The sequence below is a fragment of the Platalea leucorodia genome (assembly GCF_965183815.1).
Source record: "Platalea leucorodia genome assembly, chromosome: 3".
Classification (NCBI taxonomy): domain Eukaryota; kingdom Metazoa; phylum Chordata; class Aves; order Pelecaniformes; family Threskiornithidae; genus Platalea; species Platalea leucorodia.
The window spans coordinates 18,224,046-18,368,224 of record NC_138825.1 but is presented as its reverse complement, the minus strand read 5'-3'; the positions used below and the strand labels follow the sequence as shown (position 1 = coordinate 18,368,224).

The window sequence follows — 144,179 nt, the reverse complement described above, 5'->3', positions numbered from 1 at the left end:
TGTACAGCATCAGCTGATGAGCCAGTTCACGTAACAAGAAAGCAGCAGCAGAAAAAATATGGAATAAAATATGCTGGTGATTATTTTAAAGGAAACCTGTGGTATATTAGAAGGAAAATATTAAATTTACCAAATCTTCATTCTAACCTACTGAAGTCCATCCTGGCTGCATTTTAAATGCTGCCCAAAGCAACCTTCAGTGAGTGCTGAACTATCTGAAAAAGAGACAACTATCAGCTACATAGCCAGCAGCAGGCACCTTGATCCCCAACATGGATATTGCTATAGACCCAGAGCTTTTTGGCAAAAAATCGGGCACCAGGAGGAACATGGTGAACAGGCTGCAACAGCAACCCTTCCTCTGACAGCTGGCTCCCATCAGCAGGTCTGCTTTGGCTGGCCACTGCCTGCTGCAGCAGGTGCTCCATGTGCTCCCCTCTGGGCTTTCTGGTTCACAGTGAGAAATGGAGAAAAAAGCAACTTGTGACACCCCAGTTGGTTTATTGATATTCTTATTCTGGTCAGTTGGTGCATGTCTTCCTTTCAAGGAACAGCACTGCGTGCCTGTGTTCCACCCCATTGCTCCCACAGCTGCCCAGAGTGCATTTTGAGGTGCATGGGGTTTGCTTGCCTGTCCTCTAATGGTGCAGAGCTACGGTTATCTTCATATGCCCTCCATTGCCTTGCTGATTACCAGCACTTGAGTTCAGGCTTGGGAATATGTGCTGAATATAGGAGGTAGGAACTTTTGTTGAAAAGGGGATTTTTTTTTTTTTTTTTCTAATGATTTGTTTTAATCTGTAGGTTCTGGCCAAATGTTTAGTCTAGAGACTAAAAAAGTGCTTTCCTTCCAGAGGTAAGACAAATGCTGGGTACTTAAAAATAAGCTTATAGGCACTGCAGTGATAATCTGATTCTAGAAATAAGCAGTCATAATTTTCTCTACACTGATAGAGATAGACAGGTAAGAAAATGGCTTGACTGTAGTTCTCTATTCCAGCTGGCAAAAAGGATTCACTTACCTTCAACAGGAATTTCCAATAAATCTATATTTAGTAGCCTTCATAGTCTATCAGTTGATGAAATGACTTTCCTTCATGGAAGTGCAATAAAGTCTGACAGTGATATATGTAAGGACATTAAATTTTCAATGGCCATGTTATGAACAAAGGTGATCTAACAAAAAATAATATACTTTAAGGAGCAGACAGCAGAGCACTGTCTCTGATTTCATTGACAAGGCTTAACAGTGGTAGACCTCTCTTTACATTACTAAAATCATTCATTTATATGGATGTATGGAGAGGAGATCTTTCTTCCACAGGTCTGCTTCTCCTCTCCCACACATCCATTCAAACAGATGATTTTACTAATGTAAAGTATATTATTTTTTGTTAGATCACCTTTGTTCGTGAGGTCTAGTTCAGTGTAAAGCCAGAGATAGAAATTCGTTAATGAAAAAAGAGAATCAATTATGTGTGTGACATAGACTGAAAAAACTATTATTATCCTGCCCAGAAAAAATATTCCCCTCAGCAGACCATGATTTCCCCTATGCCATTTCCCATTTATGTTTGGAAAGCTAAAATTGTGCTGTTTCTTATACAGAGGAAAATCTTCATGCTGGTAGTCAAGTCTCTGCGGGTTCCTGATGGTTATTATCTACTCCTCTGACATGGTTAAAGATCCAGTTCTATTTTTAGAGGTAAGAAAAAGACTAGTATTTGCTTGAGGATTATGGTTTAAAGTGATCGATGTGCTCATATGTGTTTTCTTATGACTGGGTACTTTGCATATTCTCTTATTGCCTCCACTTTACCTGGGAAAACTGACTGTCCTTGCACGGCCCTTTACTTTTCTCTCTCTCTTTTAATTGTGTGTGTTTATTGGATTTCATTTCTGGAGGACCCCTTACAGAAAGGTTTTTCGTATCCTAGTTAAAAGGTGCTGCCCTTTTATCACTCGACTAAGGCTGAAATCCAATTTGAGCCCTCCTGTGTGCCACTCTTTATTTATGGTATCATTACAGTTTGTTTCAGAAGAGCAAACCCTCTGCAAAGCTTTCATGATACTTATCTAGCAAACACTGTCACTTAGCTACGGCTGGAGTCCAATCTGATGCATTAAATTCTAGCTTCACATAAAGATAATGCTTTTAATCAGAAAAGTGAGACAAGTTGTAAGAGCTTGTTCACAGTATCTGTCAGCAGGGAACTAGAGGGAAATCAGGACAAAGGCTAAGTCTTTGTTTCCAAAGATGTTTGTTTCTTTAGCTACGAAGGCTTATTAACAGCAGGACTAGATAGGTGCAAGGAGAGGAAGGGCAAGCCTACGCTGCTCTAGCTTGTACTTGGTAACTGCTGCACCCGTGCTCCCACTCTACAGAAAATGCGAGGTAGTAGGTCCTCAGCTATAGAGAGGCAACTTGCAAAAGCGTGGGCAGGGGCTGATGCCGCAGAAGTGCTGATGTGGTACGGATCCTCTCTCTAGCTCTCTAGTAGCAGCTTGGACAGCTGTGTTGCAGATTTGCTATGGAAGAAGTGGCAGCTGATGGGCCAACAAAGCTACTGCAAATTGATCGAGCATCTAGGCTCATCAGCTGTTGTGGGGATTATGGGCCAAATTGTTTTCCCTCTTCTTGGAGGCCACCACTAAATTTTTGCAGAAAAGGTGTCAGTTGAGGGAATTTGGAAATAGTTGATTAATCTGGCCTGCTGATTGCCTTCCAATCGCATCTGACATTTCTAATGTGATATTCCTGGTTCACTTTGATCATTTCCTCTTCTATAAAGGATCAAATAGGAACAGACAGAATAGCTCATTGCATTAATGGGGGAGCTGATTTACATATATAAGTGTAAATTCCTGACTGGTACGGATCAGCCACTTTTGAACTGTGGTAATTTCTACAAACTCAGAGTGGTATACTGGTGACGTATGAAAAAAATTATTTTCTTAAAAATAAACAGCCTAATACCTAACTGAAATGTCTGAAGTAAATATAAAAGCATAGTAACGTTCATAAGCTTGATGAAATTCTACTGGAGTTAAACATGTCCTTACCATCTCTCTATAAATGGTTGTATAGAGAAGCACCATTCTTACAGTTTAAAAGAAGCAACTTTCTGGGACAAGATACGAATAATTTTAGCAGTTATAGTTTTAAATATAAAAAATTTCATTGATCTTAAAGCCTAGTTTTAGCTTTCTATAAAAATATAAATATTAATTGGCTTTGAATAAAAGACAAGGCAAAAGTCATGCTATTCTTAAAATTCAGCTAGGTTTCAGGTATGTATTCAGCAGCATGCATCTAAAATAACAATTCTTACATAAACTACCCATAATGATTAAAATACATTTCTGAATCTCACTGCCTTAATCTTCACAGTAGTTTTTAGTGATACGGAGAAATAGCAGAAGTGCTTATGACTGATATCTCATTAAGGACACTCAATTTTTAAGACGTTATGCATTCAAAATTTATACACTTCCCAGATGCAGGGAGTTGGAGTTATTATATCAGCTGGAACTCTGCTATATACTGACACCAAGTAAAAAAATCTCTGCAGAAGACTATACCAAGTACAAATGAGACCGGTAAGTACTTCACACCTAATCGCAAAAACACTGTTTAGTGGAAAATGCCCCTCTCGTAGCAGGACTGGTAAAAGACGTAATCAGCGAAGCAGGGCAGGCGTCACATATACCGCTTTTCAAAAACCCCGTTTCTGGTCAAAACGTTGAGACACGGTGCGGTCAGATCTCTCCTTGGGAGTTTGCATGAGGCTGAACCTGAAAAGCAGTTATATGGCTCTTGGTCCATGTCTGCATGAGAGGTAGAAATTGAACTGAAGGTGTGAAGACACAGGAAAATTCATAGCATGCCTGGATGCTCTCACTCAGGCATTTTAAGTGGCTGTAGATCTCTGTAGTTTATGCCTCCGAGAATTAAATTATAGTGAATTAAAGACTCTGCTCCACAAACTCAGGTGATTCATGTTGGGAAGATTTAACCAATTAGCAGTCTGTTCACTCACTCCTCTGGCTGGAGACTTCTTCCAGAAGGGTCATAACTTGGCCTGCCTTCAGCCTCTCTGTAGTGCTGCAGTTATCACTCTGTCTTATTAATTGCTTGCACAATCAATTGCAGTTTGGATTACCTCTCGAGTCGATGAACTGTGGCACTAGGAATTAGACCTTCCCCATCTCCTGCACTTTTGCTTTGATGATAGGAATAAGCGGGGAGGACAAGCAGGTAGAAAAGGCAGTGTCCTCTGTCACGCCAGCTAAATCTTGCAGAGCCTATGTGTTAGGACCCTGAAGCCATCTTAGCATCTTCTTGCAGACTGAATGAGCTTTGAATTATGTGCATCGCCTCCTGCCTGCAGCAGGTTTGCCTTGACCTTCCTGAGTATGCCCGTGTGTAAACAGGCCCCTAAAAAAGGCTTCTGCCCTACCGAGGCAAACAGGAGAGGGAGGATGGCTGAGCATTCCTGCCACCTAGGGTTGCCCCAGGAATAGTCGTGTGGGAATTAAAAGGCACTTTTGCTGTTTGCCTTGTTACATTGCCTGGTTTTCTTACTGAAGCCATAAGCTTGAGACTGTTGCTATAGGCAGGGGTGCTGAGTGACAAAAGGTCTGTACTACCCACTTCAAGAAAGAAATATGCCAGCGTGAGGTAGGTGGAGAGGGAGCTGAACCCCATAGGGATGTAAGTTCAGAAGTGGCTGAGCACTGTGTATCGAAGGAAATGAAATAAAAGGGAATGAGGGCATGAACAAACTTGTATGTGATGATCTTGAGTAGCTCCCCTGCCTGCAGTGGCTGGCAAATGGGATGCTGTGGCTGCGGTCCCTTTCTGCGCCTGATGAGGTTTCATGTGGAGGTCCCTGTGATGTCGGTAAAGATTAACCTTGCCCATTTTATCCTAACAATACTATGGCATCGTGAAACAGGATATCTGTCTCAGAACAAGGAACCCCAAAGTGAATGATAGTTTGCTTTGTTAACGGTCCATGAAGGACTGCTTAGTGTTGCCAAAGTTAAGTGAACTTAGGGGAAAGGTAATTCCGACAAGAGGAGATCACGACCACCGACTCAAAGACCACTCACTCAAGAAACCCAAAGGTTAAGGAAGTAAAGGTCTCGAAAATCATAGTGAGCATGCATAGTAATTTACATGGTAGGTGAAGAATTTTAACCAATCATTTAACAGAGTAACAATGAATATGTATTAGATGAGTGTATAAATAACTGTTAGTTTACACCAATGGTGTGCTGGTTTGTACCATGTACCTGTATTTGCGCATTTATGTAATAAAGGAAAATACTTCGACTCTGTGTAATTAGGCAATGCACACTGGGTAACAAACCCAAGTTTTTGGGACAACACCTGTGCTGGCCATGGCAGGAGGGCTGAGCGGCAGAAGGCAGGACAGCTCTTTGCCTCTTCTGCAGGTCAGAAACATGAAAGCAACAGACTGAAAAGTTAAAAGCAACCATCAAGGTCACTAGATGGCCCTGAGTTAATTCTTATTTGAATTATTAGTGAAACCAAACCAAACCCTCCCTTTCTAATGCAACACTTTCCTGTGATGGAGAATCCAATTTACCCTTGGTAAATTGGTCCAGTGATTAAGTACAAACATTGTTTAAAAACTACACCGGGTTTCAAGTCTCATTTTGTCTAGCTTCAGGTTCTAGCCATTTGATCTTTGATGCATTTGACTGCTAGGTAACAGACTGAGATCTGCTCAAATTCTTTTTCCCCAGGTAGGAATTTTTAGGACCTATCCAAGTAACTCCTCAGACCTGATGGGATAAATAGCTTGAGCCCCTGGAATAGGTTGTTTATTAATGTGCTTTCAAATTTCCAGTCATTCGCAGGAAATTTATTGGAACCTTTTCTATCTTTTTAGAGTTTTTTTGAGTGACAGATGCAGCATTTCCATCACAGATGGGTAAGTCTCATATGCAGAGAAAACCTAAGCTCCCTACTTCTATCAATACTCTTTAATTATGCACCTAATGACTACATTTGTGCAGGGCCACAGTGCTGTACTAAGAACTCACACTGAACTGATTATCTGCAAATCTGTCCTGCTGAAGATAATGTTTGTTTACTGTAGAGAGCCAGGGGAGGATTTATCCCACTGCTGCCTTAAAATGCAAATATTTTTTCTAGGTGGCTGTGCTAAAACATGCAAGATGCCATTCCCCTCAGTCAGAGAGCCAGGCTCTCTAGCCCAGCTAATATTCTGCAATGACTTGCTCATGTTTTACCATGTAAAGACAAGGAGGCTGTTTTTTGTAAGTATGACGCGTCCCACACTTGGTCTATGGATTCGAGAAAGAATTTAAATAGACTCATAAGTGCCAAGGGAACAGAGGGAGACACAACACAGCAACTGGCACTGCTCTCACTTGATTTCCCACAATGGCTTTGTTATCAGGACTAGAAGCACTTGTCAAATTTCCTCTCCCTTGCAGAAAAAAATGAGAAAAGCTGACAACAATACATCCCTGACGGCTGCACGCCCAGAGCTAATCTCTACGGCTCATCTCAAGGCTGTGCAGAACCGCCTGAGGAACACTAGTTTGTGAAAGCAAAATAGCCAGCATGCAGTTTATTTGTAACAGCAGTGAGACCCAGAGGAACAGTGCTTGGGGGAGGGTGGAGCATTCTATGTGGGTTCATATATTAGACAATGAATATTTAGTCTTTAAGACCTCTGTTGATGCTGCAAGTTTGCATCATGATAAGGTGGCTTGCCCACAACCTGCAGATATTAGAGGAGCTGTGGGTGGTATCCTGGCGGTTGTAATGCTTAATATCCTAGGGAAATGGTGTGATTAATGGGGCTGGAGGCACTTCATATGTACTGCAGCAGTGAATTGCACAAATAGTAGTCAGCAAAACCAGCATGGTTAATAATTTTGTTATAATAAGTGTATGTCACCATGCTGTATGGACATACAGAAGAGCTTTCTGCAGTGAATATACTTGGGAGGAGGAGGGGACCTCTGGGCTTAAGCATCATAGGATGTAGACTGGAGACATGAAGCTACAGAAGGAAGGAAGTACATATAGGAAGGGTTTTGGACATGATTTTCCACACCATTACTTTTAAGTGTCTCTTAAGTGAGAGAGGGAGCATTTTATACCTGTGTGTGTCGGCACTGCAGAGCTGTGGGTGACAGCACACCAGAGGGGATGACAGCAGAGTGCACGCAGTGGGAGGGCTGGAAGGCGTGTGACTTACCTTGGGCCGAAGATGGCTGTCCATCTTCTGGGGAGTTACCTGACTAAAGTGACCCCAAAGATTTTAAACCAGCATACAAATGATAATGAATTAAGGGGCACTAACACTGTACATTTGCTCAAGTCATATTACTTAAACTCAAGGTTACAGCAATGTAAAGAACCAAAGCACCGAGGCATTTAAAAAAAAGCAATTCTTTAACAGCCTTTCTACCAACACAAGAAGCTCAGGCAATAAACAAGTTGAATTACACATTCCCATTTGTGAAAAGAAAATGGATATCTTCAGGAGTAGTGAAAGTTGGTTGGAAGACCAAGATAGCTGGAATGTCCAAATACCGGCCTCTGCAGGAACATTACGTTGGGCAGCAGGGGTGTGTGCGTATTTTGGGTGCTTGTGGTAGGCTGGGAGGAGCTCTCTGCATCAAAGATGCCATTTGTACCCCAGAGTGCTTTATTTCTAAAAGGCTAAGAGCTCTTATATGCTGATGGTCACAGGGCTACATACAGAAGGGCTGGGAGGTGGTGGTTGAATGGAGGAGAAAGAGTGAAGGAGAAAGACCTTTGTAGGTCACCAAGAGCATCCCCTTATAATCTAAGTGAGGTAAGCAGACGGAATAAGCAGAGGAAGTCAAATTTTGGAGCACATGTGTATTCTTCCACTCACACCATAACCTTAGAGTTTCTAAACATGGTAGTTTTCTAAGAACAAAAGAAAAACCCATTTTACATATCATTAAGAAAACCCTATATTAGATATTATTCTGTTGGATAAGGCAACTTGGTTACTGCAGAAGAAAGTAAAGAACACTGTTGAAATGTGAGTGATCAAACCCAACTGCATTTGCTAATCCTAACTGGAAGACAGATATATCCAGCAATCTCTCTCTGCTCTAAAAAGGGATAATTCTCAAAAGGCAAAATTGTAATGAGAAAAATTGAAACATCAGAGTACAAATGATAATAGAAAACTCTTCAAGAAAGGTTTATTAAATTTCAAGTCCCTGCAATTCAGTAATCGGGGAAAAACAGGCTACAGCCTGCTGCAGATTAGAAGCGAGAGTAGTGATTAGATGTGAAACCAAATACATGTATACACGATCATGCACATTCCCATATAGCAAATTGGAATGTGAGGCTCTTAAATTTAACAGAAAATTCAGAAAATTGATAAAAGAGGCTAAAGACAATGCTGAACAGCCTAAACCTCTTTGTTTTAAAGGGATTCCTTAAATGTATGAGGAACACATGAAACCTTAGCATTGGTACATGGAGAGTCATAGACAAGGATGATAAAATTATCAGTCTGGACACTAAAAACTAGATTTTTTTCTCATAATGGTGCTGTTGGAGCCATGATAGTTTAAAGATTCAGGTAAAGCAAATTTTGCAGGGAGTGGTAAAATCTTTTATTAGACTTGCTATCAGTATGATCAAAACTATCCGCTAGTCTAATAAAGATATTACCTCTCCCTGAAAGCTTTGCCTCAGGATTGTTCAATAACTGTTTGTTCTGTGGTCAGAAATAAGCAGAATGATGGGTTCGTGTCTCAGCGTGGTAGCAAACATTTTCTTTTCTGCTCTTAATTAGGGAGGATGTTAAACAGCAACTATTGAAGTTAAACATTTTAAAATCTCAGGACTACAGTGCTTGTATCCAGAAGCATTGAACGGATTGCCTGAGGAGGTTTATGAACTGCTTGCACTGATTTCTAGCAAGTCTTGGAGCATGAGGGCTGAGGGATGCCAGAGCTAATATTATGCCACAATTAAAAAGGGTAAATTGAACGACCCAGCAAATTATAGACCAATTAATCTAGCAACTCTCTGGAGGAGACATCATGTGAAAATAGAAGAGGATCCATAAGTAATGAATTAAAAATAATAGCAGAAGCATTGCTGTAGGTTTATGAAACATCAGCTTGCTCAGCTTAATGATGTCAACGCAGTATATTTTGATTTCTGCAAAACAATTGAAATCTGCCATCTTGATGAAAATATTGGCAGTCTGCAAATGCCATGGTGGGCCCTTACTAGGTGGATCATATGCCAATTAATCTGCTAAATTGCAAAATGTAACTGTGAATGGAAAACTGTTATCCAAAAGAGGGTATGTCTGTCACCTCTCCACAAGAACTCATTCCAGTACTGGTTTAACACTTTAGCAACTACAAATGTAGTACTATTCAGCAATTATTATTTAGTATTTAGGAATTTTATGAATGATTTGGAATAATCATCATCTGTAGAGCTTGCAGTGGTGGTGAAACTGGGGGAGTGGTCAATAACTTGGAGGAAAGACCAGCAGGCATGCAAGGTGATGTGTCTAGCGAGGAAGCGTGACGCGCATCTCGTTAACAGTATTGTATCTTCCAGTGCAATAATGCTGAGATCTGCTCAGGCTTGTAGTGGACTGTGCGTTGAACATGTGTGCCAGCCAGGCTGTTGAGGCAGAGGGGGTGGACGCAGTGCTTAGGTGTACGGGGGAGAGGCTGTTAAGAGTGGACAGGGATGTGGCAGTAGCTCTGTGGAGCAGCAGCGATGTAGTTAACACTGCACTGCACCCTGTCCTGATATCCTGACTGTGAAACACTGAGAAATTGGAGAGGGTTCAGAAAAGAGTGACTAGATTATGTGCAAGCCTGAAAACATGCCCTGAAGAAAGTAAACCTGCAGTGCAATTGAGCTTCTAATCAGAAGGGCCCAGTCATTCACTGCATGGACAGCTTCAACTGCCATTAAACTTCTTTTTAAAAGAGAGATTAAAGGGTTTTTTTTGTTTTACTAGAGCGTGTCTAGTTTATCCAAGATAAAGAGGCAAGCTGTTCATTGTGTGTATCTACCTAGAGAAGGAGAAGAAGATGCTGGTAAAAGCCAGCTCTGTAATGCAGCAAGAAAAAAGAGTACAGACATGGGAGAGATGTTCAGGATGGACATAAATATATAAATGCATGCTTTTCTTTCTTTTTTATTTTTTTAAACAGAGAAATAATCATCCATGTAGGCATCTAATGTTGGGGTCACTATGCTGCTTAGATTTATAACCACACTCAGTTACCTTTCCAAGGGACTGGGCACAAGTGCACCAAAGCCATAGGTTTGCTGCAGATGGTACAGTGTGTTTGGCTTGTGCCATGCAGACACCACTGTCAGAATTGCCTTCCTGGCCTTAGAATCTTAGAATTGAGGAATGTCTCACTGGTTTAAATGAGCAGGGGCTTCAGTCTGAAGAGGTGAGTAAGGTCGGTTGGCAAAATAGTGGGAATCCACTGGAAGGCCTGAGTTTAGAGGCAGTTGAGGGTGTCCGTATGGTGAAGGGTTGGGCTCTTCTGACAAAGCAGTTCATTTGTACTGCTGTTTATGCTGACAGAATCACATTAATTGTTTTTTCCTCCTCTAGAATTTTAATGATCCTGTACAGATTTAACTTTTTGCCATTATGGGAAAGTGGTTCTTTCTTACGAACACAAACGCTCAGCTTGGAAATCTCAAATCACCTTTACAATCTCCATCCCTGCAATAAAAGTCTCTGGATGGCAAAAACTGCAGAACACCCGTCTAGCTTTTATGAAATCAAACCCTTAGGCAAAACTCATAAAAAAAAAAAAGCGGAATGATTTTATTTTGAAGTACTTTGCGTTTTGCTATGTGTTAAAATATATTTTGCTCTAATCTATTCCTATATTTGCAAGCAGAATCTAAGAGGAGATAATATCATGCAAAGAGCGCAGTGACCCGATACATTTACTATTACCATATACTTGTAGCAGCCAAATGAAACAAGAGTGTTTTCAATTCCATGTAAACAAATATGTATTTTAATAACAGTTAATGTCAGTTGATAAAGGGAAGCACACCAGGAGAGTTCTTTAAGAGAAGATTACACTCTTGGTGCAAAATCCTTTTCTAGAAAGTGATTGAAAAGAAGTATGAACTTACAAAACATCATCTCCAACACAGGAAAGTCTCAATTCCATTTTGTTCTTCCTCCCTCAGGAAAGTGGAAAGGCATTATTAAGGCACATCAATCAATTTTGGTAACACCTTTATTGCCTAATATTATCACTGTGTACATACTGATAATTTCTCCACATATTGTTTACCTAGTACATCTTACCAGTTGCTGCTTCCTCCATTTAAATGTTATCACAAAAAAGTGCATGTATTGAATAATGCATGTGCACAAAGTGCTTGGTGTTACTTTGACATTATCCACCACTGGGAAAATATACACAAGAAATGTGGAGAAGGTCCCTTTCACTTGGGTAGCATAACCCCTTAATGTTAGTCATAGTCAGTACTCTTCATTGGCTTTGCCTTCAAATCGTACAAATATCTTTCAGGAGAAACATGTCATGCAGTGGTGGATTAAGAATAAATTATAGGTGTAACTAGAAACTAAAAAAACGTCACTTTATCACAAATCTACTGTCAGACTCTGGTTTTGGCCAGAGTTCAGTACTGTTTGGATCTTGGGTTTCATCTCCACTCACCACAGACATAGAGTCAAGGTTGAAACTATGAGTGGTTGTCCCAGCATCTCTTTCAGCTCTTACATCTCCTTTGGCTTCTATGTTTATTGCTTACTTAGCCTGAAATAGTGTGTAGTGAGTCAATGCTGCCATACAGGAAGGTGGGACCACAAGGAACCAGCTGTGTCTTCATGACCAGTCCCTCCCCATCACAGACAACCATGTTTTATGCGCTTTATTATATGAAGAACCACTGAACACCTCTTGCTTGTACCGTTCCTTTGCTCACGTGCTACAAAACAAGCTGAAGAAATGTGGTAAAAGACCAAAACCTCCAAATACAGTGTGCCACAGGACAGCTGAGGCCGTTTCCAGTGTCTCAAGTCTTGCAAAAGTGAGGTTTTTAGTTGCAGAAAACTCCCAGACTGTCATGAAGTAGGCCATACCAGAAAAAGATAGAAAGCAAAGAAACTAAAAGCAGTCAGCCGGGAAACAATGATCATCACAAACTGATCTAGAGAAAAACAGTTTCGACTCCAAACCAGATGATGCGTTTAACCACAAATGAATGAGGGAAACACACCAGCCTGTCACCTGGGGGGTTTTAATATCACTGAGCACACACTATACTGTCTTTTGTGGACAAGCTCTTGTGCTTCAGAAGAAGGTGGAAAAAGCCCAGCCCTTCAGGAGCAAAAGACTCCCACATCCCCTGTCCTAGTACTCGTGAAGATTTGAGGTATGCGTAAGTGCGGAATAAATAAAGTGTGAACAAGCACTATTAACAAGCAAGCTCTGATCAATTCCCTGCCCTGCAGATACTGGGAAATTGGAGGTCTCAGGACTGATACAGCAATCCTATGTTTTAATCTCTTCTTTATACACTCCCTTCCATAAATTTATCACCCTCATTTTAAAACAATGGGAGGTCCAAGCTCCCACTATCTTGTATGTAGACTGCTTCACAGTTCTATTTTTTGGTTAATCAGGAACAGTTTTCCAATTTCCAGTCTGAATTTGTTCTTGATTCACTCATATCTATTTGATTTTGTACCATCAGTATTATTCTTAACTTAAACAATTATTTTTGCCTTGGTGTGCACTTTCAAATCCATTTATAAATAGTCATGATAATGGTGATGTCACCAAGAACACTGTATGTTTGAAAAATGGAATTGGGACAGCCCACATCTTCTGGCAACGAGTAGTAACTGTTGACTGACTGTGACTGCGACTACTTCTGGAACTTACATTTTTTGGCTAGTACTGCTGAAACACTCAAACCATCTCACAATAGACCTCTTGCAAATTAGAAGTGAGAAGATGATATAAATGGGGCCAGAATTAGCATTTCAGAGACCTGAGCTTTCTTAGTACATGAGATGTAGTATCTGCATTAGCATTTTCGAGCAGAACCAGAGTGTGTTTTGAAATTAATTTCCTGACCGTCCCTTCTCACTCTACTTTTGGTTCCCACTGTGGAGTAGTCTTGGACCACGTGGCCTTTTCAGAGCAAACTAGAGACATGCACCTAATGCACTCCGTCTGTGAATGTGGGTTCAGCTCTATGGGACCAGACGAGAAATAAATATATAGCGAGGACTATCCATGTAGGTGGTGTGAACTGCACAGAAATATTGGGGAACTCTGGTCTTCAGATATTGCTCCCTACAGCTCCACTCCTCCTGGGCTGTGCTACCTGATGAGCCTTAGATGTCCTGCAAGTGATTTCAAGGATCTGTGCCCCATGTTTGCCATCTGTAAGATAGGGCTAACATGTTTTTTCTTGAGATCATTAGAATTATCAGTGACTTGTGCTGTGTGCTTACAACAGTGATCACAGCAATTTTTTTATAACCTCTTCCTTTTTGTGGCACCAGAAATTTCCCATTGCTGTTGATTAGTAACCAACTGAGTAAAGGAAGGAAAAAAAATAGCTGACAATGAATTTACTGAAAAAACATGGTTTTGAAGAACTAAAACCAATTAAATGTTTGGTTTGAATTTATTAACTATTTTTGAAATGAAAGGTTTTGTTTTGATATTTTACATTATTTTTTAAAATTTCTGCAAGACATTATTTTTAATTTAAAATTAATAAAAATTTTGCTTTAAAATATAAGACATGATTATATAACAGAAAACTATATGCAAAGCATTTGATTTTTAGGTCAAATATGACTTTTTTTTACTTCATCCATAATATATATTTTCTAGAGTTCTTCTTTGTCATTTTTCAGGTAAAGGTGTAAATATTGTGATCTGACCTGAAACAAATTTCTTATAAGTTTTCAGATCAATCACAAAATTGAGAAGAAAAAAAAAAAAATCCATTATTTCCCAAGCTATCCGACAAAACACTGAAAAGAAGCAAAATAAACTGAGAATGAGATTAGTTTTAAAAGAAAAATCCTCATGTAACCTCAATATTCATCTCAAGCCTCCTGTGGTTACACTACATCACTGGAGTGCAGCTTGGAATCCTAGAACAAGTCTTTGGTGCACTAGTACATCATTAATGTGTCTGCCTTTGCCGCCAAGATGGCAGAGCAACCCTGCAGAGCAGCTCTGCTTGAGACAATGAGATGTGCACCCTCTGGGAAGAAGGGTTTGCAGCTTAATGCAGCTCGGGTGAGTATCTGCCCTTATGGGCAGTCACCATAAACAACTGGTTGCAGATGTGTTGAATATATTCACACATTTAAAGCATTGCTCTTTACACTGACTGAGACAGTTAACAACATTAATGAACTCTTTTAGTACAGTTTAACAATAGTTCCTAATTCAGCCATTTTCTTTCTTTTTTTTTCTTTCTCTGTGTTGTGAAGCAAAGACAAATATATCTGAAATTTTTTCTTCTTATGATTGCAGCTTGAAATAATTAAATTCAGTAACTCCCTTCTCCCCAGCAGTGAGAAAGACTTTCCATCATACTCAGAAGTCATGTGATACTCAACTAGTTTCTGGTTCCTGACTAGTTCCAGCAGGATTTTCTTTGAGATCTATTAGAGACTGCAAATCTTCAGCAGAAATTGCAAATGGAATAATTTAGCTGCCTCCAGAGCAGCACAAATTTCTGGTGTCAGAATCTCATTGATTTGCTTCAAGATCATTAATAAAAGCCACATGGCAAGTATTCTGGGCCTTCATTTGTCTGAGTTCACATGCAGGAGTTGGTAGAAATAGTCTTGACGCCAGTCCCTATTAGATATTTGTTATGTACCAGATTATTTACTTCCTTGTGGTTTTTAGACACCCAGTGACCTGAATGTAGAAAGTAGCTCAGGTCTGTAAACCACAATTCCCCAACCTGCCTACAGGAATGGATACACTGATTAATTGGAGGGAGACAATTATTACAAGATTTGATGCCATAGAGCATCTGTTCCAATAAAGACAGGCCAGCCACTTCAGATTCTAGAAGAAAAACAATAATGTAACATGTAGCAATATTTAAAAAATGACTGATTTTTTCTGTGACCCTCCAATCAAGTAGATGATAAAGAAGAAAGAGTTTTTTTCAAAATTGGTTGGGCTCGGTATAGCTGGGGGAACAGTGCCGGGTGGAGCTGGATGGCTCTCACTGCAATACTGCTTTGTGCCTGCAGTAGTTATTTTTGTCCTCATCCTTGAGGCAGCAAAACAGCTGAAGAGCCTTGAGCTAGCTATGAGAAGAATATAGTCTTCTAGAGATCTGGCAAACACTATGTCCATACCTAATGGAGAACTGGATTGTTTTGTCTGGATTTACAACATGATTTAGGCAATGAGTTCCATAGTTTTGTTCCTTTGTGGGGTTAACATTGATCCTGTATGCTGATTGTGTTGCTGGTGTGATACTTTGTATGTTTATATGGTAAATCATATATATCATGAAAGCTTCAGTGATGGGGGATGTAAGGTATGATATCCTTTATTTTCAAGACTTCATTACTCTTGCAAGGTCAATGACAGGAAGGAAATATTAAGGAATAAAACCACATACGCTAAGAGCAACATGAACAAAGCACACTTTATGTTGCAGATATTCCTTTGCTCATTACTTAATGAAATTCAGGCACTACCATTGGAATGAGTCTCTAGTCTACCGTAGGAAAGGCAGCAAACTGCAGTAATTCCATTTTGCACCTATATTTTCCTATTACACAAAAACATAAGTTCATTCCTCAGCAAACGTGTGCTCCATAACACTGCTTCTAAGGAGGACTAAATATTTCCCAAGGCAGAGCCTCTGCCTACGGTCCTGGAGATGATAGCTACAGCTCTGATGGGAACAACCAGCCCACAGAGAGCCCCTTCTTCCTCAGAGACTAACTTCTCCCTTCTGTGGTCATATTTTGCTGCTGCTGGCAACGTGGTTGTAGGTTTTTCTTGGAGCCTTGTGGTTCATTGTTGTGGATCTGGTGTGTTTGGTGGAAAAAAACCATTCCCCTGGCACCTTTTCCTTCTGGATGTCAAAATGCACTGAAGGGTTGTGTAATTTGCTTTGCAGTGTATCTCCCTTTCCGAACATATTATTACATTTAATCTAGCAGTGTGGTGGGTGTTTGGTGTTCATGCTGAGCAGAATGCTTGCATACATTCCCTCCCTGAGATTTCACACAAATATGACAGCCTTTCCAAGAATAGCTCTGGGAACATGGTGGTGTTTAAAGTTTCATTTTGTGGGGGTTTTGCTGCTGCTGTTTTAATTTTCAGACTTTTCTCAAATTTTTGAAAGAAAGCATCTCTTATATCATCATCATTCATAAATAAAGTGTGAACATGCTAGGCCAATATTTGACACTTAAATTCTTGGTATTTTGCTAGATAACAGTGGTACAGATAACAAGTCAGAAAATTTCAAAATAAGTTTTCCTATTAAAGAAGATTTAATACTAGTTTCTCAGTGTAATCACCACACAGTATCTGATATCATTCTATTGAAGAAGGATAAATCTTCAGTGAGCACCACCACTGCGATGCTTTTAAACTGTCTGTATTCAAAACTCGTAACCTGTGCATCAACTTTTGTCCAAGGATGGATGGAAAAATACTTATTTCTTTGGTCTACCCAAGGCACCTCTGAGGATCTTCTTCCTCCTGAGCATGTGGAGCATTTTGTAGGAGTCACTGAGAACCTCAGAGAGCTGGCCCCTGTGCAGGAGTTTTAACCTCAGTATAGCAGACTTGACTCCCAGAGCACATATTGTCTTTTTATTGATATAATTAGTCTTTTGTCCCATAAATGGAAAAACCTGGAAATGCATAAAAAAGCCCCTTGAAAGCATAGTGTAAATCTTTACTAATGCACAGAGAGAGAAATCCTGAAGTGAATGTGCATCTGTTATAGGGCTGGAAATAAACTAATCTATTTTTCTGAATTTCCTTCTAGGTGAAATGCTTATTTGAGAGGGAGGAGAAAGAGCAACAAAATGGCATATTTGCAGCAGTACATGACAGAAGATATATCAAGATGAATGCCTGCCTTTTTTGCTGTGAGTGAATCTCTTCTGTCAGACTCCTATAAGGGTTCACTCATGTGTGCAGCACTGTCTTCAACTTCTCACCTGGCGTTAAATGCATCCTAACTCCTGTCAGCTTCAACAGCATGGACAGTAGAAATGAAATTTGGGGATCTTTTACATAGCACAGGAGAAACTACAACCCTAGTCATGGTCAGTGATCTGACCATGACCTATGCACTTTTTTTCCTATGCACTTTTCAGATGCTGTTGACATGCAGAGAGCAGCAAATGCTGAGCACTTGCAGAGTGCTTGCAGATGGGATAAATTCAGTATCACCTGCCTGTGCCGAGGTCCCTCCTATGGGTTAGCAGGGCTGGCTGGGGGTCAGGGCCAGCCATATGAGCATCATCTGAGGTCCCTTTTCACTCTCTCATGTCAAACTTGAATGTGCACTGGGAGGAACCTCATAGTCCTTTGCTCTCCTCAGACCTCCCAGGAGTTGCTGGGCGCCTTGGTGCTTTTACGCAGGTGGGACCACAAAACTTCTCATGCACACCCCATCCTCTCTCTAACGAGTTATGACCCATGGGCGGGGAGCAGAGGAACAACACAGCCAAGGTCACAAGCACCAGGGTGGAAGGAGCTGGCCTCTCCCATCCCTACCTGCCAGCACCCTTGCGTTTTAATCATGCTTTTTGAGATAAGCTTTCTGCTGTTGTCCTTAAGCAAGGAGTGTTTCTCAGTATAAGCATGATGTAATGCTCTTTTTTTCACATTGGAAAGAAAACGGGCATTACAGTCTGTACTTCAATAATATCTGTGCAGTTAAATAACTCACTCTGCAGCTGTGTGTGGGAGCACACTGCAATGTCAGTCTCAGAGTGACTCATTTTTCAGACACAGCAGCACTGATGAGGAGACTCCCTGGCACAGGGCTGACCTTGGATGGGGGAAGCAGCCAAGAGACAGCGCCGTGCCGGAGGCCGCTTTGCCCGCTGTTTGCCATCTGGGAGTGACGGCCGATCCAGGCAAAACTTCCCCCCAAAGCATACTGTGAACTGAGGAAGAGCAGAGCATTGTGGTCCAGGCTCCCTGCGATGGCCCTGTCTCACGCGGCTCGTTCCTCTCGCCTTTGGCTCCACAGCTCTCTTCTGAGCCAGAAGCTGCAGCAGGAGGGAGCTGCTTTCCCCTGCAGTTTGTGCCCTCTGTGGGGCATTTTGGACATTTCCCAAGGATGAAGGGGGTTGCATCATGGTGGGGGGTGCCTCTTTCCACCACCTTGCAAGCCTGAGGTGCATGAGACATGGGGTGGAAATATTGGCATCTCTCTGGGCAATGAGCATCTCTGATGATAAAGCAAAATTTCCCTTGATGTTCAGCAGCTTGAAACACTCTCATTGGCGTCAGTAGCACGTTTCCCATAGAGCAGGGCATGGGTGAGCTGCCCCTGCACCCTGTTGGACATGCTCTTCAGGGTGCTGCTCACCCACCTCTTTGGGACTGCCATAGTGGGGCTGTGAACCTCTACCATTAATGCATGGATTGCCCCAAGAGCCTGGAGTTGCTGCAGGGCATGCCTGTCATTTGTACGCCAGCTTTCCTGGCTGCAAGATCTGCTGTATCCCATAGGCAAAACGTCTAATTTTGAGACCATTCAAAAGTTTTCAGTTGCTCAGAAACTTCTGTCAGCTCCCGCTGCTCAGCCCTGGTTTTCACGTCCTTCTCTGAGTCTGAGCCACTGGCATAAAAGCCTATTGTATTGTCACAAAGCAAGACCAGAATTTATCCGTATTTTTATTATTTCAGTAGCATAAAGTGGCTGTTGTGAAAGCCCATCACAATAAATTTCTCTGGGATGCAATGGCCTGAACCTGATCAAAGGCATTAGGGAAGCAGAGCGGTGAGCAAGCGCTTCCAGCCAGTGCACATGTGCCAGGAGTGCCGGCATCCCCGAGGACCGACGTGGAGGAGAACAAAAGGGGCCCAGCAGTGTCCTGACAGCAGCCAGCACATGGGCGTTACTATGGAAAAGGGATTGTGTGTTTTGGTTTTTTTTCTTTTTTTTAAATCCATACATAAAAGCTTTGCAAGGTCAGAAGTTCTCCGGCATAATGAGTACATTTTCCTGAGGTGTGAAAGCATGGGATTTACTAATCCATAGTAGTTTTTCCGATTGAACTGGTTAGCAAACAAAAACCTCCCTGCAGGTCCATGGTACCTTGCTTTCCAAGAAGGAAAAATAAATCAGAGGTCAAAAAGGATCTCTGGCCTGAGCAGCTGCATAACCCACTCGGTTTTACTTCACAGCAACCTCTAACGTGTCAGGACCTCAAGGCCCTGCAGAAAAATTTATACTGTTTGTCCAAAACGGCTCAGAGGTCAAGAGAAGGTTGACTGAATTTATAGAGTGTATGTTGCAATATGAAGACTATTGCTCTCTAAACTGAAAGCAACAAGTCAGTCCTGTGGTTTTTTTTTAAGTAAGTAAGTCCCATGTGCACATTTTCATTATGCTATGCTAAAATCTCACATTCTTCTACTAGATAAACCAGAAAAAGCTATGGGTGGAATAATTTTGGTCTAATTCCCCTAATGGAAGAAGTTTGGTGGAAGAGGATAACAGTTTCTTCACCCTCAGCCATGGCAAGAGAAAGGGTTAACCGAACTGTCCAGAAAAACTTGGTGAGGCTGCAGGTGTGATAAAGGAGAAAGTAATACTCACTGCTCTGAGAAGAAAGCCTGAAGTCCATTTGTGGCAGATGCACGGGTCGAGTCTAGAAAGCAGAGCAATCGGGTTATAAATAATGCTGAAAGATACGACAGAAACAGCTATTGAGCAGCAGCGGTAGCTAATGCCATCCCATTCATATGCTAAGCACTCGATGCTGTAGAAATCCAGGACAGCTGCCTTCTACTTAAGAGGAAAGGGAAGCTTCTGAATTATTAATAGGGATGGGTTGAGAGTGGATATTCTATGCAACTGCGAGTTAATCCCATTAAAGGGAATGGCTAGGAAACAGTGATGAAGCATCACAAGTACAAAAATAGCAGGTGGTCACAAAATCCTGGTGCTGGGAGAACGCGGGTGCATTGCACAAGCTCGCCCTGTCCTCTGGCCCCACCAAGCCCAGCTGGCAAGACCCAGTGAGCAGTGGGGACAGCCCACTGACAGATCCCCATCTGCAGATGCTGCACCCTTCCTCTCTGCCTGCAGAGCTTACCAGGCAGAGAGAAAATGTGCAAAGAGTCAGGGAATGTGAAGAGGGGGAAAAAAAAATGCATGTTCACAGCAATTGCCCAGCAACTGGCATTTCTGCTTTCTGGAGTGGCTGCTTGACGCTAGGAGCTTGGCCCGGCCACCTGCGGAGTGTGAGGCGCAAGCATCCAGCCAGCCTGATTTTGTGGCTGGAGGCTGCTTAGCAGTGCTTTTTTTTTCTGGCAGGTCTTTTAAAGCACAGCAGCTTTCTTTACTCTGCTATTGCTCTTATTATCTGCTAAATGCCAGCCAACGTCCTGTAAATAATGTGACAATCAGTTTTCATAATTGCTAGCATCTCTACCTCTCCATCTTACTCTATCTAAACCTAGCTCTTCTGCAGGGTTTAGTCTTTGTTTGCAAAGGTCCACCCCAAAGCAGAACACAAATGCTTTCAGGGATCCTTTGGGCTTGGCTAAGGCTTCTCCTTCCATTTCTTCTTTTAATTCTCTCAAACAAATTGTCCCTCCTGTCAGCTTTTTGCTCATCCTGGGGAACGATGACCAAGCTCAGGCTTCCTGCCTTGAGCCCTTCAAATCTCCCCTCTAAGTTGTTTGTGTGCTTGAGGAGTGCAGGCTGTTCCGATCAGAAGTGAAACATCTGCCCCAGAACCACGCACTTTGTCTACGCTTGCAGGCATAGAATGGAAAATGGAAAGGGAAAGAAAACCAGAGTGTGTTTGCATGTGCAGGGGAAGAGGGGAGGGAAATGTATGTGTAGAGGGGAAGAAGAGAACATTGAAACACTTCCTCTGATGAAAAGTCATCTCTGAGGTAAATGAAAACTGTCAGTATCCCTTTCACAGTGCCTTTTGTGTTTACTGAGGATGTTGTGAAGGAAAAAAGAAAAAAAAATCAAAGGAAAAACATATTTGTTTTTAGAGAGTTTTCTTGATTGCTATATTTTTCTGTTTCCGACATTACCTTGTAACTCCCTAATTGGTGTCCCTTACAGGTGGGGCAAGTGCTGAGGCAAGAGGGAGATGTGAAAGCATTAGTTCAAAGAGATATAACAGGGAGGGAAAGGGCAGAAGCAGAAAAGCAGATTAGGGAACATGTATGCCTTGTGAGGTGCTGGAGAAAACCAGGGAACTGAATTACAGAAATGTGGTGCAGTTTGGTGAATAAGGAAGGCACAACAAGAAGGAGCTGTAATGATGGCAGAGCTGTAGGCACTGCAAGTGCTGCCTGATCCTCGTAACCAGCTGGACTGGGTGGTTTCTCCTGTTCTGAACAAGTGGATGCTTTAGCTTTTAAAATGCTACACGTGGAGAATGTGTGCCTGAGGGCGAAGCAGAGGGTCTCCCGCTCCCAAAAGCCAGGGCCAGCCCTCAAGTAGCTGTTAGGCTCAACTTGCTCCTGCAGAGCCTGCAGATCACACCTTTGAGTTGTTAATGATGTTAATGAAGCACCATCTTATTTTTGTGTCCTGGCTCTTAACAAGTAGCAAGAACAATGCAGTAGCAAAGCACAACGTGTTTATTTTCCCAGGTCCATTTTTGCTCCCTTGCTCATCAAGACACATTTGCATCAAAAAATTTTGCACTAGGATGAAGGAGCTGTGTGAAGTGGAGGGGAGGGCAGGGACTTCCCAGCCTGCTGTCTCTCTCTTCCATGCAGCCCCCACTATCTGTTTTGCTTTAATGCCCGCACAGTAGGTGGGACAATATATGCTCAATTATTTCACATGCTTTTCTCTGCAAGTTACTCTCGTGTGGCACATGATCAAAAGCAGTTCTGCAAAAGCACTGGAGGCCTGCTCTTGTTTTGCAGGGCCTAACATGATGCCTGGGGAAAGCACGCCTTGCATATACATGTGTAAGTTTGTCAGGCCGTGCAGCTCCGATGACCTCTGTGGAGTGAAGAAGAGGCTTGAGTCAGTCTGCAGACACCGCTGTGATTGTTGATTTTGACATTATCACCCAGGGAGCAGTGAGGGATGGGGTGCTGGCATGCCTGTGCTGCGCAGACACGCGGTGGGAAGAGAGGTAACTGTCACTAGTGGAGACATTAGTACCCTGTGCAGGCACAGGAAGGCTGTGAGAGTAGCAAATGGGAAGGGCTGGCTTAGAAATGGATTGGTTTCATGAAAACTGAAGGAAAAGATGGAGATAAAGCCTAGAGGTGATGAGGCAATGAGAGACTTGCATTCGGTAGTGGTAAAAGTGGTGCTTGGTGATGAAACAAGTTTTTTTGCGTATGTGTGTAAATTCAGCTGTAATTCAGCAGAGGAGCTCATTTGGTTTGTTTCTAGGTAAGTATACACATAAATCCCTGCCAGAAGCAATGGCCAGCTCAGCTGCTTGGCCTTTGAGAGGACAGAAGATTTTGTGGACTCTCTCCTGCCCTCTCGCTGCCTTCCAGCCCTTCAACCACCCTCTGCAGAGGGGAGGGTGCTTGCTTGGAGAGGCTGGAGCAGGGACACCCAGCTCCAACACACCTTCCCGTTGCCCAGGCTTTCTCTATTTTTTTCCACACAGCTAGAGCAGACAGGAGCTCAGGTGTTCCTGTAGCCTGTTTGCCTCCCTTCTGGGATTTTCAGTTCAAAAAAGACTGTCCTGGTCCCAGGACACAGGAGTTGCCTATGGAGAGGTGTTAGATGCCCTATCCCTGGAAACATTCAAGGTCAAGTTGGACGGGCCTCTGAGCAACCTTATGTAGTTGAAGACGTCCCTGCTCATTGCAGGGGGGTTGGACTAGATGACCTTTAAAGGTCCCTTCCAACCCAAACTATTCTATGATTCTATGATTTACCACGCTTGTTTTTTTTTAAATAGTATGTTGCTCTGGTGCTATTTTGTGATGCAGAGCCTTGGAACCAAAAGGGCACATGAACAAATGTATGTTAGGAGTGGCTGGGGGTGACGGGGTAGGTGTGGGCAATTTTTCATAAGTGAAAAGCAAGTGTTCCCTCCTCAACATGCAATTCACTGCAGTTCAGAAGGCCAGCACAAAACTTAAACATCATGTCAGCCCCACTTTAAAGGTCATTTATTGTGGAAATAGTTCTTGTGCTGGTTCTCTGAACAGGGATGAATATTAGTCTTGGTGTAGAGCATTGCTCACAGGAGGCCCAGCTTAGAAAAATTTAACATTGTTTTTTTATGAGCCTTCTCAGTGCAATTCTTTTCACTCCCCTCATAAGAATTATTTGTATAGTCTTATTTTAAGTAAGAGAAATTTCATTCTCCCTGTCTTCCTTCTCCCTCCTTCCTCAACACTCCTTCTTCAGAGTTTGCCAATATTAAAAAAGGGATAAAGTCTTTGAAAGCCTCAGACAGCTGCCTTCTCTTTGCTGGCTGAAGAGCACAGGACATGGAAGATTTTGCCCCAATACCATCTAGTTTCTGGGTGCAGCCTTAAGAAAAATCATTCTACTTCTGACATATGGCAAAAGCTCCTGTTAAGTGCTTTATTGCATCTTGTTTTCCTGGATGCTATCCCTCTTTCCCTCCCTCCCTTTCTCATTTGTGATTCTCTTCACTCTGCTAGCAATAAGTGCTTCTCCAGGCTTACCCCTCAAAAGCCTTTTTATTCTTGTGGTCTTTTGCAAGGGAGGAGAAAATCACGAGGGTAAGAAGCGCACCACTGGAGACTAGCCTTTGTGTAAGTACGTATTAGTTAAAATAGGACAAATGATCATCTTGGCTCATGCAAAACCATAACCCCTTCTCCCAAACAGTTTTCCGAGACTAAAGGGTTGCTAAAAACTCAAGTCTTCAAAGGAAGTCTCCCCATGAGTCTCCATGAATCCTGCTTACCCAATTCCTTAGGTCCCTTGAAGACCTCTGCCTACATTCTTCACTATTGTCTACATGCAACCGTTAACCAGAGCTTTGCAAGAGTGAGGAAAGTGTGGAGATGATTGCAATAACTCGATGAGCAAAGGAAGCAAGTATTATGCAAACAGCCTCAGCTCACTCACAGCCTTAGGCATCGCCATCTGTGTCTGCTAGGCAAGAGGATGCCAGACAGAGCACTGGCATTGTCTCTCACCTATTGAAAAAGTGACATGGGATCTTTAATTATGAAAGACGTAACCAGAAGCCTCTTGGGCTATGACTCACATGGGACCCTTTGCAGAAAGAAAATAAATGTATTTGTTAATGAATTATTCCTAAAGAGGAAACAAACTAAAGGATTCCTGGATGGTTATTTTCCAGAAATTAGGTCAGACCTAATTAGTTGCAAAATTAATCGCCTAATTACCTAACTAGTCAACTGTTAGTGACCTTTTTTAACTTGTGGTGACAAACGCACGCATGCACATTTCACAGGAGATGTCCCACAGTGCTTTACACACTGCAGCTCCGACACAGCAAGTTCTGGGACACAGCTTAGCAATGGTGATGCTGCCCTGCGATGCCACGTGCTACGTGGTGGTTTACGTAAAGCAGCAAGGAGACCTTTGGCAGCTGCTCTTCAAGTGCCCTTCAAGGTCTCTGAGCAACAGTGAGGCTATTCTGAATGCAGGTCGTCTGCTTTCTCCCCAGTTTCACATGACTTCACAGATGGCCCTCCTCATGGACAAAATCAGATCTCTTCTTCTGGCACTGATGAACATCAAAACAGGACTAGCACCTACAAGCAGGACAGTCAAAATGGGAGGTCACTTTTGAGGAGCTGAGAATGACGATACTTGCCTAGTTAACACAGGTGCACAATGGACAGCAAAACCGAGACCAAAGGCACTACCGAGCTGGTGCCTTCATTAGCGACATGTTGCAGGACAGGTGCTGAAGCTGAGCACTAGTTATGATGGTGTTAAATGCATGGAAAAAAATTCTGTAGGCAGAGTGTTACCATGAGGTAAACAACACCTTTATGTGAAAAAATAGAATACTGACGCCTCGAAAGCTTTTTCAGTGACTAATGAGTGTTTCAGTTGTGACTCTGGTGGAATCACATGAAAAGATGCCACCGTCCACGGGAGGAAGGAAAACTGATACTAAAAGTGGTGGTGTGGGCAGCGGCGGTCGTTGAAGGAAGAGAGAACAAGTAGTCCAGGAGAAAGGTAGTGTTGGGTAGCAGGAGAAGCTGAAGTTGCTGGAAAATACCCAAACCTTGGTTAAGTCAACATGGTGAAAATGCAGTGACATGGGTATGCTACCTCTAGAAAAAAAGTCTACTTCAACTCAATTTTTGCCTAGTCCAGGCAAGTTAGCTCTGCTGAGAAACAGAATATATTAGCACAGGCATAACTTTGAGCAAAACCACTGTTTGTGGTGCCCTTGCTAACTCAATGTTTTGGCATGGCCTCATGCCATATAGACATACACAGAGACACCATGGTAGACTGAATCCTGTCTTAGTGCAGACCTTGGTGCAGTAATGAAAAAAAAAAAAGGCAGGCTTCGGGCTTTTCCTTGATGTGAGTTCAGGCAGTCCTTGGAGCATGTGGGGATTGTTTAAAAGCTGCCCTAATTTGGCTGTACTTTTCCAACTTTTGATGGCCTCACTTTCTCCAGACTGTGTTTCCTCCCACCTCCTTCCCCAGCCTTCCCGCAGGGCACTTAGGGATGTCTTATGCCATCTGTGGGACAAGGCACAGATGCAGCTGGCAATGTGGGGAAGGAAAACTCTGAATCACCAAAGTAAAAACAAGACTTTTTTTTCCCAACAAAGTCCAGGGAATGTGCAGAAGGTAAGGAGAGGGATCTGTGTGTTTCACCCTGATTTATTGAAGTCAGCTGGCTCAAACAGTGACTGTTTCAAAGCAAAATGTTTTAAGCTTGGGAAAGGGCCAGTTGTCCTCATAACAGTCACTCAAACAAAAAAACAAAATGGGAGATAGAAACTGGAAGGCAGCGTAAGAAGACATGTGGACCCCAATGCACAGAGAGCAACAAGCAGACTTCTGATCTTCCGGCTGCTACTTTCTGAAGAAATATTTCTAAGGGACATGGATTCTGTTCATACATGACTGCAGGTAAAAGCAGAACATTTCTAAGCACAGGCAGCATGAACCATCATCATGGAACAGATCAAGATGGGGTAAAGCTGAGGCAATGAAGAGGCAAGAGTACAGACGTCCAAGGGGCACATGCCTGTCCATACAGCATAGGCAAGAGAAGAAGAAACTTGAGAGCATTTAAAGCTAATTAGGCATTCGTAGCTCACAAGCAATAAAAAGAATTGCAATGCAAAGGTGACTGTTGATGGTACAGTGTGGAGCCTGGATGGCCCTTAAAGGAACTGCTACCCCTTTTTCCAGAGACAGCATATACATGCTATTTATATCAACCTTTTGCTTTTTCTCTTTAACACAGTTCTTTAACAATGAAATAAAAAACAGTAACTTGAACTTCCTTTTAAGTTTATCTCTCCATAGGATTTTCCCATGCAAATTTCTGTTGCTTGCTCCCTGGGAACTATAGTTCAGCCAAGATAGCCCCTTTAATGAATTTTAGCACTGGCTATTTGGGTGACTTAACAGAAAAGCCCATATTGCTCTATGCTGGCCTGCAGTCTTCACCCACTCATAAATACAGCATGTTCCCATCTGTGTGCTGCTCTCATTGTGATCTTGTTAATTTTTCCTGTTCTTTTTTGGTGTGGGTACAACTTGGTGCAGGTGTCCAGCTTGGGGTAACAAAGATCCAGGTAACACATGGCAAAGTCTGCATGAGACAGAAAAAAGAAAACACAGTATTTTAGTTACAATAAGGTTAAGTGAAGCATTCGTCTGATGTGTTGGACGTGGAAACATATTTTTGTCTCACCCAGCATTATCTCTCTTGGAAAACCAAAGCTTTAGAAATGGTTTTCAATGAACTTGGGAGAGTGAGGCGGGCAAAGGGTCCTCTGCAGTTTCTTAATGCTTGAAATCCATTCCTGAGTACTTTCATCCCTAATTAAAGGTCACCCACTGGTTCGAGAACAACTGTTAATGAAGAGTTTAATTATCCAGATGACAGCCATAAAATTCTACTCCTTTGCTTGAATATTTTAAAGCAACAAGGCCCAGATTTTCAAATATGTGCTTGTAACCAAGCACTTAGACCAAACACTCCCTCTGAAGAAGCATGTGTACATGCAATTCACATTTGCATACACAATGGGAGATTACACAGGCCCATATTAAAGATGCAAATCTGTGAGGAGGTTTGCATGTGCTTATTTGACCATTTGAACCAGACTCACCTTTCTCTTCTGTTCATTCATTCAGGGATGGGAGGGATGGTTAAATTATTCCTCAAAGATAAATCATTTCACATTATTAACTCTTCTTAACAACAAAGATGCATAAATTAAATGTAAGATTATCTGCCGTGTCCTCTGTGGAATGATTAGGAGGGAATCTACAGGAAAGAAATGTGGTCAAATGATTTGAAGACTTGCTAAATGGGATGCAAAGCCTCGTCTTGCATTCTTAACAAGCTCAAATGTAGACCTGCCTTCTAATGAGCAAACCCTGCCTGGCATATCTGTGCAACTCCCAGAGCAATGATGTTGTAAAGAAAATGGCTCATGGTTTGTTTTCTCTACTGATTAAGGTTTTTGCTTTTATTGATGTTTTTGACCAGCTGCTCCCATTACCTTTACCTGTGGTGGCAGTTTTCGTGATGCAGCCTTTAGTCTGCCAAGCCCAAGCGGCCCCATTTCTCACTTCGCATCACAACACTAGATATGTGTTTCTTGGGGAGGTCAGGTATGGGTTCCCCACAAGGTATGTGCCTGAAGGAGCGATGCTTCTATCAAGCAGATGAAGTTGTTTTATCATGTCCTCAAAAGCAGCAAATTCGCTGTCAGCGCAGTTTCTTTATGTCACTCTGATGATGGCACCAGAAGGGCAAAGACAGCCATAACTCTTTAACTGGGCATTTTCTGGGGCTTGGTGGAGACTGAAATGCAAGGGCCACGTAAGTGTATGGAGGAAAACCAGAAGATATTACAATATTGTTGACTGTCAGATGGTCTTTGGAGTGAGCTAGCAATGGGCTCCAAGTTAGAACAACTCCAGGGTTTTTCCTGTGAGTCAGAGAGTTGGTTTCCTTGTTACCTGTGGCCTGTCTCTCCTACACACACATATGTGCGCACAGATGCACACTTATTTGTCTGAACAAAGACTCAACAAAACAGAGCTCCAAGCCCTGGCTGTAAAAAAAAGGGAAAGAAAATTAGAGTGCACCACTTAAGAAGAGCCATTTATGTACACTAGAAAGGAGAAAAACGCCTGTCAAAGTTCTGTCAATGGTTTATATCTTATTTCATAAGAAATATGAACTAATATAAGTGATTGGTTAAAAAAAAAGACAAGTAAGTCAGTGTTGCTAAGTTATCTGTTTAAGAGGTTCCAAACATACCTTTCTGTGCTTTGTTAACTCTGCAGGAGGCTACAGGAGGGTTTTCTTTGCAGAGTCTCTCATCAGCTGAGTTTCATCTGTAGGTCACAGTGACCCGACTGTGGAGGCTGTGCTGCATAAATGGAGCTCTCCAGATAAGCAGTAACATTTATTGCATACTTCGTCAGCATATCTCTGGCCATACACTTGTTCTCAAGGCACTTTGTTTTGATATTGGTTTTATTAAAATAGATTTCAGAAAGGGAAATGTAAAATAGTTTAAAGATTACACACATAAACATGTTGTTCAGTGTTGAGAAAATCCATATCAGACACCAGCAGGTTTTTTTTTTTACATTTCAAGCATGAATAAAATGTATCTTGCATTTTTTTTCTTATACTACTTTCTTCAAAGAAAAAACATCATTGCTTTAAAACATTTCTATAAAAGGACCAATGTCCCACAGAGGGAAAGATACAGGTCCTACGATGGCCCTCACAATTTGGAAGATGCTTAAAATTAAAATCCAAAGAATACTGAAAGCCAGGGAAATCTGAGGACTACAAGAAGGAGGTTTTTGTCTTGGCAACCACATGGTCAGCCTCCCAGCTTTGGAGTTGCTGTCACAGCCTGAGCTGTCACCAGAGCTCCTGCACAGCACGTGTGGGCAGGATGACATGTGCTTGAAGCATTTCTGTGCTGTGTCCTCCTGCTAGGGATGAGGCAAGGTGTCTGGTTATGCAGGCTCTATTTGGTCTTCAGGTATCCTCCATCTCTTGTCTCCTCTGGAGGAAGAACCATGGGCTAGATGATCCATCCCTTGTCTCTCCTGGAGGAAGAGCCACGGGCTAGATGGCTTTATCCCTTGGGCCCTGGTCTGACTCTGGCTACAAGACACAAACCTGCAAGGTCTCTTTTCAGGGGTGTTTATCTGTAAAGCATATTTAACTGGGTGCTGATTCTGCAACTGTCTGAGCAACAGTTGTGCATGAAGTAGATGAGCTGTACCAAGCTCATGCGCCTGACATAGCTGTGAGAGGATTTACACACTGGCTTCTAGACTATGCCTGTGCTTTCTTGAACAGCCAGGTCTCAGCCTATTGCCTTTGCAAATGCTCAGGACCCCGGCAAAAAAGTGTGATGCACTACAAGAATTTGCCCTATTTATCAACAAAAATGGGCTAGTATTTGCCAAAGAACACCCCTCATTTTTGGCCCAACAATAGATTCAGGAACCTTTTTTTAATGCAACTAGAATATTTGCCATTTTGGAACATCATCATTCAGACACTTCCATTGGGATGGCTTTTAATGGCTGCACACCAGTACGCTGTAATTGACATAAAGCATTTGTGAAGAAATGATTCCTCTGAGTAGTCAGAAGAGCTTCCCAGAGATGAACTGTCTTTCCTGTTTTGCTCTTTCATTCTTCCTTCTCCTGGATTTTGGAGGGAGTGTTACCTGTGTTGAGTAATGAAATTTCCCCCCCAATACAAACTATCTTTGATCTCTCCTGTTTTATGCAGTAGGGAACTGATACTTCCTTCCCTGGCTAGGACGGAATGAATAATCATCTCCTGTAGTTATTCATATCAGGTTCAGATGCTGAAATGTGAAGCTGATGGCAGGGGAAATTATGGATAGAAGCATCAAGAATTACTACTGAAATTTTAGGAGTTGTAGGCAGGAAATATTCAAAGCTCATCACATTTAACCATGAAGACTCCAAAGATTTATAATCTCATGGGGCAAAACCATGAATTGTTTGTAATGTGGGAATGAAGCCCAGACTCCTGTCCCGGTGTTTTCTTTGCACCCACATACCCACACATAGACATACAATCAGCATGATAAAACCCTACCCAACCCTAAATCTTTGGTGCAATTTGGAATGATTAAGCCTCAAAAAGTTTGATATTCAAATAATGTAAAAAGTCTGTTCATTGATACGTTACTTAAAACCTCTGTAAAGTCACGAAATCTTGATTAAGAGCTTTTTCTTTTTTATTATTTCAACAGATGCAGTGTATGGTTTCTTTCAGGTCTTTAAATCTGGACCATCATCTGATAATGTGCACATGAAGGATTTTTTTAGATGGGAAGGGGAAAGAAAACTTGTAGGATTTCACAAAAACTTTTGTTCAGATTTTTAAAAGCCGTATCAGGCCCATCGTCCTTTACATAACCCAGACAGTGCAATACAGTAAATACAGTAATACTACTGTATGGCAAACCTGCCTCAGGTATCATGTTAAAGCAGCCTGTTGGCCCATCTGACAATACCCAAGGGGTCCAGCTACACGAAAGTCATTTCAACCCAACTTTGTGAGACCAACTTAAGAAAACATCCTCTTTATTATGAAGGGCTTCTCCTGCTCTCATTCTCGCTGTTTCTCATCTTGAAAACCAATCCCAAACAAACTCCTTGATCCAAACTCAGTTGAAATCTGGTTCTCTGAGCGTGCCAGTCTAGATCAACACAAGTCCTACCCAAAGTGACAGTTTTCTGCAGAGTAAGGCAGGTCCATGTAGTGTGGAACAGCTAACACCAGCCTAGCTGGTGATGCCTTCTGCCCCTTTGTTGTGGTGAACAGAAATGGAAACAACACAAGATATTCTCATTCTTAGTAAGTCTGTGCTGAAGGAGGGCTTTAAGTTGGCCTTCTGTCTCCTGTAATGCCAGGAGATATGATTAATGAAAAGAGCTAATTATCTGTCATTGTTATAACATGCTTCACAGACAAAAAAATTAATTCTACATATTTTTTCTTTCAAACATATATAACCATGACTTAATTCTCAGTAAGCAGCTAAAATCTTGCTAGAACGAAGGGAATCTCCGCCTGTACGGTGGGAGATACCAGTTTATAATCTAATTTATTTCTTGAGACAATTCTACAAGGACACTTTGGCACAAACTGAAGTTTTGTTCTTTGTCCTTCAAGAACTGATGAAGATGATGTGTCATCTCTGATGGCTGTTCATTGGACAAAAATAGCAAAGTGGAAATAGAAATGTTTTCCCATAAAACATAAGTTTACATTCTATGCTGAAGTCATTATTCAAATTCACAATTGAAAGTGATTATCACACTGCCTCAGACACAAATTCATGCAAGTATTTCAGTTCAAGTGATTCATAGGAACCAATGAATAAATAGTCCCATCACTGTTTTTTGATACAGGAGGGCAATGGCCATTTCTTGTGTGGAAATTATGAGCAGATGAAGAGGTCTCTGTTCTGTAAATCTGGGCTTGCATTTCACAGCAACCAAACTTGCTCAACAGAATGAAGAAATCCCTGCGGAAAGTCTTTGTGAAAATGGCATAGAGGAAAGGGTTAGCACAGGAATTGATGGGGTAAAACAAAACCAGAAGGATCTTGGATTTGGACACTGTGATGAGAGGAACCTTGAGTGAGGCTGATATTGCAAAAAAAGATATTGGTGCCATGCAGAGGAAGTCCGTGAAGATCAGTATGGCCATGCGCTTGGCAATCTTGGTGTCACTGTTTGAAGAGATGACATTAGGGTTTCTCACGGTAAAGTAGATGCAGATGTAGCAGGCACATATGATCACAAATGCGAGTACATTCAACACTAAAAGAAATATAACATAAGCCTGAGAAACCGGTGTTTCTATATCCATGGGCAAACAGATGCTGACCTTAATGTAGCTGCTGACTCCAAATATGGGAAGAAGTGCCACAGTGAAAGCAAACATCCAGCCAAAAATCATTATAATCACAGCATGACGAAATCGAACCTTGCGGTCCAGCTGCATGGCATAGGTGATGGTATGCCACCTCTCCAGAGTTATCACAGTCAGTGTGTAGACTGAGAGTTCACTTGCAAATACTGTAAAAAATCCTGCAGCATTGCATCCTGCCCCAGTTTGCCAGTCTATGGCATAGTTGTAATACTGGCTTTTGGTCTGGATATCTACAGATGCAATAAACAACAGATAGATACCTATGCAGAGATCTGCGAATGCAAGATTGCACATTAGAAAACGAGGTACGGTGAGTTTGTATTGACTGCTTATTAAAATAATGAGGACAACAATGTTCCCAGTGATAGCTAAAATGTTGATAAACCATATCAGGACTCTCAGAATGTTGTATCCCATGATATCTTCACATGGATTGAAAGCATCGGGTTTAGGTGAGCAAGCTACGTTAACTACTTCATTGCATAAACCATAGTCAAATTCATTCTCTGATGGGTCAAATCCTATGCCATAGTTGGAAATATAATCTTCAGCTGCAGATCGCCTATGTATCTTATCTCCAGGCTGCTCATCGAGGTCTTGCTTGGCCTGAGATATGCTACATATCGGATGCAATTCAGTGCTGAAATTGTAAAAAGAGTAGAGTTGGAAACTAAGAGACACAGCATGAGGCATACAACAAACATGAAACCATCCAGTTTCCATTAATGGCTGAGTTTTTCTGGTTAGCTGATTATATAGACTACCCTGGAGCTTGAAATCAATAGTCTGGCTGGTCCCTATTTATAAAATATTACACAAAAATGTAAATGACTTGGAAACATAATAAAATGTAAGGGAAAGAAAAGCCAAATATTTGCTTTACTAGAAATCATGACACAGTTATCCACCTGGACAGACGCATTCTGTAAGATGCTGTCCTTATTTCAACCGAATTTCTCACATAACCTGTCATTGATAAGCTGATTCTTGCATGGGGGAAACACATGATGATGAATTCCTACATAAGACTGAACTTTGAAGAATGAGTCAATTCAGCTGTGCCCATAAGGAGTCTGTATAATCACAATAATGCTACTATCCTTTAGTATTACTCTCGAATTCCCTTTTTCCTAAAGTTTTTGGCAGTCAGTGTGCCATATTCAATGTTGCAACTCCTTCAGGGCACAGAACAACTTCAGTTTGTGTCATTCGAGTATCTCATATCATATTGGTAACTGGCCATTAACACAAATAAATAGCATAAGTAAGTTCATGCCATCTTCCAGATAATCTCTGGAAGCCAGATGCCCACACAGATACAAACACAAGACATGGTAGAACATTTTGCTTTAAAAAATCTTTTTTAAAGAAAATAGATTTGAAACCAAGTGAAGTGAACTCCACTCCACCAATTTTAGCTTTATCATGAGCTGCTGTCTTTCCATGGGAATGGTAAATCCATCCCAAAGTCTGCACCTTTATTTCAACCACAGACACTACAGTGAAAGGATCTCCAGAAGCTCACAAGTCCTAACACAGCTCACCAACTAAGCCTAACTGCTACCGCTACAGCAAAATCATAGAATCATAGAATCATAGAATTATTAGGGTTGGAAAAGACCTCTGAGATCATGAAGTCCAGCCATTAACCTAACTGCCAGGTCCACCTCTAAACCATGCCCCTAAGCACCACATCCACACGTTTTTTGAACACTTCCAGGGACTGTGATTGCACCACTTCCCTGGGCAGTCTGTTCCAATGCCTAACCACTCTCTCAGTGAAGAAATTTTTCCTAATATCTAATCTAAATCTCCCCTGGCACAACTTGAGGCCATTTCCTCTCATCCTGTTGCTTTCTACCTGGGAGAAGAGACCGACCCCCACCTCGCTCCAACCTCCTTTCAGGCAGTTGTAGAGAGCAATAAGGTCTCCCCTCAGCCTCCTCTTGTCCAAAATAAACCCCAGCTCCCTCAGCCGCTCCTTATAAGACTTGTGCTCTAGACCCTTCACCAGCTTTGTTGCCCTTCTTTGGACACTCTCCAGCACCTCAATGTCCTTCTTGTAGTGAGGGGCCCAAAACTGAACACAGTATTCAAGGTGCAGCCTCACCAGTGCTGAGTACAGGGGCACTATCACCTCCCTGGTCCTGCTGGACACACTATTTCTGATACGAGCTAGGATGCCATTGGCCCTCTTGGCCACCTGGGCACACTGCTGGCTCACATTCAGCTGGATGTCAACCAACACCCCCAGGTCCTTTTCAGGCAGCTTTCCAGCCACTCTTCCCCAAGCCTGTAGCTTTGCATGGGGTTGTTGTGACCCAAGTGCAGGACCCGGCACTTGGCCTTGTTGAACCTCATACAGTTGGCCTCAGCCCATCAATCCAGCCTGAAGTTTGGTGTCCCGGGAGCTTGCATCCATAGGTTTGCATAAAATGGATCCAGACCTAATCTGAGTTAGGGAATGAAACAGCTGACAGTGTGTTGCAGAACCAACACAGTTCAGCTCTGCCTACTTTCATCTACTGCCTAGACAGCAATTTAGGTGTGTAATTTCTAGGACAGGACCCCAGCTTATCTTCCACCCTGACTGGCAGTACAGTTGAGAGAAGATCTTTCTAGGCAAGTTAGGCTGAAATTGTTAAACAATTGGTAGCAACTTAAAAGGGAGAATTCTTTTTTGTAACCTAATTTTACCCTTTGACTTTGTGCACTCACTACATCTTCCAAAAATCGAGTTTAAAAGGTCTGCAAGAAAGGAAAACTAATGAAGACCCAGCACCAGAAGGTGAGGGGCATTTTGTATGAGGTTTCGAGCATCCTCTACTATTATCAATATTTTTTATCTTGCCTGTCAACTGAGGCAGAAAACTGATTTTCTGTGAGGTCAAATATGCACTATGGAGGTCACAATAGCAATAACAAGGCATTACATTTTGCTCCCCTGTGTTCTGCTTGCACAAGGATGAGTGAGGGGTCCAGTGTATTGATCAATATATCAACAGTTCTCTAGCTGAAAGGGAATATATGCTTCCAAGGAGCAATAATGGGAGACAAAGTCCCTCAGTTTTGAGTGCAACAGGCACTTGAGGGCCCTGAAAGCTACTGCAATTGGTGGTTCCTCATAAATGAACTGAGGGAAATGTTTTTATCCATACATTTCTCAGCTATGAGTTAAAAATAAACCTCCCAAATTACGGAGGCACTGCCTGGAGCTAAGTCTGTCCCCTGATAAGACTGCTATGTAAGGCCAATTAAATATTTCTGATTATTACAATTTATTCATTCTTGAATTATTTTACAGCCAGCGGTCCCAAATAAAATCAGGTTCCCACAGAGTTAGCTGCTCTGTTTGCTCCAAGGATGGGTGGCGAGGAGTTTCTCATCTGGTTACCTGTACTGTGAGCAGATAAGATGAGCAGTTGCAAACTCCCAGGGGAAAGAAGAGACATCCTCTGGTACTGACTGCTTACTGGTTCTTTGCCCTGAGATATTTGCCATTTGGGCTGTATAGTGCATTCAGAGCAACAAGTTAAAACATTTTTTGGCAAGGGATGCTTGCTTCCTTTTGAGACAGTAGGTATCTTAACACAGTTCATTTATTCAGTCTATTTGTAACCCTCTGTTACTGTTTAACATTGCTTTGCTCAAGTAATCCCTCTGAAAAAACAAACTAGAGAAAGGACAACTTAAAGAGTAACTTTAAAATTGGCAGAGTGCTCCGACAAAAATAGACAAAAATGACTACCACCTTTGTACAAGTAGTTATTTTATGTGCTTTGTCTGGATCTGGATCTGCTGTCTGGACAGCAGGATCTTGTGTGCTGAGAAACACACTCAGCAGAATAAACAGTCCCGACCTATGTTCTGTATTAAGCCCTATCTCAAACCAATCATCCTCACTGAAAAGTGGCATCAAGTGAGTTGTGAACAACTGATATTATGTTCTCATGAGATGAGGCCCAAACACAATTCCTGATGCTGCCATGTTTTTTTAAAAAATAGGATTTCAAGTGACAGCTCCTCCAAAGAATAATGATCAAGTGTAAGGACAGAGTCATATCAATGTCATTCTTTTAGGCAGAAGGTGCTCTTTACGCCAAAAGAAAGTCAAAAGCTTGCTGAAGTTCATAATGGTCTATGTCAAGTTGAGGGTTTTAACATCCAGCCTCTGCCCTATCTACACTTCAAGGATATTATTTTCCAGTCACAGAAAAATGTGAGGGGAGTTCAACATACTGCACTGGGCTTGTCCTAAGAAAGCAGTTTATCTTCTGTTAGGCCAGTATCGCAATATTCCAGTGTGATAAATCTACAGATCAATATTTATCATATAATCCTTCTTGGGATGGGAAAAAAGAAAATCAAAATTGCCTAGGTTTTAACTTGTGTCTCAGTCTGGTGGAGCTGTGCTTGATGCGACATCCTCCAAAATTTAGAAAGCACTGCTGCTGGAACAGGTTTAAGCTTTCTGCTATCACAACAGAGCCTGTTTGCCAGTGCAGATAGATTTGGGAGAGGTGATCAAGCACGATCCACTATGGCAACTTATTTTATCTAAGGTTCTCGAGTACTGCAAAAGTCTCAAAGAGGGAAAATCTTACATAAACGGAGCAGCCAGAAAGGGGCCACACATCCCTGTCTTAATTCCTTCCCGAATTTCCCACATGAACACCAACTGCTGCCGTGATCCATAGAAATGCACTTCTGGGGGTGACAAGGCATCATTTTTATCCTCCCTGGACTGCCTGGAAGTAATCTGAGACCCAAATGGACATGGGAGAATGACCATCTCCTGTGAAAGTGCATGGCAAGTCAGGTCACATCACTGTTACCACCACCACAGGTAATGCCTGCTGCATTGAACCAAGCACAGCTCTTGCCAAAGAGATAATACGCTGATGTGATCAAGCACTGCAAACTATTAATAACTCTTAAACAACCCGAGCAGTCTTCAATGCATATGCAGCTTGTGCCAGCTGTCAAGAAAACTGCTTTGAAATGAAAGCGAGTGTAGCTACTGTACGTGTGACTAATCTCTGCTGAAGTGTATGGTAATACCTTCGGTATTCAAACTGAACTAAAATGCATCCATTTTCTATTTTTAAGCTGGAGAGAGAATATCAGTCTCCCATCAATTTAGTACAAGACACATGACTGTGTGAAAGAAATTACCATTTTTAATTATGTTTTAAAGCAGTTAACAGGAAGAGTTGATTTAAATAATTAGTTCTAATAATTTTGCATTTAAGCTTAATATTTTTTAAAAGATACATCTGATAACTATTAAAACCATATATAAATACGTTCAACTTTGTTCTGTTGACAAGGGTGATACAGTCCATGTGCACATTTATTCAAGTAACCATACATCACATAAAGAAGAGCATCTCCCACTTGCACACTATTTCTTACCATTGCATTACACCTGATACTATAGGGGACTGTGCAGTCGTGACCAGACTTGCTCCAGAAGCAGCTTCACTGCTGTGTAGTGCTCCAGCCCAGCTTGCTGACCATCTGCACTTGGGTTACGAGAGTTTTGCACAGTTCATTGGCATTTCTTTGCAAAATTGCACTTGCCCAGGCTGTGGGAAGGGCTATCAGTGTCCTCCTTGGCTTCTTACCTGCCAGAGCAGAGGCTTCTGAAAGTGGTGCTGTACTAAGGGGGAAGTGAGTGCTGTGGGCTTCAATTCCCTGGGGCAAGCATGACATAGAATCATAGAATCCTGGAATCATTTAGGTTGGAAAAGACCTTTAAGATCACCGAGTCCAGCTGTAAACCTAACACTGCCAAGTCCACCACTGAACTATGTCCCTAAGTGCCACATCTACACGTCTTTTAAATACCTCCAGGGATGGGGACTCAATCACTTCCCTGGGCAGCCTGTTCCAATGCTTGATAACTCTTTCACATAGAAGTTATTTAAAGCCCAAGTGAGGGGACTAGATACCGAGAGCTTACCAGAGCTTACCATTTCCTCGTGTAGCTTTCCTTCAACAGTAACTCTTACTCTGTTTTTGAAAAGTCCAGTTGCCTAATTTAAGGGGTGGATTCTGGGATTTGGGTCCTGATTTGGCCTTAGCAGCCCAGAAGCCAAGTACCTTCAAAAATATGAATCACAGTGATATTAAGGTTCCTTTGTAGATTCAGGACTAAACATGCTTCCATTGGACTCTTCGGCAAATATCACTTTGCCACCAGTGCTGGAAGGACTGGACCCATTTCTACTTAGCAAGATACCAAGCACTGTGCCTGCATAAGCCTGCAGAAACATGTGAAAATGCTTCCTGCTGATAAACTGTCCTAGAGAAAAGTTTAGCATTTTGGATGAAAAACGGGCAATGGGGGATGTATTCTGTCGGATACTTCCTTTACCACTGCGGTCTCCACCATCAGACTTGCACTCTTTACACAGGTAGTTTTGCAAACACACATAGGTGATATTTATTAGCTATCACTACTAATAGTTTATGCTTTGTCTGCATGGTTTTACTTTTTTTTGAAGTTTTAGGCAACTTCTGAAGACAATTTCTTGAATTGCAACAATGACCCACATTTTCTTTTCTGCCACGGCAAATTCCAAGTCTTTGAGGACATCCAGTAAAGGAAGAACTTTGAACAATGACAGGGGTTTCTGTAGATACCAGTTCCTCCTGTTTTCCAGGGGCACAAATTCAGGAGTTTCATTAGCTTGTTAATGTATATATTTAGAGTCTATCTGAGCAACTGAAAATACTCAGTGAGAATCACTGATACCTGAAGTCTCACTGCAACTTGCTAATGGAAAACTAAAATAAGCACGGAAAATTACTTTGGGAGTCTAAAAAGAACATCCCACCCTCTCTGTTGATTTGGGTATAAGGAGTCTGCTCTAGGTTAACCATTTCAGAAATCATGTCCAAAAATGTTGTGTATGTAGACTCGACAGATCTGTGACATTTGGTTGGACAATGTTCCTATTTCAGTGTGGCTTTCTGAGAGAAGAGTTTAAGATCACTCAGTGGTCCTGTTACCCTCCTGAACTGATGGCCAAGTATTGACAAACTTCTCTGCAAACACAGCTTTCCCTCCAGGTACCTCCTGAAAAGTTAGCAAACTTTTCCTGTTGAATATCTTCAGCGTGGCTCCAGGCTGATCCAGGATGGCAGGTCCCAGTGAAAGATGGACCAATGATAGGTGGGGGCTAGAGCCGCAGCTGGGGAAAATGCTGACGTTAACACAGCTATGAAAATTTATTACCTCTCTGGAATGGACAGGCAGTACACTGCATAGCATGCATAAACATGTATGTATTGTATATTTATTTATTTCTATCCATTTACTTACCTGCACAGAAGAGACGTTTCCTATCCAGACTTTGAGGAAGTTTATTTAATTCATTATCAACTGTTGAGAAGCACCAAAAAGAAAAACAAATGAAATCACTTACTTTTGCCTTTTCCAGTTTGTAAATGCACAGCAATGGCTAGGATAGGTGAAGTTTGCCTCAATCAAAGATCTAAATTTGCTTAAATCGGGAAGCTTTTTTAAATTGTATGTAGACCTTGCTCTTAGCTTCTTAATGAGTTCTAATCCATGACTTGGCAGGAAACTGATTCTTGTCCTTGAAATATCCCTTTAAGAAAACATATGAAAATCTTGGTAAAAAGCAAATTTACTTCTGCTCGACAGTGGATATATGTTTTAGACTGTTCTACTCATTCTCAGAGCAGTGACTGGAAAGAGATCAGCTGGAAATCCATGCTGAAAACACTATCCACGGATAAATTAGGTGTTCCTCCAGGAAACCTGAACGAATATTACAAACAACCATCAAGTGATGTTAGTCTGGTTTGAGAAAAAAGAAGAAAAATCCCCAAACCCTCTGAGTGAGAATTAGCAGGAACATAAACCATTAGTGCCATATGATTCTGGGTTTAGTAAATACCCAATAAATGCACCAATCACCCCAGAATACCGTTACAGGATAAAAAAGGCTGATGAAATCACAACAGAACTTTGTTACATGAACATCATGTCATTGGAAGGCTGCTGTGGAAAAGGCAATAAACATAAAGAGAGAAGCTCACGGGGGGGGGGTGGGGTACAGATGTGAGGAGAGGTTGGGGATATCAGGTTTTGTACTCATTAGGAAGAAATACAGATCAAGGAGAGACGGGGTGACGGTTCAAACTGTGAGGAGCAAAAATAACAAAACATTTCAGGAGGTTTAAAAAGAAGAGACCACAGACTGAAGCGAAGAAAGGGGCAAGATTACAGGAGGTTAGGAGAGGTATTTATGTGGAAGGCAATTACTGTGTGGGACAGGCAGTCAAAGGCAGCAATGGAAGCAGCAGCTACAAATGTAGTAAAGAGAGCATTAGTGAGGCTTTTAGAAGGAAAAACATTGTGCACGTACTAAATCTTGACTTGTTCCATGCAGGTGGGGAAAGGGAACAAGGACCAAGGGTGCTCCATCTCCAGGCTAAGAGATACTTGAGAACCCATCCCCATGGCTCCAGGGTGTAACAGCTGGGGTAAAATGTCCTCACATTTCCCTCACTAGGGCACAAACTATATCAGCTCGTGACAGCAAACTTCTTTCTCTTAGAGAAACAGTAAAATGGACTATGAAAAATCACCCTGTCCTCCCTTAGCCTGTGTATTCTTATGGCGTGAGACTGATCCAGGGTGCAGTGTTTGCTGAGGCTGCTCTGCTCTTTATTCTCTGACAAAAGAAAGGAATTTTTCCTAATCAAGGAATTGGACCAACAATATTTGTAATTTTCTCCATGCCCCCTCCAAGACAGTTTCCAATTCATCTGTAACAGTACGATGTCAGGACAACATGTTATTTGATCTCTATTACCCAACATGCACAAATTGTTTTTATTATCATATTAATGCAGTAGAGTGGTGCCACATGAGGGGGAGACCAGGTTTTAGCAGCATGTAATAAACTTCAGACAGTTGCTATGTACCATATGCACATTTGCACCTCTGTTCTCCATTCTGAGAAGCAAAATTAATACCAGGAAACGGCTCTGTTTGAACTCATGGTCTTTAGCTTAGGATGGCCAAGTCTAAAAAATTCATATGCAGCTAATAAAGCAGTTACTGGTCATGGGTAAATATTATCTTTGTGTCCATGCTGTGCTCACAGCTGGAGACTTTGCAGCCAGGCTCTGAAGGTATATAGAACCTTCAACGACTGGACCATGAATTGTGGCAGCAGAAGAGCAAACACAGACCCCACTCTGCTACCCTGATCTGGGGCCATGACTTCTACTGGAAGGGCAAGACGGACCCATGGAGTCAGAAATACTTTGAACTTCTGCAGGTCAGGCTGAGAGAAGCCATGTTGTGGTCCTGAGGTTGTTCTGGGACTGACCTGTTTCTCACGGGAGCTAAAAGCTGCAGCTGAAGAGAAATTTTAGGCTATCGATTTCTGACTTAGACTTCTGAAGAGCCAATTAGGTTGCAACAAGCAACCTCAATTGTTTCATGGACTGACTATTGCCCTTAGTATGCTGCCTAATGAAAACTGTCACCTAGAGTATATGCTCATGACTCAACAACTAAACAGCAGTTTTCTGCCTAAATCCAAAGACAGCATCACTCATGGCATCATTAAGAGCCTATGAAACTTCACAAGGGCACATAATTCTGAACCAGAGCATGGAGAATGTTTTCTTTGGCTTGTTAGCTAAAAATCTTTACTGAGTCCAAACTGTTATTACACTGGGTGGCAATAACAAATAAATATAAATAGGAATATCACCTAGACTTAAAAATAGCTAAAATGTTACTGGGTCTCTGGGCATCTCTAAATAATTTCATAAATATTAAATATTTTTCCATGAAAATATTTTCTTCTTCTTTTAAAAATCCTTCTTTTTATGCTCATTATTGCACATAAACAGAAGTGAGTTAGGGAAAGTGCTTTGTACACTACTGCAGGGTTTGTTGGCACGTCTGCTAGGGATAGTTATCAATACACCACTGACAGACCCCCGAACAGCAAGCATAGACATTGTGCAGGTGATTTAGTAACTTACTCCACTGAGTTGTCATAAGCAGACCTCAGTGCAGAGGTTCTTTGGGGTGTTCCTCTCTAGTCAGAGGCCTGATAAATTAAATAAGCACGATGAACAAGACGATAAAGTGGCAGTACAAAATCAAACTAGAATACATGTATTGTTGTTGCTTGGCTGCTAGTCATCAGCCTTGACAGCAGCTGGTGCAGGAACAGCAAAATGAATCTGACTTCTCTTCCAATCACTTCCCTTTCCCACTGAGAGTCTCTGTTGGATTACCAAAAATACTGGCCAGCTGATGAGGTTTGAAAAACACATATAGAAATAGCAAGAAATTGCTGGCAGAGCAGAAATCAGAGAGGGGCAGACTGATCGGTGAGAACAATTTTCTCCATATTTGTATCTAAACTTATGTCTGGCTGTGCTTCGGGGACTCAGCTGTTGAGCTGGGGATCTACTGGAGCTCTCCTGTGGCCCCCATATGGGGTTTCCTGTTGAAGACAAATTGCAAGCATAGGATGGACCACAGCCATACCTTGCCCTGCATCTGAGTCAGGACACAGCCAGAGAACTCCTAAGGACTCTAGTAAAAACTGGTGTAAGCCACTACAGCTCTGTGAGCACCAGGAGATGATTAAATGAAACAATCTGGCTGAAAATCGAAGCTATGGAACTCCAAGTTGGAAATACAGTGAATTTCTGTATAGAAGAAATGTGTATAGGTGTGGGAGTAATTAGCCATTTGATTTACTTGCCTACTGTCAGCGCTGAAATCCTTTAACTCAAAACTTGATGTCTTTCCAAAAGAGATACTCTAATTCAGCCAAGAGCTGTAAGTCTGAGAGTGGAATTGATTCGTGAAACTGGGTAGCCTGTACAAGGGCTAAGATTGGTGCTTTCTCACATTACTATTTGTGTTTGTGTTTCTTTCACATTGTTTTAATATGCTGAATTATAAAATAGAAGTTGGTATTAATTGAGTGTAGAACACTGGTTCAGGACGATCAAGAGTTAAAACATCCTGACATTCATTCTAATAAAACATTGCAGTCTGCAACACAGATTTCATTGCAACAACACTATTTGTCCCAGCAAAGATATGATTATGGGTCAATCATTTCCACAAGTGAAAGCGCATTCCTGGTGTATACTACAGTGACAGATGAGTAAGAAGGCTCTTCTTTTGTGATCTCAGTCAGGATAAAAAGGTAATTTCCCATCCATAGAATAGCGGATCTATTGGTAATATAACAGAAAACTTCTTACACAAATAACTCGGTGTTAGAAATTGAACTATCAAATGAATCTGAACTACAGCCAAATCAATTTGATAAACCTCCAGAATATGATTGTATCAGCTACGGCTTGCAAAGAAAATGCATTTACTTTTTGCTACAGGAAACAATGCTTTTCCAAAGAAACTTCAATGATATTATTGCTGAAAAGGTGCTCCACCAGCAGTCTTTTCCAAAGAAGGAAGATGCTTTGAGGGAGTGATGGAAGTGGAGTAGAATGCAGTAACCCATACCTCAGCTATTTATATCATCGGTGCACTGACCGTCACAACGTGGAAAAAGGCCTTCAGAAGAGCTCTGATCTGAACTCAAGGTTAACTGGACATTTTTCTCCCTCTTTTTAGATTTCTAACTACTCTAACCTATGTGTAAAATCTTCCAACAACTCCAATGACCCCTTTTCACCCTTTTTGGGTGACTCCTAGCCCTCTCTGGACATCCAGGGTAGATGGGCAGAGAGAAAGGCTCTGATGAATTGGTAAGACAAAAAAAAGACTCCCATGTCTCTGTTGCAGCTCTTATGTGTTGTGGCTTGTGCTCAGAAACACAAGCAGTTGTGGACACTCACAAGCATTTTCAGACCCCATGGCAAACCGTGGCTTGAGGTAACGGTGACTAGAATCTATGAGCATCCTACTGCTGAATTCTCTACTGCTGAGATCTTGCTTTCCAGCTTATCACCCACCAAAGACATCCTGCTGTAACTGCGTGAGATAGATCTCATATCTGTCCCTATGGGGGATGGGACATCCAATCTCTGTCCCTGTAGGGTAGGGATTTTTTCTTTAGAATTAAGCTTCAGAGATGCAGAGGCAGATCTTCAGTGGTATGCAATTCAGATTTAAGTACTGAGGACCCACTCACCTATTCTTGATTTTGCTCAAACAAAAAACTAACAGCATTTTTCTCTGGAAAAAAATGAAGCAGAACTACTCTCTTACAGAGCTTAATCAACTGTGGAGAGGATTCTGGCTCTAAAACCCTGGATCCAAATACTCCCAAAAACTTGAGGACAAAGTGAAAATATGGATCTAGGCTGAAATTTCAGATACAGCTTCCGTTTTTTTTATATTCAGAACTACACCTCCAGTTCTGAACTCCAGGATTTGTGGGATGTTGAAATCCAGACTGGCATTCACATGTTCTATTTTTTTCTGGGGAGTTAATAATGAAAAAAAATATTGAATATTACTTACAAAACAACAGGCCCATTCGCTCCTTGGAAGACCTCATTTGGCAATTTTTCTAGGTTGTGATTATCACTTAGATTTCTGAAAAACACAACAATATTGATGCTAAAATAATCTGAAATGAAAAAAAAAATAGCTTGCAGCAGTTACTACCTTCTAATAATTGCTTTTCACAAGAGTAAACAACAGAAATAGTTACAGCTCATCCAGGTAGGTTCCATTAAATGCATGATTCTCAATTTCCCGAATCCCATTTTTATTTAGCCATCTGCAATAGAGGAAAAAAAAAATGCCTGGGTTCTTATTCATACTTCATAACTAAAACGTATGTAATTCAAATCAGTGAAAGGGATCTTAAACAAATAAAATCATTAAATGGATATTCAAATGATGAAATTTCTATGAATACTAGCTTGTAAGATCCCAATAGTTGGAGGAAAGCTTTGGAGAGTACAGACATGAACAGGGCAGATGAGTGCTACCACCAGCGATGATAGCTAGAGTATGTTTCTGAAGCAACGGCTGAGCTGATGAAGACTCTGGCGCTGCTCACGGCTCCCCTGGGAAGGCTGCAACAAAGTCAGTGAGGCTGTTCCAGGTTAATCCCAGGAGGGGTGAGACCAGGATCTTTCCTGCTGGTGCTGTGGTGCCACTTAGTTTTATTTTTTTCAGGATGCTTTTGAAACACTGGGCCACAGCTTAACCTTTGCCAGTTATTAGAAAAAAAAGACCACCGCCTGTGGTGGTCTCACATGCTCAGTGGTGCAGGCGGAGGAGGGAGGCTGACTGTCACTGAGCCAGGCAGGAGGGGGGTGGCGGTGGTGACAAACTGCCCGGAAAGCGGCTGATTCCTCCTAGTCTGCTGCCTTGACAAATTACACTCCCTGTCTGCTCTGCTGCCCCAGTCCCACCTCCCCAGGCTCCTTCCCTCAAGAAGAGAGATAGGTAGTAAATCTGGGCACTGAACCTCCTGGGGCTTTCCACCAAGTTTTTACTGTAGTGCATTAACTAATTAACATTTAACGTCCTTCCCTCTCTTCCCTTCACGGTCCTAAAAATTTACATTTGGGTCAGTTATATTTATCATCTTTACGGCGCAATCTTTCATCTCGTTTCGAACGTCACTTTGCAACTCACGCCCTCTCCAACAGGCAATGACAGGTCTGACTGATGGCAAAAATGGCCTCATTTAATTAAACTGTCAGCAAACCTGGACGTTTTGTTTCTAATTCACACTGAAAGCTGAGTATGCAAGTGACCCACTTATTTAAGGTCCAAGGTGGCGAGCTAAGGTCAGCATGAAAATCAGTTATGGGTCTGGCTGAAAGGATTACCCTTTTGACCGTGACAGGCAGATGTACATAGCTCCGTGTCTATAATGTCTGTCAGGTCGGATCAGGAGAACTGTCACCGTCCCCTTCACTTGCAAGCACTATTAGACATGAGTGAGCAGGCACAGATGAGAGACATGTCCCTGCTTATAGCATTTAAAACATTTATTATATTACATTGATCTTATCCATTCGTAGCTGCCAGGCTGATATATCTGCTTTTAATCACAGTATTAGCACTTACTGCATTCCCTCACTGAACATGATGCTAATGCAATGAGATACTAAGGTCGTAAAATCAGAGTCACTGTTGCAATACAGGGTGGACTATACACTCTTGTCACCCAGGTAATTGCATTGAAGTAGTAAAAAGAGCAAACAAAATTTTACCTAAATCCTAATATCTCATTATACTTCATATAGACAAGTTTCCATTGAGATAAATTCTCCCCTTACTTCAACCAGCATCCTTACTGACTCCACTAACTCTTATGTTAGCAACAAGTGATAACAGAGGCAGAGATCCAGAGCTTGGACATATGGGCTTTTACTCGCTATTTCATGGCTATAGCAGTATTTTTAAAACACACTTTAAAATTCACCCAGTACAGGAAGCCACTGCCCCGAGGTACTCTTTACAGCCTATTTCAGGGCAGGAAAGCTCTATCTTAGGCTCTAAGTGGCATGCAGACCTGGAAGCAAGGTAAATTTCTTCCACAAATTTCTAGCACTTCTTTACCAAATGCATCCACAGTTCCAGTCCGTGCAGATCCCATGCACAGTGTAAGATCAGATGCAATCCAAATTACTGGCTTAAACATGCTTGGACCCTGCCACAACTAAACCTGCTAAAATTGGGTCTCCCCAGAATGTAGAGGTTCAATGGGTCCTGGCTGTTTTCAACATCATCTTGACATGCCTGATTTCACAAAATGATGTTGCTGTAACGGTAACTTTCTATTGCATGGCATAGTGACTTCCGTTTTGTATAGAAAACCAGCAAATTTGGGTCTAAAATGAGGCAACTTCATCACAGAACAAGGAAAGCCTAATCAGGGACTCTCAAAGTGCACATGCCAGGCCCCTGTCTCAAGGGAGAACTACAACAGAGCCAGGACATCGTCTGAGCGGATGGGTGGTGGCCAGGTCTGCTTACAGAGCTCTTGCTGCTCCTGCACACACTGGTGGGCGTGGGGAGCCTGTGACAATGGGGCTGTTGCAGGAGGCAGGGCAAAGCAGCTGGAAGAGGACACTATCCTCCCCCAGAACAATTTTACAAGCAAACCAGCAGCCTTCAGTCCTCAGAGAAGACTATCCTTCAGTACCCTGGCAGTAATCATATAAGCAATGGGACATCCTAGGGAGAGAGGGAATCCAATTTCATTCTGCTCAAGTGGCATGGAGAGGTCTAATCACAGTAAAAATCCAGGATATTTATCTCACCCCTTAGTGGTATTATGGAAACAAATACAGTACTGGTTGTGCAGCGCTCTGAAAATACAAAGTCCTACTTGAGCAGCAAATATTATCATCATAGGAGAAAAGATAAACCAGTACATTTAGGGTATCGTGACTTGAATATATATTTGAGAAAACTGTGTGTGTGTTTAAAACTTCAGGGAACTTGACATAGACAGAGGTTGTGCATAACTGATGGGGAAAAAGGAGAGATAACAGCTAAGTGACTTGTTACTGGCCTCTCTTCAAATATTGATGGTCTGACCTTGCTCCCACCAAAATCAACGTGAGCCCAATCAGTCAATCAGATCTCGCTTGTCTGCTTCGGTATACGAGGTAAACTGCACACACACAGTGGGAAATTTTTCCAGTCTGGCCACTGGCTAGGTGAAATGAAGGCAGCTTGTTAGCAAGCAAACAGTACGTTTTGATATACCAACAGAAAGGATCAAAGAAGCCAGAGAGTTCATTAAAAAACATGACTGTTCAAGTCAAATGTAGAGTAATCTAACCACGCAGCTTGAAACTGCATTGTGAACCGGCCTGTATCAATGCATTAACATTGTGTACAAATATACCACAGTTCCACAACATCTACATATATTTTGCCCAAATAATAAACGCCTTTGAATGATGTGTCTGACTGTAAATATTTATGAGTCATGCCATCCTTTTGAACACAATTTGTATCTCATGGAACTGTTGTTGTAGGTGGAATATGTTTAACCTTGGCATCAGTAATTACTAAATTTGCTCTATGCTGTGCTTCTAAAATAAAAAGCAGGATTAGAATACAACAAAAAACCCACAAAAGCATTCATTTTTCATGGCAGGAAAACAGAATACAGAGATTTCAGGGGTAGGGGAAAAGCCTAAAACCTCAAGGTGAATTTGGAAGTGCATAAAATAGTGCCCATCCCCTGGTTTCCTTGATCCTATTCTGGGGAAGAAATGAGCTAACGAGGAGAATAACGGATTTACTATCTCTTACTCACAGAATCACGCTTTCAGAACTCAGGCCTGTGAATGAATTTCTTTCAATTGTACGTATATTGATATTGTCTTGAATATCTCTGAAAAATAAAATACAACAGAAATGACACCTTTTTGTACCTCTGTGAGCCTTTCAATATTATGATATGCTATTTCAAACACAGTATTTTTCCTTATAGTCAATCTGAGGAACGATTATAGGCAGAGGGTGACGACTGAAGTTTTTAAGACATTTTGTCTGCAGAGCACAAACCTTCGTGGTAAAAATGGCTGGAGCAACACATTTCCAACACCCCCATACTTCTTCACAAATAGGCTGAAGCCATTAAAATGCATAAAAGCTCAGGTCTTATAATCCTGAGGCAGATGAAATAGTTCCTCCAGCAAACATACTGCCCAGAAAATGCAAGCTGAGGGGCTGCGAGGCCACCACTTCTTGCAGCCTCCCAACCAGAAGAAGGAAAAGCCATTAGCCTTTTTGGCCTGATTCAGCAGGGTACCTACCAGCCCACAAATAATTCCCCTGCCGATGTCAACGGGGTTGCTTATAAGCTTTATATGTGCCTAAGAACTTAAGACGTGGGACCCCTGTCAATGCGGTTTGTTGAGCTGACAAGTAGGCATTTCAGTCTTTCAGCAGTTTTGACTGATATGAAAAAAGGAACGGCAGATATATGTTCTGTTGCTTGCTGAAAATAAACCTCAAAGAAGTTAAACAGTATTACTCATAATTTAGACTGGGGATATGGTTGTTTTCATGCTGTTTCTGTTGGAAAGCATGGAACGAACTGAATTATCTGCAAAGCTTGAAATTAAGCGTGGTTCCAAAATTATGTCATGCTGACAGCTGGATACAGCCACAACTTTGCATTAAGTGACACTTACACAGAGGCCTCATTCTGCAAACTGAGGTCATCAGAGGTAGGAATAGGGAAGGAGTATGGCACCCATACAAGTGAGGTGTATCCCTCTGCTAAGGAACTGCATGAGCCCTTTATAAACATCAATGACCCACCAAGACGTATCTTTGGGACTTAAATATTGGTACAACTGAAGCCAACAGGAATTTTCTTATTGACCTCAGTGGGGCCAGGGTTTGAACCAAGGTCTATTTTGGGACTCAAGCAGTATCAGGACCTACTTATTCTTACAGGAAAGTGAGGAGTTTTGCCTGAAAACAAGTTAACACTTGCTCAGGACACAATAATTCAAGTCTAGTTAAGACTGATGATAAACATGAAGGTATACAGGAGGAAGGCTCTGTAGCTCTGTATCTGTTGCATTTGTTTGATGATTTTGGGGAGTGCAATTCTCAGAGTTACATATGTCAAGTGTATTACAGAAATTTATTTCTTATCTTATATGTGTGTATACTATATTCAGGCATCCCCCTCTATGTTTTCTAGGCATTTTTATTTCTATTAATTGCCATTACTAAGACAATTGCAGGATTAATGTTTCTGCAGCTTGAAATCTGCTAATCAAAGATTTGAACATGCAGAACTTTCCCTGTGCATTAACAATATATATTGTCCAAAAGAAGAGAAGAAATAGTTGCTTATTTCCTGGGTTTTCTACTTTCAATTATACTAAGAACTGATTGAAAAATTTATGTCAAGATCTTTTTCAGTGAAAAAAAAATCAGGCTTTTTCTGATATGTGTTTTTTTACAGGAAAAAAAAAGGTGCTTTTACAGAAAACAAAAAAGCCTGCTTTCACACAAAATTTTACAGAATTATTTTTTTCCCTGTTGGCACTGGAATTTTCCATAGAAAAAAATATTTCATTCTCTGGATAGTTTTACTGCCAGTGAAAAAAATGAGCATGGTAGAGATATTTCCCTGTGATTTTTTTCTTTTTTTTTTCTGTGATTGGCCACGTCTCCACAGAAAACAGCTCCAAGATCAGCAGCTCTTCCCATGCAGGCCGGCTAAATGTCACCAGGTGGCAACAAATTTCCACTGCCACCAGCCTGCTTTGGATTTCAACTGGTGAAAGAGGAGTAAAAGACCGTTATCCGTCCCCTGGGCCATTCAGGCACACACTCATAGTGTAGTTAAAGGAAGAGCAGTCTGTAAAGTACAAGTTATAATGCTTTGCAGAAGGGAGACCTAGAAAGAACTGAGACCTTTTGGGCCACATTATCATCAATGCCTACAAAATTACAACCCAAAACGCTACCATGATGCTAATAAGCGAACACAAGGGGAATCACGTCTTGAAAGGTATTGTTGGAGCAGGAGAACATTCAATTGGAGCTTTTGAAAAGTGAAAAGCAGACATTAAAACTTACAGTAAAACTTTCTGGAAAGAGTGCACCTTATGGACAGCAGGTAAAAAACGAAGGCCAGTGTTTGATATTAACCTAAGGAGGAGAGAACAGATGAAGATTATTCTCTCTGCCCCAGGAATGAAGCAATAATTAACAAAGAAGAAAGAACATTGGACTTAAAATGGCAGCCACAAAAGGCAGAGTTTAGCCACAAATGGGGGGTTTGCCCATAGGAAACTTGACATTGTAATGTAAAAAGTTTTTTTTCCAAAGCAGGAGCTGAATTCTGCCCCACTGACATCAAGGGAGCAACCCTACCTTGGATAATTACACAGTTCCTCCTGATGATCTCAGGAAACTGTCAGTATTAATTTCCCAACCATATTCTAAGAAATCAACTGCACTGACATAGGATAATTATTTTCATAGTAGCTCTTTTAAGACAAAAGTATCAACTCACCGCAATTTTAACCTTCTACTCTAATAGAGGATACATTAATTCCGCTGGAAATAGCATTATTTCATGAAAGTAAGAGAGAACTAGGGTGCTTTATTCCCCAGCACTCCAATAGCAAAGAATTGAACACATGGGAACATTTCAGCAGTTTGTGTGACTGGAAATGGGCCTGTGCCTCTGTATTTAACTACCCTCCCACCACGTTGAGCATCACTGGACTTTGCGTTATGGTTCCTGTCCATGAAACACCATCCCAGAAATGCTGACGCTGAAGAACAAGCCACAGCCAGCAAGGAAACATGGTCACAGGTATCCACAGTGCTGTACCATATCTAGTGTAAGCAAATTTTGTTATCCAGAGCAGTAGCAAGGGCAGGACAAATATGATATTGCCATGCAGCAGGAGATAGCTGGTGGCTGCTGGTGGCTAGAAGGAGGGCTGAGCGCAGGAGGGAGGAGGCCCTGGACCCGGCTGGGCTCTGACCAGCTGGGAGTTTTTCCCCAGTCACTAAATATCTCATTTTGACTTTACCAAACAAAGAGAAAATTTGGGTTCTTGAAAGTTTAGTTATACCTTTAATATGTGAGATAGCAGAGAAGGTAACCTTTCACTGAGAATATTGGTTCCTTAAGGAACATATTAGTAGTATATGGAAGGTATTTTTTATCCTGGCACTTAAACAGAACAATATTCTTTCATTACTGCATGTGATTTTTTTTTGCAGATTCATTCCTGAATAGTCGAATGGTGATGAAAAGCACTGGTTGACACTGGAAAAAAGTAACAGCATTCATTTGATGTTTATTATGAACCTAGATTACTTCAGGAGAGTTGCAACTTTTCAGGTTTCATAATCTGAACTCAAACTGAACACCTCCGTGTAACAAACAAATCCTACATTTGGGCAGTCAGGGTGACACATAGGTCCATAAAATAGTCATTCAGTTGCATAAGTACTGCTCTGAGCTCCCTGAGGTGGTATCTCAATATTGTCAGGTGTTGAAAAGCCAACTTGTTATTTGTCTCATCTTATAATAAAAAGCAATGCATTATACGCAGGAAAAATATTAAAGAAGTATAGTGAATATTCAAGAAGCCAATTTGGGATAGTTTCTGAAATGGCATGACTGTTTTGTCTCAGGAGTCAGAGTGGTCTGACGTTGCATTAGCTTAAAAATAACAGCTGTCACATGTGCCCAAGAAAGCTCTATAAAAATGCCTTTGAAAAACTATTACATATAGTTAAATAGAAAGCATGATTAATGAAGCAAGTGGATTTCACAAGGCCCTTATTATTTAAAGTACTTCTGCCCTTATACTTTGTAAAACGACCTAGCAAAAAAACCTGCAAGCAATAGAAGAGGAACCTGTAACTCCCCCCCTACAGTATTTTAAAGTACACTCCCTAAATTACTGGAGATGTACAGGGTTTTGGTTGAAAGCTGCCTTTAATTTTAAATGAGTCATATGCTAAAAATTAATGCAATTCTTTTTACGAGCCACTTGTTAAATACGAATTATGGCATGCATTTCCTTTAGTAGGTAAATGAAGAAGCAAACTGCTGCCAAGTAGTGTGTAGCTATTGCAGGACAGAGGAGAAGACATGAGAAGATTTCCTTTCTACAGTACTTTCTCAAGAAAATCTCAATCCTCATGTTGCAGTAATGGAAGATGATAGTACTCTAATATAGGCTACTCAAACACTGCTCCCAATCGCAACTTACTCCCAACACATCAAAATACCACACTGGTTAGCAGGGCTTTCACCATACATGTGTAAAAAAACACATTCAAGGCCTTGGGTGACGCCATAGTCCTGATCTTTCCAGTAATCCCAAAGTGTTCAGGGCTCAATTTGTACTGGTGTCAACTGAGCAGCATGAGATGAAGAGGAAAGCATCTTTGACAAATCGTTACATATTGAAGTAAATCTACAGGTGGCACAAAGCACTGATTGCACAGAGGCACAGAACGGTGATTAGGAGCAGGAGAGGATGTTCTTTTAATTAATTGCAGAAAAAGAACTAAAAAAACATTTAGCTAGACTGCAGCCTAGATCTTCCCTCTCTTTTTATTCAACCAGCAAATCTCCAGATGCCTTTAAGTGGATAATCTTGTTAGAATGTAGATAATCCAATTTACTGAATATCTTCCCTGTAGGACAGTTTTGTCAATATATTTACCATATAACGTATACATCCTTAGTAGCCTCACTTTAAACAAGTGTCCTCTTTAATCTGTGTTATAACTGAGTCCCCCCTTGCCATGCATAAACAGCTTGGTAAGAACCTGTTTTTCAGACGGCTGATGGCTGCTTTCCAAAACATTAATTGTCTTTCTGAAAAGGCTTACTGGAGTCAGCACTTAAGAAAACATAGCACCATGATCAGCAGAGAAAAAAAAAAAAATCTTTCAGGAACTAATTCCTGGAAGATTCTGGCTGCTTATCTCCAGATAAAGCAACATGCCTGCTCTTTTTTATGCCAAATTAGTAGGAGCTACTCTGACAAAACTGGGAACACTGTTTACCTCATCAGGTTATTGTGGGTATTTGCTAAATTGCAAACCCAAGGTAGGCAGCGATAAATAAAACATTGCTCAGGAAACATTATTTTTGTGTCCCTTAATCATGCTGGTTACTTTATACTGCATGTGAACTTGACTCCCGCAAGAGATTCCTCTGACTCATGTGTCCCAGCCTTGCAGGTTAAGCTGAGCCTATAATCCACAACACCCACTTCTGGGGCAAGGTCTTTAACCGTGAGGCTGCCATGTAAAAGGAAGGAGTGGAGCACCACTTCTTTTTATTGAAGACCCAACTCCATTCAAAGGCTCAGCAGTTCTGTAGACTTCGCTGCATCTGCAGCAAATACAGGGTTGGGTTTAAGAAGCATGCCAGGTACATGTGTGTCAGGTCCTCCACAAAATAAGACCAGGTAGGTACAAGCAGCTGCAAGACTTTGGACTTGGGCTCTGCTCTCCACAATTTAAACTATTTTGCAGATAAAATGCATGCTTTTGTGACCTACATTTCCCCTCCCCTCCAACAATCCAGCTGTATGCCCTCAAAATTGATCTGAAAGGAGTGTTACATTTAAATATTTCTATTTTAAACTGAGATTGCTTAATACAGGACATCAACACATCCACTGTAAAAAAGAACCAAAGGACACAGATTACACATGAGAACTAATTTTGGAAAGAAAATAGGTTTGAAAAGCCATCACTACATTATTAAACAGACAATGCCACAGCTCTTCCTAATGAGAGCCAGATAAATAATCTTGTACCCATGAAAAGGTCAATAAGTTACCATTTTGAAGCAGTCTGTCTCTTTGGCATATATCCAAGAAGACCAATTAACAATTCTATTCACTGCTTCTAAAAGACTGGTGAGAAAGTTAAGGTGGCATTTTTCTGGAAGGTTTAGAGTATTTCAGCATTACATTTTTTTATCATTTTTCTCCCCTTAGTGTTTTTGCCATACTAGTAATGATAATGCAGAAGACAAAGGGAGTGGAGTGAGCGGGAAATATATTTGTACCCAAGTTGACAGAGGTAAAAGCATATTAATGTTCAACAGCTAGTGGCTGTAATGAGCCCATGAACGTGATGAGAGGACTGACAAGGCTAGCCAGAGCTTCTTGTGTGCCCATAAATAAGACCTAGTGGCAATACAACTATTTTTGAAGCAGGACAGAGAAAGCCTTGCAAGCAATGTGTTGCAAAGGTCATTAAACTGATGGGCTATGTTGCCTAGGCTCAGTCTCAGGCATTAACACTGATTAATTTTTCTCTCTTTTTTTTTTTTTTATAAATATATATTTTTCTGCGAGATTTTCTGAATTGTGTTTTAACAGTTCTGTGACAGCCATAGCACTGTCATGAGGAATCAGATCACATGTCTCATACCCTGCCAGACTGCCACTGCGGCTGGAAACTTCAAAAGAACCACAATGAGCCCAGCAATGGGCAGGTGCCCGAGTTCCCCTGCTTTGGCATGCTGGTTGCAGCTGGGTCTCGCTATACTTCTTTACACCAAGATACAGGGGTGCCTGTGCCAGGTGTTCTGACTTATGGGTCAGACCAGGAAGGGCTACAGAAGTCTACGGCAGGGTCTGCAGCAGAAGGTTGGGCCAATGACCTCTCTGAGTACAAGCCTCCATCTCCAGCCCTGCTGCCTCAATGTGCGCTATTTGGGAAGCTGGCATGGACCCCAGCTGGGGAGAAGGTACACTGCATGGGCAACAGGAGTACATTCCAGTGGAACCAGCATCAGGTTTGCTTTTCCACTCACACACAACCCCGTGTATGGTCAGACAGAATCTTCTAATCCATTTTGTGACAAGATATTTATGAAATCACTTGCTATTCCTTCCTAACTTCCAGCAGTTAATGGGAGAATTAGGCTGTGATGTACAAAGGTTTGTTAGTTTCCCTTCATGGCCTTAAAATTTTTATCATTTGTTGAATAGCTGTTGATAGCTTTTCTATCTACACAGATGCTTAACCTTTTTCTGAATTATTTTAAACTTTGATCCCACATGAGCTCCCCTTAACATCTTGCCTTATATTTTCACTAACTGATCCTTCCTTGTATGTCACTGAACGGTGAATACCGGGACTTGGTTACCTTTACCAACTGCCATTTTGCAGTCTTGCATCAAGGTTTCTGCTTTCTCACTAAATTAACAGTCCTATTCTTTCAAACAGTAAAACTCTCTGCCTTTTCAAAGGGAGATTTCTAGAAGGGTAAGCACCAGTGAGTGAAACAAGGGGATGGAGAAATGGCAGCCTTCCCTACAGAAATGTGCCAAGAGAGAGGACGAAGGTATGACTGTATGTAGAGAGAGTGACCCGAGCATGATGTAACTTGGCATCACACCCAGCTCACTGCTACATGGAAGGCTCCTACAGGGATTTTGGGTCCTGCTCCCTATGGTGTGAATTGGTGTAGCTCCACTGAAGCCAAAGGTGTTGCGCTGATTTATACCCCCAGCGCAGCTACCTCAAACCTTGTCATTAGCACAAAAGACCCATTCATCTGTTCAGACTCTGAGAGACATGAAGCCTGCACCTTTTGTGCTATTTATAGTCATACAAGAAGGCAGGGGGGTTTTTTTGCCTCCTAAAATGAAGGCACAGAGGGGATGCAGCATAAATCCATTAGTGGAGTAAACACCAGAGATGGATTTATCAATTAGAGAAAAGCTTTGGCACAAGAATGAATGTGAATGAAGTGGCCATGAATAAAATTAGAGAAAATTTTCTAGTCACCAAATCATTGGGTTTCTGGAAAAAAGAGAGAAAGCAAAAAACAGTGGAGAGCATCAAAAATGTCTATAAAGCACTCAATTAATGGGATACATGGAGTGGAGTCAGTAAGAAATGGGATACAATAGTCTGGGGAGTCTCTTCCAGTCCTGCACACCCACAAGAGAGAATACCTTAAAAAGTACCCAAAATATATTTTCCTCTGATTTCAGCCAGTGAGTAGAACTAGATAAAGAGGAGTGGGGAATGATTAGTTAGACAAGCAATCCTCTATATTTTTAATCTGTTGTTTCTATAGGTCATAGTAGAGCTGCTGCAGCTGAATTTTTATACCGGTAACATGTCTGAATGTTTGAGCTAGCTTGTATGGGAGCATGGAAGGACAAACGTTCAAAAGGAGCATCCACTAAAGTCAAGGAAAAACTTCCACTACTTCAGATATTTAAAGTGGGGGTTTACCTTTTCCTCACAACCTATGGTTTGTGTGTCCCACATTTAGCAATCACTGAAATTACTGTGCTCATTACTGTGTTCACATTTCTTCTTCTTGTTCTTCAGTTTTGTATGAGATGAACATGCTCCCATTCTTTCTGACTGTCTGTACACCTGACAACTCTACTACCCATAGCAGCTTGTTCTGGGGATTTAACATGGGATAAACAAATGCTGTGTTTTTGTTCATAGTAGCCAGAATTACTCAAAGGCAGCAGTCACTGCTGAATGACTCAGGCTTGAAACCAAAGGAAAAGGGCATATGATTTCTCCTCATGACAATGCAAATTTAAAGCTTTATTTCCCTACTGCCAAGAGAAAAATTTGTGTTTATCAAGGTGCCTGGTGAATTTGATAAAGCAGATACTGGTAAAAATACTGGGGAGAACAACAATCACACCTCAAGTCTATATTCCAGTTCAATGAAGGTTTCAACTATAATTGTTTGTGCAGCGCTAAATACACCCTATTTCTTAAAGTCCAAACCTTAAATCTTGAATCTTAAAGTTCAAATTCAAACCAATACCTCTTGGCATTCTTGAGCTCAGAACCTGTCAGTGATTTTCAGACACCTTAAACACTCATTAGCTTACTGGAAGCTATGCTTATTAGACCACTGACCTGATTTTATCCCAGCTTTAAGAAATATCTAACCAGATAATTAAGCACTTACTCTTATGTACTCAAATGTAGAAATCATGATCAGGTTTCTTGGATGAGTAAGGCTTCTTGTTTAATTAAGGAAAACAAGGTTAGGTATACGTACTCAGGTGGATGGACACACAAAAGTTGAGCTAATATCCTGCTGGCTGTATATGCCATTGTTCAGCAAAGAACACTGTGGGAGCTTATTTAAGCTACAGACATTAAAAACAATTACTGTTAAATGAAGTTCATTGGACTTCATTGGGGTTTTATGCAGAGGAGAGATTATTAGTCATGTTAAGATCACGTGCTAAAAGCTGTGAAAATATTTTTTGGTTAACAGTTTATTTTAAGGATGGATTCAATTATCACTGAATTGTGATGGTAACGCCGTGGGAGCAGATGTGGCAACCACAGTTGTGCAAGCGGCAATCTTGATAAGGCTGACTAATGAAATAAAGTTATACCATACACCAATACATTTGTATTCTAAGGTTTTAATCATTTCACATCAAGCATTAATGAAAACCATTGTTATAGCACTGCCACTGCTAAAGAAAAGAGAATTTGAATGCTTAATACCATGTATATAACAGAAGGTGGAGCCATAGCAAAGACAGATGAGAGAGATTTCATCCCAAAGGTCTCGGGAGGAATTTCAAGTTAAAGGTGTTTTTATAGACAGAAAAAAGGCCCAGCTCCTTTTCTCACCACTCAGTTTCAACCTGTTGCTTAGAAAGGCTCAAGGATCTTATGTATGTGAATACTCCACGCAGGGTATTATCTTCAGCTTTTCCGAGGACTGTGTGCAGGCCTGGGGATGAAAATGTGGATTGACAACGTGCAATTAGCGGGGAGAGAGGGCATTATCCTGTCTTATTACCAAAAGTACTCAGCATAGGTTAGACAGAAACACATCTATATTGTTCAAAATGACTATAGTACTTGCAAACAACAAAAGATCTTACAAATATCTGAGGCTTGGAAGGTGTTGGAAGGCATCTTGATCAATGTACACGAGGTTGTTGGCCTTCTCAATTCTTCTGCAAAGAGAAAATGAAACATCAGGGGAAATATATCAATATATTGATCTTAAAATATCTGTGATTGCCTCATGATGTAATGGCACTATACGCTGAGATTTTCTTTTTGACAGTAGAAGATCTGCACAATTTCAAAGAGCAGCCTACCACAGACTGGCAGACCTCACCACCTTTTGATATCAGCAGTGGTTTGAGAATAAGTTTCAGGCTGACCAGGGAAAGAAAGGGACAGTTAGATAAGAAGATGGAAAAGACAAAGGGAGATTTCAAATGTTCCTTTATCTCTATGAATTCTACAGAGCTTACCTGAAACAAACTGCAAAACCTTTGATACTTGCCTATAATGAATCTTTATAATTTTCTCCTTTGAATTTAAATTGCTCATTACTTACATTTCATGTAGTTTGGGAAGGTTGGAAAACACATTTGCTTCTATGACCTCCAAGGCATCATTCTGTGAGATCTCTCTGAAAAATAATTTAAAAGTCCAGATATTTCAAGCCATGGTGAAGTAGAGAATGGACAAGTGAAAATTTCACAAGGCACTTCTTCCTAGATTACTGATGAGTTTCAAAAATAAGGTGGATATCGGATAAGAAAACAGACCCCAAACCCACTGATGAGCTGCCACCAAGCCAAACAACAGTCAGGAACAGACATCTTCTGAGGCTCAAGTTTGTATCTGTAACGGCAGTCCTGCACCTCCTGCTGTCATCATTCCCTGTGTATTATAAGGCAGGGCCCATCCATCATTGGCTATTGGATCTCTGACATCACTAATTACTGATACAGATTTAATGAAAGCTTTTAACTTGGTGAATAAAAGAGAGGGTGAAAGGCGACTGAAATAGAGAAGACAGCTAAAAAGTTCCCAGGAAATATGACACAACTTCAGCAGTAGGACATGATGCTGTCTTGACCTGACGTAAATTACGGATATTAAAATTAAGCCACCAGCAGACACATCCTTATTAGCAGGAGCTGGAGACCACAGAAGTGGTATCCTTCCATACCTTGGAGAAAACCTTATTTGATCTCTTCTGTATACAATTAATGTCCACTTCCAGCCACAGAACTGCAGAATAAAAACGGCCAGTTTTCTGTTGTCAACACACCAGAATGCATCTCCTGCTCGTCCAGAATACATATTTTTTTTTTTTTCTCCCTTAATCTGTGGGATGGCAAAGAGGTGGCTCAGGCTCTGGTGTAATTTAGAGCTCAGGAGTTCTCCTGGTGAATCAAGGGGTAATTACTGCAGTGCAACCTGTCCTGATTACGTCCCTTATGCTGGTAATGACCAGGAAAGTTGAAGTAAAGACAGCTATGCCAAAAGATTGCCCACTGCCATTTTTGGAAATGGTGCAAAAATGCTATTTACCAGGCTGAGGTCAGCTGTGGGAAGTAAAATTTGTAATACAGATATAACTCGGTGATAGCGTGATAGTCTATTGGATTTTAATGGCAAGGTAACTGTGCACATTTTCAGAATGAAACCCTGGATAAACAGATTGCAAACTGGCTGGCACTTGTTCCTGGATATCTTGTTCTTTTGAAATTATATTGGTTGCAAATAGATTCGAACAGGCCTGAGGTAAAACAATGGATTGTAATGATAGGTGCAGAGTCACATAAATAATCACAAAAATTATTACAAGTAATATAAAAAGTATTTCACTTCTTTCTAACAACTGCACTGCACCTGACAAATTACATGCCCATTTAAGACAAACAAAAGCCTTGCAAAAGAATATATGTTGCTCATCTGACCTTTTCTGCTTTAAAAAATGCCTCAGGGGTTTGATATTTTTTATTTTAATAAGAAGCTCTCCCTCCTGTTTCCTCAAGGTATTTACAGAAGAAACCTAGCTCTTCTCTGCTCTGGGAGCTCTATACTGACTGGACAACAGGAAAATAAAAGTACATGAGGACTGGCAATAGGTGCTCGGTAGGGTACTATGACAACTGGGTTTGTTTAGCAGTGCTGAACCACCAGCTCACATGTGAACATGTTCCTCTGTATTATTTAGGTTTCAATAGCAACAAAATTCTTCGACTGAGACTGGGATTCCTTCACACCGTGCAAGGTCCACAGCCATTGCAAGGGATGTTTCAAAGACTTTTTATTCTCTTCCTGTTTTCTTTAAAAATAATGTATTATAAGATATATGGTAGAAGCAATCCCCCCTTATGCTGTATTTATATGACAGTACAATTCACTTGCTTAACTACAGTCTAGAAGATTGGGAGGTGTCTCAGACTTTTAAGATTTGGTTTGGTTTTGCTCGTGCTCTTTTTGGGTGGTCAGCAGTATATTTGCCATTCCCCACAATCTAAAAATCAGTTGTCTAGAAAAAAAAAAATTCACAGAAAAAGCAGAACATTTAATACCAACAAATCCATTTAGCCAGAAGAGATTTCATGCCACTAAACAGCTCAGGGAAAAATGTTGCAGATTTGCTGGCCTTATACAGGCAAAAAAAGTTTATTAAGAAACCACAATATAGTAGTGACCTCACCCGACAGATAGGGCTGTTGAGGGTAATAATTTTTTATAATCCAATCTGCTATCTAACTTTGGAACAACTTGGACTATATACCTCTTTTAATGGAATGTTTAAAACTGAATGTTTCTGCATCAGGAGAGTGTTTTGGCTTCCTAAGAGTGGGATGAGTTATGGGCTTTGTTTTGGTTTGAGAAATCGAAGATGCAGATCTGATTAAAGTAGGGCATGAGCAGGCCATGACACTTTGGAAGGCTTAGAGAATACATGGTTAAGGAAGGAATGAAAGAGAGGTAGGAAGATAGGAATCCCTAAAATGTTTTTACAAGATTAAGATTTTAAAAGATTAAGTTTTTAAAAGATTAAGTTTTTAAAAGATTAAATTTTTAAAAGAATTAAATAACACTCGAATGAGGGGGGCATTTCAGAGATTTGGGGAATGACTTGGCTTTCATTCTAATATTCCCATTCACAGGTACAAAGGCGATAGTAATTTTTTTTTAACAGGTAATGAAAATATGTCCATTTAAAATGATTTTGGCTGTCTTCCAGCTCAAGCAAACAACTACTGCAGCCGTTGTGGTTATGAGCCTCTCAAGACAAGTAAAGGGAACAAATGGGAAACTCATCAATAGCAGAAGGCAGTAGTCCTTCTGGTGCTGGGCTTCGTTCTCTGTGTTCATGGCGTTGCGAGGAGTGAGGGAAAAGGACAAGACCCTCTGTCCCCTGCAATGAATTGTGCATCCTCTGCTACACCCTCTCCAGGAAATCCTGTTGTTGATGACCTTACTCATCATTGGTCTTCACAGCTGAATCCCAGTTTACAGCATTAAAGTGCTGTTTTCTGACAGAAGGCCATTGCTATTTTTGTCCTTTGAGGTGTCCATATATGTGTTACAGGCTGTCATTCAAATAAGAAGGATCAATTAAAAAAAAAGCATTCGGTTTATGAGATCAGTCACACACTGTGAACAATGGGCAGCACTAGTCTGGGTTTTGGTTGCATAATTTGTGTGAACAATTTATTCATACCTGGCAAAAAAGGCACACCCTGCTCATAGAAAACCGAAAGAACGCTATATTGGATACAGGTATCTGGCATTAATGGAAAAACCACCGCTGCTCACATCAAACAACCAACTCAGCAGACTCAGATCCTCAGTGGAGGAGAGCAAATAATACCTGCAGCAGCAGCTACAAACAGAAAAAGGGGATTGCTGGCTAGTATTTGTGCAAGTGATTTGTCTTACAGTATAAATACACACAAACAGATGATTGCTCATAATGCATATCTTATTATATGTCATCACGAGAGAAGATGGGACTGTTATTACGTTGTTTGTTTGTAATGAATAATACTATTAGCTCTACTGCTAGCTATCATAGCAAATCCAGATGGCAATTTGAGCATCATTTCTGATGCATGCAAGCCTTTGAATAGATGGTATGCAAAACAATCGGGGCAATTTCTTAAAAAAACACAAACCTCCAAAACCCCAAACCACCCAGTGGCTGCAAAGTGCTTAGGCATCTGCTAAGCTTAGTTTTCACTGCATGCACAGCTCTATTGAAATCACCAGTGATCCTCAAAAGCATAAATTGTTTACTCAAACACAGCCTAAAAGAGGGAAAACTATTCAATAAAAATGTTATACAAAGGCACAAAGGATAATTGTTTTTATTTTTCTTCAAAGAGAACGTAAGATTTTAAGGTGTGACAACATCACATGACTAAGGAATTTCCTCTAATTTGACACTAATTTAGCAAACCATAATCGTTATTACCCATTCACAAGCAACTGACTGCAGTGTAGCATTTCCATATGTGATAGCCAGAGCCGGGGACAATAGGGAAAGAGAAAGAAAATGAAGAGGAGGAGGAAGGTGCTGCCTAGCGGCAGTACAGTCTTAGCTTGGTGTAACCTGCCTGCAAGGCTGCCCTTAGGCAGAGCTGGGGGTACATCTTCATGACATCTGTGACAGAGCCCAGCATGAAGCACAGAAAGCAGTCCTCTTCAAACCAGCTACACTCAAAAACATGACCCATAAAAATCAAGATACATTGAAATGGCCTTTTAAACAATTCTATTAACAAGGAATTTATAGTTCATGGCAGTTTCTTTGTAGTCCTCTAAAGAAAAAGTCTCTTAGACTAATCAAAGTCTTATAGCAAAAGCAAGACTGTATTAAACTCACAAACTAATGGTCTTGCAGCCAAGTGGTCTCACATTTCAAAATAATGAAAGAATAAAAGACTGGACATTTATGTATCTTTTATGATAAGAATTCCTTTCAGGATCAGAGCTGGGCACACAGACAGGGACAGGGTCATTTTTCCCCTGCTAGGAAATGTGCCTATTCAAAACAAATATGTGTGTGTGTATGTATGTATGTATGTCTACAGATATAGAAGTTTAATATAGATGAGTAAGTAGAAACTTGCGTCAAAAGAAGAGTAAAGCATACGCATGGCTGAAGACCACCTTAGAGGCAGATCACAGCATCAGTCCCTTGCATGGTGCCCAGGGACGTATGCTCTCGAGCACGAAGACCTTGTAATACAAGCAGTAGGACTGACACAGAGTAACTGGTGCCCAACTGGTGAACTTGGCCGCATGATGACCACCGTAAATGTGGGATTTACGGATTTCTGTGTTTTCTCTCCCTGTGGCAGACTGGCAGAGGGGGCTGCCCTGTGTGTCGAGGTTTCTCAGGCACTTGTTTGGTGCGTGCACCTTGCAGACATGGCACATGGTGTGAAGGGGGGATTTCCCCCTCTCCAGCCACACTGCCCTCCTCTGTAGCGCTGGCTGTGACCCACCCCCTGCAAACTCCTGCAGCTTTCCTGAAATTCCCTTCCAGAGCAGGTACATACATGGGCTATACACTTGATTTGTTCACCTTATATTTCCTGCTATACATCCCAATTGGGCCTTTTGGCCTTTTATCCTCAGCCTTTGAGGCAGTTTTTTGTGACATAAATGTCTTGTGGATTCCAGTGAACAATTTTTTTCACTCTATAGCTACCTGCAATTAGCAGTGATACTGGAGGTATCAGGTACTGATTCCCAGAGCAGGTGGCCTCGTTAGGCTCTCTGCACTGCAACAAATCAATAGCTTTGCATTGATTTAAGGGAAAAGGGAAGAAAAAAAAAAGGCCAACATTTTTTATCTTTTTCCCCTTCTCTTTAAATAAAAATACTCTTTAGAGCAATTTGCCAGGTAAGTTTTACTCGGCGGTTTAACTGATGCCACAATTTATGTCAAGCTTAAGAAGGAATTAGCAGTAGTGTGGTGTCACACAGGCAATCTTGCCCAGCATTCACTGGGTGAGCACCTGTGGGAACAGCCTGCGATGTGTCTGAACTGAAAAATTAAACACCTGGCTATCTCTGTCTCCATGTCGTAGATGGAGGAGCTCTTATTTCTTTCAGTCTGGTCAGAAACAAGCCAGTCTGAAATTTCCTTTAGAAAACTACCCTCTGAAGTGACAGCAAAATGCTACTACATTGATTTAAACAGGTTACAAAAGACAAGCTATTTTTGTTAAAAGTATTAGCGACTTTTGACCTTTTAAAAATAGATAGTTGACACTTTCTCCTGCCACTTTCCTTGTGAACATGAAAAACTTGTCTCCCTACCATGATTTATTGAACACCAGGGAGTTACAGGCTAATATATCTTAGCAGTTATTGACATTTCAAAAATGAATTCAAGCACTGACTCTTCTCATCATCTCTTTACTTTGCTCAAGATATAGACACATGTTGTACTGACCTGACTAAATAAGTGGGATACTCATTTAACCAGCTGAGTATTAATAGTGATTTCACACTTAGAGCAAAATAGTGTATATGTAAGTCTTTGAAGGAGATTATCAGGAGGCACCAATACTGTGTCTTCCTGCCTTTCTCCAAAGGGCATGACACCATATTCTCAAATAAATCAATGCAGGCATGGGAAAAATAAAATGCAAATTTCCACACAGCAGACGGAAACAAAGGAGATTTTATTTCTATCGGTGCTTTAGCACCATGCCAGCAATCCAGATGAAAGTCTGTTGAGAGTTTGGTTGCATCAAATTAATTGTCCATGTAACAGTTTTAAATTGGTCTCTCTAATCTGAAAAAGCGTGCGATTAGTCTGCAAAATTGGAACTGATAACGACCAGATCAAACAGCAGAAGCCATATCATTATAAGAATTGATTTTATAATCAGTACAGTTTGGGGGGATATCTCCTCATACCGTAGCACTAAGGGGATGTATTATACTAGTTTTAGTTTATTGCCAGCAAAGCTGAAAACGTGTGAGCTTTGTAGAGTCAAACAAGCAAGGACTGGGTTTTTGGAGGAAACAGCAGCTTTCTGCAGAAATGCTGTCTCCACGCAGGCAGCCCAGAGAGATGGGGTTTATAACTCGGTGGCCTCCAGCTGCTGGGGCAGACGTACCTGCTGCCCCCTGCATTTGGGCATCACTAAATTTTACCTTTGACTATGAAAGCTTGTAGGGAAGGCAGAAAAATGTCTTTAAAATAAAAACCCCCACCCTGGCAATGGCACTTTTTTCTCAGACACGATGGGCTCCAGAGGATCTTGAGACCACGCTGGCAGACAAACATGGTTGTTCAGCTGAGAAAGGGACCTCCTTGTTCAGAGTTGCTGACAGAAGCTTCATGCTTTAAGGAAGCACACATGCACAGGAGGCTTCTTGTTCATTGCTAACTCCAATGTGCTACAGAAATGGGAAGATCCAGAATAACGAGTGCCTCAGATATGCACAATTAAAATTTTAGCTAAGAGGGAAAATTGTAAAAAACTCCCTCTTAGTCCTCAGTTCTGGCATTAAAAATCTTCCCAGGCTTATGAGTATTCACTAGAGCAAATCATGCAGTATGTTACACCCACTTCAGTGAAAATAAATCTCCATGACTTGACCCATCATGAGAAAAATATTAGCATTGCCTAACATTAAGCACAATCATGAATACAGACATTATCTTACAGCTGCTAACACCATCCAGTACATCTTTCAAATGTCCTCCTGAAGGAATTTAGGTTTCTCTTAGTCAATGTCACAGTCTCCCTGTGAAATACCTTTTACCAACACAGAGATTTTATTCTGTCTTCTTTTCTGTTTGCATTCATTCTTCCCTTCCATAAAAACTACTTATTGTTTTTGTGGTTTGCATCTAACTGAGGCCTTGACCCTACAAACTCTTATCCCTGAGCTTTGGCTCCAGGCTCAGCCAAGACCCTACTGCATAAATACGTGCATGATTGGGGCCCTCAGATATAACCTACCTGGGAAAAGGATATTCTTTAATACTTCCAAAGTTAAATCCAAACCTCTGCCTTGTAACAGACTGCCAAAGAAAACACAAGCACCAGCAAGAAGCTACTAAGTCAAAAGCTTTACAAAACAAGTATGCAGCAAAGGTTATTTATCTGATTGAGATACTGTGCTATAATAAGCAGAAAAAATTACCATTAAGCCCAAATCTGAAGGTTCTGTGTTGGAAGGTGCAGAGATGACATACTATACAAACATGGGAATTGCATACAATCCCTAATGCTTTTGCCAAGTGGCTGATGGCAGCAAAGAGGAGCCTGATTCAGTACATGTAGAGCCTTATTTGACAAATAACTGAACAGCTCTCCACTGTGAAACCTTGGAAAATCACATGCTTCCACCTGAGCTCCCCTAACACAAATAACCCTCTTCATGAGCAAACACTGCAAGGCTGCACACAGATAAGAAAGTCTTAATAGGAGGAAAGGAACATGTCATAAAACTTGGGTCAAAATTCAATATATTAATATGTTTCTATGTTTGTGTGTGTATAGACACAATATTCCAATAAAAGCAATAAAAATAAGAGAGCCATGGACACACGATGGTGCTTACTCACTAAAATCAGCCAGCAGCAGCCTTTCTGCGCATCTAACCCCATTTACAAGGAAGATGCTCATGTACGCCACGAAGTGTCTCTGCCACAACTATGCTGTGTATCTTAGGCTTGTAGAAACGCCAGACAAAAAAAGACTTTCTGCTATTGTCTGCTGTTGATGTGCTTTAACAAGAAAGTCCTCAGACTGGACTCAGCCCTTTGATGGGGAGCCCTCAGTACAGATTCCCCCAGAGGAGTCTCCGTAGGAATGAGGCAAAACCCTTGAGAACCCAAAGGCAATTCCTGGCCACTTGGGAACAACCTGTTTCTCCTATGTAAGAGCACTTTGATCTCCCTGGGAGCCCTTCTCCTCCACACTATCCTGGGGCATATCAAACTGGGGACATAGAAAGAAGTTGGAGCTAGAGATGATGCAAAAAACCTTATCTGAAGTAGTTCTTCCTTCTTCATCAAGGGAAAAGTAAGAGGAATCTTTCTTTCCAGCCACAGTGCTTAAAGATGGAGGCTGAACAAGAAACGTGGTTTGAATAAAAAAAAAGATGTTTTCTTTAGAAGTTGCTGTGTCTATTCCTTTGCTGTACTGCACTGCATATACTTATGATATTTTTCTGTCTGGCTTCCTGTATTGATGTAAACAAACTGGAACTTACAGTGTTTTCACAGCACGCAAGCCTGGCAAACCCTTTTTTGTTTCCAGTAAAACACTTTGAAAAAATACTACTGATGAGGTGGAAAACAAAAATCCTGAAGAGATCCCAAACCACAAAAATTACCATTTGGAAAAGTCATGTTGATGAAATACACTTAAAAAATAAAAAAAAGAAAATGAAATCCATCATTTCTGATTACTATCATTGCTTTAGTTGAGACTGAAGGAGATTTCAAACTCTGCAGCAGAAGGCATGGACATCCATTGGTTTTAATATATTGGATCTGTATTTACATTAACATTCTACATTTTAGAGGACTGAATATTTTTCTGTAATTTTAAATAAATATTGTGTCTAGAAAGCACACAGCTCAATACACAAAGGACACAGAAGTACACACACGCAAAGGCAATCCTGTGAGAGCAATTTAGTTTTCAGATTTAAAGGAATGTTTTGTGTATGTTAAATACCAAATTAAAAAATAAAAGGCAACTGCTATATTGTTTCTTCCATCAGTCTGAAAACAAAACATGTATTTTTGGAGTATTTTAACAGGAAAATGAAGAAATAAATATAACACGTATTACGGACCATTATCAGAGCTCACTCTGAAAAATATTCTATCCTGAAGTTACCCAAATCCCCAAGGATTTGGGCTGGATCCCTGGACAGGAATGCATATTTCTTCCATGCAGAAAGGTACATCAAACAGAAAGCAACCAGTAGTACCAGCACACACTTCATTTTTCTACACAAAGGTAACAGGGTTTCATTATATTCTTTCTATTAGTTAGAAGATGGCTTTGCGGGATGGCTCTGGTTAAGAGACGTGGAGGGGAAGAGATTCTCCAGGTGAATCCCTTGTTCCCCATGTCCAGCTGGGAGCCTTCTGTGAGGGCAGATTAGGCAGCAGCTAAGTACAAGGACTTTTAATTTGTATTTTCCCTGGGGGCTAAATTACTGATAACATGAAGTGGGTACTTCAAAATGGTAGGCTCGGGACTTGTCTCTACAGTGGCACCTGTTTAACCTGAAGACCATGCAAAGCCCCAAGCCAGATGTATCTGTTTCATTGTTACAGTAATTTTATTCGCATTTAGTTGATCCTAATACATTTAAACACACTTACTTTTTTTTTTTTTTAAGTCACACACACTTCTTCGTAATCAATTTTATATCTTATTTTCAATTAAATGAATGCAACTCTGTGAGCACAGAAGTCTCAAGAAGCCATAGAGAGAATACTACATTTATTTATGAGACCTGTTAAAAGAAATTCATGTTACACTGTGGCTGTACTTCTGCTCACTTTTTTCTTTATGTGCTGCTAAAGTAAATTTAAGGACATTCATCCAGTGAAGACTGAGAGGGGCAGAGAAACTCACGTTCACTTGGTTATGACCTGAACTCAGTACTCCTATCTCCCATCCAGTCCTGTGACTCTCCTAGACACATTTTGCCTCATCATTCAAATTGTCCAGAAGGGTAGCAACAGGATGCATGCTCTTATATCCTCCTCCTCCTCAAAGACGGGCAGATGGAGACTTGTTACGAGAGCTAAGATTTGTGCATGACATGACTAGTTAGTAAGGTGCCAAAGGAGAAGAAGGAAGACCCCCATTAAACAGGGAAGAATGCCCTTGATTTTCCTTTGGGTCAAATTTAGTTAAAAATAAGGTGAAAAGATTCTATTAGATGTGACTGGCAAAATCTTCCATTTATCCACGGATGAGGCACACCACAGCAAAAGCAATCCAACCTTCCCACGGTGCCCTACAATGGAGCGTGGTCACCCACTGAGACACAAGCTCTGCTGCAGAGCCATTTCAAAGTCTGGCCAAAAGAGGCTGCTGCTGAAAGCCAGCTGCAGCAACACTAGCTTGCAATGAATCACCATCTCCTGAGGGCACAGGCTGAGATCACGGTCTCATGGTATGCAAGCCATCAACGTACCCGTGTGAAAACAAACCATTCATCACATGCAGACTGGATATGAACAAGTGACCTAGAAATTTGGGGGGTTACAAGTCCTATTACCCTCTGCCTCAGTCATTCTCCTGTCACATGAAGCTTGTTGTGACATATTTTGTGTGGGCTGCGGGGTGTGGAGGTGGAGAACAACCCAAAGTCTACTTTGTCATTTAGTCCTAAAATTATGCATAACTCACTCAACAGTCAAATAAAAGAACAAAATGACTGTGAAAGAGGAAAATGTGGTAGCAAGGGACAACCTTCCTTGTTGCATATTGTATCTTCATTTGAATTCCAGAATAAATCTGAATGAATTATATTTTTTAATTTGTTTAACCATGCTAATAGTCACCATGCACTAGTGGTTTTAGCAGTATTTTCTCTTTATATGTATGACTCAAGAATTACCATAGCAACTTGCTTCCTAATTAGCCTTCAGTTACTAACAATCAATACGATTAGACAAGGTCAGCACTGGAGTAAGCTCTATGGATTTTTTGAAAAAGCTACTGAGAGTCAATAACGGCAAGAAGAGGAGGAGCGGGCTCCTGGACGATCTTCCCCAAAGGATGGTTGCAGTTTTGCTATTACTCACTCTCCTATGAACAAAAGGAGCCATGGCAAATGAGAGCTTTGCCACTCACCCAGACTGTAGAAAGCTTTTAACCTGCCAATAAATTCACAAAATATGGAGAATAGAAGCACCCTTAGATCTGCAGATAAAAAGACACATTACTCTCACTTTGCTGGGACTGATGTTGACTGCACAACATCAAAATCAAGAATAAACATGTCATAAGTTTTTATCAATGTAGCTACATCTGAAATCAATCTCCCTGTGTGGGAAGGATCCCTGAAACCTGGAATAAGGTGAGGCTGGCCAGTTCACAGGAAGATGTTCCCTGGGACTTAAGCCTGTGCAGTGCTTAGCTGAGATCCCATTAGGAAGTCCTCCCTCTAGTGATCTGAGCGATTGCCCATCAGTGACACAATTTCCCCCTCATTTTTACAGCCCGTTTCAGTCATTAACATGTTATCTCTTACCCTGAAAGCACAGTGCCTGGCAGCACAGTAGGATGAAAACATAATGTGCTATTCAGAGGTACTCCGGGTCCTGGGAATACAAAACTGACTCCTCGGTACTGACAGATGAAGGCTCATGAAAAGCCACTTTACTTGTTAGCATGTTTAAGTCTGCTACCAAGAAACACAGGCAAAAACAAGCTTATTTTTAAATAAACAGTGTGTGTTGTCAATTATGCCTAGGCACGCAGCTGTCGCAGATGAACTATGATCTATTTACTTTCCTTTGTAAAAATGTGTTGCTGCTTGGCTTTCTCCTCTCTTCCCCGTCGGAGGTTACCTCTCCACTGCGGCTGTGCCTTCAGTGTCAGCTCATCCTGGCCCGCAGTGCCAGGTCCTTAAACACAGGTTCGGGCTTGGGGAATGGAGGAGTCAAGATGTGGCACAGAGTGAAAATGTAATGACAAGACAGTCTGCATACTGCCGTGCGATGGCACTTCAAGCCATGAGTTTTGAGGCAATATGTCTTGACCTTCCTCTGTACAGAATGCCCCAAATAAGAACAAAGTGATTTTAAGCTCCAAAAGGGCATTTTTTTATTAGAATATAAACTAGGATAATTAACTTTAAAGCAGAAAAATACAAAGGAAATTGGCTAGATGGAAGAGAACGGAGAAGAGCTTATACTCCCTCTCCCCTGACATCCAGTGCCTTTGAAGGTTTGGAGTTCCTCAATGATTTATTCCGAGTGGCAGTAAGCTCTGCCCAAACCTCCTGCGAAACCCCATTCATCACCTCTGGGGCAGCTCCCTGCTCCCCAACGGTCTCTGAGTGGCACATATCCATCTCTGGCCTGTAAACCTCCTGCCACTTGTAGTACTTCAAAGCTGCTCCCCTCTGAACATGCCCGTTACCCCGCAAAGGGAATACCCAATCTCGCTTCCTCCAGCGAGCTCTACCGCTGTCAGTTTTCCTAAAGAGCATTATCTAATTCAGAACAGAAGTAATAAATAAGCAAATCATTTTCACTGTATCATGCTTGCCCCTTCTCACAGTACAGATGGGAAAAGCCAAAATCTTAAAAATCCAGCACAAGAAGTCTTAAAAATAAGGAAAATAAAGCTGAGAAACATATCATCATAAAATCTCATTCAAAATAAAAGATTGACAAAAGGATTAGACATATCTAATGAGCACCTTCACTTCATAATTACACTAGAAAGGATAAACATTTCCAGATAAAGATGTAAATCTTTGTGCTCTTGAGCAGACAAGCAAGATGATGCTTCCAAATAAAAACGACTAGTTTAATTCAGTCCACAAGTGAAATTCTGCATTATTCATTGTTTTAGCGGAGAAACTTCACAGCACAAAAGCAACATGGAGAGACCATTCCAAGAGTTTGCGTTGAATAGCCCATTATTTATTAGGTGCATTTCTCCTCCTCAGAGGAGAGCACCCTATGAGATTGACAAAATATATTCTCCATATGGATGAGCTATTCCGTAATGTTTCCATAAACATTCTCTTGAATGTCCTCCTTCAGCAATTGGCATCAGCACCTCTCAGGGACAAGTTCCTTCTGAACCAGGAAAATGACCAGCCTGTCCCCATTCCCAGCTCCTAATCCTCTGCTGACTGCATTGGAAAATGCACAGACACCAACAGTTTTTCAGCAGTCTGCATTTCTCTCACAATCATTTGTAATTTCCATCTGTGGTGTTGGCTCCCCAAGCATTCAAAATATTTTATGGCTTAGAGTATCTCTTCCATTCTAAATCCTAGCAATTTAAATCTTTTCCAGACTACTCTATGTGTATATATACACATATGCCTGTATGCAAGTATACATATACATACTATTCTACCATGCAGTAAGTAGTTTACTTACAAAAGGTACACCACTCTTACTTATTTTTAAAGACTCAAGCACATATCCGGAACTCTTAGTCAAAAACATGTTCCTGCTTGAGAAATCAAAACAAGTATTCACAGTATTTTGTGAGCAAATTGTTCTTGGCTTGGTCATGAAACAAACAATGGGCACAACGAATCTCTGGCTTTACACCTGGGATGAATTGGGGCCAGCAGTGTCTTTGATAGAAAAATCAAAATGCAGCTCACTAATAACGATAAAATGCTCAGCTGCCTCTCCACTGAGCAAAGCAGCCATCAAACTAATGATTAAATCCACATCAATCATTTGGCATAATAGAAATAAAGGCCGTGCAGTATAATGTTGTCAGAGAATCAACATCTCTTGCTTAGAAAATAAATGTCTTGACTTCATCTCAACATTTGTTTTCCATAAATGCTAAGGTTTGTATCAGCATTTGTGTAGCAAGGGGAAACAATCCTTCATTGCAACAAGCCAATTCCACTAACATTACTTCTAAAACAAACAGAAAAGCTAGATAAAATTAATATGGGAAGGTGTTTCTGAAATCCTCCTGAAACTGAATTACCATTTCCACTCTGGTGCCAGCCTTCCTCCTTCTAACAAACAATATTTAGTAGTGGCAACAATAAATATTGAAGAAAATCCCATTTAGAGCAAATCAGGCACAATTTCAAGTAGGTCACACCTTTTGCACTTACTCATTGGTGCAGTCAGATACACACACAGGATTAATAGGAAAAAATCCTATAAAAAACTGTTTTGTCATGAAAAAATAACTTTCCTTTCTAATTCATATTTTTTTTTTTTTTAATAGCAGCACTTTTTAAAGCAAACCCAGAAGCTGGATATATCTGGAAGGAGATGGCACTATGATGCCTCTCAGGGTATGCCGTCACCCGAATTCCCACAGACTCACACCAGCACAGCACCGTGGTGCAGCGGGAGCAACAGAGCCTCACCAGCCCGTCTGTCAGGCAGAGGAGGAGGAGGTGCTACATGTTTGAGCTGAACAACCAAGTGAGGTGCAACTGCTGTAATTCTGAATGCATGTTTCCTCTCAGAATTGCTTTGCTATTTGATTTCACACAAGAATGTAGGTTTTTTGGTTTTTCTTTTTTCTTTTTTTTTGGCAGAAAGAAGCCCTTTTATAATAATCCTCTTACAACTCTTTAAAAAAACATTTGTTGACCTTAATGCTGCTTACTTGTATTAATTTCATTTTAATCTTGTGTTTACAATTCTCTTCGTTTTCAAGTCAATACATTTTATTCTGAATTCTTTCCAGAAATTTCAGAGTTAATATGTAATTAATCTACTAAATACAATTACTATTTTTTTTACAAATTATTTAGGGATATTAGAACTGAATATACTTATTTTAATAAGAAAAGGGTAATTATTTAAATCAGAACAATATTCTGAAACACCATATGAGAAGAACAAGCTTTTGCCATGTATGAGCTATGAATTACATTTGAAAACATAAAATGTAATTAGAACCAGCAATTCTGAGTTCTCATTTCATTTTCTGATATACGTACTTAAGTGTAATAAATGTATTGCTCAGCCAGATAAGAATTATTTTATGTTTCTTAGCAAATATGTATTTTTCTATTTACAAAGTCACTTAGAAGGTCACTGATTCTACTTTGAAAGTACAAGAATCTGATAATAAACCGTAACTTGAAGCTTCCTTTACTTCAAATTAGAGTGAAGGTCTTGGAAGAGAGAGATGGAACCTGAAGAAGTGACACTTTTTTGGGAAAAAATTTTGACTGTGCTGGCAGCCATCTTTCTTACATTTTACAAGACCGGTTCTGGCCCCTCTTGAAACAAAAAACCCCCACAAAAGCCCCTGAGATGAATCTCAGCAAGTTGGCCACTAAGCAAATGTGTCAGCATCTTCAATATGCATAAAGGATATCCCGCAGGAGAAAAGCAGGAAGATTATAGTATTAATTCTGTACCATGGGACGACTGTCAATTCTGAGGCTCCTTGCTGCATTTATCAGTTGCAATAATCAGCTTCATGCCTCTGATGCAAGGCCCTAGAGTGAGGCTGCCTTCCAAAACTGAATGATTTGGAGAAAGCGAATATCTCTACATGAACAACCACAGCATGCCAAATCTGAAGTCCATCCAGCCCAGTATCTTGCTCTAGCAGTGGCAGGGGAGGCCCAGAAAACAGTGCAAGAGCAGGGCAAGCCTACTGAGAAAGTCCCTCTGAATACTTAATCGACTTTTTTTTTGGTGATTTGCAGCTCAGGTCTTTGTGTTTGGTATGTTAACAGGTGAGACACATTATCTTCCCCAAATTTTACCAGGGACACTCTTCATATCAGCAAAGTCTCGAAGGAGAGTTTCCCAGCTGAACCATGTACTGTGTGAAGAATTATTGCCTTCAGTTTTTTCGGTTTGTCACTTACTAGTTTTATTTGAAATTCTGTCCCTCAGTTATAGTATTAGAAAGGGCAGGAATAATCATTCCTGTCCACCTTCCCCATACTAAACCTGACTGTACAGACCACTCCAATATCCCCTGTCAAAGGTCTTTCTTCCCGACAGGGGAGTCTTGTCCTGCTCCATTATTCCTCAGGTGGAAATCATCCATGAATGTGTTCATCTTGATGAGTATTTCCTGGTTTGTTCCCTATCCTGTTCTTAATAATTCCTAACATTTCCATTTAGAGACTTTTTTTGACCATGGGGCTGAGACCTTTTTTTTTAGAAATGTTCATTTGACCCTCAAATTTCATTTTGAATGAATGAGACTAATTCAGAGCCCACATTTAGATATGCAAAAGAGCTATCTTCATTTAGCTTGCCCTTAGTTTTACCTGATCTGTTTGTGTAGAGGAAGGCAGAAGAACATTGGCTCAAAGTTTCCTCCTAAAGAAGAGTGGAAACTCACACAAGCATTTGCCCACGTTTTGTCTTTTATGAATTCAGGTAATCTGAACAGTATGTCACTGGGGAGAGGCATTAAAGCATTTAGCACACATTCAGGCAAGTGGATTTCCCTTTTCTGCTTTACCTGTCTCTGTGTCTAGACAACTGTAAAGCAGGGACGAGAATGATGTCCAAGATGATTCTTCCATTAAATACTTCAGTCTCTAACGCTGGCTTCATACCAATGCAGTTAACAAAAAAAGATTCTGCTAACAGTTCATTACCACAAAACTCCTTCTTGCTCAACAAAAGGAAGTAATGACAAAATGTATTTTCTTTTTTCTCTTTCCAAATCTATTTTATCAAAGAAAGCGAGCATCAAGATACCAAATCACAGAGAAAGAATTATGGAATACTTCCTTTCTTGTACTCTAACATGTTTCAATTAAAATATGCAAATATTAGCATGATTTTCTGGGACTTTATAAATAGAAAAGTTAGCAAATGTTGATATGGACCTATGAACTGATTTTACATTTCCTAGCTTCTTCTTTTAAGGGCTTTTACTTTTTTGTGATTTTGTTCCTCCCAAGCATTAGCAAAAGATTGAGATCAGCTTATGCATTTACTGAAATATCACAAAGCTGTAATTAAAATTTCTGCTCTTTGACATCAGCAGTGAGTTGCTGACATGGATAATAAATGTTTACTTCACATTTTTGTAATTGTGCAATGGATGACAACAATAACTGCAAGTGTAAGATCTCTTTCACAGATAAGCTTTGGCAGGGAAAAGCAGAATACCAGGCGATGATGCAGCAAAACATTTATATATTATAATAAAGCCACCTAATCTTCGTTCATTACTTATTATTTCAGAGCACAAGGCATAGATTCTACTTCCAGGAAATAAATTGAATTAAGAGCACACCAGGCTTCCTATGTATGCATACCAAACACTTCAGTTTGCTATCCAAGGGATGATATTTGTAAAGGCTGCAGAAGGCTCATCTGAAGTAATGGTACTCCTTTGAGAAGAAAACGTACCCAAGCTGCTCATGGCCACGTGAGAGACAGCAGCAGAAGGCACTGCTTTGCCTAGCTCCTCCACCAACGATGTGCTACAGGACCCCTGGGAGAAGCTCACATAGCTGTTCGCCTTTCAAATCCCATTTGTGGGAACCCGTTTCAAAGGGCAGAGTGTAGCGATGGGCAAATGAAGACTGACACCCTGGATCCTGTTGGGCTAAGGAAAGCATACAGCACGTATAGCAGAGGATAAGCTTTCTTTCATGATTTTCCTGCTGAACCAGAGGCCTGAAGTGCAAGCAATCCCTCCAGTATAGAAAAGAGCCAATTCAAAACCACTGATCACCGTCAAATGTGGACAGTCAGCTGGGACGGGGGCATCTGGGACTTGCGAGTCCACCCGCAGGAACCAGGAAGCCTCCCGTGATTGCTCACTGCCTGACCACCAGCCTGCAGTGGCTGGGCAACCTTTAGTGCCTGCTGACTCGCGCAGGATTAGACCAGGCAGACAGTGGGGAAAGCCCTGTATCATAACAGTGGCCCCATTAAAACATTTATTCTTTGTGATGTCAGCCTGAACTTTGAATTTCTTTGCTTATGCTGGTTATTCACCTTAATGTTTTTGAACCGTAGTCCTCTCTTCCCTGAGAGAAAAATGCATATTTAGACTAATTTAAATGCATTAAGTAGCATATTTATTTTAATGCCTGGCCCTTAAGATGCAGAATGTTACATATAACTTCCTATAATGTAGATTAGAATTTAATATCCATGGAGGTGTACCTTGAGAATATACCCTGGAGTATTTATTACCAAAGTACGACTGTTACCTGATTCAGTACATATTTCGGTACACAGAATGCACTGTGTCCCCCTTTCACCTTAGGGATGTAAATAAATATTTTGGTAAACATGCACTATTTAACTTATATATCACAGCAGATCCTGCAAATCCATATTTTGCTTCTTGCAAAAAAATAAATAGGAGATTTATCCAAATGATGCAACAAAATATAGAAACTCCTGCCTATAACCAATTTCCAAATGTCTCAATTACACTGAATCCTAACCATTTTCTCAAAATAGCTTTAATGATCTTATTTAATTACAGCCTTTTGCATACCAAATGAGGCAGCACACTATACACTGTGCAAGAAAAATTGGAGAAGCTGCAAAATACTGACCAGCTTTCTTGGTAGCAGAAGACACAGACTGCTCATCCTTAGATGATCATGCGATTTCTGCCCCCCCCCCATCTTTTTGGGCTGTATGCTGCCAAGTGTTACAGAATCACATGCTGGGGCTGAATGAAACTGATTTCAGGAACGCATGGAATGGTGGACATCTCTTAGCCGTTTCAGCTTTTTTGGCTAATGCTGAAGAAGTTCTGGGAGGTGAATCCAGCAATTTGCCAGGTTGTTAGAACGTGCTAAATAAAGTGAAGACTTCCCACTATGCCAGATTCTCCTGATGAAACTTTTACAATCAAGCCAAGAACTTTCCTCCTTCCCCACTCGAAGTAAGAGAGATACGCCTTGATTCAGCAATGTACTTTAACATGTGCCTCAAAATACTCTACTGAGTAGTCTCCACTGTCCTGAAGTACCTCACCTCAGTTTAGATAAAACATGAAAGGTAACTCAATCTGATCTAATTAAGTCAAAGGAAAGCGTGACCTGCCTTTTAGCCTACAGGGGCAAACAGGAGAGATTTTAGCATCAAACATCAGATTTGTTGTTGTATATGAAATAAGCTGCTGCTCATGTATCTAGGTCACAGACCAGCAGCATTTCTTCATATGAACCATCACTGGACCAACAGGCTCAGCAAAAAAACATAAAAGCTTGAATGCACTTAGTGATTAAGTAAATATATGATTCTGAGCTATTTCCTCTAGAAATTAATGAGGAAGCTGTAGATAGCTCGTGCATATATTCCTGCTGTCTTCCATAGACAGAAAACTTCAGTTTCCAGTGGTGTCAACTCTGGCAGATTCCTTCAACCCTAAAAGTTTTATCTTTCCAGGATTTTCAGAGCTTATCAAGGATTTAGCTCATCAAGCTCTGTTAACCATAGCATGGTTCATGTTCTTAAAATTTGTCTTTGCCAAAATCTGTTAAAGAAATGCCCTTCTCCTATTACTCCAAAATACAAAACAGGGCCAATAATGGTGGGCTTTTGTCTGTGACATCTTCTAGTTCAAGAAGTACTTCACCCACATGGCTGAATTTCCTTGGGCCGCATACAGGTTGGATTTGAGAGTGAATGATGAAACAAAGCCTTATGTTTTAGCTTAAACCCTTCAAAAGTATAAATAACTGATGATGAATTTTCAAGGGGATTGTGCCTCAGGATACAAATGTGAAGCCTCTTTGGCTTGCACAGGGTAAGGCAATCAGACCAAACTTCCTATAAATACAATGCCCGAATCAGACATTGTTAGACCAACATTCACAAATCTGCTTTGCTACTTTGTAGTAACAGAAGGAAACTTAGCACGAGAAAAAGGGAGACTTAATACTGCTTCAGACTGTCTCTCCTCCAAATTAAGCACTTTAAGTGCATGTTGAAGATGACATAGCAGCTGCAGAGCATGTTGAATTGATTTTGCCAGGTATGTGCCTGCATGGGGCTGCTTTTTACTTTAGTAACCGGAGGGTTAATTAGTTCTGGGAGTGTAAACAGGTTGGTTAAGCAGGAGTCCAGATGAGCCGCCATGTTCCAGTTGGCTAAGACTTAAGAGCAGATTAAACATGTTTCGAGAATAACTAATCTGGTTCCCTGAACGCCTATTTGCTAAATTAACATGAAGCCAGAGCTGTGCAGAAGTTGAAGAGCTGCTAGCAATAAGCTGGTTAGGCTGTTCCTCAGATCTGTGGGTTTCTGAAGTAGCTTTCTACAAGAAAATTCAAGTTGCACCTTTAGTAAGAGAAATCTCAGATAATTAGAGCCTGTCAGTTTATTTTATAACTTTAAACATTTTATCTAAGAAGAAAGTAAGATCTTTCTCCTAGAATATACTTGGGGAAAGTTGTTTCTCTATATGACAGTCTACAGAATGGACATTTCATGTTTTTTCAGTAACTGAAGGAATTTAGATGGGTGAGAAGAAAATGACAAGGTAGAGATGGTTCAAAAGGGCTCTCATTCTTTCAAAAAACTTCAAAATGGCTAAAGTATTCCAGTGACAATTTTATTCTTCTCCCAATGTCTGTATTTTGCCAAAATCGATGAAACCCAAAAGATTTTGACTTGGTAAATAAAACTGGAACTTCACAAGGGATCAGGTGCTCCAAGATGACATTTCCAGGTTCCGCTACTTTTTTCCATTATGAGTCATGGTCACTAGGGTCCATTCTGGAAAGTCCTTGGCCAGTCCAAATGGAAAACAATGACAAGATCTTTCCTGGGTACCATGACTGGAGTCTGACTGGAAGTATCAGACTAGAAGTATTTGATATTTTGTGGCAAAGTACATTTGTTCAAAGCTCTCAGCTGTTTGAGTGTTTAGGAAGAAACTAAAATGCATATAGAAAACAGGAACACTGAAAAATATTGTTGAATTATTTTTCTTTGAAAACCAGAAATTTTTGGTCACTATATTCAAAAGCCTTCATTCACTTCGAACATAAATACAACAGAGTTAAGATTTTAATGGAGGACTCATCTCTGATTTAACTTGTATGCAACCAGCTCATCCCAACTGGATGATGCCAAAGATGGCCGTTCCCTGCACTTTTGGGCTTTAAAACCTACCCCATTCTCAGAAACATAGTCAGAAAGGATCTAGAAATGATAAAAATCATGTGTACAGATATGTTGGACTGTATAAGATACTGGTTTTCTGCAGTAATACACTCGGGAAATATTGCCACTCTTAATTTTTAGTCTATTTAGTTCTAGGTGAGCACATATGTATACTACATTGAAGTATCTCATTTGTATACATCAGGCTATCCACATTTTACCATATGGAGGTATCACATTATTAATAGCTGTTTTCCTTAAATAGACTACAGTTTGCTTTAATCTTCCTTTCTGTGCATGATCTTGCTAGAGTAAAAAGACTTTCATACAAAGGCTGTGTTTTTATATGCAAATCTATCATTTGATTACACACTTTTTTGTCCCTACATTATCACGAATATTTCTGATGAAAGTTTTATGGGTTAGGTTTAGGATTTGTGAGCTATTTCAAATTTTATCTGTTTGCCATATCATCTGCAAATACCGCATCTTTGTTGATGTTGATTGGTCTCATTTACATATTTATCACCCTTTTATTTTCAAGGATGTTTTGCTATAAACTGTCTGTCCTCATTTCTCCTCCATGTACTAATAGTACATAGATATATTTTGAAACCGAGCTCATTTCCATATATAATTTTTTTGGTTAACAATAAATCACCACTTAGAGACATCCTATTCAATGCGATCACTACCTTCATACATATCTGACATATGGTTTCTGAGTAATTAAAGATAACGGGAGCAGTTTACAATGCACTTTGCAACCCACTTCATAGTCCAGAGAGCTCAATGATTTTCCACAAGGACTAGGCTAAAAGGAATCCCGCAGGACTGGGGAGAAACAAGTACCAACAAAACTGGTGATGCAGAGCTGATCGTATTCCTAACTGGTAACTCTTGGCCACAAAAAAAAAGACCTTCTTTTTGTTTTCTCAAGAAAAATGACTGTTTACAGTGGTGCTTGATGGGGTATGAGGGTCCGGATCCACGAGTGGGATGCAGCAACTGGAGGCTTTTTAGTGTTTACTACGTGCCAATAGAAGACTACTGAACCTACGGTGATGTCCTGAGATGGATCTCATGCTTCAGAAAAGGCCAGGTGCCACGTGAGTTTTACCACTTGTTGCTGACCAGCAGCTCTTCTATCCTTCTTGCACGTTCCCTGCTTGTTCTTCATCCATCCATACTTCTCTGGGTTCAAAATCCTTTCCCTTTCCTTGCCATACCTTCTGCTGCGTTCACCTCCTTGCCAAATCCCTTACTTATGCAAAAGTATGAGCGAAAAAGGTAGAAATGATGCAGAAATGTTGGCAATCAATTCCTTTTCAGTTTTGCCGTTACACTCACAGCACTGAAAAAGGCACTGATGTTAAAGTGCATTTCCCCATTCCCACTCAAAATCCTCTTGGCTGAACAGCCTGTTTGTGACCCTCTCCTGTCAGGGCACAAGTGCTGGGTGTGCTTCTAAACAAAATGTTGTGATTTGCTCATCTATGAAATAATTCAGAAAAACTGTACATGCCCCTGAATAGTTCAGAGTGGACAGTGACAGTTATCATTTCTGGTGCTAGCACCAGTTAACCCACAGATTTTCTGTTGCTAAAGAATAGTAGGAAACACCTTACTAAGGATTTTTTCTTCTAGTGGTGGAGGACTGCAATACATCCACAATAGTATACTAATGAATACATGATACATCTGTTCATTTATATCTCCAGGCTTATCACCAAAGTTCACAGATATCAGATGCTTACACCCTTTATGTGCTAAGTTTTTCAGACCTATCGCCTGTAAGAAACTTCTCTTGTGCATCCTGCTAGCTGTCTCTGAACATGCACAAAACAATCCTCTTTATTCATTAGTGAAAAGAAAATTGGCTGCCCTGTTATGAACAGGACTGCCCTCCTCCCTAATCTTCCACTGGTTTATTATGATTATTACAAAGTTCTCAAAAGAGTCAGTTTCCCATGATCTTCCGCTATGGCACTTTATTAATTACAATGAGACTCCATGCTGAACGAACCCTTTGACCAAGGACTGCCTGCTTTCTGATATAAAAATGTATTTATGACAACACTGTTTTGGAACATCGTCTTAAAAAAAAGTTTCTAATTTTTTTAAACAGAAATGAAACTAGATGAGGCTTAGAGATAGGACCTTGCTCACAGGCAGTAAAAGGAGCTGCAACCAGAAACTGCTGTTTCGAGTAAAATAGTTGTTTCCTAGTAAATATTGACAGAATACATACATTTTCTCTAGGTCACCAAGTCCTGCGAAAGCTCCTTTTGGAATGACTCTCATCTTGGTGAGGACAAATCTCCTGAAAACAGAGAAAATGGGGTGATTATTCACAACACAGGACTGCGTGGCAGCCTTGTCAGCACAGGATAGGCCTTTTATCACTGATACAAGGATAGTCTTCAGCCTGAAGGCTTCGGCGTCTAAATACAGCTGTAATGTTCAAAGGCTTCATGGGACTCCAACTGCCTGCCCAGACCAAAATTACCACACAGCATTGGGCTGCTCAGCATCTGGAGCTGCTCAGGGGAAATAGCATCTGCCAGTAGTTGCAATTTCCCTGTTTGCTTCAGAAAGAAATCCAGACCCGGTCACGGCAGCTTTGCTGTGTGCTGGGAGGAGACAGCATCCTTCTCATCTCAACCTCTCTTTTGAGAGTTGCTCAAGCACAGGATGAAGCAGCCCTGTGGAGCCAGACTGTGGGGAGTTGCTTACACAAGGTTGTAAGGTAGTACATGCATGCTCATGCAAGATAAGCCTTAACCTGCTACACAGATAATTTAAGGAGTCAGCTACTATCTCCCGTCAGTGCAACTTTAATACCCTTTATTGCTTCTCAGTCTCTCTTCAAATTAATTCATAATATGCCACAAAATTAGGACTTTGGAATACACAACTCGATCACACATGCACCAAGACAACATTTTAATCATTTTTTAATAGTCACAGACTATGCTTTACAAAGAAAAACATTTAAAATATCATATAAGCTTTTTTGTTAACCTGGACTCATCTCCTTTTATCACAATAAACAAAGAGGATGACAGAACTATTGATGGCACTCAGCAAATGAAAGGTAGGGTATTTACTGCTCCTTGGAGAAATAGGGTGTTATCTGGGTAATTGTTTTCTTTCATGCATTCAATCATTCATAGGTTGTGAGCACAAACAATTGCATATATTAACATGACCTTCTCATCAAGATACATGCTTCACATGATATGCTTATGACTAGATGTCAGGTCAAGAAAACATAGCTGAGACATGAGAAAGCCCACGGAAATTTTGTAGAGAGAAATACCGTATTTTTGTATTTGCTGCTGAGAATAAAAGTCATATTCAAACTCCCAGGTATTAAACACAAAGCAGATAAAATAAGCAAGACATCAGATAATACTGGTTGCATCGAACAAATAGCTGTTAAAAAAAAGATATTTTCTTTTTAAAAAAAATATCACCTGTGTTACATACATGAATATCACCCTGTGATTCAGTTTCTTAGTGTATTTTCCCATGGAAATGAATTGTTTTCTGAATTACGATGAAAGCCTTTTTTTCAGTGAGCATGCCTGCTAGAGCATCCCTCATTTTTATCCTCTCAGAACTGGTGTTGCATGGCTGCTTGGGATTGCCTTTCAGCTCGTGTCTGTGCTGCCTTATTGTAAGGTCTGCAGGAGGACAGAAATGGGAAGTCAGCCTAGTATTACCTGCTGTGTAGTCCTGCAAATTTTAACACAATACCTCAAAACTAGACTTACTTTCTTACCATTCACATAAAGTATTCATACAATCCTCATCTATTTTTTATTGCAGCTGATTACTTTAGAATTTTCATGGGAGACTATCAAGTTTTAATCAAAGTCGTAAGGAATAAAGTATAGAATACCACTATGAAAGGTCTTTAGTAGAATCTACCCCCTCATTTAGATTCCCAAATATGAGTTAATATTTACTTAACCATGACAAAATCAATGCACGCCTCACCTAGCTCTAGAGATGTCACTGTGATAACACCAGGAGTGAACTTGGCCCCACGCTTTTTTAAACATTGAAATTTATGGTATTCTCAGTCCTGAAAGATGATAAAGTCAATTTGGTATTCCATTATTCTTGTACTATCATTAATGTAAATCAGAAAGAGCTTCAACACACTGTCACACAAAAATTACAGTATTGAGATCATTATGCAAATGTTAGAAGGATTAAAGAGCTTCCAGAAAAGGCCTAACCTGGATTAGGCAATTTGTAAAGCTCTACTGAAAACACGGCCAGTTTAATGCATGCAAAACTACGGCTGTGCTTTCACAGTACAGCTAGGTACAATGGATCCTTGCAGAACACCCAGCAGGCTTAGTGCTACAAAGCTGAACCATCAGGAAGCTCTTTAACTTTGATCTGCTTTGAAACCTTTCCTAAACTCTCCTTTGTAGAAACACACACCTAATTTTGGAGCCCTAGAAAGTGGGCTCTGTCTGAAAAGCCACCTAAAATTTTTTATGGCAATGTTCTAAAATGAATCCTCTCTCTGCAGGCACAGATCATCAGGAGGTTTGCAATTTTTTAATTAAACACTGGCCTATGCCATGCTTCACCACAACAAGAATTTACAGCCTGATCCCGAAACTAATGAAAAGAAGGGAACTTCATTCATAGATGAGGTTACCTATATGAGGAAAACCACAAGTGCATAGAAGTTAAAATCAGACCTTGAGTTTCTTTGTTGAATACCCTGCTATCCTGTGTTAATAAGGTGCCAGAACTCAGGAGCCACGTGTCTAATGCCCTGGAGCAGTTAAAATAGAATTGAAGTTTAATAGCTGAAGTCTCACATTCTACTTTAAAAAATTAAGGTTAATTGTTTTTAAACATCCCTGAGTAGGCTAATAAAGTCAGCCTTAATAGTATAACGAACACTGAAAATTAGAATCAGCTACTTGTTGAATTATCAACTGTATAATGAATAGAAGTCTATTATAACTAGTCAAATGCTGTATTGTTAATAAATCTCACCAATTAGGCTCCAAGAATCAATCTGTACTTAACTTGAGATACTGGCTGTTCAGTACCAATTCTTTCTGAGGTACATGGAGAAAATAATTGAAAAGCATTTCCTTGGTTTTGTTGCTGGCATTATATTAGGGTCAAAGAAATGAATACAGCCCACCTTCGTTCACGCATGTTTCATGTCAAGACAAACAAGTAAACAAAAGCATCCTTTAAAAAATTTATGCTTAATGGACAGATGTAGTATTTGGTCCTAAAAAATTATGTTAGCACTTGGGCACCAGCAAAGAAAGCACTGAAAAGCCTAAACACTCAGTACATGGTGTGGAATTGAAAACCCAGAGCCAGGTGCCTGACATAAGGTGCAAGAAAAGTTAAACTGAAGGTTAGGTGATTCAAGAATCTGTATGGAGAGCTAGCCCCCAGGAAACACTAAATCCAGTCTCTCAGAGCTTTCAGCTCTGCATCAGAGCTGCAGGTGTAACACCAGCCTCAACACGCACAGGGAGCCCCCACTCAGGGCAGGCTTTGCTGGGAGGGAGGAAGGCATCGTGGTCTCTCAATGCAGCCCTGGCAGCTGAAGCACAGACACAGGGAACGAGTGTCCTGGCTTCAAGTCCCCCCTCACCCTGAGCGGTGCAAACTCCCATATTTCATGCCCCAGGAGGATGCTCAGTGGCCAAGGGACCTCTCCCTGTCTTGGCTCAAGCATTGTGCGACGAGGGCTAGACTCCTTGTGCCACCAAAGAAGACAGGGGGAACTTAACCCTATCATCCTCTCTAGATGCATTACAGTTAGAACTGATTTCTCTGGGACAGATTAAAAAAAAAAAATTACTTTTTTAAGTCCAAAGGTCAGTGATGCTAATGTTATTTGGGCTACAGTAGGTCCCAGAAGTCCTAGCAAGGACTCCAGTGTTGGAGTCACTGAAAACTTAACAAATGAGAGAACAGAAACAAGCACAGGAAAGGAAACAAGCCCCAAATGGTGACACAGTTACCCTGCATCATGAGAAGGCAATATACATGGCTGGAAACAGAAGAACGGCAATATTAACTACTGTTATTCCTTACATACAGAAGTATAAGCTATATTTAAGGCTGGCCCATTGCTCCTATACATGCCCTGATACCCAGGAGAGGTTTCTAAATCCTGATTTAAATACATCTGTTGAAAGTGATTCTTCAGGATCCTTTTATTGATAGGAACTGAAGCTGTGTGCTGCCATTGTACAATCACACTTATACTTTATGTATTTATATATATGTGTGTTATGAATTATAATATAAATATTTACTTAAATATATAATATTGCTTAATATTTAACTGATTTTTACCTAGTTCTGTTTTTCTGACCAGTGAGAGTAATTGTTTTCTGTTGTGCAGTAATATCCTTTTACATCTTGAAGGACAGGTAAGCTTACAATCAGACTATATTTCTCTGGACTGAACATGCACAATTCCCACAGGTTTCTCAGTTTTTCAATTTTAAGTGTTTTATATGCCTCTTTATTATATCATTTCAGTTTGTCTCATGAATGGGTGTGAGTAAACTCTTCTATTGCAAAACTACTAAAAAACTGTTGCTAATTAAGGCTAGACCTGTCAGGACGAGGGCAGAACTTTCACCTCCTGATTTGGTTATTTATACAGAGACATCTAAACCTGGTTATTTGAAACAGTGGGGTCTCAGTTACTATGAAGCCACTGACACAGGTGACTTACTTAGACCACCTTATATCACCATGAAGAATAAACAACTCAAATACATCTTGTTTCTGTATGGCTATGTCTAGTATAAGAGAAATATCATAGTGCCAGCTTAATCTTAAAGCCTATAGAGGACACGATACAAACAACAGAAACTAGCAGATACTGGTAAAATGTTCCTGAATAACCCTCTAACATTTCCAGTTATGAAGAGATTTATTGAACTTTTCCTAAAATAGAGTCTTCTGCAACTGAAGTAGTTCAGACAGGCAGAACATAAGACATGAAGGGAAAAAAACCTCCAGCAAAATGAATATTCTTCCATCCAGCCCCACATGAATCCTGTGACAGAAATCAGACCAACCTCATCATGAAGGGATGGAGGACTGGATGTCATTATTCAAGTATCTGGTGCCCAAGGTATGGGTGATTAAAAAGACTTGGCAAATTACAAAATAAAAAAGGTGGACCCATACAGATCATTGTTGCTAAATGTCCCTAAAAAAAGTGCATAGGAAACACATGAAGTGTGCGCATTAAGCAAATCCATGTAAATACACTGTGTTTGTGAGGTTATCCATTTATGTGTGAAATGATGTATTTTGCATATTCATCAAATGAGTTCTCAGACCCTAGTCCCACAAGCTTTTTCTTGAACAATTATGAAGTTGCACTTTGGCGTAAATTTACCACCAGACTTACTCCTTCACTGTGCTGGTGCCCCCTCCTCCCAGCCCCCTTCCTTGGCATAAGCCACCCCCCCCAGCAATAACCTTGCACAACAAAAGACTGCAGTGATTATCAGGCATTAGACTAGCTAAGAAAAAAAAAATAATTTTTGCTTCATAAAGTATGGCTGATTTTAGATCTTTCAAAACATGCTTTAAAACTCTTTTCTCAGATCTACTTAAGTCACACACAGTTAATCAGAAAGTGTGCGCATTGTAGAATTATCTTCCCTGGCTCATGTAAATTGCAAATTCATGATGTTAAAATGAACTATATCAAGCAGACACTATAAACTTTATAACTTAAGGACCAAAGGAAAAGAAAATAAAAAGCAAAAAAGATTTGGTGACCATAATGCTAAATCACCAAATTCAGTTTGAAAGAAATAAATGCGATAGGATTTTGAAGAACATTTTACTTTAATCTCTGAGCTAATAGACTGATGTTATCACCTTCTAATCCTCTGCAGCAATGTGTATTTTGTCAAACAAAGATTTACAGTGAAATTTAATTTACTCTCTGTAATTTTTTTTGGTTGTTTCTTTGTTTTTGCTTCTTGCTTTGGAGATGTGCTGGAGGTTCTGGCACAAGCAACAGATGAGTCTTTGCTTCACATCAGGAGAAAACAAAACGATGCCATGACCTATTTAGTGTGCTCTTGATTAAATGCAAAAATCAGCAAAATCCTGCCCCTGTTTTTTTCTCTGTTTTCACTTGATTAGTCAGTGCAACAGTGAAGGACCATTTTGCTTTTCATGCTGTAATAGGAGACAAATAGATACTGCAGACTGTGTCCCAGATGGTGTAAATCAATCGAGCTGTGTCATTTTGTCCCTAAACTTTTGTCCTAATTCTCACTGGAATGAATCATGAGATTCCTTTGAGCTAAACGTGATTTAATTTAAATTTATCAAGAACATTTGTAAGCCCCCAGGTCACTGAAATGGGTTCACGTTGCCATATGACTTCACTATGACTAGGGTCTGGTTCCAGGAAACACCTCACTAGGAAGGGGCATATGCAGATATATATGTACATGAAAGTATTTTTCCTAATCAGCTGCCTAAGTGGAAGATCTCTATAATCTGTTAAGCAGTTTGTAACTGCTTTCAGACATAGCTACGGTTTCCCTTCCTAACAGCAGACACAGAGGAGTCCAAAACTCATAAATTGGATGCTAAAACATCAGGCTTCAAAAACCATCAAGCTAAATGCAAAAAGATTGATTTTATTTGCTTTCTGGTTTTAAAGTCTTTAGAGTGCCTTCATATCACGCTGCAAAGCTATTTTCAACACTCATGAGGCTTTAATTTAAAAGCAGAGAAAGATTTATATTAGTTGCCTCAGTTCCAGGAGGTGCTGAGGTTGGGACTTCATAAGGCTGAGAGGATCACGAGGAATGGCATTGGCAGTGACAAAACACCGCTCCCACCATCCTACTGGCTTGTCTTGTCAGAGAGCTACGCCATCATCTCAAGGGAAAACCAAAGCCAAGCAGAATATTTTTCCGATAATGATTATTCATGAAACTACAGATTCATTTCAAAAAGGGGACCCTGATGGACTGGCACGCTTGAATAATGGAGGAAGAGCTTTGCAATTCATTTTTTCAACCAAGACATGATCTGCGCATTTGAGAATCTGAGAGCCCCTACTTTACACACATGTAAATTGACTTACAAGAGAGACAGACCATAATTGCTTGCTAATATGCACAATCTGGCTTGAAGCATCTAATCACTGCATTCACCTAATGTGCTTAAATCAGCTGCTCATCCCCTTCAAACGCTTGTGAAAGGACAAGTTATCTAGACTGTGCAGCTGGTTTATTCCTTTTGTGGGACGATAAAAGCAGGGAAAGGAGAGTATTCCAAGGAAAAATTAAGCAATATACATTTTATGGAGAAGACAGAAAACAAAGATCCCCTCCTGAGTTTCAGGCTGTACTGGGCCTGGCTAGGAAAGAGTTAATTTTCTTCATGGCAGCTCATATGGTTCTGTGGTTTAGATTTTTGACCCAAACCATACTGATAACATGCTAATATTCCAGCATTTGCTGAACAGTGTTTGCACAGCATCAAGGCCACCTCTATTTCTCACTTTGCCCCCTGCAGTGGATAGCCTGGGGGGTGGGCTATAGGCTGGGGGGAACACAACTGGGCAGGTGACCTGAACTAACCAGGGAGATATTCCATACCACATAGCGTCATGCTCAGCAATACAAGGGAAAACCATTCTTCTATTTGACTGAAAAATGCAGGATAACTCTGGGAGGGCACACGTCCTCCTTTCAGGTATGCTACTTGGGAATCTCTTCAGATCTGAGAGTGATGTAAGGGGCATCTCTGAGCAAGAAAATATTTTGGTTTGTGTGCTGTTAAATAAAGCAATGTAGAGACAAAGTAAATACAATTAGACCTGCAACAATAAAGTTATTAGCGATGCCTGTCTTATTTGCAGGTCTGAATCTAAAAGGCAGCATGTGCAGTAGCTCATGAAAAATCACTCCTTAATCTTTCCAGTGGCCTCCCTTAAAAATCAATTTCCTTTTCTTTTTTGGATTAGGTTAAAAGGATAATGAATAATACTGATGGCATTCCTATTCTTAATTTAGTGAATACTTGCTCGGCGAAATAATGCCATCCAGCCACAAAAAGCTGAAGGGAAGCATTTTAAGAGCACACAGCTGATGTCCTGTTGGCGTTTCACTTGTGGGGTGCCCACAATACCATAACATGGATAACAAAATGCCTGTTTCCCCAGCAGAGCTGTGATGCTGCTCAAACAGGCACACAGCAAAGTTGCTGTGGGATTTGTTTTTCCCCCAGGACCTTGCTTAGGTCAGCTAATAAGTTGGACACAGTGCCCCTCAGCAGCTAACAGCTGATAAGGAGAGATAAGGAAGGACAGAAAATTGTTGTGAGGAAAAAAAAAGCATCTAAAAGACTGTAAAAGTGGTCAAGCAACATGCTTGTAAAGCTTACTCTCCCTCCCCTCGCCTTAGTTTTCCAAAACCATGGTATGTTTAGTCTCAGCACTGATAACCCTTTTCATTTCTGGACAAAGCATCCACTGTCCTCAGTAACACTGTACATCCCCCCACAACGCTGCAGATAGCTTCCTTCCGAGGTCACTCATGTAGGCAGTTAAAAATAAAGCTCCAAGATGCTTTTAAATACATCTGCTTGAATAGGGTGAGATGAATCTGGAGACGGGGAATTAAAAAAAAAAACAAACAACAAGATGGAGGGGAAAAAAAAAGAGAAGATTACAAAATTCCCAAGCAGAAAAAGAGATGCAACACCAGGACTTTTACTCAATCTGAGACGTTTAATGGTCTACACTTAGTGCAATCTACACTGTACTTAGGCTGGGTTGCTTTACGCTGAGATAAAGCTGAGAGAACAGAGTTGTGACTATTCAGAACAGTTGCCTGCATGTGTTAACTCATTTTGCAATGTGTCTGACAAATAATTTTGTTGAAGATTTAGGTGCCAGGAGCAGTAACGCACAAGATATGTAACAAACAAATGACATCTGCCCTGAGCAGACTTACTGCAGAGCACCCTCTGACACAAGGACGTTGGTCCCTTCAGTGGATCCAGGTGGCTACAAGTCAAAGGGGAAAGTTTGCATCCTGCACCCTTGCAGCAGATAAAGCAGACAGCAAAGCAATGCCATCTTGGCAGGAAGGATCTCCTCCTTTCCTTAAGCTTGCCCAGAGCTTGAGCAAAACAAAACAAAGCTGGAGCTCTGGATTCCTCTACAGTACGTACACACAGAGTAAAAAGGTTTGCCACCGAGCACAAATTACAAAAACTAGTCCTCTTTAGGCCTATGAGCAGAATCACAGTTATCATGTTCGCATCTGGGAAGAGTATAACTGCTAGGAATGAGTTACCCACAAAAAAGGCCAGCAGTAAGCTTGAAAGCACAGTTAAAATTGCTTCTATTAATGTCAAAGGCATGCTGTGAAAAGTGTTTTGTGTAAGATAAATAACACAAGTGAATGAAGTTATCCTGCCTTGGTTACAGAGAGCGAGAAAATAGTGATTGCTTTATTTTTACAAATAGCTATACTTTATTAGTATCGATTATCCTGTAAGACACTACACTACTTTTAGAAGAGCACATCCTCATTCCTCACAGCTTACTCACATGGGCCTTTGAGAAATGCACAGCATGTGATAAACGTGCAACTTCCTTAAGATCTGACCTTGATATCTGCAACCATCTTTATGGTGAGGAGCCATTAAAAATTCACTCACTCTGAGCACACTCATGGTGTTGCATCTATTTATATTAATATCTCTGCATACTTTCCTAACAAAAGGAGCATTGTACAAGTACGGGGTATTTTGTTCTTGCACAAGGAGCGTTTTACATTTTGTTTTTTCCCATGGGCAACTTGTCAAGGCAAATAGGGTTATGGTAAATGTTCATCCAACCAGATGGGGGGCTTTTTAGGTATTGTCTTCAAAACTTTCTTCCTCTCTTTTGATTCAGAGCAAGAATAGCCGTCCTGCTCACACACAGCTGGTCACTTCAACTCTTTTCCTGTCCTAAGAATGTGTCAAAAAAGATCTTATTCCACAGCAGGGAGAGAACAGTGGTTTGTTCACCGGCTGAGGTCGTAGCAGAAAGGTGACAAGTGTTCTTTGTGTGTAGTGTTTCTACCTCTAAGACATAGAGACTTTCTATGTTGGCAGGCCCTCCATACATGATGCTATTTTTATTGACTGAGACGAATTGTCCAAGGACAAAATTCCTTAAGTTCTGCGTTGGATGCCTTAGTGAAGTTAAAAGAGAAAGAGAAAGAGGAAGCTTTTCTGCAAAATGCCTTGCTGAACCATTGCTGTTTAGAAATACACCAAATAACTTACCTCTGTCAGTTCATCTTGTTTGACAAATTCATTAGAAAGAGCTAGCATGCTTTTTACCTCCTTTCTCATCCATATCCTCCTAGGCACTATACCTACCTTGCTTAATGGGACACAGCCAAAATATCACAGAATATTAATAAAATAAAAAGAAAGGAAGATACTCACTGTTAGATTTCCTAACTAGCACACACAGCCTAATAAGTAACAGGGTCCCCACCAAATATTTGGATTAATTTGGATACATCCAAAGGCTTGTTTGAAGTTGTAATGAGATACCTGATGCTCCTTGATGCCAGAGCACTCAGAAACCGTTCAAGGAGTAGCACTTGGAGGCTTGATCGTACTCTTTCTTCCTCTGCATCTGAGTATGAGCTTTGTAAAAGTAAATATTCTCTCTGCTATCTAATACGTGCTGTATTTTTCAAAGAAAGAGCAGCATGACTGCCAAATGCAGCTAACTCAACTGGCAGTCTTGGGAAAACAGCATCTCCCAAAGGAGGGGTCCTGGATGCAAACGGCACGTACTCCACTGTTCTCAGTGCAGCAGCTAGACATGTGGTGACATAACTATACGGAAATACAGAAATATGGTGGGCCTAGGCCATATGCTCCCGCTTCTCTCCCACCGTGGCAAGTGGAGCATTTCCTTCTTTTTATATATTGAAGTGCAAACTTAAATTTTAAATGCTTATGTTTTGAAATAACACTAAAGGTGACAAAGGTGAAAAATCCTCAGCTTTTGTTACTCTAGCACTATGCAAAGAAACAAAACCTCCCATTCGTCCCCTCTGGTCATGCCTTCCTCTAATCTGAATGTCTCCGCTGACTATTTCCAGGGGAACAGAAGCTGGCTCCCAGAATTGCTGCTAGCTGTGCAAGAGGATGAACCACACAGCACGTTGAGAATGGGAGCACCCACGAGATTAACGTGAGCAACAGGCTCCTGCGTGTGTAAGAGAGCTCGTAGTCCTCACACTGTAATGCACTTTGCACATTTTATTTGGTCCTGTAAACTTTCCTATTTACTGCCATTGCTCACCACAGATTCCCACGTCACTGGTGCTCTTCCTAGCCACACAGTTTCCATGTCAAGAACTGTTCTCAGCTCATCTATTACTATTGCTGAGGGAAACATTCACAGGGATATGACTTGTAGGTGGATGGACTTTTTCAATTTCATCCTGCACTCTCCTGAGACCATCTCTTCTCCCTCGCAGTCTTTCTCTGTTATTGAGATCTCTTCCCCATAGACATCACCAATTTGATAGAAAGGGAACGATAAAGCAAGGAATCCTTATTACTTCTACTTGTACAAAAAAACCCCACCCTATGTTTTCCTATTATTTTAGCAAGAATTAGCTTGCCACTGTAAATGCTGGGTTTATCTACCTTCCACTAGCCATGGATTTACTTTGACATGTTAAAATTATGTTCCTGAATAAATATAGCACGGCAGCTAGTGTACTAGTATCCTTAAAAATACAAACTGTACTATTTACTTTAAGGTCTCTTCACAGTAACACACAGGGAAAAACTTGCACTGGTGTCAAGCATGGATCTTTAATGCATTTGAAAGTGAGTATTATTGTTTCAGAAAGATGCCAGCGTGACCACACTGGCAGCTGAAATACTAGCTTACGTTCAGAATAAAGATGTGCTTAGTGCTTTCACCTTCAGAGTGCTTCTCGAACACGAAATCTCTATGGGGAACTTAAAAATAATAAACATACATGGTCCTCTTAAAAAGGGTGACAGAACAGTGAAACAGAGACAGGAGAAATTTAACCTGCATATGGCACAGCTGCAGGTTATGAAAGACCTCTAAGAAAGATCTTAGCAGTTAGGCCTGGGAAAATATATCCCTTGCAACATCTAACCTCAGTGGATGAAACCTAGACTTCTGCCCCCTTCCTACACACCCTTCCATCAGCTCTCTAAATGACCGTGATAGGCATCTTCTGGTGTAAAATTGGATAAAACCTGACTGGAAGAAACAAGGATAGATGTAACAGTCATCTGAGTGAAGGAAGGTCATGAATGGCATCCCATGGAGACCTGCACGGGGCCTGCATACCATAGTCATAAGCTATCTGGAAGGGGACTGAGGAGTAAGGTGACAAACATATGATGACCAGGGTAGTAAGACAAGAGCTGGATGTGAAGATTTGCAAAGCAGAAGGAGTTCAGCCTCCACACAGCACGTAGTTCAACAATGCAACTCCTTGCTACAGGACATTGTGGATGGCAGACATTCAAGAAGAAATAGATAAATGCATGAAAGCAAAATATGTGAAGAGGGTTGACTACCAAGATATCACTCTACTCGAGATGTCCCTGAGGCAGGCAGAGCTGGAGAGGTACACATCTCTGCTGGGATACACATCAGACCAGCAAAGAGCCTGCACTACGGCCAGCCTGGGAGAGCTCTGCCAAAATGAGGAGACAGAGCCAGATCAGCACAAGTAAACGCCACCTATTCTGGCACTCTTTGAAACAGGCAATCTCTGTCTAGATTGAAGGGTTGAAGTATTCAATATTTACAGCTAGTGCAAGTTTTTGTACTTTGCAGAAGAAGGGGTTGCTCCTTAGGTTAAAACAATTCAAGGACTAGTCCCCTAGATCAAAGGGTAAAACTCAATCAGGGGTAATGTTTTCAGCACTGCATTCAGGCTCCTGTTTCATTGCACGGAATTGGCTCTACAAGACATTTCCAAAAATAAATGGAACAAGAACGCTTCAGCATTCTTTAATAATACAAATATTAAAAGAATGTTGCAGCTCTCCACAAATTCTTTTGTTAGATCATTTTGATAATCTTTGTAAAATCAGGGGAAATGCCTTGCCACAGCAAAATCTCAACTTGTCCCTTACTGTCCTCCCCACCCCCACTTTGGGAGGTGGGCTATAAAGCAGACTCAGGGTCTTAATACTCTAAATGCTTAAGGGTTTTGTGTCACTTGTTTCCTGCACTCTTTTTTCTAAGACCTGCCTCCCCCTTCTCTACGGTAAAAAAAAAATTGGTTCACATCGCCTTTGAATAGAGGGTGCCGTTCTGATCCCTTTCATCTCAAAAAGGGTATATGACTATTGGGAAAGGTAAAGAGAAGGGCAATAAGGCTGATCAAATTATGGCTTCCATAAGAGGAATAACAAATTTGTCTGGGACTTTTCAGCACGGAAAGCTTAAAGGGATGCTAGAGGTCTACAAAATATCTTGGAGAGGGTTGGCAAGGACTGACGCTTTATCAGCTCTTCCATTACGAAAACTTAGAGGTGAGGCCAGAGGCAGCTAGATTCAAAGCAAACAAGAGGACCTGGCTTTTCACACAGTGCACATGGGCTGCCAAAACTCCTTCATGCAGCCTGGGTGCAAGAAGCTGATGTGGGCTCACGGGTAGTATGTACAAGTAATTTGAGGAGAGATAAATTAGGGCTGCTAAATAAACAACAAGAATTCCAGGCAATCCCCTGGGCTGGAATTAGTTGGAGACTGGAGGAGTATTGTGATAATACATATTAAATGCTTTCCCTGTTCTTGCTCTACCCTTAGCAGCTCTTAAGAATCCCTACTGTATGCAGGGATTCATCCTCCTTAGTGTAGCCATGGCTTATATTGCAGGGAGAGAGCAGGCAAAGGAGGGGTTCCCTTCCTACAGAGGAAAAACTGATCGCCATCTGCCTCTACTGGGCTATAGACCTGCCTGAGAGCAAGGCAGGGGATTGTGGAAAGAGGATCTAGCATGCCCTTGGTTGGTGCTGATGGGCCAAATTTGAGCTGCTGAGCACTCGCAGAAGATCCTTGCTGAGCTGTGCAACATCTCTGTGAAGTTTTGGTGCAAGATCATGTTGTAAGTAAGCTGAGGGGCTTCGCTTTCTTACCATAGCTGAACAGCTGTGGTTTTGCTTAAATGTTGGCTGTAGCAAGTATCCAATCAATACTCTAGCTGTGGCTCTAGCCACTCTAGCTGTGGCTCTCAAGTCAAAACAAAGATATCTTCCTACTGCACTACATAAGGCCTTTCTAACCTACAAAAAAATATTCAGTAATCCTGACTCCATCTTTCTGTGTCCATACTGATTCTGAAGTAAAGCGGAACATTTTTAAAAGCAGACCAAGGCTTCGGAGGCTAGTATCCTATGCCTGTTTTCTTTATGACAACATCTAGGCTTATGTTTTGTCTAATTGATTCCAGCTAATAGTTATGACATATTGCAGAAGAAATCACAGGCTTTAGACTGTGAGGATGACCAAGCAGACCTCAGGATAAATTAGGAACAGACTATGAGTTTTTTTTACTGTGGAAAGAATACATTACAGCAGCAAACATGGAGAGATGCAGTAGACACGATATGCAGTCCCTGTGCAAGCAGGACACCCAGAGAGCTTTTAACCAGCTGAAGAATTTGAAGGTTGAAGATTTAAACAATTGTGTTCAACTAAGGGCAAGAAGGCTACAACAGCATCACCAGCAAAATGCATTGACAGTAAATAAATACCACTAAGTCACTGCATGCTGATCCTTGGCCAGAGACTCAAATCCAGCTTGGTACTAAAAGGTGCTTAGCTCCTTAAAGTTTATTTTTTATCTGTTTTTAATAGTAAGGGCTTTATTTGATTTCTCTGAGTCTGAATAAAGGTATTTATTTTGAGAGAACTATCCCCCAGCCCTTAGACAAACCTGTGCTTCCCAGGAAGAAGTAGGGAAAAGTTTTCCTTTGCTGACCCTTAATTCAGGAACACGGTAAGTCTCATTAACTCCAGTATGGCAAGATGAGTGCATTTAAGCAAATACTCAGAAATCTTTTTTAGCATAAAGGTAGGGCTTTGATTTAAGACAATAGAGAACAATACACAGTGGGCCACCATCTGAGTAAAACCTGCATGAATATGAGCCAGGTAAACTTTCCTGAGCTCGCTTCATATATCACAAAAAGGAATCTAGACCCCCCTGCTCTCATTGGAGGTGTGAAATTAAATGTCTTTTTTCTCAGAGAGCAACAGAGGACAAAAAAATGAAATACAGAACAGAACTCTGCTTGAAAAGAGAGTGAAAATAAATCAGCAGTGAATGGATTAGCTTCAGATCAGACTGCCCGGAGCATCCTGATCTGGAACAGCAGAGCACTCAGGGCTTGTGTTTTTTAAATTAGTTTTAATAAATAGAATCAATAGCTCAAATTATGAAGAAGAACAAAAGCATAGATCAAATCGATCAAGGCTGTAGCTTATCGTTATAAGCCAAGGGGTGTCTTCTCTTGTCTGAATGAGATAAGGTGGCACAAGAATCCACTTGCAGCTTTTCAGTATCTCTCCCATAACAGCTGTACGTGGAGTTGGATACAGAGCCTGAAAATGCTCCTGGTTATCCAAACACAAACACAGCCTCTCTTTCTTTTTCCTTTCCCCAGCAGAGAAACAAACAAACAAACAAACAAACAAACAAATAAATAAATAAGGAAATGAATCCTTTGTCCTGAAGATAAATGCGGGAACTTACAGGGAGGACGGAACTAAATAGACAAACAAGCACAAAGTATCATTCATTATATATGGAATTTAATGCTCAGGTAAAGAGATTCTTTTTCAAATCACTGGAAAAGTGTCTTTCCACATATTAGGTTAGGAAGGGGTGTTGGAGAGCATTCAGGAGTTCTCTCTACCCAAAATAGACAGCCAAGGATTATCTACTGGAGGGGAGCGAGGGGGATGTCATTAACTGCAATCAAGTTTTTGGCAACAGGAGGGGGCATTTGCACACAGGCACGTTGTTTTCCTCTTTGTGGTTTTTTTTTTTTTTTATTTGTTTCTTTTGTTTCATTTTGTTTTTCCCAGGCGGACTTTGCTCCAGGGAAGCTGCAGCTGCTCTAACACGGGGCCGGGTCCCTGAGGAGCAGAGCAGGAGCGTGCCAGCAGCGGGGTGCCTGGTCTGCATGGGGTTCCTTTGCCTGGGCACACAGCTGCACGGGTGCTCACAGCAAGAGATGGTCTCCAGATCTGTCGCAGCAATGTGAGAGTACAGCACACAGACACTCCTGCTACATGACCCACCACCTGCAAGGGTAGGAGAAAATGGAGAATCCCAGCTGCCTCCTTACTCGGGGTAATAGGGGGATGACCCTACTTCAGACAAGCTTGTTTTGATTAATAGTCGCCCCCTCCCCCAAAAACGAAACACAGGAAAAGCATATTGCAGCTCCAAACAGCTTTTCAAGCCTCAGCTGGACCCCAGGTCACCAGCCCTGGGTCTGCATGTGGAGTGCTGGTACACTTCATCACCAGGACAACACCATGAGCTCCTCTTTCATCTAAGTGGTTTTATCCCACACACCCCGAGCATCAGCTCTGGAGCACAAGTGCTGCACGGGAAATTAAATCACTTAACAAACCCTTTTTTCTCCCCCTCCAATGTAACTTTTTTATTAAAATTAAGCCAAGTACAAACTACCTGCCCTGAATTTATTTCCTCAAATACAGTATAGCTGAAGAGGTTTTTGGCACACCACATGACAGCCTAGAGGTGTGAGAACAATGCACAGTGCTGATAACCTCTGCTAACCCCCATTCATCCTCAGGTTGAAAAGCTGGCATCAGTTACATGGGCTTTATGCCCACATATAGCACATAAGAGTCTTTTTCATTGTTGTGGTTGAATTATAGATAAACAGCAAAAGGGGAATAACAATCTTATAATAATAGAATATATGACAGCTGTACTACTGAAAGTCATTCACATGCTCCAGTGATGAGCATGGTTCAAAGCCTATCTGGAATAGCCTTCCATCTTGCTAATAAATATTCAGAGACGTTTTAATCTTCAAGGTCATAATATTGAACATCTGACAGAAAATTCAATGTAGATCCATAAGCGGTTTTTATTACATTTCAGTCGGAAATAGATTTCATAATGCTTTAGAGCAAGCAGTGCCTTAGCCAGAAGACACAACTTTCTTGGCCAAAGTAGTCAGCGGTTAGCTGCAAGTCCAACAAAATAAACAAAATACCAATTATGATTCAAGTGTAGTGTAAGTTATTTTCCATTCAGTGAGGAAGAATTGATTTTCCCAACAGTGTCACTTACACTGTAATGATTATTGCACATAAGACAACTTAGGAAAATGATGGAAAAACAAATTAGATGGCCTGCAGATCATTGGCTTATCTTGACTGCTCACCTTGAGGACAGAGTTAAGGAAACATAATATACAGTACTGGATGTCAGGGTGCTTGAAACCTCTGCTCTTCTTCCACCTCCCTGATATTTCATATTAAAATTTCAAAACAGAAATAAACATTTCCAGCAGGGATAAGGCATGAAGCAGCACATCTTGCCAGTCTAAGGACGTTTGCTTAATTAAAAACAATGATAACTTGCTGTGACAGAAGATAATTAAAGGGGTATAAATTGTATAAGAACTTGGCTTTGTCTAATGCTCTCATTTTATATACACATCTATTCATGAGTCATATGAGAAAAATGTTGCCACAGCTCTGTGGCTTTTGTTAGCTGACACTTCAGTACTGATGACCAAGTGCTAAAGCAATGTGGTGAAAGACTGGGCCCAATATTATGGCACAATCTAATGAAAATCAATAGGAATTCTTCCACTGATTTTTCAGCATGTATTGGATGGACCTTTATTGCATGCATAAGCCTGAATAATGGGAACAGAGGTTAACCAATCAGCGACATAATGATAATCTCTGTATGTGGAGATGGAATTGTCCCGATCAGAGTTTATAATAAAAAAATGAGTTGGCCTCACATTCTTCTCTGGCGACATCCACAATCAGCCAATGTACTGCACATTAAGTGCTGCACATCTTATCTAGCTGATAGAATTTGCTGCAAGAGGCTGGTTAGCCATGTTTCGTTTTGCTTTAGGACCAATAAAAATGACAATGTCACCACCGAACCTAAAATGTCATTGCAAAGTTTCACACATACCCTTCCACAACCATTATGTTTTTCCTCAGATTTATTTCAAAGGTCTGCATCATTCCTTTAAGATCTCCTCTAATCTCCTCTAAAGTTGCAGCTTCCTTGCAGGATCTCCTACTCTTTGCTCTGTTATACATCGTAAAAAGTCTCTTAAATTTTAAAGATGAGTTGGCCTTGCAAAAAATGAGAGAATGCATGAATTTTGTGGTTGATTACTTTGTTGAGAAAATGCGTCACCACTTTATACCACTTGAGCTGTTGGGACAGATGTAGTGCTTGATATTTCAGTGCTTTTGATTATTTCATGTCACTACCCAACCACTTCTTTTTCCTTTCTTTTTTTAAATGTAACATCTATATCTATTCTTGCAAATGGATTGATCAAACAGTAGGCATGATACTGGTCATTCTCTCTCACTTTCTCAGATTAAGCACACTTTTGGCAATGAGAAAATGAATGCTTGCTCTGAGTTTGACAGTTGTAAAGGATGTTTATTTCCTAGGGCTTTGTTTATAAGACTGCAGTGTTTAAAAGATTATTTTGTGCTTCTTTTGGCAAAAGTTGCAGTTTGTATAAGTGCTACTGTTCTTATTGTTTACCAAAACAATATTTAGGGCCCATATATTGGATTATAGAAGAGCATATAACATGCAATAAAAGTATAGAAACAAACCTACTGTCTGCCTTTGTGTATGCTTTTTGATTTTCCTGCCTCCTTCACTCAAGGGTAATCCTCTGAAACACACAGATGTTTCAGCTGGTTATCCCTTTATCTGGCAGAAGTAGCCTCTAACATAGTGAGTATTGTTATTTCAGCATTGAAATAGTAGGGAATGGTTAGTGATCAGTTTGACACCTTTATTTTCCAGAAAGTATTTTCCATCATCACCTCTTCAATAAGATCAACAAGAAGGAAGAGCATTCGGATGACCAGGCAAGCCAAGCATAACTTGGAAGCATACTGTTAGGCAGGCTAGCAGAGGAAGTATGGTCATTTGGTTCTGTTACAGCAGCTACTGAAATACAGATACTGATGCTGGAAAAGGACTTTCCAACTGGTGGAACTTAACATCATGGAAACTCCTACAGTGATGCTATACTTGATGGTGAAGGTGAAAGTTAGACCTCCATATAGTCTAAGTGCACCTTCTTCCTTCTTTGGAGTGTTTTAAGAAAAACAGTTGGCATCGTGTTGAAGAATAAGGCTTCTGAGACTTGTGGGCTTCTAGGATCAAGAGCCAATCTGAATCAGTTGAGTTCAGACTAACAAAACTCTTATTATTTCTGTGCGACATAGGCTGAAGCCCAAAGCTGTTGTTCGTAACAGTAGGATACTAGCATGAGGTGCTTTACAGAAACGTATAAACTCCTTTACACAATGAACATTGTAAAGATGTACTCTAGCTGGCCAGTCAGGCTACTGCTAATAAAAATAGCAGCCTGCCATCCCTCCAAAGCAGATGTTAACAAACTTTCTCTGGAATGCAGAAAATCTTCAAGGAGACGCAAGCAAGAACTTCTGAAGCACTCCCTGCCTCATTCCCTATTTTAGCTGATAACCACCACTATGTGCATTCAGCCTGGAGGACACTAAACAGATGAATCCACACCTAGAACCAAGGCCGCCTCTTGCCAGCCTGATGCAGAGGGGAGAAAAAATAAAGTCTTTCAAAGCCTTGAGCAAAGAGCCAATCTCCCTGTTTCCTAGCGCCGCTGGAGCATTTCTTCCAGACAGCATTTGTGCCTCTGACAGACAAACAAAATGGCAAGCCCTAGCTGTTGCTGGTCCACAGCCCTGAAGCTACAAGGCTGTCCTCGCCAGACTAGGGCATCAGTAGGTCCAAGGACAAGTTTGGACCTACTGATGGGTGCTTAGTGGAGACTCATGTTTCTGTGTCCAGCCCACGCAGTGCTCCTGTAAAGCCCTGGATGGACATACTCCAACTTTTAGGGTAAAATGCTCAAAAAGAAACCCAATTTCTAGGGTGTGAGCCCACGCTGAGCTGCACGGATGTAACACAGCAATAACATGTACGGAAATGAAGGAAGCCAAGGTAATATTGTTTGCTACAGGAATACTGTATATATATAAAAAGAATCCTGTAGATGCATCATTCTTATATTTATGAAGGGCTCTAGCTAAGGAGACATATACAGATAGCAGCTAAACTCATAAAAGGGTGAAAACCTTCCAATTAGTGCTCCATAGCCAGCCCTACTGACCGTAACAGAGCCAACAGTTATCCATAATTGAAATGCCCACAAAAATCTCCACCTCAGCTGTCTTTAAATTATTGACTGTAACGCTACTGTGAAATACTGTTTTTCTAATACAGTGACAGAAACTGATACAAGAAAAGTACAGAAATGAGGAAAGTGGAAAAGGTGATGATGCAGAGGTACCATGTCAGTACAAATATATTTGAGGGAAAAAACCCTGAAAGTGTATATGCATCACTTAAACATTAAAAAATAGTAGAGCTATGACTTTGTACTGCCTTATTTAGGAGATTCAAAGCAGCAGGCATGCCTTTCATGCCACTGAGCACAAAGCCTTCCTGTGATGAGAAATAGTTATTAGAAAGGAATATAAATGCAAGAGGTAATTTTTTTTCTTTTTTTTTTTTTTTTTTTCTTTTGAACAAGGAAATATATTGCCACAGGAGTACGGTCTGGTGAATAAGGTCCTGAAGGGGCTACAGTCCCAGCTAAAACACTGATTTTTTACCCTGTACTCTTGGGAAATTGCTTGTCCTTTACACCCTATAGCTTTGCTGATTCTGTAATGGATAAAATTATGTTTATATACTTACCAGGAATATTGTGAAATGTTAGTATTTGTATAAAACTTTGTGAGCCCTAAGAAAATCTTATCATTTCCATATGGCCCACTAAAACAATTAAAATCTCCCCTAATAATTTAAAATAAATTTAAACCGTTGGCTACCTATTTCATTTGTGCTTTCAACACACATTTCATTTTTCCCTAGAGTGGTTTCCTGTCTACCGCAATAGCAAAAAGTCCTGAATCTGCAAATACATACAGATGGATAGTTTCACACCTGCGATTCATCCCACTGGAAGGCAGCAGAGCTGCTTGGGCAAGCAATTAGGATGTGTACGAATGCCGGTGGAAGCAAACTCTAGATTTTCTTGTAGGGTATTCCCTCACAGGAGCCACTAATGTCGATTTCAAAGGACTGAAGAATGAGGTCTGGGCTTCATCTGCCATGGCAACAATATACCGCAGATAGGAAATTACAGCTCCTGGGATTCGGATACAGTGAGTATTTCCCCAAACCAGTAATTCCACCTAGAGAGAGTTGTTCTGCCAGGGCGTTTCTTGTTTTGCTGTCATTTTCTGACACAGTACTTCTTTTATGACTCTCCACTTGCCGAAAAAAGAAAAGCAAAAATTTCCATAGCAGCTCTGTTGGCCAAAGAAAACTTTGGGGATACGGCAGGTGTTTTAGCATCAACCCACTATCTTCCCATAGCAGGGGGGTTTATAGCCCCTTCTCTTATACTTTCCTTTTTCAGAAGTTTCTGTATGTCTATAAATATTCCTGCTGGGAGACTGGACTCTGAGGAAAGACTCTTCAGAATTGATTGCTTCCCAGTAGTTAATAAGAAGGAAAAAATGGATTTGGCTCATCTGTGCTCCCTTTTTGCAGCAGTGAAGAGACTGGAGATACCAGAGAAAGCAGCACAGGCAGTGCTTCCACTGCTGGAGCCAGATTTGCTCTCTCACCTCAGTGAGTGTCTGTGGCTGTCACAGACACGAGTGCTTCCCGTTGAATAGGATGCCCTTTGACAAAGGCTCTGTCCTCAAACATGCTTACTGGGCTACTAAAGGCAATAGCCTAATATATTTATATCATGTGATGGTACAAGTGAAAAAAGAAATCAATGCTTACCCTGAAGTTACCACTGAAATCCAAATCTCTCAAAGCCAAGGGTAGGCAAGAGCGTTACACCGGGGATCATTTCTAAGCACAAGGCATAGCACAGAATGTAAAACCATTAAAAGGCCTTCAGAAGGTGTGTAAAGAAAATCATTATAATCCTCAGCCTGCCCACATGACAATCCTTTTCAGTGAAGAAAACCAAACCCAAATAACTACTTATAACTTCTTCCCATCCCATGCTTCTGGTTTTGGAAAAAGGGACAGGCAGACAGTCCCTCCTTCCATTGCTACTCTCTCCCAGCCTTGGCCATTTTATCAGTTACAGCCACATAGACGTGCTTCTGCTTTTCATTCTCATCTTCTTTGCCCGGAGTCAAACCGGTGGAGGAAGAGGTTAAACACACAGACACCCCAAGCACATGCGCAGGTGTATGCACACATGCTATTCCCTTCACTTCTTTGGAGTAAGGGCGAGGAGAGGTTAGTTCATGGGCATCCCACTGCATCCAGTTGTTTTATGTTCAGAACATAAATACAGGATACCAGAAACTGTCCTGAGAAAACAAGCACCACTTTCTCTTCCAGTCTTCACACAGTCAATCCAGTTCTTCATTGCACACTACTATTTCAAATAAAAATAAGTCTGCTGACCATCATTTGAAAATATATTCCCTCCTCGCTCTACTCTCAAACAGAAGATGAAGCAAACACTGAAAAGTTGAAAGTTTTCCCCACTGAATGTTTATGCACATAGTGATTTTGGAAACCCACTGAAGATTCATAAATTTCTTACAAATAAATATTTACAAATTAATTCCAATTAACTGACTGTATTTGGACAAGGATTCATACCAGAAAGTACATCTTCATGTGTGCTATGGGGAGACTTTATGTCAGTAGGACCACTACAAGAGCAATGCTCCCAGGTGTTCACAGAACAGGATTTCCAGGCAAATGTTCTAAAATGCTGACTATTAACTGCATTCTTGTGTAGATAAGGGAGTGGACAGAGGTGAAAGCTTCAGCCTGTGACTCACCCAACGGGTACATGTTGAGGCTACCCTGTCTATAGCAAGTTTTGAATATGTTACATTCAAGCATATAGCATTATTTAGTTAATCTAGGCAAAGACAGAGGCTCAGAAAGCTCAATAAACTTATGAAAAACAAAGACTGTTTCATACTGATTTGGGTTGAAGACTGTTTTCATTTCACTCAGAAACATCTCTCTCTCTGCATATAATAAGTCTGTAAATTCTCCTCTAGCTAACCAGGAGCAAATACATCTGAGTGGCTTGATAAGGTAATGGGAGATAAGAAGCATCCATACCTTCCAGGCTGAGCTCCTGGAACACCTAAGGATGTTTGGAGGAAAACATTAAGCAAAAGTAAACAAATCACAAGCTTTCCTGACCCTAGACCTCCAAAATCAAGGAAGCTGTATCTGAGTAAAGCCAGAAATTGGGCTCCTTATTAGAGTGTATGCAAGACAATTAGAAGAAATAATTTTCTATACTCTTATATGAAATCCAGGCTTGACTCAAACCTATAATTTGAAATAAGATTCATTTTAATGACTTAAATTTCACTGCTAATAAAAGCATTCCAATCAAACTACAGGCAGAGTGTGAAATAATTTACAGGTTTTGTCTGAAAAGGTCAAGTTCTTAAACAAAGAAAAGTGACTTTTCCTACCAAAGCGCTTGCCCCTTGCTGTGTAAAACTAATAGACCGCTATGAAAAATAATACCTGTCTTCTGCGTCCAAAGTATCTTGTTTATCAAACACACACACATATTAATTACCAATCAGCTACTGCCAAAAGGAACAACACATGGCTGACAGGGGTCCCCATCGCCAGACAGTGAAAATGAACTTAGTTCTTTCCACTGAAGTTAATGAAGCTATGACAATTCAAATTAGCTGTGAACCTACCCCAATTATCTTTTAGCCTGCCTGCACAAGGACACTGAGGAAAGTTAAGCAGAACTAACTAAAAAGCCGTCAAGTTAGAAGAGAGTGAGGCATGTTGAACTTTGCATGGATTTTTTTCTCTCCTCAGTTGGGTGTCTAACAGGTTTGTTTATTTTTCTTTGCTAGATAATTCGGTTTGGCTTTGCAGGACCCCCTCCTGCATACAAACTGCTGGAGCTTAGAGCCACTATCCCCTTTGGGATGTATATTCACTTGGCAACTCTCTTCTGTGCGACTGTTCCCTCTGTTCTTGTGGCATTCCTCATCCACCCTCTTTTTTCACCCTTGTTAAGCTCTTCACATACCCAGTATTTTCAGCGACACACCAGCCCAGTGAGACCCCCCCCGGCATCTGTGAAGAAAACTCTTGAGCTGCACAGCAGACTTTCTCCTGCTGGCTTATCAGGCAACACATTTCATGTGTGATACTCTTCTAGAAGAATTCAATTTGGAGCTTTTAAAGACATCTTCTGATGGAGATCTCTTCTCCGTTACATCTCAGAAATGCTGCTGGGAAGAGCAAGTATTTGAGAAGCTTTTTTTAAAAAATTTTAGTTTTTTTTTTATTTAAGAGGCACGGCCTGGGTTTTGAGGGAGATAATAAGCTTTATGCTTCAGGACTGCAATGCTGATATGACTTTGCTAAGGGCCAGATCCAGAAAACAATTAACTCAAAGTCCCAAGCTGTCATTTATAAACCTGAGTGAGGAGCTGAAAGCATATTGCATGGACAAATGCAGATACAGGGATAATGGATGAGTTGTCCTGGCTTTGTGGCTCTTACAGTATAGTAGCTTGTACCCTGCTGGGTCAGAGCATAAGGGGCACACACACACTTTTCTGCATCCCCTTCATGCATAAATACCCTGAGCTCCCTGTGTAAGGGATGGGAGGGCAACTCAGTGAAGCTGAACAACTGCAACAGCAACACATAAGCACTTTAATGTCTTTCAAACTCCTAAAAGCACCCCTCAAAACTTTCCCCTAGAGCTCTGACTATTCTCTGTTCTCCCAACTAGTGATAGTCACATCTGAGTATCAATAGGATTCCCTGGGTGGGATGAGAGATGAAGTTAATACATTTTAATATTAGAAAAGAGAAGGCAACAAAGTCTAAAATACAGCATTTTAATTCTGTGCAGTGAAAACCGATGAGTAGTGAGAAGCTGTAGCAAGGGAAGTAAATGAAGCTAGGAAATCATCCATACTGTTGAAGAGTTCAGTGTGGCATACCATTCAAAGCAAAGGAAATTAACTCCTACATGACACCGGTGAATTCATGATTCCTCAAATCTGATTTGTGAGTCATGTTCTTGTTGGAGAAGTAAAAGATAGACCTGCACCCTACTTTGTAATGTCCCCTAGGCTTGCCAACTTCTCCATTTAAACCACATTTGAGTTTAAAACTTCTTATTTCTGATCTTACCAGGGCTTTTGTTTCTTGCTGTGCCTCTACGCTAAACCTTGGTATTTACCAGCTCGCATCTCATGAATAACATTACTGTCAAACTCTCCTAGGTTATAATTATATGAAACAAGATTCGAATAGGGAGACACCCAAGATGAAGACACCATATTCGAGACAAGAAAATGTAACACCTACAAATGACTAGTTTAATCTTCCAAACACTTTAGAAAAACTGATGATAATCTCATTCAATAGGCAAGTTTTGATTCTTTGTAGGAAGTGAAGCAGAATATACCTAAAATGTCTAACAGAGAGGCTTTTTTTTGGGATGTGGAGCTGACCAGCCCCAGGAACCCATTTTGCCTGGTATCAGATGTGTGGGGATGTGACATGGGCCCTCTGTTTTTTGTGTGTGTGCGTGAGACAGAGCTTGCCACAAAAGCCAGAACTTGTACATCAGGAGAATCTCTCTGTAGCTGACCCCAGTGAAGGGCATCAGCTGGCATACACCTTGGTACCCTCTCAATGCCACAGGCAAACAAAATCCAAGTCTTGTCTTTCACTGTGTTTCCCTGGAAAAAGCTTAGTGGTTTAACAAGTCATATACTTGTCATTAAATTTTAAGTGAATGCATTTTCATTTCAAAGATACATTAAATACATATGCACACATCTATACATCTTCAGACTCAATCATACATCTCTCATGGGCACACCAAGCTGCAGTCCTTATAAGTCGTGTGAAAGTCATGCGTATGTATTTATCACCGTAATATCACGAGTACGCCAGCAGAGAGTACTGCACTGCAAAGCAACTCCTATTGTGTGCAGCATACCTCCTCATGTTGAAAAGCTCCTGAAGCTTTGGAAACTGGATGTTTCTGTAGAGATATGTACTTAATAATTTATAGTAGCTAGGGTTCTGCCCTGCAGAGTTTATTGTCCTTCTTTAGTGTCACCTTCTTCCTTTTCTTTTTTCTCTCTTATGCTCTGCCTATTTCTTTTTATCCTCCCAATGAAAATGCCAAATATAGAATCCAGCATAAGCATTGGACCACTCCACTGATATACAGCCAGTGGTTGTACAGGAATCTCTGTAGGTGCTTTCTGCTTCAAGGTATGAAATGATCATAAATTCGGGAAGAGAAAAATGTAGCACTAACTGTAGACTTTTTTCTACCCCAATAGAAGCAAAGCTGGTTTAAATTAAAAAAAAAAAAAAAAAAAAAAAAAGCTTTAGGTAGCATGTAATTTGCTCTCAATATGCTCTGCTGTGCAAATATTCTCATCCCCTTCTGATAATATGTGGGTTTATTGATTAACTGTATGATTAACCACCATAACACAGGGACTTGAAAGATTCATGGGTCTTCATTTTGTTAGTTTACTCTACCCTCTCCACACCCTGTCTTTCTTAGATCAAGGTCAGTCTCCCTGTATAAACACCTGACCAAGAACTGTAATTGTTTGCAGGTTTCAATGTAGTTTCAACTTTAAGTGTGAAAGCACAAAAAAAATCCTAATTGCAGCTGTCAATAACAGTGTGGCAGCTACTGTTCACATCATTTGCAGCTTCTGTCGCAGGGAAGCACATCTGACTCAGTACATAACACAGAAGTTGCTATTTCAAGGCAGCCACTGTTTTAGTGGTCAGACATCTACTCAGCCTTGACTTGATAGTCTAAAATAAATATCCTTGAGCAATTGTACAAAAACACCTATGCAGAGAGCAAGTAAAAGACTCCACTGTTTATAGTTTGCAGATGCTTGGGAGAAAACACTCTACATAACTTACCTCTAAACTGCCCTGACAATGGCTAAACTGGTTAGTGAAGCCAAAGAACAGATTTTTAAACAAAAACCACCATGTAATCAAGCCTAGGCCTTAATTATTTTACCTGCAGTTTCCCTCTCTCAGATAGCACTTTGACAGATGGGTGCCAAATGACGGACCATCTCTGTTGTCAATTATTTCAGTTGTCTCAGTTGCTCCTTTCTAAAACTGGCACCAATCTCCTGCTGAAGCCTCTGGCATGCTAACACGTTAAACAATTCCTTTTAATTAGCTGAGTCACATATCCAAGTTTGCAAGCTTTCTTTGAGGAGCCTCCATTCTCAAAAGATGATGCTTATATCGTCTCCACAGTGTAGAAACAGTCAGGTAGAAGGTACCAACTGGTCAAAATCTACATGCTGCTGTGAGCTGCTTCACTTATGCCAGCTAAGAATGGCTAATCATCAGGGGAGTAAAGTTTAGTACTAGGAGAAAATTAGGAAAGTAACTGAGTTGGAGGCAGTTTCTCTTTATATCAAGTACAACATGATCAAATTTGATTTCCTGATACCTTTTTATCACAACATTAACTACAGGATGCAGGTAAAATGCTGATATCAATATTTCTTTATCGGTATTTCTTTATCAGTATCAATATTTCTTTAACAGTGGGACTTTATGATCTTAAAGGTCTTTTCCAACCTAAAAGATTCTATGATTCTATGATTCTTACACATAACTTCAGGATTGCAAGGAGAATTGGACCAAGCAGCCTTTTTCACCTCCCTTCTTAAGCTGCCTTGTACTGCTGCTTTATTTTGTCAAATCAGAGGTATAGTCTACTGCCCAAATGGTTACACCTAGCTGCTGGGGTAGAGCGCTCTATTTCTCTAGGATACCATAAGAGTGATTTCAAGCAGTGTTGAGATGAGAAACCCAAAATCAAGGAAGGGTGCTGTAAGAGAATGAGCAAGCTTTGCCTGTCATTTCTAGTTGTATTGCCAGTTGATATTCACATGTTTCTCCTTAAAGTAGTTTGCTAAATATTAAGAAGGATCCCTTCTATTCTGAGAACAAGCTATTTTTGTTTGCGTTACTTTCTCAAAGCAAGATCTCTAATAACTAAATGAAATCTTAGTGAATACTGAGGCTGGATTACAAAGTTGACACTGGATTTTAAAACTGTTCTAAATTTGAAAGGAGTAAACTGCCTTAGGTGACTACTGAGTTGCTCCCTCTCTCTCACTCTGTGAGGCAATGGATAGTTAATATTTTAATACAAATGAACCCAAGTTTCCAATCTGAACTTTTGGCCCCTGATTTCTCATGGAGTTGTAAGGCACAGCCATCTACATTTCTCACAGGCATTTCAGTATCTATAAAAAAAAAAGCCAAGAATACTTCTATCCAACTCCTCTTCCAGGCAAAGATTATAAAGCAAAACAGTTAATAACGACAGCCTCCCCTGCAAACACTCAGAGCATGCCAACTGCAGAGTGTTTGCAAATCTGGAAGGAGTAACGTACAAACAGAGCTGTAACTATCCTTTCATGAGATTTTGGCCTGTAAGTGAAAAAGTAGACGTGGCAACAAGAAAAGTAATGAAAACCCGTTGTTTCTGATCCCTGCTCTGTTTCCACATGGTAAGTACAAACGTCCCTCACTGTAAGAAGCTGCCAGCCCTCCTCTCTGCAACACCCTTGCTAAAGCAGATGCTATTCCAACCAGGAGCAAAACCCCAGCTCTTGTACCATGCTGCAGAGCTCATGTTCGCTGTGGAGCATAAGCCCTCACTGTCAGGAAACCAACCACAAAGAAACCCATCATGGCACCATGTGTCAGTGGCCAACCCTCAAAAAATAATAAATAATAATAATTTAAAAAATCAGCTATGGCAAAGAGCAGAGATAATGGTTGTTGAGGACAATATTTTTATCATTATCCTGAGTTTTCTTACCAAGTAACAGAGCTGGCTACCACATGCCAGTGTCCTGACTTAAGAAACAGCTGTAGTGGAACAGAAACACACAGCAACAGAAGAAGTGCTTGAGGCTTATCAGGCTCCTGTTCTCTCTCCAAAGCTTTCACCGGCATGTTATTCAACATCTAAAAAGCACTAGGAAAGGATACTAGGATAGCTTGGGAAAGCTATCAAGACCACGTAAGAGAAGGTGAAAAGCTCTAAGTGTACTGAAGAAAACCCCTTCCTTTACATCAAATGAAAAAGACCACATCCAGCACTCCCAGAATGAGCTCTCAAGTGAAAAAAGCTCCTTGCAGGAGCTGTGCTTAGCAAGAAGTCATCTGTGCTTGTGTCCTTTACGGGGTCCTTAGACACTGTGGCCATCTACACTCAAGTTGCTACCCTGATTTTAAAACCCTTTTGACTCATCAAGGCTTTTTGAAGAAAAGCAAGCTTTTTCTGTTACCAACAGCACATTTGCAACAACACCTGGAGCAGTAAAGTATATTTTAGTCACCTGAATCACCCCACTGGGCACTCAGCGGAGTGATACATAGGAAAGCACCTTTCTAGAGTCTCCCTTTGACCTTGAAGGAAAACCTAAGGTTTATGTGCCATTTAATAGCTCTTCAGCTAACATATCTGGCTTTAGTAACATTAACATTTGGTATATTCAAAGCAGCTCTACAGAGTTTTCTTGGATAAATTCTCAAGCCACGCTGAAATCAATCCCAGGTCTATACTGATTTAATGGGACCAGAACTACTCCCCAAGGAACAAAAAGTTGGTGTAAGTGAGAAGAGAGTCAAGTTGAGAGATTCTAACTCGAATGTTTTATGATGCTGCCAGAAGAAAGGATTCACTCGCTGTTTTCGGTCACACTAACATTGTAGTCAGCCTGTTTGAGAGAATACACACTCATGCTGAGGAACGCACAAATTAGCATCCTCAACAAACCCTCGAGATGGTAACAAGGATCTGCTGCACACAAATCCCATTTTACTAACAGGTGCTTTTTGGCGATATAAAACTCTGCTTCTTTGCAGAAATAATAATAAACTGCTTTTGCTTAATCCCTAGAAGGCAGACCTTAACTGTGTAATCTAAAGAAAGAATCAAAGCAAAATTAAACAAAATTAGCAGTGTACGCCTGGAGCATGGTTCACTCAGGATTTAGATGACCTAAATCACAGATGGATTATTTTTCCCTGTAGTTGAGAGAAAGATTTAAACTTTTACTGACCTTCTGTGGTTAATTCAGACATTTTTCTCAAGTTTTCACCACGGTCTACTTATTCAGTGAGCATAACAACTCCTCCTTCTGAACAAAACATAACTTCTGCCCTAGGAAAACTGTGGGATAGTAACCATGGATATATTGTGGTGTGCAAAATTGGGATAAGGGTATATTTTTCCAACTAGTGACATATCGTTCTTCCTTGTATCCTCCCTCCAAACTTGCCACTCCACTTATTAATTAAATGATTTATCCAGGACTACTCCTTTCATTTTTGCTTTAGGTCCTAATGATGTCAGATGGCTGTGGGTGTAGACAAGGGGTGATACAACTTGCTTTAAAAAATATTAAAACTGAAACAATTATTTGCACAGTTACATACTTGTCATTCATAAGCTCTTTTGCTCGCCTGTGCTACAGACACAGAAAACAGCTGTCATACAGTAGTGCTCACATTACTTTATGGAAAACAAAGACAAGCTTTAAGATAGATAAAACTCTTCCTTGAGTAACGCAGTACAGTATCTTTACGTGGCTCACTCTCTCCAACTGCAGTCATGCTGCTCCTCTGATAGAGGAGAATTGCTCTCTGAATGTTTATCAGAGTCCTTTCTGTAATGCCTTTGTGATTTCAAAAAGAAACCATTAAGTTGCTTCTTGGTAAACAAGCATAAACCTTTGGAAAGCTCCCGTGGTACAAACACAAATGCTCATCATCAAGCTTTTTGGGGCAGACAAGTTTCACTACACATTTCGACAACGCTAAAGCAAGCTGTAAAGAAAGCTTAGGTTTTATGCTTCAAATTACTGTCACAGCACCAAGGAAGCTTGTTTAAAATTTAGTCTGCACTTTGCAATATAATGTACCATATTGTTTCTTAACAGAGACGTTAAAATGAGCACAATCAGAGTAACGGAGAGGAGCTTCAAGATGTAATTAAGCGAGTGTCGGAGGAAGGTCTGTGCTTTCCGAACAGCTGGCGTAAGTCTCCCGAGTGACTCCCTACAAACCCAACCCTTGGCTTGCCAAACAGCAGTTTATTTTGAGAGCCAGCAACAAGGCTGCTGCTCGCGTCCATTCCCTCTCCCTACTTACAGTTCAGTGGCGTTGGTGGGGATGTCCCGGGGAACCTGGACTACCTTGCTCTCCTGACAAATGAAGACCCTGCCCACGCAGCGGCAGGAGTGGTGCTGGCATCCCAAGCAGCCTGCCAGGAAAACCAGCAGACAGGTGAGGACTGGAGACATCTCTGCCTTCACATCTGTGCCCATCTCCTTCATCTCAAAGGGAGGAATGCAGAGACCTCCCAGCCCAACTCCCTGAATGGAAGATCCGCCCCAAAAGCTGAGACGAACCACGTGGCTCTTGGGGGATGACTGCTCAGCAAGTTTCGGTTCATGCCCCCAGATCCTTTATGACCTTAGAGCAGGGACGCAAAGAAGCAGTGATGACTTTTCATGACAAAAGTATTTTGTATTTTAAGTGGCGTTGAAATCACAGGCCCCAGCCAAACTAGCCAGGGTGCTTTTGATGTACTGGGGATCTGCACTGGGAAAAGGTCCTTCCTTCTCAGCTACTGTATTTTACATGTCTTGTTTGGTAAGACCAAGGGACAACAAAGCATTTTTACTTTCTACAGCCCAGGCTCTTTTGACCCTGAAGGAGAGGCACTATTTATGCTCCCCTTCATGGATCCAAGAGCCCCTGCTTTTGTGTTGCTCCTAGGCAAAAGAAATGTGTTATTTTTTTATTTTATAGGGTATATAATCTATTTGATAGGTTAAAAGATATACACTCCTAAAGCCAGAGCTAAGTAACATGCCTTTATTTTCAACTGTGATTATTCTTCATGCACTTGCTGATTCATCTCCTCTTTTCCTTGGCACCTTTATAGGAACCCAAACAGGAGAAAACGCCACAACCCCAATGGTCCCCGAGGACTGGTAAGAGAATTCCATCATCTGGAAAAAACCCCAGAAATATACAGAATGGCTATTTGTGACACAATAGGAGGAAAACAGCTTCAAGAATACCATCATAAGGCCTGGACATTGAACCCTGTCTTTGAGTCCTTATTTGTTTTGTTTACTTTTTGACTGAGCTAAAATATCTTTCTTGTTACAAATATTAATCCTTGGGGAAGGGACCTTACTAACTCTTTCCTGGCACTCAGTCATGCTGCACCAGGCTATCATCTGGAACCAGGGTTTGTCTACAAGACACCTGAAGTGAGAACTTTGAGATACAAAGGTGGGGGTTTTTGTTGTTTTTGTTTGTTTGTTTGTTTGTTTGTTTGCTTTGGGTTTGTTTGTTTTGGTTTTTTGTTTGTTTCTTTTTTTTTTTTTCTTTTAGGTGGTAAATGGCTGTTTCAGACACACAGAGCTTTTAAGTCACATGCATTTTAAGTGAGTGCTGGAGCTGAATTGCCATGGGTAATTCTGCTGAACTTGACTCACGTTCAATCCTTCACATTGCTTGGAAGGATTTTAATCTTGTTAAAAGCAGCTATTAGGTTGTTTTTGGTTTTTTTTTTAAATTTTTTTTCTTCTTCTCCCGTAATCAAAAATCATAAACAAATGTAATGAGGCACAAGACAGCATCTTTTCTCTGAAGTGTGCTGGCTGAAAGATTCTACCAGTCTCACCTTTAAAATAAGCGTCAAAATGTAGATGTTTCTGAAAGAAGCTAATTATGATCCTTTAAGTTACCCTAAGAGATTTTACCAAATCTCACCAAATATTTGTTATTTTTCCCCACTCACTTAAACCTACTCAAGATGAGAATAGTGATATTTACATAAAAAGGTGAAAAAAAAATCATGACCATCTCTTTCTAACAATGGTAGGCTTGTAATGAATCATAAGAGTATTCATTTAGCTGTTTGTGTAAAACAGAGTCTGTTTTGCCAAGGTGTTGAATAAGTTTCATGAGAATGACAGTGACTGCCAGAAAAAAGGTTTTCTAAAATATTAGTGACTTCTTCCTCAGTATATATATACACTATATATATATATAGTTCTTTCCTTTGAAAGAATATATATATACACTATAGTGTATATATATACTGAGGAAGAAGTATATATATATACACTATAGTGTGTATATATATATATACACACTATAGTGTATATATATATATATTCTTTCCTTTGAAAGATCTTAGGCCTACAAGATCTTCTGAAATGAGTACCACCTTTACTTTTCTTCATTCTCAATGGGATGAAAACTGCAGATGTCAGTCCTATGGTCAAAGAAATTCCCATATAGTAAAAAATTGCTATAGTCCACTGCAAGCTGGACTAACTAGACACTTCAGGATTTAAACAAATGCTAGGAAGACAACTCATTTGAGGCTTTTCTGTTTTTTTCTTTTCAATAGCAAGTCTCTAGTTTCTACAACTGTAGACTGAAAGTAGGCTAAAAAAAACCCCCAAAACAAAAGGTGAAGCTTGAGGAATATATAGGGCACAAGAACATTTGATTACAAATGAATGTAAATCATATCTTTTCATCCCAAAATACATCAATATAAATGGTCACGTTATACTGATGAAACAGTAATATTTATGACATATAGTTTAAAAAGTGGTTACATTCGCTGAACATGAAAATAATTTGCACCAATATGAAGACATTGCAATTTGATTAATTGGTTTCATATATCAAACTACAAAATTTGTTTCAGATCCTAGTAACAATTCTTCTATAAGCAAAAGTCAGGAGATTAAAAAATGTCACTAGGGCCACAAGAGATCTTTCCAATTACTAGTGACTTTCAAAACTATACCAAGTGTGCTTTATTTTAACACAACTAGTAAAGCATAGATGTTTTAAAACCTCAGGTAAGGCAGCAAATCATGAGCATAATGAAGAAAAATCAGAAGGAGGTTGGGTCCTTCCTGTTTTTGTTTGGTGAGGCCACTTTCATTTACAACAATTAAGAGTGAGATGCCGATTATTAAATAATACAAAAACCCCAAACCCCAAGATTCTCTTGAAATGCTATGGAGATAAGACTTTTAGGGATATATCCAGCTATCATTAAATTCAATAAAATCAGACTAGTATGTAAAATGGAACTGCCATTTCATTCATATTAGAGCAAACACTAATTCAGGACCACATTAAAACTATCTGAGGATAAATAGAGATTCAAAAGGATTTCCAGATTGTTTTATATATATGATCTAAGGTCTTGAAGAATAGACTCTGGTGTCTATTAATTTTGTGAACTGCGAATCTCTCTCCTGATTTCTGTTTGTGACTGCCAAATGATACACAGCCACATCACTACAGTCCCCTGGATAGATTAATCAGCTGATGAACCTCTCTTAACAGCTGTGTTACCAGTTCAGGAACACAACTGTCTCCTCTCAGGAAGAAAATCTGTGTAAAGGAGGGGAAAAAAATGCCAAGATACCTCCTGGTGTCTTTCTGGGAAGTTGCACTCACAAGCCCTTCTTGAGCACCAGGTTGCAGTTACCACCATGCCTGAAAACCCAAAGGACCTGTTGCAGGGGATTCGTGAGAGCTACTTAAAGCTAGTCATAAATATGACTCACGTCTTTGTGCAATCACAGGGTTTCATACTTTTTCCTCAGTAGCTTGTTCAAAGCAACGCAGGGGGCAAAATCATGCCTCCATAGACCTGCCCCAGCTACGCACTCTGCCACCTTCAGAGCATCACATGCTAGGAGCAAGAAGCTGTCTCATGGAGACGGCTGTCTGTGGTGCACTGTCATTGAGATACATACTGTTGAAAGTATAAATGCAGAGATGATGGTGCTTTCAGACATTTCTAAGAGCCTTATCTTTGCATCCCTTTGCAGAAGAACTATGCTCCAGCTGGCAAATTAGTCTTGAGAGTGTAAACTGTTTTCCTTAATAAGGAAACAGAAATTTCCCCAAATTGTAGCACTGTAGCAACAGACATGCAATTAAGTGAATTATGACAGAAACTCAACGATGACATTATAGATTATGTAATTAGATGACTTCTGGGATAGGTGGTTAATTTAAGGTTATATGGTCACCAAGGGATTTTTTTTAAGACAGTAGTAAAGGAATCTGGTTGATAGGACTGACCTCTAAAGTTACCATTGGCCTCTAAAATTAGCATTGGTTTAATTCTGCAAGCACTGAGCTGGAGGAATTGAGGGGTTTTGCAGATCCCATCTTCTGACAAAGCTGTGGTGCCTGTCCCGGGCCATGCTGTCGCCTGGATTGATGGAGACACAGCAGGAAGTAAAATGAATCACCCCAGCTCTCTCCCTCACTAAACTTGCTCCAAATATACTGAAATGACTCTAAGTCCTTCCACTTCAGTGCAGACATGGTCAGCTCCGCACCTAAACCCAGCTGTTGGTGGTGTGGGAAGAGCTCTTTTTCATAAGGCGGGTAGCTTACTGCGTGTTGGAGTGTATCAACCTACAGACAAGCAAGTTCACAGCAGGTTCTGCTTGTGTTTCTCTTTTTGAAACACCACATGACAGCTAATTAAGTAAATATTCTTTCTGCTGACGTTTCTCAGCCTCAAAACAGTGTTTAATTACTGAATGCCACTGTAACTCTGGCTTTGCTTAACCATAAGCATTCTATAAAAATGTGTAGGCAAATAAATCACCTCTATGAACAGATGACATACAAACCACATCCAAAAGAAGTTTATCATTCAAAGAGTGGAGATTTCTTGCTCTTTTGATGATTTCCAGCAGAGAGGTTTTCCCTATGGGTTTACAGGCAGCAATAGCATCTATTTTCCTGACTACCATGCTATGATCAGAAAAAGGCGTTTTCTATCCAGAAAACCTTGCAATGTGAGACGTAAGAGATAGACACCTAAGAGGAGATTAATAAGAAGGTGTTTGACCTTTTACCTTTTGTGAATGACCAACTTGGGTTTTAAAAAAGCAGATCACTGAGGCCAACAGACCATTTACCTGATAAAAATATAATGTTTTAGGCTCCTTTCCAGAAAGAGACTTCTTGAACGGATTTTTTTTTTTTTTTTTTTGCTTCATCTTTTTCCATGCATGGTGATTATTTTTAAATACATCTGAATGGCCAGGTCTTATCTGTGCCCTCAGTGTTGAGAACATAAAACATTAAACTAGCCTAATAAAAGCAGTAGCTTATTGCTTTCTCAGTTCTTTTAGCCAGCTGCTCTCATGCAACCTTCCCTAAAAGAAGTAAAGAAGTGAAACGGAGATAGTAAATTAGCCACCAGAGGGAGTGCATCCACTCGAGAAGAGAAAACACACTGGTGTAAGGAAAGGGTTAGAAATTGTATGGAATTATGCTCACACAGATTTCCTGTGACTGTCTGCCTTTCAACTTCAAAACTTGGCCGTGATTAGTTCCCTTATTAAATAGCACCTCTGCAGACTGCAGAGCAGCACGCCACATGGCATTGTCTTTAATGCAGCAATAACTGACAGCATTGTCTCTTGCTTACCTCCCTCCACCCCCACCTCCCCCAAATCCTAATTAGCATCTGATGTAAATAGCCCTGCCTATCTGTTTAACTAGGGAAGGACACCGCTCGGCACAGAAGAGCCTTGGACACTTGTAATGTTTTTGCTGACACTTCCCAGCAGCGAGCATGTGCTTGTGTTACGATCTGGGGGAGCAAAGGAATTATGACTTTCTTTATTTCAGCCTGCCCCAGTACTTTTGTGGCTTTGATGGCTGACAAGCTCCCATCCAGCCCTTTATCTATGTAATTTTTCAGAGGCAATCTGAGGATGTAAGCACCTCATGTATTTTCGGACTGCGGGAGACATATGCAAGAGACAACACTGAAGTCAGAGAAGAGTCTTTGCCACCCCATCAAGTACTGCTCCCCAGGTTCAGGTCTGTTCATACCCAGTCGATAATAAAAGATGCAACCCATCTGCTAGGTTTCTACTGCTTGTTTGTAGAAGCACAGTTATAGAAGTACTTTTTCTTTGCATTGTCTGTGAGTAGGTTTGACTAGACCAAAATAACGCACAAGAGACACTGAAGCCTGCCTAGAATCACTCTTTGCATCATGTATTCTTCCCCGACGCCTTTCCCAGCCAGCAAAGCATATCTGAAGGCCAGAGGTGTGAGGCAAAAGAAACCTTGCCTAACTGTAGTGTCAAGTAGACCTGCCTACAGACAACAATAACCATACATTATTCACGTTAGCACCAGTAGAACCTCATGAAATCCAATGGGGACAAACGCAAAGCCCCAAAACTGGAGAGGACGAACCCCCCCGCAGCGATACAGGCTGACCACCGCCTGGCCAGGGACCAGCTCTGCCAGTAGATTGAGAGAAGTGACTGTTCCCCTTTACTCAGCACTTGTTAGACCACATCGACAGTATTGCATCCAGTGTGGGACCCTCAGTAGAAGAAAGACATCATTTAACCAGGTGGAGTTCAGAGAAGGCCCCTAAGATGGTCAGGGCAGGAACTCTTGCCCTGTGAGCTGAAGCTATGAGACCCGGGCTTGTTCAGCCTGGGGAAGGGATGGCCTGTGGGGACCTAACAGCAGACCTAACAGACCCAAGCTCATTGCAAAGGTATGGGGTGGGAGAATGAGAGGCAACAGGCATGAGTTGAAACAAGAGACATTCAGACTGGCTACAAGGAGATAATTTTTCACCTTGAGGAGAGTCAAGCAGTGGCACAGGTTGCTAGAGAGGTTGTTCTGTCTCCTTGCATGGGGGTTTAAAAGACCAGACTGAATAAACCCCTGAGCAACCCAGTCTGACCTCACAGCTGACCTCACTTTGAGCAGGAGTTGGGACCAGAGACCTCCCAAGGTCCCTTTTCCACCTGAATTCTTTTGTGATTCTACTTATGGCTCAGAAAAAAAATCTCCCTAGGGTGTTTAAAATAGAGACTGACTATTCATGCTTTTCCTGAAACCTTCACTGTTAGTTGCTTTTGAGCATGGTTACAATATACTACCCAGCTATTAGTCTTTAATCCATAAATAAAGGAGAAATGTTCATCAGCGTGAAAAAATAGGCTGGCAATGCTTCCTGTCCACCACTTCCAAGTTCATGAGCCTGCCATCCAGGAAGCTATGCAGTTTAGCAGCAAACCCAAACTCCTTACGTGTTGAAATTCAAGAGGCCATTAATACTTTCAAGTAAAATTTATTATGAAGCAAAATGAATTGAAGAAACTTTACCCTAATGATGCCTCCACAACATGTCACGTAATTAGCATCTCCTATTAAAAAAAGAAAGCAGCCTGGCAGAGCATACACCAGGAGTTTCGAGGACTGAAGTACGGACATATTTGTAAAGAGAAAACTTGCTTAATTCCTCTAGTACTTACAAGCTGCCCATAGACAGTGCTAACAAACTGTTGTTTGGCCAGAGCAACTAAGTTTGCTGAAATTAATTCAGATTGGATGAGCATTTCAGCCACTGAAATACATTGAAGGGGTCTGAAATGGAAATATCTTTACAGCATACCATAGGCCCTTTAACTTTCTACTTCTTATGTCTTTATTTTCAAGGTACTCTGCAATGCGTAAAACTATCTTCTCTTTTCTTGACCTCATACAGCTTAGGGGAAACCATCTCTGCATGAAAAAAGGAAGAGCTCAGCCCTGATTGATACATGAAAGACACTAAATATCCTTCCGGGAAATTAATTTCATTCTGACACTTAATAAAAAAAAATAAAAAATGGAGAGGTAAGAATGACAAATTAACATTTGTTAAGGCCTCTAAAGAAGATGCAAATGACTAACTAATCCCTGTAGCAGACTAAAGAAAAAGGAGAAAAAAAATGAAAGCATTGTGCAATTAGTGCAGGTTATTAATATTGATAAAGGAAGGGTAAAAAAGTGGCCCAATTACTTTGCAAGAGTTAGAGAGTGTTGTATACTTCTTACCTTCATGACAGGTAGGCTAAATAAGCTGCCTGAGGTGACAATTAGGAACCAAAGAGTCACCGACTCCCTTAACACTGTACATTGAGAATGAATATTGCACCTTTGTTTTTGGCTTGGATGGGCGTACTCTTCGCTGGGTAAAAGCCTGGCTGGGTGGCTGGGCCCAAAGAGTTGTGGTGAATGGAGTTAAATCTAGTTGACGGCAGGTCACAAGTGGTGTTCCCCAGGGCTGAGTATTGGGGCCAGTTCTGTTTAATATCTTTATCAATGATCTGGACGAGGGGATTGAGTGCAGCCTCAGTAAGGTTGCAGACAACACCAAGCTGATTGGGAGTGTTGATCTGCTGGAGGGTAGGAAGGCTCTACAGAGGGATCTGGGCAGGCTGGACTCATGGGCTAAGCACAATTGTACGAGGTTCAACACAGCTAAGTGCCAGGTCCTGCACTTCAGTCATGACAACTCCATGCAACTCTACAGGCTTGGGGAAGAGTGGCTGGAAAGCTGCCTGGTGGAAAAGGACCTGGGGGTGTTGGTCGACAGCCAGCTGAGTATGAGCCAGCAGTGTGGCCAAGAGGGCCAATGGCATCCTGGCTTATATCAGGAATAGTGTGGCCAGCAGGACCAGGGAGGTGATAGTGCCCCTGTACTTGGCACTGGTGAGGCCGCACCTCGAATGCTGTGTTCAGTTTTGGGCCCCTCACTACAAGAAGGACATCGAGGTGCTGGAGTGTGTCCAGAGAAGGGCAACGAAGCTGGTGAAGGGTCTAGAGAACAAGTCTTATGAGGAGCGGCTGAGGGAGCTGGGGTTGCTTAGCCTGGAGAAAAGGAGGCTGAGGGGAGACCTTATTGCTCTCTACAACTGCCTGAAAGGAGGCTGGAGCGAGGTGGGGGTCAGTCTCTTTTCCCAAGTAACGAGCGATAGGACAAGAGGAAATGGCCTCAGTTAATGGTTGGACTTGATGATCTTAAAGGTCTTTTGTAACCTAACCAATTCTATGATTCTGTGATACTGTGATTTTAAAGCATCCCTCGAAGGGCACCCAAGGTTTTTCCTACTCTCGCTGAAGCTTTTACACCAAATTAAAAAAAATTATTTTACTGCGTTCAGTGACTGATGTGGAGCTACATTAAAACCTAAATATTGATCTGATCTCTGGCAGCCATTTTCCACTTTCACTCTTCCCTGCTCTTCCCGCTGGGAGTCCTCAGCTGCTGCTGAACAGTACTATTTTCCACAAACAGATCCACTGAAGTTAATAAGATTATTTATGGAACAAGGCTCTGCCAAACATGACTAAAAAATTCAGGGTCTGTCCCTTAGCGTATAAAAGAATGAAAAATGACACATGCACTTAAATGTAAGCAAATGAGCATTGAAAGGAAAGCTGGGCATGTCTAAGTCTTTATGCAACTGGAGCCCCGGCAAAATAAAAAAGGAGCAGCTTCCAACTTCTTCAGCAAGCTTGCATTGGTGCTATAGGACTGTCCAGTGATATATTCCTCCTTGGAATAGTTTTTCATTGACACTTTTTCTGCCAGGAAGCAGGTTATTGCATGGAAGGTGACAGAGAGGAGCCTCCGATTCTTGATCTGCCTGCAAGTGCTCTCAGCGCACAGGGAGCATGTCAGTCACAGATCTCTGCAAAAGGAAGAGAAGAATAAGGTCCTGCCATTGCTCTTAAGGCAAAGAAAGAAATGGCAGGTAGAATAATGAGATTCTGCAGATGATGAAAAGGAAGCTTCTCCACCTCTCTCAGGTACTTTATAGTCCTCATTACCATGTTATCAAAGTGCCTCGCAATTCTAATACCATTTTTGTCCCCACTTCTATAGCACAGAAAGACCTCTATCATCATTTTACAGATGCTGCTGATTAAGTGTCAGGGAAACTATTGACACATCCACAGCCTGGTGGTGGGTGGATCCACTAGGGTGCCAGAGCAGAGATTCCCGGAGGCAGATCCCAGAGAGGCGCAGGTCTGTGCAATACAAGCGTGACCCTGCAATGATGTGCCCAAGCCAGGAAGCTGTGCTTTGGGGCCCCACACTGCAAACCTAAACTCCTGACCTCCCTCTGGCCCACCCGCAGCCACTTTTGTCATCTGCATTGTGCTTCTCTCCACATCCAGCTGTGACCTAGCAATGGAGAAGCAATGCTGCTGCCTGCGCCCTGGGGAACTCACTGGCATCCATTGGGGGAAGCCTAGGGAAGGACAGAGATGTACTGAGGTTCCCCCTCACATCCTAGTCAACACCTCAACTTCCCCTTGCCTCTAAAACTCCATCACACCTGGCATTTACATAGGACTTACTTGCTATTCAAAGGATTCAAACAAACTTTACAAGCCACAGTTAAAGTCCCAACAGATGTATAGCTACCCAAATTGAAACCTGGCCAGTGTACCAGAAGATCCTGACCTGTATAGGAAAAAAAAGTGCTAACAGATTTCTGTTAGCCTGCCCACCTGCACACCCTGGCAGATTACGTCTTCCTCTCAGAAAGGCTATTCTGGCTGCTGCCACCCTTGTGACAATGCTGGAATATGCTTTACTGATGGGTTAGTGGAGAAAAGTGTTAGATATCCAAAAAAGGTTTAAATCTATTGAACATGTAAACTCAAAGCAGAAAGAAAAGCCAACATATTTCATTTTTCTTACCGCTACTACAATTTTCCTTATCCTTTTGACTCACATGACATAGTTTAGCATGATATAATTTATCAACAAATGACACATCCTATTGTGTTACATCTGTCTGACATGAAAAAAAACAGGTACCTTTTGGACCAAGCTGACAACAATTTAGGCACAACAACTCAAACTGCCTGCGGAAAGCTGCAAGGCTATTTTACCTTTCATGATCACCTTTCTCTGCTATTTTTAAGATGGACAGCAAAGTTGAACAAACTGTTAAACCCTGCCAAACCAAGTGATGCAGACCACACCTTGGCTAATTATTGCTAGCCCAGGTGAAGTTTGAAGTGCCTGGGGACCAAAGAGCTCACAGGTGAGGTCTTGTACTGCGTCTCTTAGAAAGTATCTACATGGTATTTTACAAGCCTGTTCTGCATGTGCTCCAAGCTGAGCAGAAATCTCATTAGGACTCATTAGTTCATGCTCAGTGCTAACCAGACTTGCTCATATAACTCCTGATTGGCCTGGCATGTGGGTAAAGTGACCTTGATTCTGCTTACAGAATAATGTGTGGTGTGCCCTTGGAGAGAGCAAGCAGCATTCCCAGCCTCAGGGAGATTACTGTTGCTTGTTTGAAGGCAAAGCAAAAGAAAATTGCTTTGCACTCTCCCAAACCACAACAGCTTTGGGAATTGGAAAGAAGGGTCCTGGCCACATATGGATGCCCTCTTACAGAATGCAGGAAGGCTGAAAATCTCCTTTCTTCCCTAATTGTTAAGGATTCCCCATCCCAGCATGATCTGTTAAACCTGGGCTTGCAGTGCTGTCCTCAGGAACCAGTTATGCTTGTTTGCTGCTCTGCATGAGCAAAGCAGTTTCCATCTACTCAGGATATGGGGCTACTGTTGGGACCAATTTGAGCTGCCCATTCCTTCTGTGCATGGCAGTGAAACTATAAGGGTTAGTGAAGATTTATTCCCAAACTGTATTGACATTCACCAAACTCTCAAGGTTTTTTAATTTTGTGCCATCTCCCTCAGCTCCTATAAATATTTCATCATCTATGCAAAAACCATGAAGCAGACCTGATTCCAACAACAGATCCATTGAGTTAATGTTGACACACTATTTATAGCCATTGAAGATGAATGTGACAGTAAAAGAAATGGAAAAACACCAATAGGATACAACTAATGTTATGGAATATGAAGGGATATAAGTGAGAAGGAGCCAGTACATATTTCCCTTGACTTCAGTGGAGCTATGCGAGAGCACCACTGCTGAAGATTTGGCCTGCAGCAGTCTAGATAAAGAGCTTGCCTCTGGATCAGAGCAGCAACAGTGAGACATCAAAAAGGCAACAAATCTTAGAGGACAGTGGTACGGATGTGCTGCTGGGCTCTAATATAATCAGCTTTTATAGAGAGCTTTCCATTGCTTGCTCTTAAGGCCTAATTGCAAGGCATTATCTGGCCAAACAGTGTATGGAAGTAGCACGTAATAATGATTGCCCGCAGGAACTTCAGGTAGTGCAGCACTAAAGATGAGGAGCTATTCTTACGTCGCTTATTACCCAGGAGCTGATTCAAGGAGTAGCTACAGTTGAGCCATTAAGCCACTGGTCACCCTAATATATCTCAATTCAAATTCATTATAGGAGTGATTTTACAAAATGTTAGCAGTGACACTGAATGGTAGGAAGAGGATTGAATTTTGAATGAGGAAGAAAATGACTAAAAAAGACTCTCTGGGGGGGGGGAAAAACACTTTAAGAAATGAAAATCTTTAGCCTCTGCATGGTTGTTATGCCATCCTGCCACACTGGCATAACAGGAGGCACACCTATGCCTAAAGAGAAAAAATGAATAACAATCAAGACACATGAGCCACTATAAAGGTATATAAAGTCACAGTTGTGGGGGAAACAGAAACCCAGCCCAAACATGCCCTTCAGATAGGATATTTGGCCAAATCTAAAGCTAGCATCAGCTGACAGAGCACCAGAAAGTCATCCAGCTTCTGGGCAGAAAGCATGCCAGCTCCAGCAGGAAAAAGTTCCCAAGGCTGATCATGGCCAATATTCCCACTTTCACATCGTACTACAAACTCTGGCTTTTGTCACTGACAGACCACAGCTGTTGCAGGGAGCATTCTCCAACATGTGTAAGAGAAGGTGACATTTCTGCCATGTATGAAGGTGACAGCACCAAAGTTAAGCCTTGCATCTGTAAATAGCTTCTGTTTCATCCCTTTTCTTCTTCCTTGTCTCCAACTGACCTATCAGAGGGCAATGTGGCACATTTCTGGCAGCAGGACAAGGCAGAGGAGTAAACACTGTTTGCTCCTGCTTAGTCTTCAGATCCCATGATGAGATTAGAGTGCCAGGTTCATTAACAAAATCCAAACACTTCTCAGATACAAAACTCTGAATCCACCCCATTCTGCAAAAAGCTTGAAACAATATATCCCACAGTCCCAACTGTACTTGACTTCCCAGCTCAACCTAATTCTGAAGCCAGATGCCACCTTCAAAGGGAACTGACTATGGCACAGCATGGGGCAGGGTCAGCCCTGATGCAAAGGAAAGTCCAGCATTCATCTTTTCTTCCATTTATTTTTAAATGCTTCTTCTCAGGAAGAGAATAGGGAGAGGATGTTTCTGGAACTAAAAATCCTCTACAAGCATTAGAGCAGGCAGAAGGGGAAATGATCAGAGTGCGCCACATCCATGGACCCTCTAGGAGTAAGGATATCCGTTAGGAAGCATCTCTATTACTGACTGCCCTATGAGGCCCGTGACAGCAACTGCTCTGTGCTGGGAGGAATCAGAGAGGCAGTGAGGGCAGATAATATAATTGCACTAGTTAACCTCACCTCCAGATAAGCAGTAACCTATTGTAAAAACCAAATGGCAGTCACTCAGGAAGTCTAAGAAAACTCGAGAGTCAAGTAGTTGAGTTACTAATGGCAATATGTAAGCATATTAACCACTTAAAACATCCTCCAATCTAAAGAATGGGTGTAATGTCAATCGTTAAGAAAAGGTCCCAGGGAGACCTGGGGAATTGCAGACCTGTAATCATGATGGCAACACTGCTCAAATTAGCAGAAACTGTAATAAAGGATGCAGTTACAGAGCACGTAAAAATGCCAGAGTTGTGAGGAACTGCAAGGGAAATCCTGCTTTACAGATCCTTGCAGAAAAGGGGGATCTAGTTGATATAGTCTATTTGTGTTTCCAAAAGGCTTTTGACAAAGTCCTCATCAAAGGCTTTTAAGGAAGCCAAATAGCTGTGGGAGAAATGGGACAATTCTGACCTGGACAAAAAGACTAGCTGGGACACAGGGGTCAAAGTGAAGAGGCTGGAAAAAAGAGCTGATTTAGAAGAATTTGGTACAAGTCTATAAAATAAGGAGTGGCACAGAAATGATATGGAAGTGACGGATGGGAATCAACTTTTTTACTATCTCTTTCATTCCAAGAACTAAGGGGCATCAAATGAAGCCAGGAGAGCTGGGTTTTAACACAACAGATGGCAGACCTATGTAATTCCTTCTTAAAGTATATTGTGGGTACAAGAGTGGACACTGATTCAAGGAAAGATTGGATGATTACCTGGAAGAGACATGACTTAGGGTTGCTAAATGGACAAGCAACAGGAGACTTAGGAAATCCCCAGAGCTGTATGAAGTTGGAGGCTGAGAGAATATTAGGGGAAGGTATCACATAAGTTTGCCTGCTCTTCCCCTTCTTTAGGTGTCCATTTATGACCACTGCCTAGAGACAGAATAGCAGATCTTTGGTGTGAACATTATCACCAGTTTTAGGCATGTGAGACTGTACAATGGCCAATCCTGACTTAAAGAGAATTAGCTTTCCACAATAGCTGAGGACCTTCTAGTATGTTAAATGGAATACTTTATTTATGTTTATCTCCTAAGTTTTCTCCCTGACATACTCACTGTCTTGTATAGAATTTATAGCACTGAAATATGCCAGTACCGATAATTCTAGAAATGGGAGAAACTTTCTAGTAGTTAGGTCTTGAGTCATATATCCCTACTGCCTCCAGATTCACGTAAGGACAGTGGTTCATTACTAAGAGTTGAAGTCATTGCTTGCCAAGTACATGTCTAATTTTGTGCATTTGAATTGTTTCATGCATATCAAAAAGACAACTCATGCTTAAACTTGGATACTTGCTTGAGAATATTCCTTGGTTAGGGGCTTCCACTGGCAAGGGACAACTTCCACTGGCAAGGGACAGCTTCCCCTGTTTTGAAGAAGTACATCAAAGTATTTTCTTTTTCCTTCTCCTTTATTAAGCTAATCTACTTCTGAGCACCTATAACTGAAAGACCACTTCTGGTCTCTTGGTGCATGGAGTAAACAAGGGAAAAAAGATGTTCCTCTGATCATGCACTTCAAGTTTGCTTGCAGAAGAAGGAAGCAAGACCACCTGAACTAAGATGTGCAACAATCACAGCCCTGCCTTAAGCAATATTACTAGCAAATTATCACAAGCACAGAAATCATCAGAGCCAACTCCAGCTATGAAACACATCATTATATGTGTCCCCTGCCCTAGGTTCTCTTACAGAATCACAGTGCCACAGGACATGGTATGTTTTTTTTGATGGTTTCTTTTTTCAGACTGGTAGAGAAATTAATTTGCAAATTGTCTTTGCTTTGGAGCCTTTAACAAAATTTCTCTGTTCAGTGAAATATCAAGATAAAATGCAAAAAAGATGCTTTTATTTGGCAGAACTAGTTTGTCCTAAAATCTATATGTGGTCATGAAAAGGAGAGATGTTTTTAGGAACTGCAGAGTTCCCTGAAAGAAAAAGGCTTAGCAAGTAAAAAGTTCAGAGGCAAATGCCTCAATTCAGTACTTCTGATGTATTTAACTTTATGCTTTTTATCCTTTGATAGTGATTCACTGAATTTTAGTGGTTCTGCAAAAATAACCTACTGATAGCAGCCTGTATAGAAACTGTATATGAACTACTACATTTCCCTATAGAGCTCTGCAATTGCCTCTGAGTCCTGCTATGTACCAAATGTTCATGCCATTTGCCAAGCCTAAACAGGGACCAACTACTGTGCGAGACTATGGGTTTTTGTTCATTAATATTTACCCTGTTTTTTTTGGTTTTGTTTTAGCCTAACTTATACTTAGTCCGTTGAGTATATGAGGCATTTTCTCAATAAATGATGATGGTATTTTGCATATGTGGCACTCCTTGCCATTGCATGTCTAACAACTGTATTAGCAGAACACTATCTGACCACAGTCTCTAGGAAACACTATAAAACACAAGTTCGCATATAAAATCCTACCCTTTCTAAGGGTGCTTCAGCTTCTAGAAGACTCTCTTGACTTGGATACATCAAGCTCTTGCTAATGAGGTAGTTTTACTCCCTAAAACCAAGGTGCTCAAAACTTGCCATTGGGAATAAGAAGTTCCAGTTAAGTGCAGCTGTACATCCTCCTAAGGGTACTGCATTAAATTATTTTGTATAGGACTACACTTGTTTTTCCTAGGGCTGTAATGCCCACTGTCAGAAGCTGGCTCACTTACATTAAAGCATGCCAAATATCGCAAGCAACGTCACTGCTGGTGGGAGATATCAGCAAAAAGCTGGTGCAGACCACACAGCACATTTGTTGGTGAGCATCTGTCTTGCTGTTTTCAATTATGTTTTATGATCGTGTAAGGAGACAGAACTTGAAGAGACCTTTGAAGGGAGGAGAGATGATGTCTTCCCTGGGGAAGATCTGGGCATGCTCCAGGAGAGATGACTACGACCATGCAGGGTACGGCAGCAGCAACAGAGAAGCAGGACAGCCCAGGGCTGAAGGCCTGCAGCACATGCAGGGGCTGCAGCATGAGATGGGAAGCAACCAGTCCAGTTGCAGAGGGGACAGAAAGACACTCAGGAAATAGAAGAGCCTGAGCAGAGTTTGCTACCATTTATAAAGTTACAGAAACCAAGCCTAGAAATACAGATCAATTTGTAAGGGCATAGGGTGTGGAAGAACTGTGTATAAAACTTAAATTTCTTTTCTGTCTATCCTATTTACTTTGATGTTTTTCTATTTAAAAAAAAAATCAGTTTAATTTCTAATAAAATCTACCTTTTACATCTTTAATTTTTTTTGTTTCCACCTCCTTTGAGACCTTCTCACTACCACAGATGCTCAAAGCCCTGGCCAGCTGGGGTTCCCATCTCCCAGCAGCTGCAGGATCTCTGTGTCAGAAGGTAATACACTGATGCATACACAGCCTCTGGCTTTGTCACCTCTCTGTCATCTGCTTATGGAAAGTCTGGAGCTGGAAAGCAGCACAAAAAGGATCAAAACTCCATGTTGCCATCTCCATTTTGGGGCATTTTACTCCTGAGCTTTGCATGCTCAACATTTTTGCTCCTATGTGGTGCCCCTCCAGAGCTGCCTTAGACATCTGTCAGCTTATGCAGTTGGTCTGAACGTGAATCGAAACACAGTTTCTACATGCTGGAGGCAGGGCTTGATGGATAATCATATAATGAGGGAACGTGATCAAAAAATGAACACATTTGATAGAGAGGCAGAAAGAAAAGGAAGGACGGTGGCAAAGAGTTAATGTTCAGACTCCTCAAAATAAATACATCATCAGGGTTAGCAGTTTCTAATGAATTCGGTGATTCTATTTAGCAGTGGAAATGCTGTTTGCTGCTTGGCATTTCAGTGCTTACATAATTTATAGTCTATTATTTGATAATGTATTGAAGCAGGTTGTTGTCTTTGGCACCATCAAAGCTGTCTGCTAATTCACTGCTTGACCTTCTCTACATGCATGTAAAATGGAAAAGAAGTGGCACTGCGGCGGTTCCAAAAATGGCTTAGTGTTCAGACATTTTGATTTGTACGAACCTCACACCAAACTATAGTTTTATCAATATATGTTTGGAAAAAATTAACAAACAGGTGGCAAAGCAGTACTTCTAAAAGACTGACACATTTCTGTTCGGTTTGGCTTCTGAGCCAAGTATCATTTTATAACCTAGGTAGTGAAAATGTCCTGACATTAGCATGTAACTGGACACATCATGCTTCAACCCCGTGTCTATGAGTCACCTATGCAGCCAAAGGTGTCCTGTTCTGTTCCTCCCTGGGCATGAGAGGAGATATGCTAATATCCAGTGCACATATAGGAAGCAGGACTCTGCTTGTATATAGGAACATTTACAAAAGTATTTCACTTTCTGGAGACTGGACATAAACAGTTTGCATCCAATTTTCAGAGAATTTAAAAATGTTAGATGACAGGGAGCTGCAGATGATCCAGAAGTCACTGAAGGACCATGAAAACCAGCCAGAAATATCAATTCTGGAGAACACTTTGCTTCATGCATTCCCTATAATGGGGAGAACAGAAAGTATTGCTAGAATGTGACAAATGGAAGAAAGCTGTAAGACTGTCCATTGACGGGGTCTCCCCAGTGCTGGCAAGCCACTCAGCGTACCTTGCAGTAAGTAGCCAGCGGACAATTTGCATGTGCCACAAGGTCACAGTTCTTCAAACAAGAAGAATTGATTTTTAAGAGCCAGCAGATTCTTATTGACTTCAGTTCGGACTGCAAGACTAGGGACTCTTATCTGCAGATATAGCAAAAAAATTATTAATTAATACCTACATTACTCTGCTGGTGCAGGCTCACAGAAGGGACCATACGAAAGTTTGCATGAGGTGACAGAGCTGTCACCCATCCCTCCCAGGCTTCACTGGACAGTCCACACCACACCTGCTGCTGTTCAACTGCCCCAAATTGAAAGCACATTCCAATATCTCTTTTCCTTTTTCATTTCAATTTTGTGTTTAATCTGGTGGAAAAATAAGTAGAGCAATGTACTGAGAGAGGCAAGGAAAATTTAAATAACTTGTTAGTGCCAAAGTCATTGAAAGGGTTATTTAATCAGAGATGCCTGGTAGGGGCATAAGATGGAGAAGGCTACATTGTGACAGGGTTTTCTTGATGCTCTTTCCCCAAGCGTGACTTTTCTTTTCCCCCGTGAGTCACTTTTATGTTTTAGAGAAACAGTTGTGAGCCACAAATACGTGTTAACTGGAATTGATCAAGGACAAAATGAATAATTTACTTTCTGAAGAAGAGATCATCTATATTGCTACAGACTTTTTAGCACAGATTTTTTTTCCCTAATGTTACTGCCATTCTGTTTCAGCTGCATTTACATGTAGCAAGAGTTCTGCTTTGTTTCTAAACTGGCATGTCCCAGCAGAATTCCCCACCTTTTTATTGTTTTAATGCTTCTGATCTTAAAGAGCATGAATTATTCACAAAGAATTCCATACGTCTTCAAAACATTTCTGTTAAATAAAATGGCATATTTAATTTTTTTCCCCGTTGATTATCCATAATGAGGAATAATGGTTTGAACTGTTGAAGATAATGAATCCCAAACAGCTCTCTACATATGGCTACACCCAAACCCCTGTTTTCTGTCAAACCTGTTCCCAGGTTTGACAGTTTGTGCTACTTTGGCACAACAACTTATATTTTTATAGATTGCTATGTTACATCTATTTCTGTGATAGCAGTATCAAAAGTTTTTTAATAGTCAAAACCAAAAAACAGAGTAAAAGGTTGAATAAGACATGAGAACTTTCCAGGCAATCAAAGAAAAGTTGCAAATAAGTAAACACAGGCAACTGAACTGAACACAATATATATATAAGTACAGTCAAAAAATTAACATGAACTCTGCCATTTTTGTTGACCCACTTTCAAAGTTCTTATTCTAAGATATACATAAATTCTACAACTGCAATAAAAAAAACGCACATGCAGTATAACCAAATTCACCACTTAGTTAAAAAAGTTTGAAATTCTTAAATATTTGGTTTCTATTAACAGTGCGCAAGCCATCATACTGTGGTTTTTTTTCTACCTTTTCCTCCTCTTTGGCTTAGCTTTCTGAGTAAGATGCAGAATAATAAATCTATTACAGACCTTCTGCGCAACCTCCATATCCATATGCATCCTAACTTCCATGCCTTAAACCAAGGAGAAAAGTACTTATCATTTACAGGATTAATGCAAAAGCCATTTTTTGTTTGTGTGGCCCTCATTTACTGAGGCCCTGAGATCAATGAATATTGCATTGCATATATAACAGAAATATTATAGTTCCTTGAAACTTGTAGCTTGAAAGTTCAATACATCAAAGTTCTTCAAACGTTTTTGGGCTTGTGGATCTCACAAGCTTTGTTACATTCTCTGGTATATCAAAAGTGCATTTTAAAAATACTGGTTTAGACTTTCAGCATTCACCTTTGAAGCTGAGGAGAACAGTACTGATGGGCACAAAAAAAAAAAAGTCAAATGAGCAGTCATCATTTTTTGCACAACCTCTACATACAGCAAAATTTCCTCCATGGGGCAAGCTCAGTCCCCTGAGTTCTATCAAGCTCCAACCCCATCTGAAAAACATGTTCCCTCCTCAGTCTGGGCAGACTTTTTTCAGTCTGGGCACATTTTATACAAAGCTGGAGGGGCTAATATTGAAACTTTGCTACTCTAGTAGCTAAAGAATAACTCCATCTAATCCAAACCACTTACAATAAGTAAGGCAGACAATGATGTCTAGGAATCACCTTACAGAGGAGATCTAGTATGTGGTGGGTATACATGACTTGGAGGTCACTGAAGGTCTCAGCGATGCTAGGGACTGAACCCAGGCTTCTTACATCTCAGTCCAGCATCCAGACTCCCTCTCACCAAACAGATTTTAAAATCCTATTAAATCCCACCTGTTTAAAAGGTGAGGGTTTGGGTTTTTTTTTCAGTGGGTGCGAAAAGAGAGAGAAAATTTTCCCAGAACAGAAAAAATGATACATGACAGTCATACATATCTAGGAGCACACTTGCACTGATTTGAGATTCATCAGGATGACTGCCTGTCTGGCATTGACTTAGACTGTTGTCCGGGTGCATAATGAACAGCCTTTCTTAGAAAGAGCAAGCATGCTGTTTGCAAAAGCACTAAATACTCATGGAAAATAGAGCTTAAACTACTGTCTCTGCCCTACAGATATTCTCCCTGTTAAGACCTGAAGTGTATAAAATGCAAAAGGAGGAAGAATTTGAGGGAAGAACCATGACATCAACCTATATATTGTAGGTGGAGTCTATGCTGCATTTACAGCACCTCTGAAGTAATCCGCTAAATAAAGAGCAACTTAGATTTACCAGCATGAAACCCTCTTGTTTTATGAGCCAACATGTGGTATGTGAAATGTGGTGGAGGCAGTCTAGTGAGATACACAGCAAGGAAGAGAAGATGATTAGCATAGAGTGACTCAGACCATTGGCCATGCTGGATTTCTAACAAAGAATCTGGCACAAACATAAATTCAGGGAAAACAAAGTCTGTATAAAGAACTAGTGATGGCTGCTAAAAGATAAGGAATTGAAAGAAGGGGTTTGGCCATCTCATGGGGAAGTAAAAAAAGAAAAATAAGATAAACATCATTGCCAAAACCAATAACTGAAACACCAGATGTCTGATAGAAGTGTTGAAGGAGCATGTGATCGCAAACAAACTAAGCCAGAAGAGACCTACCACATACTTGCACAAAAATAAGTAGCAGGAATTTTATACTTCAGAAGTGAAAACTTTCTTATTTACCTGTAGTTTTGGAGATGACTCCCTACCAACCTGGGATCCTAGCTGCAGCAGAGTTTCCTAAGAGAGCAATGCTTTCCCTCCAGGGAGGCACCCCCAAATACTGTCACCCTACTTGGGCCATCCAGGTGATTACGGAAAACAGCAAAACCACAGTTTGGGGGGAAAAAACACAACCCCCAACCTACACACAAGAAATAGGCTTAAGCTAAAGACACCCGTGAAGACTGAGAGAGGAAGAGGTGTAAGGAGGATGTGAAATAGAGCCATCTGTAATCCCCAATGCTGCAGCTATTTCAGGAAGAAAGGAGTGAGCAGTGCATACACAGACCAAGGATGCAGAGGCTTTAGTTCAGAGAACGATGTCTGCAGTGCAATTTCACTAAAAGCAAGGACTCTCAAATTGCATGCGCAGCCAAAGTCAGTCACCTATCATTCAGCTGCCATATTTGCTGCTATACTATTAAATGAATGACTGTTTTGATTCCAGCTGGATTGTGGTGCCAGATGCAATATCATTAAAATAACAATGATAAGCAGCAATCTTAGACTGGGCAAGTGTGACCAACTGCAGGTGATGAAAAATAAGTCTTCTGAGGCCAGCTGGCATGAGCAGGCTGTGGCTAAAAGCTTCACAAAATAAAATACGATCTTGTTTAGAGTTAGCTTACAGAAGTACTGTATAAAGCAAGCAGCTTGCTATAGAGGTGTCAATGAGTGGGAGATACTGTGCGCAGAGGTCAGGTCTCGTCCAAATAGCTGCTCAAAACAACGGCAAAGGGTAAACTGCCATGAGACTGGTCTATATGAGGCAGCTATGGACTCTGGGCAGCAGCGGAGGCTTTAGGACTCTAGTCTCCCTTAGCTAAATATTTAAGTCAATGTCACCAGTGGCAAGAAAACATGGAAGAACTTTAGCGTGGATATAGGAATTACTATAAAAGGATGTGAACAATCCAGAGGACCACCAGGACACTGTCAAAGGACTAGGCAGTGTCCCTACCCACTTACCGTATGGAAGTACCTACTGCCATCACAGGCTTAAGAGATATTGGGATGCGGTGCTGTGCCAAAAACCCTGCGTCCATAGTGCAGCCTAGGAACTAGTAATCTTCATGTCAACAATTAGGAAAAGGCATGAAACAACTCCCCCAAAATTTTCAAAGATTTCTATGGGGAAAAAAGTCATAGTGCAGTAAGGAGAGTGTTACAACTGTTTGCTGCAGAAGAGTTTTCTGGAGGCACCAGGAAAGGCATCAGAGCCATTCCCAGGCTGACTTACTACAGTTGTGGCAACTTTTCAAACAGATTTCTTCACAAACAACCCATTTAGTTTTACAAGGCTACACACCATTTGAAACCTAAATAGTGTGGGAGTGCTCACTGCTGATACTACACATCCATCTTGCATGAAGGCACCGTCATTTTGCAGTGTATTTTTCACTGGTACTAAATCCCTTTTATAATGGAAGAGCATGTAATCTTAGTAGGATTCCAGAGATTTAAAAGTTTTATTGTTATATTTATTGACAATTCATAATAAAGTGTCTTCTAGCATTCATTGGCTTTTTGAGTGCCTTACTTTTACATTAGAATTGCAGAAATTTTTGCTCTTTTTCATTTTATTTATTTATTTATTTTCAGGTTTATTTCTTAGTTGATTAATAACCACAAGGACTGCACACATTAGAAACAAATAAACTTCAGGCCTTTCACAGAATGATTAGGGGAACCATTAATTGAATCACAAATGCATGTGGGATCTAGTATGGAGTCACAGGAGGATGGTGAAAGTACTCCACTGATTTACTTAGGTTAAAGAGGCTGCAAAACTTAAAAATAATGATAAAGACAGTATGTGTAAGCATAATCTAGTAAGTACAAGCATAAGTGATGATACCAGTTTGCTATAGCATCTTTGCAATTTCTGAAGCAGAATTCAGCCCATTCTGGTGTCACTATGTGGATAGCTCATAAACTTGCTGGTATCTTTCAAGATAGCCATATAAGCACCTTCAATAAGAATACTCAGGATTTTTCTTTGTGAATATGTACTTGAATTAAAATCCTTTTTACTTTGGCTTTACATCACGTTTTATATTTACACATTTGTGAAACAGCTTTGTTTTAACAAGTTTACCAAATCACAGACTCCTGTACTTGATCATTACATCATCACAATGAAGCAATGCTGGATGGGTGTCATGCCATCTTTTTTGCTTGACAGGAGAGATTTCAGAGAACATGTGAAGCCGAGTGTCTTGCAGAAATCTGCTTCACCCTGCACTGACTTTGAACTCCTCCTCATGGCGTAACGTGAGGTTCTCATTACCATGCAGTAACTTGTTTCTAGTAGTTATAACAATAACATCTTTAAAATTAAATTCCCGAGAGCTATCCTTCCTAGCCAAGCATAGTAACCTCCAATAACCGAGCATTAGCACAATGCAGAATTCAAATATATATGAAACAACAACATGAAACAAATATATATGAAAAAAACCTATATTCTATTACCCATAGAAGTGTTCTGCATGGAGACCTGTGGACTTCTGGGTCACGAGTACTAAGGATGTCATTGACAAACCCATTTACTCTCCTGCTGTTCCTTAGAGCTCAATATCTCATTAACCATCAGAGCAAAAAAAAAAAAAAAAAAAAAAAAATCAAACTGACTTTCCTCAACCATGACGTTTCTTTCCTGCCATGAATGCATTTAATTGGTTACCTAAAAATGTCTCTTATTGCAGGAATAGGAACAGGGTCGGATGGACTGAAGGGGGGTACAATCAGCTTTCCTTTGTGCTAATGCAATTCATGATCATTAAAAAGAAGTGCTAAAGGTTTGGGTCATCAAACAAACCTGCTGGATATCTGGGCCACATCTGTATTGCATTTCCCAGCCCACAACCATGGCATGTCAGAGTCTGGACATGACTGGTTTTCCTAATCAAGCCTGATTGTCCTTGAGTGTGTTTGCAAATATTTGCCAGATACCTTGGAAGAAAATATATTAGAAGAGGACTTGTGCTTGATCTGTGAAGCCTTTTGCTTTCACTGTTTGCTATTCCCTGCTGTTGGTGTGGTATGACAGAGCGGCCACCAGGAAAAAGAAAACATAACCTTTGTGAACTGAGACAGATAATGTGGCTCCCTGTATAAATAAACATTTGGCGTGAGATCCCCTGTGTTTTATAAGATTTGTAAATGTTTCAACTGGACAAGGCTATGCAAGGAACGACATAATAACACAGATACTGTAATTCATGCTGATTATTTAGGAAAAAAAGGCTGAAAAATTAAATGTCAGAAAAAACCCCTTAAATATATTTGTTTTCTGATTAATGCAAAGATAGGGAATATACTGATGTATTTCTTTATATTGACAGAACCTTCTACTGATCACAACCTTTTTCAGACAAAAGAAATCAGATCCCTTCCTGGGGACAACAAAATAGGAGATAAAAAAATTAAAGTCTTATATCTCAAGAACAAAATGTTTTATTCCCTTTCACTTCAGGAACACTAACAATATATTCAATTTGAGATAATTTTTTCCCCAAGTGCTAGGTGAGCAGATTACGAAAGAGTTTGTTCATTAGGCTGTGGAAAGCAGCATTTTTTTCAACTGAGGGGGCACCACCTCCCACAGAGCTACGTAACAAGGTGACACAGGGCTGCTGAACTGTTATCTCCCCCACCACTTGAGAGTCCTGCTGCATGAAATTTTTCCCCCAGGTAAGATAAAAAGAAAGGGCTATTTTTCCAGTCTGTTTCTTTTGGCAATTTGTTTAATGTCAGTGAAATGCTTTCTGTAACCACAGGTTGTAAGCAGAGCCTCGTGGCGCACCCACGCTGGTAACAACTGTTCATCAGGTGCTATCACAGAAATCATTTTCCCAAGAACTGAGCCAAAGCGAAGACAGACTCCAGGCCCTGATAAATGAACCTCACTCACCGAAGATGTCGTGCAAGTGTCCCTCTACTAAAAGCGACCGACCAGAAGCAGGGATGGCTCAGTGTGATATGTGTCCATGCCACAGCAGTGCTGGTTTATTAACTTACTGATGAATTTAAATTCCCAACAACAAAGATCAAGTGGTGCAAAAAATGTAAATTTGATATGTCCATGTCACGTTGCCCTAATGCTACAGCTACAGAGAATCAGTGGATGCCAGGAGCACCTTACACAGCTACAGCTAGGTTTGCTGGAGGATGTTTTTCAAAGAGCTCACTCACCATATACTCTGAAACTATCCTCTTCTCCTTCCTCCTTCTGCTTTTAAATAGTGTCTAGCTGCCAGGACGAGTGCAAATAATGAGAATGTAATAGACTTCACAGAGACTATGGGTGACCAATTGGCTACAGCCATGAGAAAGGTAAATGTGCTTTTAGGCTCCATTAAGAGAGAGATTCCAATACAGATCTAATATAAAAGCTATTCTGGAGGACATTCTGCAAGATAGGATGTGTATATACATATATTATTTTGCTTATCCCGGTATTTTCACTTGATAATTAATTTGTTCTGAATCTTGCTGATATTTTGGTAAATCTTTGCACTTTAACAATTCAAAATTCAAATACATTCTCAATATATACCAAATTTCCAGTTCTGAGTACATTCTTCCTATTGGACAAATGAAGGCATAAATTCAGATTATTGGCAAGTGGAGGAGCCTTAGAAGGAAATAAAGTGAACGACTTTTACCTTTTAATCAGAACAACAAACTTACTGATGAAACGTAAGTTTTACTTTTTTTCTTTCAGCAAGTCATGGGAAGCATGCTTTTAATAGCTGTTTACCTCCTTCTACCCCACCCCCTACCAAAAAAAAAAAAAAAAAGAAAATCAGTTTTTGAACACCATATGCTGAGCTGACAAAGTGGAAAATCTGTTTGATAAACTGCTGGTGAGCAGTGACACAGAATGCATTCCTAACAAAGAGAAAGTTTTTTTGTTGTTGGGTTTTTTTAGTATATGACTGCAGTACGGCACTCTGGTGGTTTCAATGGCAAGATATTAAAAAAAAATGGACAATTTAAAGAACCTTTCATTCTCTTCCTGGAAGATCATCTTTGCCCTGTGGTTACTTACTATACCTTAAAAGACAAGCGTGAAATAAAATTGCCTTAATAACCTAGTCAGAGTGTAATCATTGCTTTGGTCTTTGTGACAAGACATTGTTTAGCAGTGTGCTGCATGTACTCTAGGGCAGGTGTCAAAGACAAAGGAAAAGCAGCACTTGTGAGAGTTATAAAAATTGGATGTGCTTGTACTCCTCCTCTCCCACCTCCCTCACTGCCCTTATACTGATCTTTGTCCTAGTCTGTGGAGATGCACTTTCTCTGAGGAGCAGAGGATGCTTCAGTAGCCAGCATCCTTGCTGGCCTGAGCCCCGAGGCGCTGCTGACTGCCAGCTGTGTCACAAGTCACTCCACACAGCTGCTCTGATGGTGGTGGTAGCCTATGAGGAGATAAAATGTGACCGAAAAACTAATTCTAACTAAAATTCAGATGTTGTCCACTGCTTTTTTTTTTTTAATTATTATTTTTTTAATCCTCTCTCTGTCTGCTGATAATGCTTGCATTTTTTTCTTTTCCCCCTGTTTTCGAGCATGCTTTCAAATTGCACTTGCCATAATAAGCCAAATCTGCCCAGTCTTTTCTGAGCCACATGCAGCAATACTGAATGATGCATTGCAGGGATCACTAGGGTTTGTTATATCTTTCAAGCTGGATGACAGGAGCTGTGTGGTCTCAGTCTTTCATTTTTTATTTCCTGCAGCCATAAGCAAGACCAGAAGGACTTTGGGAAGCAAACTTAGGGGTCAACTTCCAATATTTGTGCTATTAACAAATTAGAACAACCTTCAAAAATTCTACAGCAGCTTTGAAAGGAAACAGACACAATTGTTCAGGTTGTTATAGAAATATTTATAGAGATGGCAAAGATATGCTGCAGAGCCAGTTTTACCAAGAAATAAATATTGATTGGGATGGAGCTTACATACTTAACTATTTCATTGCACGGATTTTATAGATGACATTTTAAAAAGGTTAATATATTCATCCTTTCCTGAGTCAAGGAGAACCACAGACTGTCATGTAATAGGGTCTCCTCATATATACTGAATGAAAGTAATTTTGATAGACATCTTTAAAACTATTTAAAATGTTAATACCTATGTAAAACTACACATTTTAAATCAATATGTTTTGTCATATTGTTATTAACCTTAAGACGATGATAACAGGAATATTGAAGTCTGATCTCTAGAAATTTTAAAATGAAGAGTAGGAAAGCAAATTTTGTAATAACTTGCCTCTTTGCTTCAGTCATCCAATCCTTTCAAGTAGATGTTCTCAGACACACACAGTACACAGTGATGAATGCTTTCCAAAGGTACAGTATGTAAGTACTACTATAGTACAACAATCTCATAATTTAGCTATTGAAAGTACAAATAAGTGATTGCTTCACTTCTAAAAAAAAGCATTACACAACTCCTCAGATGGAGTTAGGTCCATATAAAGAATTATCATCTGAATGTTATTTTTAAAGTTTATCTACTGTGCATCGCCCATTTTCTTATTGTACTTCGCAGTTTTAGCAAGGTATGAAACAACATATCCTGAAAAATGCTCTACAGATGCTCTTGTTCCCCACAGGCAGACTGCCTTTTAAATAGTCTGTGTCTCTACCAACTGAAATACCATGTAGCTGAGTCAAACTTAGAGATGGCCAGACTGATTCAGATTAAAATGAAATTCCATCTTAACTTTGCTCTGGAGCTTGGAAACCAAATGACATTTGTCAGTGTCTGGTGAGGACTCTGAAGCGCTGTGCTCACCTTGATACTTGCAGAATTGTTTGATTTCGGCCCTGACTTAAGAATGAACTACCTCGCCAGAGGCCATTGGCATTGCGTTTCAGATGAGGCTGGGATGAGGCTCTGAGCCTGCTCTCCCGCAGGCTTTGGTCCAAGCTTTAGGCAACAGAACAGAGGGCCAGCGGAGAGCCTGTTCCCCTCCTCTCCTTTCAAGATCAGGAGCAACAGCAGCATGACACTGGAAGGGAGCACCAACTGATCCATGATGTTCAAGTACTCCACTGCCAGCAGGGAATGAAGCTCAGTCTCCAGGCCATGCTCCCAGCCCTGTTCTGACCATTTTGAAGCTGACTTGACAAATTAAGATGAAGTATGAACCAGCCAAAATAGGGCCCAAAGATGCAAGTATCTAGGGGAGAGCACGCTTGGCGCACACTCTGCTTTGCAAGGCAAGGCACCAGTGTGCAAAGAAGTTCCTGGAAAAGGTGATGATGTTGAACATGCAGAGGTGCAGATTTTGGAGGGTGGGATATGAATCAGCTAAATGAATCACTGTTATAGGAGAGAAACCAGTTATCACTGATGATAACACAATCAATCCCCTGCATTTAATAGAAAGTAAGAAAACTCAACTTCTTCACAAAAGCTCTGTGAATTCTACCTTTTACAAACTTTAACTGCTTGTACAGATCTCACAGGCAGACGATTCGATACAGGACAGTAGTCTGCTTTACTGCCTGTTTTCTGAGCAATTGCTGAGGTTTTCCAGAACCAAATTGAAGATGGTTATCTCAAATGATCTCTTAATAACCCTTACACAGCAAATATCCCACAATGTTCTGAAAGTCGTCATTTCAGCAGTGTTTACTGCAGATATTACTTTTGGAATAAGTATCAACAACTTATGCCTCCTGCAAAGTCAGTGCAGGGTCTCCATCATAGTTCATTTTCATCAAAAAACGGAGCATTTCTTGACACGTTCTGGTCTCTGCTACATAACTCACATTGACTACTTGCATTTTCTATATTCTAATCTAAATATGACATAAAAAATAATTTATAGTCAAACATTTCATTTTTACCATCCCTTAGTGACATTCAGCTTTTCTAGTTCTAACCGCCCATATGTCCAGTGAGACCGATCATTCTCTACTGACAGGTCCATTTTTAGAAAGAAATGAGAAAATCTTTCATATGCCATGCGATATAGCCACATCGAAAAAGTTTCATCTCCACGACAATCTTTCTGTCTTCAGCAGGCAAGTGCTCAAGGAAATGGATCCCATGTTAAATTACTACCTTGGACTGAGCTGGGTTCAGATCAAATCAAAACTGAATCTTATTTTCAGTGGAGGCTTGGTGCACTGCACGGGAGCTGACACTGGGAACCTGTGCAACCTCACGTCCCCAGCTGGGTGAGCTCTCCACGTTAGGGGTGCAGAAAAGCACACTGGACATGATTTTCAAACTTACATCAGTGAAAGAAGGATTAGCAACGTAACAGTTGATGTATATCTTTAGAACTTCCTATTTTGCTTAACATAACCATGAAAGGCAAGGCCCTTTATGTTGAAGTAACTTAAGCTGTACCTCTAAGCATTAGTCAATGTAGATGTGAGAAGTGTTAACCTGCTTCCTCAGCCAGAAGCTCTTCCTTTCAACCTCTGGGACTATACTGGGAAAAAAACACCACAGATCCATCTTCTTCTCTTTGCACATATATGGAAAAGACCAGTTCCTGCTGATAGCAAACTTCCTACAATGCAAGTGTGACACAAACAAATCAAGTCTAACTATGCTGAGACTTGGGGCACATGAACTGTAAGAGGGCTCAGTACAGAGGATCCACACTCATCTGGTTTTCCAGTTCTGTCTTCTTATTACTCACCTGGGTAATATGTTACCTGAATTATGCTAAAAAATTATGCCCTGTGAATTCCTCAGGGTATTTTAAGAGTCTGATGGAGTATGTGCACATGGATAGGGCAGAGGAAGGAATTCAGAGAAATATGTTTTAGTACTCTAAACTTTTTCTTTAGCCAAAAAGAAATAAAAAAGAA

General features: G+C 40.8%; 1 protein-coding gene across 1 annotated transcript; it reads right to left on the bottom strand.

Annotated features, from left to right (window-relative positions):
• Positions 1 to 31,847: 31,847 nt before the first annotated feature.
• Positions 31,848 to 114,359, bottom strand: FSHR (follicle stimulating hormone receptor; the record flags this gene model as incomplete). The annotated part of the gene is made up of 10 exons (XM_082307318.1): positions 31,848 to 33,075; positions 39,869 to 40,054; positions 44,947 to 45,021; positions 45,140 to 45,208; positions 48,725 to 48,802; positions 51,016 to 51,087; positions 58,833 to 58,907; positions 59,300 to 59,374; positions 82,779 to 82,850; positions 114,175 to 114,359. 10 exons carry the CDS (start codon positions 114,357 to 114,359, stop codon positions 31,848 to 31,850), a joined length of 2,115 nt encoding a protein of 704 aa, XP_082163444.1.
• Positions 114,360 to 144,179: the final 29,820 nt, after the last annotated feature.